Source organism: Corythoichthys intestinalis, chromosome 2 (assembly GCF_030265065.1).
Source record: "Corythoichthys intestinalis isolate RoL2023-P3 chromosome 2, ASM3026506v1, whole genome shotgun sequence".
Classification (NCBI taxonomy): Eukaryota; Metazoa; Chordata; class Actinopteri; order Syngnathiformes; family Syngnathidae; genus Corythoichthys; species Corythoichthys intestinalis.
In genome coordinates, this window is record NC_080396.1 from 24,795,989 (window position 1) to 24,917,884 (window position 121,896).

At 39.3% G+C, this 121,896-nt stretch overlaps 5 protein-coding genes across 17 annotated transcripts; 3 read left to right on the forward strand and 2 right to left on the reverse strand.

The window, feature by feature from the left end:
- The first annotated feature begins 22,719 nt into the window (after nucleotides 1-22,719).
- slc12a5b (solute carrier family 12 member 5b) lies at nucleotides 22,720-76,520 on the forward strand. Of its 4 annotated transcripts, none has more exons than XM_057827525.1 (26): nucleotides 22,720-23,013; nucleotides 55,204-55,307; nucleotides 55,378-55,518; nucleotides 55,626-55,772; nucleotides 58,668-58,722; nucleotides 58,796-58,926; nucleotides 64,744-64,991; nucleotides 65,078-65,289; nucleotides 65,371-65,538; nucleotides 65,892-65,986; nucleotides 66,087-66,157; nucleotides 66,260-66,434; nucleotides 68,304-68,422; nucleotides 68,491-68,589; nucleotides 69,588-69,707; nucleotides 70,149-70,253; nucleotides 71,920-72,088; nucleotides 72,166-72,361; nucleotides 72,488-72,657; nucleotides 72,729-72,860; nucleotides 72,942-73,049; nucleotides 73,216-73,332; nucleotides 73,572-73,723; nucleotides 75,061-75,075; nucleotides 75,155-75,288; nucleotides 75,476-76,520. In XM_057827525.1, the coding sequence occupies exons 1-26, from the start codon at nucleotides 22,956-22,958 to the stop codon at nucleotides 75,565-75,567; spliced, it is 3,333 nt and encodes a 1,110-aa protein (XP_057683508.1). In that variant the 5' UTR covers nucleotides 22,720-22,955; the 3' UTR covers nucleotides 75,568-76,520. The 4 variants fall into 4 exon arrangements, with proteins under 4 accessions (XP_057683508.1, XP_057683514.1, XP_057683490.1 ...); XM_057827531.1 differs by having other exon boundaries at nucleotides 22,721-23,013; nucleotides 65,892-65,990; nucleotides 66,100-66,157; nucleotides 75,476-76,519; XM_057827507.1 differs by having other exon boundaries at nucleotides 22,721-23,013; nucleotides 73,545-73,723; nucleotides 75,476-76,519.
- A 267-nt stretch (nucleotides 76,521-76,787) lies between these two features.
- On the forward strand, nucleotides 76,788-79,431 carry rh50 (Rh50-like protein). Its single transcript, XM_057827544.1, has one exon. It carries the CDS (start codon nucleotides 76,920-76,922, stop codon nucleotides 78,351-78,353), a length of 1,434 nt encoding a protein of 477 aa, XP_057683527.1. The 5' UTR covers nucleotides 76,788-76,919; the 3' UTR covers nucleotides 78,354-79,431.
- Nucleotides 79,432-83,901: 4,470 nt separating this feature from the next.
- On the forward strand, nucleotides 83,902-93,520 carry rbm39b (RNA binding motif protein 39b). Of its 6 annotated transcripts, XM_057824416.1 has the most exons (16): nucleotides 83,902-84,139; nucleotides 84,698-84,756; nucleotides 84,914-85,082; nucleotides 85,171-85,252; nucleotides 85,550-86,058; nucleotides 86,139-86,324; nucleotides 86,608-86,655; nucleotides 90,786-90,903; nucleotides 90,978-91,268; nucleotides 91,447-91,512; nucleotides 91,594-91,798; nucleotides 91,887-91,976; nucleotides 92,081-92,177; nucleotides 92,268-92,373; nucleotides 92,902-92,980; nucleotides 93,065-93,520. In XM_057824416.1, exons 8-16 carry the CDS (start codon nucleotides 90,841-90,843, stop codon nucleotides 93,163-93,165), a joined length of 1,098 nt encoding a protein of 365 aa, XP_057680399.1. In that variant the 5' UTR covers nucleotides 83,902-84,139; nucleotides 84,698-84,756; nucleotides 84,914-85,082; nucleotides 85,171-85,252; nucleotides 85,550-86,058; nucleotides 86,139-86,324; nucleotides 86,608-86,655; nucleotides 90,786-90,840; the 3' UTR covers nucleotides 93,166-93,520. The 6 variants fall into 6 exon arrangements, with proteins under 6 accessions (XP_057680399.1, XP_057680391.1, XP_057680409.1 ...); XM_057824408.1 differs by having other exon boundaries at nucleotides 85,171-86,058; XM_057824426.1 differs by lacking the exon at nucleotides 85,171-85,252.
- A 199-nt stretch (nucleotides 93,521-93,719) lies between these two features.
- On the reverse strand, nucleotides 93,720-112,211 carry LOC130908673 (embryonic polyadenylate-binding protein-like). 5 transcript variants are annotated; one of them, XM_057824379.1, is made up of 16 exons: nucleotides 112,107-112,211; nucleotides 104,807-105,008; nucleotides 103,981-104,174; nucleotides 103,781-103,839; nucleotides 101,618-101,757; nucleotides 101,435-101,529; nucleotides 101,175-101,312; nucleotides 100,563-100,658; nucleotides 98,275-98,535; nucleotides 97,974-98,113; nucleotides 97,814-97,908; nucleotides 97,607-97,743; nucleotides 94,465-94,573; nucleotides 94,163-94,293; nucleotides 94,019-94,082; nucleotides 93,720-93,865 (listed from the first exon to the last, which is right to left on the reverse strand). In XM_057824379.1, the coding sequence occupies exons 1-15, from the start codon at nucleotides 112,194-112,196 to the stop codon at nucleotides 94,020-94,022; spliced, it is 1,950 nt and encodes a 649-aa protein (XP_057680362.1). In that variant the 5' UTR covers nucleotides 112,197-112,211; the 3' UTR covers nucleotides 93,720-93,865; nucleotide 94,019. The 5 variants fall into 5 exon arrangements, 4 of the variants coding, with proteins under 4 accessions (XP_057680362.1, XP_057680354.1, XP_057680345.1 ...); XM_057824371.1 differs by having other exon boundaries at nucleotides 97,814-97,933; nucleotides 98,026-98,113; nucleotides 103,781-103,896; XM_057824362.1 differs by having other exon boundaries at nucleotides 103,781-103,896.
- Nucleotides 112,212-112,259: 48 nt separating this feature from the next.
- On the reverse strand, nucleotides 112,260-120,690 carry LOC130908715 (14-3-3 protein beta/alpha-1). The gene is made up of 6 exons (XM_057824458.1): nucleotides 120,525-120,690; nucleotides 116,771-117,067; nucleotides 116,568-116,691; nucleotides 116,237-116,400; nucleotides 113,973-114,068; nucleotides 112,260-113,884 (listed from the first exon to the last, which is right to left on the reverse strand). Exons 2-6 carry the CDS (start codon nucleotides 117,062-117,064, stop codon nucleotides 113,828-113,830), a joined length of 735 nt encoding a protein of 244 aa, XP_057680441.1. The 5' UTR covers nucleotides 117,065-117,067; nucleotides 120,525-120,690; the 3' UTR covers nucleotides 112,260-113,827.
- Nucleotides 120,691-121,896: the final 1,206 nt, after the last annotated feature.

Here is a 121,896-nt window from a genome sequence, read left to right on the forward strand (position 1 = left end):
CGACCACTCCTTGATGTCCGTGACTTTCGAGTCGTGTTTTTTTCTATATTATTGTGTTTTGCCGTTAAGATCCAAGCTAAGTCCGGCTGTGGCCATTCACGGCTGTGTATTTAGACTCGATGATACCCGCCACACGGAGTTTTTGCTTCGAAACACGGTAAGTATGCGATAATATCTCGTTAAAATCGGGGCGTCTTTATTTTATGTTCGTTCATGCTCGCGATTCACGTTATTCATATTCTCACGATGTAATAAAAAGATGACCCCCCCCCCCCCCCCCCCAAACGAACTAGAGCTAGGTTACGAGACCAAACACGATAGCTCGCTAGATATTTTTATTGATAATTCTCAATTCACGTTCACATTATTGCCTGTATTGCTTTTCAGAAGTTATGCCACATAAATCGACACGGCAGAGGAGAAAAATGATCCAGAACGAGCAGAAGTATGAGCGGATAAGGGAAGCGGGTAGAAAAAGTGACAATGCAAGAAATGCATAGAAGAGACGGAAGATAATTTCAGGGGAACTGACGCAGGAGGAACTTGCGGAAGGGGAAAGAAAACGTGTGGAGAGAAATGCAAAGCAAAGGGAGCATATGCCATGAAGAACAAATTAAAAGAGGCAGAAAACAATGGCCCACAACTCACCAGGACAAGGATTTTGGCACACACACCACTTCCACCAAGGAAGTGCTCCGATGCATGCTCACACGGCAAGAAGCCAATTTATGTGTTATGCAGCTACATCAGGGGTCCCCAATCTACGGACCGCGGGCCGGCCGCCTTCGCATTTAGTCCGGCCCCCTGAACACAAATAGTGTTATTTATTTCCTGGCTTTTTTCTGTGAAGAACCTAGAGAGGGTTATTTGGTTATTATCAATTATTATTGGTTATTATTATATTATATTATATTATATTATATTATATTATATTATATTATAATATATTATTTTTTATTTTATTTACTTTTGTTCCGTGAAGAATCCAGAAAGGGTTATTCGATTGTGGCTTTCTGAAAAACAATAACTTTTTACATTTAGGTACTCCTGCAATCGTCACACTTTTTCTGTTACAAACTGACCCGGCCCCTCATCAGAGAAGGGAAAAATTATGTGGCCCTCACAGGAAAATGTTTGGGGACCCCTGATCTACACAGTATATTTCTTGATTTACTTTATTTGATTTTTACATGAACAGTGTGTAAATTACGATTTCTAACAAATGAAAAATAATTAATCTGCTATTTTATAACGTTTTATTCAGATTATTTTTCTTAAATCTAGTCAGATTATTTCCTCCATGTTGTTTTCAGTGTTAGACTAGTTGGCAATTGACAGCCATGAAAGTCCATGCCACTGACGAACATGTACGTCAAAATTTCCTATTCATTTCGAATTTCAGAAAAACTTGTTTTTGTCTTTTTTTTCTATTTTTTTTTTTACCAAAAACGTACCACTACAACCCATTGACATTCATACATTGACACCCAGGTAAGTTGATGCCATTGACAGCCATGCACATCTATGCCATTGACAGCCATGTACGTCAAAATATCAAGTGCATGCATTTAATTGCTTCTCTGCGAGATTTTTGAAGAGGGAAGGGACCTTGTACATGTACGGCAGGGAGGACAACATTGGAATCATCCAACAAGGGCCTCCGGACTTTTGTGATTACGACATGACAAGGAAGGGGGAATTCATATTTTTAAAAAATTAATTAATTAAAAATTCTGTTACAAAGTGTTACTTGAAGTGTTTGTTATTTATTATGTACCAGGATGGGTGTTCAAAACCTTTTTTAAGTGAGAAACTTAAAGAAAATCTCAAAGGTCTCAAAAATGTATATTTCTAACTCGCCTGATTTGAATTACTTTTCAGGTGTCAAACAATCCCCTCCTGCTCAAAATTTTTCTTCCACCAGAAAATAGAGATTTTAAGCTTTCCAATGATGTATCACACGTGCATATCGGACAATTTTTAAATTTGGCCAAATTGGGTGTCTCAGAGCGGAACTTCAAGTCAACTGAGTGTTTTCCGCCATATATATATATATACATATACAGTGCCTTGCAAAAGTATTCGGCCCCCTTGAACCTTGCAACCTTTCGCCACATTTCAGGCTTCAAACATAAAGATATAAAATTTTAATTTTTTGTCAAGAATCAACAACAAGTGGGACACAATCGTGAAGTGGAACAAAATTTATTGGATTAAACTTTTTTAACAATTAAAAAACTGAAAAGTGGGGCGTGCAATATTATTCGGCCCCCTTGCGTTAATACTTTGTAGCACCACCTTTTGCTCCAATTACAGCTGCAAGTCGCTTGGGGTATGTTTCTATCAGTTCTGCACATCGAGAGACTGACATCCTTGCCCATTCTTCCTTGCAAAACAGCTCGAGCTCAGTGAGGTTGGATGGAGAGTGTTTGTGTACAGCAGTCTTCAGCTCTTTCCACAGATTCTCAATTGGATTCAGGTCTGGACTTTGACTTGGCCATTCTAACACCTGGATACATTTATTTTTGAACCATTCCATTGTAGATTTGGCTTTATGTTTTGGATCACTGTCCTGTTGGAAGATAAATCTCCGTCCCAGTCTCAGGTCTTGTGCAGATACCAACAGGTTTTCTTCCAGAATGTTCCTGTATTTGGCTGCATCCATCTTCCCGTCAATTTTAACCATCTTCCCTGTCCCTGCTGAAGAAAAGCAGACCCAAACCATGATGCTGCCACCACCATGTTTGACAGTGGGGATGGTGTGTTCAGAGTGATGAGCTGTGTTGCTTTTACGCCAAACATATCGTTTTGCATTGTGGCCAAAAAGTTCAATTTTGGTTTCATCTGACCAGAGCACCTTCTTCCACATGTTTGGTGTGTCTCCCAGGTGGCTTGTGGCAAACTTTAAACGAGACTTTTTATGGATATCTTTGAGAAATGGCTTTCTTCTTGCCACTCTTCCATAAAGGCCAGATTTGTGCAGTGTACGACTGATTGTTGTCCTATGGACAGACTCTCCCACCTCAGCTGTAGATCTCTGCAGTTCATCCAGAGTGATCATGGGCCTCTTGGCTGCATCTCCGATCAGTTTTCTCCTTGTTTGAGAAGAAAGTTTGGAAGGACGGCCGGGTCTTGGTAGAGTTGCAGTGGTCTGATGCTCCTTCCATTTCAATATGATGGCTTGCACAGTGCTCCTTGAGATGTTTAAAGCTTGTGAAATCTTTTTGTATCCAAATCTGGCTTTAAACTTCTCCACAACAGTATCTCGGACCTGCCTGGTGTGTTCCTTGGTTTTCATAATGCTCTCTGCACTTTAAACAGAACCCTGAGACTATCACAGAGCAGGTGCATTTATACGGAGACTTGATTACATACAGGTGAATTCTATTTATCATCATCGGTCATTTAGGACAACACTGGATCATTCAGAGATCCTCACTGAACTTCTGGAGTGAGTTTGCTGCACTGAAAGTAAAGGGGCCGAATAATATTGCACGCCCAACTTTTCAGTTTTTTATTTGTTAAAAAAGTTTAAATTATCCAATAAATGTTGTTCCACTTCACGATTGTGTCCCACTTGTTGTTGATTCTTGCCAAAAAAATTAAATTTCATATCTTTATGTTTGAAGCCTGAAATGTGGCGAAAGGTTGCAAGATTCAAGGGGCCGAATACTTATGCAGGGCACTGTATATTGGTTCAATAAACAAAGTTTACAAAAAATAATAATAATAATTTGTAAACTGCAATTTCAACTACTTCATGTAGAAAATGACCTTTCCCAACAGTGAAGGTGGATTATACCAAAGAGAGCTAATGATTCCTGACTGATATTAAATTTTTGACTCTTTCTGACGCTGTGATAGAACTGGTACTTTGTTCTCTGAAGGAAAACATGCTGCTTTTCCTTTGTCCTTTTTTATTTTACCTTATAACACTCTTGTTTTGCAAAACGCGTCTCTTCATTAACCCAAGGCCTGGCCGAGATTTTTTATTGTCCGAGTCGAGGGTGGTCTGACAGGACAAATTAAACCAGGAGTCTGCACGCACTCAGAGCTGATCAAAGACAAAAAAATCTAAGTTGTCGAATTTAGGTTAAAAATGTGGCATCAATGCCCAGGAGCGCAACATCTAGTAGAAAAATTCAAAGGGTCACACAATGCAACAACTTGAGGATACGACTGTTCAACTAAACTTCTAACAAGAGGAATTCCATTTCATATGTTGCCATTTTTAACAAAATAATGAATTCATCATGTTGTGCATTGTTTTTTACAATAGGGGTAAATATTTCTAGATGCCAGAAATTAGTTTCTCGTGGAAAACTTACATCTGGGAACCTAGTAAGTGGAATGCCATGCGAGATGGGCCTCAATTGGTCGAGTTCCAGGAATAACGCTGAAAGGAGACGACTTGGCTACCACATCTGATTGACGTATTTACGGTCATATTTCCACTTGTTCATTCTCTGTACTGCTTACCCTCCTGAGGGTGAAGGGTCAGCAAGTACTCAATGGACCGGTCGCCAACCAATCACAGGGCAAAAGTAGACAAACAACCATTAACAACCACATTCACATTCGCGGTCAAATTGGACAGTAAACAAATTGTTTTGTTCTTTTGTCGTGCAGTACTTTTTGGAAAGTGCGGTGTTGATCCATAATTTATATTCTGGAATAAATTTCCACCAAATGTTGGCTTCCAATATGCTGTGCAGCCGTTGCCAACTAATTTTAAATGGACAAAGAAAGTGTTTTTCACCATGCAGTTATAGGACCATATGATGTCATTGGGTTTTCCCCTGTGGGAACAGTCAATGTCTAGCACCTTGTTGTGAAGTTGACTATTTGGTGCATTCGCTGTACATATTCACATTCAATTGAAAAATTATACAGTTTATGCATCATTATAAATTGATGGTGCAGCTCTAATATATTATTATATTTTGTACTATTATTTACTGTATATTATTATCACTATTGTACCGTGATCCCTCGTTTTTTGCAGTTAAAGGTGACGTGTACATGTATACATGTACTGTACAGGGCCGGCCCAGGCCATTTGGGGGCCCTAAGCAAAATAATGCAAAGGGGCCCATATTTTTGGCCCACCATTTCGTCACAGTGTACCGTGAAACCCATACATGCAATCCAACCCATACGTCCATATTTTGTATATTAATCAGATTTTGTTGCACTGCATATATCAAACTTCTCACCCCAAATGATTGTCAGTACTTACAGTAGATAGCGCCAAACCTTTTTCTAAAAGAGGAAAGAAAGAAGTTAAGGAAGAATTTTTATTTTTTTAAGCTTGTAATCAAGTATCAAAACTCACAAAAGTCAAATAAAGCAAACTGTAGTAAACAAAATAGAATATAAATTTAAAAATTGCCAGATTGGGGGCCCCCTAGTGGTCAGGGGCCCTAAGCAGCTGCATAGTCTGCGTATTGGCTGGGCCGGCCCTGACTGTATATATCTTAACATTTTGAAATAAAATACCCTCGTTTTTTGCAGTTAAAGGGGACACGTACATGTACAGTGGGGCAAATAAGTATTTAGTCAACCACTAATTGTGCAAGTTCTCCTACTTGAAAATATTAGAGAGGCCTGTAATTGTCAACATGGGTAAACCTCAGTGGTCAGGGGCCCTAAGCAGCTGCATAGTCTGCGTATTGGCTGGGCCGGCCCTGACTGTATATATCTTAACATTTTGAAATAAAATACCCTCGTTTTTTGCAGTTAAAGGGGACACGTACATGTACAGTGGGGCAAATAAGTATTTAGTCAACCACTAATTGTGCAAGTTCTCCTACTTGAAAATATTAGAGAGGCCTGTAATTGTCAACATGGGTAAACCTCAACCATGAGAGACAGAATGTGGAAAAAAAAAACAGAAAATCACATTGTTTGATTTTTAAAGAATTTATTTGAAAATCCAGGTGGATAATAAGTATTTGGTCAATATTAAAAGTTCATCTCAATACTTTGTTATGTACCCTTTGTTGGCAATAACGGAGGCCAAACGTTTTCTGTAACTTTTCACAAGCTTTTCCCACACAGTTGCTGGTATTTTGGCCCATTCCTCCATGCAGATCTCCTCTAGAGCAGTGATGTTTTGGGGCTGTCGTTGGGCAACACAGACTTTCAACTCCCTTTTGTAGGTGACCAAATATTTATTTTCCACTCTAATTTGGAAATAAATTCTTTAGAAATCAAACAATGTGATTTTCTGTTTTTTCTACATTCTGTCTCTCATTGTTGAGATTTGTTACGGGTCCCAAAAATGGTACCAGACAACAAATACAATAGTCTGTGGAACAGACAAAAGTGCATGAGGAACGAGGACACGATGTTGCTCACGTGCTGTCCAAATTCAGTCTGTTTAATTTCAACACAATGATTCCAACATCACATTCTAATCCGCTTAAATTAAATGTCTTCATGCTCAATAAAACGAAAATCTATTCAAAATAATATTTACAGTTACAAGAATACACATTCTTCCAATCAATAACCATCTTGCTTTACTGTAATACATACAACTGACATCTGTTGTTCTTTGTAGCTGTACGACATACTTTCGCCACAAGGGGACGCGAGCGGACGAATATAACTGTTTCATTGTCACTCTTTTCTTTTCACATCAACAAATAATCATTTTACACGTTCTTGAACAATACAGATAATGTACAGAAAGTTCGCTAAATACCTAAACAACATGTCCGCTATATACATTTATTAAACAAAGGTGGGAGAGTAATGACTACAAGTTTTGTATGACGCAATCTATATCGCAATCTACAATTCTACAGCAGAGGGCAAAATAGCCGTTGCTATCACTTCGCCATGAGAACGCAGTTTCTTTTCACTTTCTTTTGTCAATTAAACTTCTTAAACGACCATCATACTTGCTCTTAACATACAATCAACACAATAAAATTACATTTGACTCAAAATTAGTCAACATTGGTGAATACTGACCTGTGGAACAGACAAAAGTGCATGAGGAACGAGGACACGATGTTGCTCACGTGCTGTCCAAATTCAGTCTGAAATATGGGTGGAAGTCCACATCTAAGACGAGGCCAGACGGCAGCATTTCCGGTGTCAAAAGTTCCACTTACTTTTTCCTTTTAATTATACAATTAATAACAAAATGAACCTAAGGGTGAATTTTGTTCCTTGTGAAACCACAATTTATATTAATATGATTACATATTTTTGTAGTTACTACACACTCCCCCACAACAAAAGTGGCTCCCGACACTTGCAACAAACAACTTAACTTAATACTCTTTTCTTATTGCTATACCTGTCACGGTGCATTGAACTTCAAATATAAGACTAAGGTATCGATGTGTGAAATGTACAGTGTGTATAAATGGTTAATAAGAGTGAATAGGATATGGGAATGTCAGGTGTATGGGTGTTATGACAGGTGTCAATTGGTATGACGGAAAGAAAGGCTGTGGATAGTGGTGAGCATAAACTGTGGGTTGAGCTGTTATTGTACTGACTACAGGGCGTTGTACATAGGTTGGATTCCCCAGGGATCTGTATGTGAACACTTGGCCAGGACGCCTGTCTCTGGTGGATCTTCTTAGTGTTGGCTGAGTGTCTGCCTGTATCTCTGGGCTCTCTCTACCAAGATTTTCAATCTGAGGCAACACTCTTTCGTCATGGGTCAGCTCCTCTTCAGTACCAAGCTCATTTTCGTCCTGCTCTTGTCTTTCCTCATAGCCATTGTTACTTGCAGATGAAGGCTCGACGGGACCAGTGCCATCTGGGTTTGTTTCTGCCAGCTCGTGCTGTTCTGATACCTCACAACTCGGTCGAGGCATAGCGCTATCAGTCTTTGTCGGTATTCTTGGCATGCGCAGCCAGTAACTTGGGCCATCATCCTCTTCATCTGATTCACTCGTGTCATGATTCTGTGTCCGCTCAATTGACCTTTCTGCTTTCTTGGATGGTTTGTTTCTTTTCCAAACAGGTGGATTCTCTGCTTGCAGCTCTACAGGTAATTCATTAACTTGGAATAACATGTTTCGGTGGAGAGTTCGGGTGGGACGACTCCCTGTCTCAGGACTGACTTTATACACAGGATTATCACCAACCTGTTCCCTCACCACGTAGATCGTCTTCTCCCAGTATGGCTTCAATTTGCATGGGCCACCTCTTTCAACGACATTACGGACCAAGACCCTGTCTCCTATCTGTAGAGTCACACCTCTGTTTCTCTTGTCATAGTAAAATTTGCCTTTAGCACTTGATTGTTGACTGTTGGTGTTAGCTATTTTATAGGCTTCAGTCATTCTTTCTCTCCACTTTTCTGCATATCCTCTAGCAGTGGTTGCTTCTCCCTCTCTTAACAGTCCAAAAAGGAGGTCAATCGGAAGGCGAGGATGATGACCATACAACAAGTAATATGGGGAAAAGCCCGTCGACTCGTGTTTAGTACAGTTGTAAGCGTGAATGACGTGTGCGAGGTGGTCCTTCCAGTTCTCTCGTTCTTTTTCTCCAAGTGTGCGGAGCATTTGTAACAGTGTTCGGTTTAACCTCTCCACAGGATTGCCTTGTGGGTGGTAAGGCGAAGTTCTGGAGTGCTGCACACCAGAGAACTGTCTGAGGGTTCGGAACAATTCGTTTTCGAACTCCCTGCCTTGGTCGTGGTGAAGCTTTGTTGGATATCCAAACCGTGGGACGAAATCATTAAAAATCTTGTCTGCAGCTGTTTTGCCTGCTTTATTTCTGGTGGGATACGCCTGCGCAAACCTGGTGAAGTGATCCATGACGACCAGGATATATTCATATCCACCGCGACTGGTTTCCAAATGGAGGAAGTCAATGCAAACGAGTTCAAGGGGTGAGCTTGATGTTAGGCTTCCCATGGCTGCTCGGTCATGCATAGCTGGCTTTTTCTGTTGTATACACTGACACTTTCTTGTGATGTATTGCTCAATATCATTTTTCATAAAGGGCCAATAAAAGCGCTCTCTGGCCAGGCTCAAAACTCTTTCCACACCCACATGTCCCATGTTATTGTGCAGGTATTTAAGGGCTGTTTGCCTATAAGTGGCTGGTAAGACTAACTGCTTGCGACCCAGCGTTTTTCTATACAAAAGACCGTTCTCTACAGCTAGTCGGTTCCACTCCCTAGAGAGTTTTCTGGTGGGTTTGTCCAATGACCTGCGTTGGTTTTCAGTTATTACTGCAGCGTTTTTCTTCAATTCTAAGATTTTCCCAATGGCTGGGTCTTTCTGTTGTTCACTGACTAGGTCGCTGTGTGGAATCACTGGAAAGGGGTCTGTTAACATTGGGGGGTGAGAGGCCATGGTTAGAGCTGCCACCCATGCTACTTCTCCTTGCTGCGCAATTCTACTACCTTCCCAGGCTGCACATACTGCCTCTTTTGACAAGTTCTCACTACACTGACCCATATATGCATTGATGTCGAAGGGATAACGCGAGAGCGTGTCTGCATCAACATTCAATCTGCCAGGTTTGTATCTTATCTCAAAGTGAAAGTCTGCAAGTTGTCCTACCCAGCGATGACCTACAGCGTTAAGCTTAGCTGTACTCATCACGTAAGTGAGAGGGTTGTTATCGGTATAAACAACAAAACGAGGAGCATAAAACAAATAGTCCCTAAATTTGTCGCATACCGCCCATTTCAAGGCTAAGAACTCAAGCTTACCACTGTGGAGATGGTAGTTTTTCTCTGCTGGAGTGAGTGTACGGGACCCATAGCCGACTACTCTCATTTTCCCACCCTGATTTTGGTACAGGACTGCTCCAAGGCCTTGCTGGGAAGCATCAGTGTGTAGTACAAAGGGCTGGTCAAAGTCTGGGTATGCTAGCACTGGGGGGTTGGTCAGAACATTTATGAGTTCTTCCAGGATCTGCTGATGTTCATTAGTCCACTCTACCGGGGTGCGAGAAGGCAGTTGCGGGCCTTTTGTTTTTCCCTTGGCCGGCTTGGGTGGTGATGGACTGGACTTTACCTGGAGGAGCTCATACAGGGGTCTTGCAATGCATGAAAAATCTTTGACAAATGCTCTGTAGTAACTCAGAAAACCTAGGAGTCGTCTGACATCTCCGACTGTGGCTGGAGTTTTGTCTTTCAGAGCCTGTACTGCCTCGACATCCTTCGGGTCCACTCTCACACCATTTTCAGATACTAGCCGTCCAACATACCTGACCTCTTTTTTAAATAACTCACACTTTTCTGGCCTCAATTTTACACCATGGCTCTGTAGTGCTTGAAGAATGCGACGCAACACTTTGACATGTTCTTGGAAAGACTGAGAGAAGCAGAGGACATCGTCCAGATAGGGAATGCAACACTCATCCCTTAGTGTGTCGAGCATTTCTTCCATGCTTCTTTGGAAGGCTGCTGGTGCGTTTGTCAATCCAAATGGCATTCTTACCCACTCATATAAACCCCAAGGTGTGATAAAAGCAGTAAGGTGCCTTGAACCCTCAGCAATGAAGCCCTGATGATAGGCTTTGCCCTGATCTAAGATGGAAAACCAGCTATAACCTCCAAGTGAATCGATCAAATCTTGAATGCGAGGAAGGGGATGTCTGTCGGGTACAGTCTTTTTGTTGAGCAACCGATAATCAATACAGAGGCGCAGCGACCCGTCTTTTTTCCTGACACATACAATCGGTGCAGAATATGGAGACTTGGATTTGACAATCCACCCCTTGACTAACAACTCTTGGACATGCTCTTTTACCTCCTTGTACAGTGGCTTGGGGATCGAGACATAGGACTTCTGTACAGGAATGTCATCCTGAAGCTTTATTGACATCTGTAGAGAGGGGATGCACCCAATGTCACTGTTGTCACGGGCAAATGCGAGAGACTCTTCATGAAGCATTTCCTCTACCAGCTGTTGTTGCTCTGGTTCAAGATGGCTTAAGTTGACAGGTGGTTGCCAGAGGCCAGTTGCAGGTGGCACTGTGGTGGTGACGTTTACTTCTGCCTCAACAACCTGAACAGGCATCATCTCATCTGACTGTGACGTGATCTTTCCCAGTTCAATTACTTTGGTGATGTGCTGGATAGAGCCTAACACGGTTCTCTTCGGAAGTACGATTTCGTGTTTTGTGTGGTTGGAGATGGGTACGTGAATTTGAGGCCACCTGCTCTGACTGATATCTAAAAGACCTTCCCCAATGCTTAGTTGTTCTAAGCATGTGGGCTCTTCTGGTGGTTCATAAAGCACGACAGGGTCTGACGTATCGAGTGTAGGTGGGACTCTACAACGTACATTGACAGTTTTCCCAGCTGGGATGCTTACATCTTTACCCACTCTAATCGTGGCAATGATGTCATTTGGAGTTTTCTGGATCTGAGTAAAATTCACCATGGCTATTGCTTGTTCTTCCTCAACTCCGAGGGCCTCTTGAAGAAGACTGATCACCATCGACTGTGTTTCGACCGAAGACTGTGGTCCATTAACCATTTCATCAAGAACATTTGATCCAATAATGGGCTGTGGAAGGTGAAGCTGACTCACTAAGAAAGGAACCTGTACTGTGAGAGCTGGGTTGTCGTTACCCGGCAGATTGACCATCAGCTCCACCCAACCATCATACGGGATTTCCTGCCCATTTGCAGCATATAGGCGAAAGCTTTCCCCTGCATCAAGAAGGTCATCCAAAGGACGCACTGGATGATTAGGAATAAACCTTTCCCTCCATGGCCTGTCAATAATGCTTACTTGGGAGCCAGTATCAAATAATACTGTTGCTGTGTAGCCATTTATGAAACATTTGAGCAGATTTTTCTTTCCAATCAGGGGTACTTTATGGGTGACTTTGTGGGTTTGTCTTGTGTCTTGAAAGCGGGGTTCATTAACTTTCTGCTGTTGTGTTGATTGTTTTGAGCGTCGTGTGTAGGTTACTGAGTGGGACTGGAGCTGTGAACCGGCCTCTGGTTGTCCCTCAGCAAAGGCCGACTCCCGTTTCCCTGTTGCCTTTCTCTTTTGGAACAGCCAATAGCTCGGTGTCCTAAATCACCACACACAAAGCAATGATCACAGCTCTCTAAACCATGGCGCAAACAGTCATTACAGATGGGCACCTTACTCTTTCTCAGACTAGAAGACAGACCTGGTGGGAGATGTGCGGCATTGCTGGAAGCGGCCAAGGGATGGAGTTGGGTCTGTGGCAGTTCAACTGGCTTAGTAGTGTGGGCCTTTAAATTAGCTGTTTGTGCTACTGCTATTGCTGTTTGTTGGTCCATCAAAGCAGCTACCATTTTCGTCAGACTCTCGACCTGAGCGCTGAGGTTTTGAAGCTTGTCATCTTCTCTCTTGTCCACATGTTGGTCTCTGTTGTTCACCTGGACACTGTGTGCATGCATTGCTTTTGGTTTGGAGAATAACCCAAGCCGTCGCTGATGTTCATTTTCATCACTAATTATTTTTGTCACCCATCCAACAATGTCCTCATCAGTGATTTGCTGATTTGAGAGAAGTGGTCTTAATTGTTGCCTGACGTCTGAATATTTGGAGCTAAGACCCTGGTAGATGGTATGTAAGAAAACTTCTTGGATGGTCTTGGGGTCATAGCGAATAGCTGTGTTGGCCTGCTTTGACTGGAAGAGGATTCGCTGTTTAAGCCCGATCATTCGATATATAAACTGCTGGGTGGGTTCTTGTTCATTCTGTTTTGCACACATTAATTCCTGGAACAGTTCTGTACTTGCCTTTTCACTTAGATGAGATCTAAGGAAGCCCTTCAGCTCACAGAGAGTTATTTCGTCTTTGTTGGTAAGCATGTCTTTGAACGCCCCTGGCTTAATGGTCTTTAAAACACCACGGATAACTTCTGCCTCAGTGAAACCCTCTTTGGCGCCCTCATCAATTTGCTTACAAATATTGTTATATGTAATTTCTGAATTTTGATCCCCAATCTGCCCCCCATACACCTTAAAATCCCTACGCTGGAGATAAGGTAGATCTTTGGGAGAGATTACGGTTGGTGTATCATTCATAAAGTGTGTGTGACCTGGTGTTTGTATGTTATGTGGTGTGTTCATGCTGTTCTGATAATACTGTAACTTTCTGCCCAACTCATCATGCATAGCTTGCAGTTGGTCTACACTATGAGTGTTAGTGTCTTGGTTGTCAACAATGGGTGTAGGATAGCCCCTAGTGGCATCTATGGGAAGTGCTATATTTGCTGCTGGGGTGCTTTGGTGAGCATATGCTGGTGTTGTGAGTTCTGTTGGGATGTTCCTAAGTGTCTTTTGCTGTGGTGTAACCCTAGCTGGGCTAGCAACTGTATCGTGATTTTCAATCATTGTACAAACTTGCTCATCTAACACGAGTAAATGACTTACTCCCTCATCTTCAGACTTAATTAAAGTATCAGATTGCATGTAGGCAAGGATGTACTCAACACAACTTTCTTCATCAGCAGACTCCAGATGAGTTGACTCTTGTCCATCTCCTGCAATGTCTTTGGCCAGTTCGTACAGTTCTCTTGCTGAAAGTTTAAACAAGTTCTTCTTTATGGCCCAAACGAGCCGTTTTCGTGCAGAAGACATGGCACGTGCAGGTCTGAAGTACAGCGGTGCAGTTCCCTTGGCTGGACGAAATCCCTCTCCTGGATTCGATCTCCACGGCTGGACACCCACTGACTGTCGTCGCGGCTGCAGTCACGTCTTCTCACGTTGGCCTCGTGGTTCTTTTATCACTGGACCTCACTCGTCTCGGTGTTGAATGGAGCGAAATCCCGGACGAGCCCCCAGAATTTGTTACGGGTCCCAAAAATGGTACCAGACAACAAATACAATAGTCTGTGGAACAGACAAAAGTGCATGAGGAACGAGGACACGATGTTGCTCACGTGCTGTCCAAATTCAGTCTGTTTAATTTCAACACAATGATTCCAACATCACATTCTAATCCGCTTAAATTAAATGTCTTCATGCTCAATAAAACGAAAATCTATTCAAAATAATATTTACAGTTACAAGAATACACATTCTTCCAATCAATAACCATCTTGCTTTACTGTAATACATACAACTGACATCTGTTGTTCTTTGTAGCTGTACGACATACTTTCGCCACAAGGGGACGCGAGCGGACGAATATAACTGTTTCATTGTCACTCTTTTCTTTTCACATCAACAAATAATCATTTTACACGTTCTTGAACAATACAGATAATGTACAGAAAGTTCGCTAAATACCTAAACAACATGTCCGCTATATACATTTATTAAACAAAGGTGGGAGAGTAATGACTACAAGTTTTGTATGACGCAATCTATATCGCAATCTACAATTCTACAGCAGAGGGCAAAATAGCCGTTGCTATCACTTCGCCATGAGAACGCAGTTTCTTTTCACTTTCTTTTGTCAATTAAACTTCTTAAACGACCATCATACTTGCTCTTAACATACAATCAACACAATAAAATTACATTTGACTCAAAATTAGTCAACATTGGTGAATACTGACCTGTGGAACAGACAAAAGTGCATGAGGAACGAGGACACGATGTTGCTCACGTGCTGTCCAAATTCAGTCTGAAATATGGGTGGAAGTCCACATCTAAGACGAGGCCAGACGGCAGCATTTCCGGTGTCAAAAGTTCCACTTACTTTTTCCTTTTAATTATACAATTAATAACAAAATGAACCTAAGGGTGAATTTTGTTCCTTGTGAAACCACAATTTATATTAATATGATTACATATTTTTGTAGTTACTACAGATTTACCCATGTTGACAATTACAGGCCTCTCGAATCATTTCAAGTAGGAGAACTTGCACAATTAGTGGTTGACTAAATACTTATTTGCCCCACTGCATTATATACATAGTATTTGCCCCCTTTAATTTTTCTGCACGCAGCTCTCGAAAGGAAAAATTTGACCATCCATGCTCTAATACAATTTACGTGAAAAAAAAAAAAATTAAAATAATTACGGTACTTTGGCTCACCTTTTTTTTTTTTTACCAATCGATTATATGTTATGACCTCACAAACGTTCTTCTGGATAAATAAAAAGAAAATTACAGGCACACCTTGAAATCTTCTCATGGATGAATGGATGGATAACGTTGTCTTCCAGAACATTGTAGTTTATTGGCCTGCGAGGGTTTCAATCATCATCACTGAAATATTTTCCAGCAAAATAATCTTTCTCTGGTGAGTTGTTGGCCAAAAGGAGTGAAAAGAGAGTGAAAGATTTGACTCCACTTGTTGAGCAATTTCTATAGATTGCTGCAACATCAGATAGGCTCAAATATCTTCGATTACTGTATATTCTAAACGAGATACAGTATGTATGTATATTATTATAAAACATACTTTTGACTAAAGTAACGGTATTGAGGTACTGCTCGTGGGAGAAACAAGTGGGAAAAAACATCAAAGTGTGTGCAGAAAAGGTCCTGTTCATAAATTATAAAATACAGCGATTTCTCGATACTTTGCGCTTCAAACTTTGCGCCCTCAGTTCATTGCGGATTTTTTTTTTTTTTTTTTTTTTTTTTTTTTTCAATTAAAAAATAACTATATAAATACAGATGATCCATCCGGAACCGATCACGTAGTCTCACTCACTCTCCTGCTGCTCTTTGTTGGTCAGGCAGTGCATTAGAGTTGGTTGTTAAAGTTGACAATGATTGACAGACGTTTAATGTTTGATGATGCCACAGATCCTTGGAAGCCGAAGCTTCAAAGCGCTGCATGCGTCAATCATCATTTAACTTGTTAAAAAGTTGCTGTTGCAACTCATTGTGTGTAAGTGAGCAGCTTGAGCTGATTTGAGTGGACTCACTCAGCGAAGCTTTCACTCCCAGCCATTTTCACCGGAGCAAGGCCCTTCGCTCCCGGCCGTTTTACTGGATTTTGACTGATTTTGCAAGGCCCACAGAAAATTCTGTTCAATTGCTTCATAAACATTGAACCCCCCAAAAGAAAGATTAGACTATTTTCTTTAAGCAGAAAAATAAGTTCATATCTTTTTCCATTCTTTAGAAATCAGCATTAGAAAATAGCTTATTTTGAGCAATTTTCCAATTTCTGATGAAAAAACAGAAAAATTGAGCTTTTACATTTCAAACATAACTTCGACTTTAACACAGCTATTTTTTGCTTTAGTTACATCCCGAACATCTGAATAATGTTTTCCTTTTACAAAATATCATAAAGAACAAGACAAATAGAGCTTTTGATAGCAAAGTAACAATTTATTTACGCTTGACTAACTGAGAGATGACGCCGTTGTCGCCAAGATGACGTTGTTGTCGCAATGTCAAGCTGAGTAAATCTTTCCCTCATCATTGCCTGTCTCATAAAGATGGATTTTTTTGAGTCTCTGCGGGGTCTGCTCGGCAAGCCCGCTGCACTGGTGGTCCCAGTCGTTCTGCTCTGTCGTCCAGCGCCTGGCATCCCGGGTGTCCTCTCGGTTGTTCTGCTTGGTCGTCCGCCACCTGTCATCATTCCGCCAGCGCTCCGACCGTGCTGCCCAGCCGTTCGTTGCTGTTGAATCGGGTTGCGGGTCTTGCCAAATGCGCTACTGCCCTCCAGTGGCCAGTTTTATTGCTTTAAAATTTATTTTCAGCTTTGTTCTTTAGAGCTCAGTTGAATCAGGACCCAGAGATGTCTTTTATGAAAAAAACGTAAAAGACGTGTAAATACGACTTTGGGACACTGCAACAATTGAAAATAGAACATATTTATACGTTTTTGGGAGCAAATGAGTTAAAGTTAACGATGATTGACAGACGTTTAATGTTTGTTGTTGCCACAGCTCCTTGGAAGCCGAAGCTTCAAAGCGCTGCATGCGTCAATCATTGTTTAACTTGTTCAAAAGTTGCTGTGGCAACTTATTGTGTGTAAGTGAGCAGCTTGAGCGGATTTGAGTGAACTCAGTCAGTGAAGCATTTAATAAAGATTAGCATTTTTCTACTTTATTCTTGTTTAAAAATAATTCGGTTGAACAGTAACATGTTTAAAAGTAATTATTAGATTTGAAGTGCTGAAAAAACATGTATTAAAATATATACAACATAAGCTTTTTTAAATTATACTTTAGGGGGAAAAAAGTGAAAACACATGTCATATGTATCTCTTTCCAATCCTAAATCTGAATAAATACAGTGAACACACACGCACAAAAAAAAGGAGGGCGGCTACTTCACGATTTTTCACATATCGCGGCAGGTTTTGGTCCCTATTAATTGCGAAAAATGAGGGATCACTGTAAAGCTTATTAAATAGTGACATGACTTGAGGTACTGTACTACTGTAGTCCTGCAGATGGCAGTGATACCAATGCCAATATAACATATTCATTCTATACTCATTTATGCATGTTGAAATACTGTATTTAGATCTAACACGTTTTCCACCTAACAGCGAGTTTGGATTTGGTCCCATGAAGCCTCTTAATGTTAGAATAGTTTGGTGTGTTCATTTAGCAAAGAGAAGCAGGTGGACTTCATAAAATAGAGAACGTTACGACGGAACCAGGTGGGAGGTCACTGAGGATAAAGTCTATGTGAACATCTGCCAAAACTAAGAGATCATCTCACCACAACAGAAATGGCTGCACAGTTGACTGTGATGTAACATACAAATACTAATAGGGAAAAGGCTTTGGGTTTTTATCTCTCATCCATTTAATGCCCATTGTGTTTTGGCAGTGCTATGTTGATCACGAGGCTGGTGGCTTAAAGAGCCACATTTTATAAATGCACCAACATTGAAAAAAAAAATGCATCTCAACATCCCACTTTTCTACTGAGTATCATCTATTCTCACGAAGGAGAATTTTAAACTAAAATAGAACATTGTGTTCAAAAAAAAAAAAAAATTCAATTTTAAATATTAATACAGTGGTACCTCGACATACGATTGCTTCAACACACGATCTTTTCGCCAAGGAGAATTTTAAACTAAAATAGAACATTGTATAAAAAAAAAAAATTAAAATTTTTTTTAATATTAATACAGTGGTACCTCGACATACGATTGCTTCAAACACACGATCTTTTCGACGTAAAATTTGACTCGCCATTTGTTTCTACATCTGACAACATGCTCTAAATACGACGATTTATGACAGCGCCGCAGTTTCTTTGTTTTCCCGCAAGACGGACGCACAGCAGATTTTCTTGTGAGCGAAATCAACATGGGTTCCAAAATCGTTAATGCAGATGATGAAAAAAGGAAAAATGTGAGGCTTGCCATTGAAACGAAGATGAAAATGATAGAAAAATATGAGCTGTGAAGTGACTCGACAATAAAGCTGACCAATGTCTACGATCTCGGCGGTCCTCCTCCGTTCACCAGTCTTTATAAGTTAAGGTGACAATTATTATTGTGGTAACGTCGCCAAAGAAATCGCCAGCTTGGTCAGGTTTTTAATCATATATTTCAGAACTTGTAACAACGTGCAACACAACATGCCTACTGTCCGCTGCAGTTGACACCGTCAACAAAACATGAAAAATGAAAGTAAAAAGTCCTCTCTCACGCTGTCAAGTCAGCCACGCGATGCGTTCAGGTACACCACGCAAAATACATCTGCCACATTAGAACCCAATTCGCTATATTATTACAGGTATTATTATTTTTATTATTATTACTATTATTACATTATTATTCCAATTTTTATCCATATTTTATTAGTTTTGCTCTATGTAATTGCTATTTGCAATAGTACCAGCAGTATTTATTAAGGATTTAGTGTAGGTTGTTGAGCTGTGGAACAAATTAATGGAATTATAATGTATTCTTATGGGAAAATCCTTCTCCAGATACAACCATTTCGACTTACAAACAAGGTCCTGGAACGAATGAATTTCGTACGAAGTGGTACCACTGTATAGCCATCCATCCATTTTCTTCCACTCATCTGAGGTCACCACTTCATCCAACTCATCTTGGGGGATCCCAAGACGTTCCCAGGCCAGCCGGGAGACATAGTCTCCCGAGCGTGTCCTGGATCAGCCCCGTGGCCTCTTCCTAGTGGGACATGCCCAGAACACCTCACAAGCCACACTGGACTACTGGACTATTAACTGCAGGGTTCAAATCCAGGGGAAAAAGTAAAGTCTTATAGTCCGAAAATTAATTTTTTAAAATTTGCTAGAAACCAGAAATCACAGAGACAAAGTCAAGATTGAGACTTTAGGGAGTCAAGATGGCAAGGGGAACATGTGGCCTGGAAGACCAATTTCAAATGTACAATACTGTTGTACAGTTTCTGGTAACACTTTACAATAGGGGCCCTTAATTAACATAAGTTAATGCATTTTTAGACAATAACTCATGTTTAAGTACCATGACAAAAATTCATATAATTGCTTTTCTAACATTTATTAATATATTAATTAACACAAATTAAACCATTAGTTAATGAATTAGTTAATGCATAACCAGACAGTAACTAATGGTTTGGTAAAATTAAAAATATACATAGGCCTATATAGCGTTAGGGTTTGTATACTTAAGCAGGTAACACTTTACAATAAGGGCCCCTTAAGTAACATTAGTTAAAGCATTTTTAGACAATAATTAATGTTTAAGTAACATTACAACAATTAATATAATTGCATATCTAACATGTATTAATATATTAATTAACATGAGTTAATGCAGTAGTTAATGCATTTGTTAATGCATAACCAGACAGTAACTAATGGTTTAGTAAATTAAAAAATATACTGTATATAGGGAGGCCTATATAGGGTTAGGGTGTAGGGTTAGGGTTTGTTAACTTAGCATTTATAATTTCTTAGTTAAGGGACACATGTGCTACACTTTACAATAAGGGTCTAAAAAGCATTCAGTAATGGTTGATAAAGGTTAAGGAGGGGGGGAAGTCACTTAAGCATTTATAATTTCTTAGTTAAGGGACACATGTGCTACACTTTACAATAAGGGTCAAAAAAACATTCAGTAATGGTTAATAAAGGTTAAGAGGGGGGAACTTAAGCATTTATAATTTCTTAGTTAAGGGATACAGTTGTGGTCAAAAGTTTACATACACTTGTGAAGAACATAATGTCATGGCTCTCTTGAGGTTCCAGTTATTTCTACAACTCTGATTTTTCTCTGATAGTGATTGGAACAGATACTTCTTTGTCACAAAAAACATTCATGAAGTTTGGTTCTTTTATGACTTTATCATGGGTGAACAGAAAAAAGTGATTAAATCTGCTGGGTCAAAAATATACATACAGCAGCGCTAATATGTGGTAACATGTCCCTTGGCTATTTTCACTTCAATTTGGCGCTTTTGGTAGCCATCCACAAGCTTCTGGCAAGCTTCTGGTTGAATCTGTGACCACTCCTCTTGACAGAATTGGTGCAGTTCAGTTAAATTTGATGGCTTTCTGACATGGACTTGTTTCTTCAGCACTGTCCACAAGTTCTCAATGGGGTTTAAGTCAGGACTTTGGGAAGGCCATTCGAAAACCTTAATTCTAGCCTGATTTAGCCATTCCATTACCACTTTTGATGTGTGTTTGGGGTCATTGTCCTGTTGGAACACCCAACTGCGCCCAAGACCCAATCTTCGGGCTGATGACGTTAGGTTATCTTGAAGAATTTGAAGGTGATCCTCCTTCTTCATCATCCCATTTATTCTCTGTAAAGCACCAGTTCCATTGGCAGCAAAACAGCCCCACAGCATAATACCACCACCACCGTGCTTGACGGTAGGCATAGTGTACTTGGGGTTAAAGGCCTCACCTTTTCTCCTCCAAACATATTGCTGGCCATTGTGGCCAAACAGCTCGATTTTTGTTTTGTCTGACCACAGAACTTTCCGTCCAGAAGGTCTTATCTTTTTCCATGTGATCAGCAGCAAACTTCAGTCGATCCTTAAGGTGCCGCCTTTGGAGCAAGGGCTTCCTTCTTGCGCGGCAGCCTCTCAGTCCATGGAGATGCAAAACACGCTTGACTGTGGACACTGACACCTGTGTTCCAGCAGCTTCTAATTCTTGGCAGATCTGCTTTTTGGTGATTCTCGGTTGAATCTTCACCCTCCTGACCAATTTTCTCTCAGCATCAGGTGATAGCTTGCGTTTTCTTCCTGATCGTGGCAGTGACAAAACAGTGCCATGCACTTTATGCTTACAAACAATTGTTTGCACTGTTGCTCTTGGGACCTGCAGCTGCTTTGAAATGGCTCCAAGTGACTTTTCTGACTTGTTCAAGTCAATGATTGTTCAAGTCAATAATCACTCACAAGAAATTGCTAATTCGTGTTGCTGTATGTATATTTTTGACCCAGCAGATTTGATCACTTTTTCTGTTAACCCATAATAAAGTCATAAAAGAACCAAACTTCATGAATGTTTTTTGTGACAAAGAAGTATCTGTTCTAATCACTCTGTCGGAGAAAAATCAGAGTTGTAGAAATAACTGGAAACTCAAGAGAGCCATGAAACCACAACTGTACGTGTGCTACACTTTACAATAAGGGTCCAAAAAACATTCAGTAATGGTGAATTAAGGTTAAGTAATACTTATGAGCTACATTCACGTGAAATAATACCTTACTTAAGGTTAGGTTATAATATACCCTAACCCTAACCCTGGAGAACATGTGTCCCTTAACTAAGAAATTATAAATGCTTAAGTTAACAAATCCTAACCTTAAACCCTAAACCCTAACCCTATATAGGCCTATATATATTTTTAATTTTACCAAACTATTAGTTACTGTCTGGTTATGCATTAACTCATGTTAATTAATATATTAATAAATGTTATATAAGCAATTATATTAATTTATTGTAATGTTACTTAATGCATTTTAAGACAATAACTAATGTTTAACTAATGCATTAATTTATGTTAATCAATATATTAATAAATGTTAGATAAGGGATTAAATGAATTATTGTCATGTTACTTAACAATGAGTTATTGTCTAAAATTGCATTAACTAATGTTAATTAAGGGACCCTTATTGTAAAGTGTTACCCAGTTTCTTTAAAAGGGTGAGTAAAATTTTTGTTACGTTTTTTTGTTAAATCTTTTCATTAGACCCCACCAATGATATAACACCACCATATTGTGGTCAGTATACAGCTTGTATTACATGTGGACATTTTCCTCAATATACAGTAGCGTATTGAAACTGCTTGCAACAAAAGTGAGTTTAGTTTTTGAAAATGTCCAAATTGAGTCCAAAATGTATGTTGCGCGGTCATTACTATTCCACAGCACACCTTTAGCCTTCTTGGGAATTCAGTTTATCAGAGCTTTATAGGTGGCCAATGGAAAACAGATGCTCAATGGTTTTTAGGTCTGGGGAGTTGCTAATCGAGGTATCACTACATCTCTCATTTTTTTAGCAAGGTAGTGGAGGTACACTGCACATACAGTACATTCACGCACACCCAAAAGAACTTGAGGAAAAATAACAAGTTACACAAGTTCAGCCTGAAGCTGTTCTGACAGACAACTTTATGTGGCCATGCACGGAAATATGAAGAGGGGAACAAGGAGGGGTGAAACAAACAGCAGAAAAAGTAATGAAAAAATGGATTCTTGTTTGCCCCCAGAAAAGAACATCAAACGGAAAGTCTAATCTCAGGAGGCGGCGCGTTGTCGTCAGACGCCGCTTTCCTGTGTCCGTTCATGATGAGATGGATAATGGTGCGTTAGGGAGTTTAAAAAAAAAAAAAAGAGGACGGGCGGGAGAGGGATAATACCTTGTGAATACATGAATATAGTGGTTGGGCTTAAACTGACTTGAGGGCAAGTGCGGCACATGAACAGGGTTAGCACATGTGTCATCAAGCTGGCCAACTGGCCATCATTGCCTCACACAATCGTCCGGCCGGAGAGCATCAAGCAAGCAGAAGAGAATACATGTCAGTTTTTTAATTGTGAGAAGTGCGTAAGAACAGGATAAATTGTCGTGACTGCAGCGGAGTGTACAGCGTCAGGAGGAGAGGATGCTCAACAACATGACAACAGACACTGAGGAAGGAGAGGAGAGCCCTAACAACCAGGGTGAGTGAAGCCAGTGAAAGTGTGCACGTGTTCCAAGCTAGGAGTGGAAAGGATGCATTGGTTCAGTTTGATATTTTCTTCTTTATAGGCAGATGTTTTATTGTGATGCCTTCAATTGTTAACTTTGCAACCACACATTTTCCTTTTTTTGCCCGTGACTTGTAATGTAATATAGTGTTATGCTGCGGCAATTTAGCCTTTGAATAAATCTATGTGGAAAAAAAAAAAAAAGAAAATTTATTTAAAGCAGCAAGAATGTTCTCCCTTGGGTAATAGATGCATTTAATTTTTTTTTTTTTTTTTTTTTTTACTCTTACATATGTTCTATGCATGTAAGAGTTCTATGCATTTGCATCCAAAGAAAATTCAGTCCCATCTATCATGTCTGCATGTTCTTTTTGTGTTTTGGATGGCTTTTCTACGAGGATTCATCCTGGAACCCAGTTAGGTTCATCGGAGACTACTAATTGTACATGTGCAGTCCCCTGCTGAAATGTACTGTATGTAAGCCCTGCGATTGCCTGGCGATCAGTCCATATCTCTAAACCTAAAGTCAGAGTGGATAAGATGTAACTCACTTGCCAACCTTACGAACAAAAACGTTAAAGAAAATAGATACATAATAGTGGAAGTTTTATAACTTCCTTATTCCTAATACTGAGTTAGTATTTCAAATTCTGTACAGACAGTAAACAGGTGTTTATCCCAGCTGACTTCGGGCAAAACATGCAGGAATTTCAGGAAATTCACAGATTAAAATTAATTAATAATTAATAAATTAATCTTTCCTGGCACCAAGCACCATTTTGAGAAATGTTTCTTGGGAGTTAGTTGCGGTGATGGGTAGTAAAGCATTACATTTACTCTTCTACATTTACCTGGGTAACGTTTGAGAAAAAAGGTCTACTAGTTTTACCACGCCATTCTTTATACTTTCATTCATGTAGATGTATGAGGAAGAAACGTTACTCTTACTCCACGACTTTAGGATACACTAGAGTTGTTCCTTTGTTTTCCTCTTTATTCTATATTTATTTTATTTTTACCAAAGTGTCTCTACCAGTCTCACCAATGAGCTGTAGCGACAAAAATCGTGAGACTCCATTCATTATACCGATCAGAGCTCAAGCACACACACACACAAGCTTGCAGTCGCAACTCACCCTCTGTGTGCTATGATCACGCCGGCATGATCAATCACATGGCGGCTTTAAAAAAAAATCACCTATTTCACATAGAACGCTACCGTCGACATTACTAGAAAGTGTGAATTTCAAACTCTCTTTCGGTCTTTATTTGGTACCGATAAACAAAGAAAGTCGAAGGTATGATCGTTTTGATTTGATGGTAGAAAATATGTTTATCCATGCATGAGCGAGCACTAGAGGGCACACTTGCCCTTGGGATGGGACGGCTGACGTTTCATTTCTGTGTGCGTTTCCAGTCGGAATTCAGTTATTTGGTTGTTGCTTTTTTCCTAATATGGTAATCTTATAGGCAAGTTTCTTAAAGAAACATTCTTTAGAGACAGTCCATTTCCAGCTTTTTCAGACAGCCATGATGCAAACACAAGTTTATATTATGTCGTGTATTAAACATAGCTTTCACAAATCAAGTTAAAATTGTTTCTTGAATGTGCTGTAAAAGGATACCATATGCCTGACTTTTGAAGCAGCACTTATGAAGGACAAATCGTGAAAATAAGAAGGTAAATTAACATTACGCAGTTCTAATGGAATTGTTTTGGTATGTAGAGAATGACCTGGTCACGATTAGTTGCACATCACAACAGGTGCAATCACGAAGGGTAGATAGTGATCGCTTTGTACATGATGATTCTCACCAGAGAGATTGCATATGATAATCATATCCATCCCTGAGCAAAAGAAACAGGCAAGGTAAAAAAAAAACAAAAAAAACAGACAGATCCCTAGATAGGCTTCCTGTTAAGGTGACCACTTCCATAAGGTCAAAATGGAGGACATATTTAAAAATAATAAAACATCGAATTTGTATATTTATTTGGGCTGTCAAACAATTAAAATTTTCATTGGAGTTAATCGCAGCTTAAAAATTAATTAATCGTAATTAATCGCAATTCAAACCATCTCTAAAATATGCCATATTTTTCTGTAAATTATTGTTGGAATGGAAAGATAAGGCACAAGACGGATATATACATACAACATACTGAACATAACTACTCTATTTGTTTATTCTAACAATAAATCCACAAGATGGCATTAACATTATTAACATTCTTTCTGTTAAAGGGATCCACGGATAGAAAGACTTGTAGTTCTTGAAAGATAAATGTTATAGTTACCAGTTATAGTAATTTTATATTAAAACCCCTGTTAATGTTTTCGTTTTAATAAAGTTTGTAAAATTTTCAATCAGAAGTAGAGTTAATATAATAATAATAATAAGAAGAAGAATAAAAATAACAATAATAAGAACAGAGTGACCAAAGTCTGAGTAAGTTTTATGTGTATTTTGCATAGCTATTTCGATTGGGAATGCCAGTTCTCGTTGCATAGTTGTTTAACTGTGTGAAAATAGGGCCTCATTAATACAGATTGAAGTGCTTTTCTTTTTGTGAACATTTTTTTTTTTTGAGAGAGATAGTAATATTATTTTTGTTGTGCTTTCACTAAATGATACTTATGTTTGTTGTGAAGGAGTTGCCGAAGCTTATGCCAATAAACGGCGCGGTCCAATGAACGCCTGTGTCCACTCGCTTTATAACATATATATCTCCGTACATATCTCACCCAAAATACAAAAAAAGACACGTAATTGCCACTAAATGAAAGTAAACTTACAGAAATATGTGTGGAGCACAAATAGCACAATGCAACAGCATAAACGTCTCACAACTACTAATTCTTCCACTATTAGAAGGAATAACATTAGTATGGAACGGCGCAAGCGGCCGGTGGCATTCTCTTCACTCTCTTTTTTTTTTTTTTTTTTTTTTTTTTTAAACCTGTCCTGTTCAGCTGTTTGACACAGAGAATGGAAGTCTAAGTGCCCAGATTCTGAACAGTTTTAATGTTTCACATGGAGAGTCTGACATACTCCCATTGTGATCCTTCAAAATACCTTTTTATTATGACAAAGCAGCGAACAGGAAGGGATTATGGGGGGACAGAAGAAAAGAAATACAAGAGAAGAAAGAAAAGAAACACATACACAAACAACAACAAGAAATACATTGAACATCTAAACTAGTTACTAATATGCTGGTGCTATCGTCAGCGAGATGTATTTCCGGTTTACACCATGTGGGGGCCAATTGGCCAGTGAAAGAGGAGAATGGGGGTGGGGGTGTCTATAAGACTATAAGCTAAGTGATTGAAAGGGGTAGAGTGTACACAAATCAGTTCTGTGATCTAGAAAACAGTAATCGTGTGAATCTCTTATGAGTGTAAGCCCGTTGGCGACCAACCCTACGCCGCCGCATCGCCAATCCCGGCACCGGAACCCCCAACCCGAGCATGCCCTACCACATCCAGCAGCACGCAAGCCCCACCGGGCGCGCGACAGCCACGCAGACGGGCGGAGAAACCGCGCGGGCGCCAACCCAGGGCCACGGCCCCCACCCAGCCAGCCCGGGGAGGGAGGGCGGGCGGGGGTGGGGTGGGGCCATGCGCAGCCCATCCCTCCTCCCGCCGCCCAGCAAAGGAGCCACCGTCCCCCCCCCGGGACCCAGGGTGGTCCCCCGGGCCACCCGCGCGCCCATCAACCGGCCTACAGGGATGGCAGAAGGGGACGCATCACCAACCCCACGCCTACACCCACCCCCGCCCGCCCACCCGGGCCACGAGCCACAGCCACAGCCCCCCAACCGGCACGGCACGCCACGGGACCCCCAGCGGCCCACCAAGCCCCAGGCAAGGCAGGGTCCCCCGCCGGTGCAGGCGACACCCCGCTGATACACCGGCGCCCAGCCAGCGACCCGCGACGGAGCGCAGGGCCACTCTCAATGTGCATAAACAGCGTCATTGTAATTTGTTTGAGGCAATGCATGAGCGGGTCATTCCGTGCATGTGTTAATTGCGTCAAATATTTTAACGTGATTAATTTTTAAAAATAATTACCGCCCGTTAACGCGATACATTTGACAGCCCTAATATATATATATATATATATATACATATATATATATATATATATATATGTGTGTGTGTGCATTTTAATCAACAATAAAGTTTTGCATAGTTTATAGATCATATTTGTGTAAAAAAATAGTAAAAAAAAATACCGATTAAACGTAAAACTTTTGGGGACAATTTTATTAGTTTACAGTACCATGTTTTCAAAGAACAAATCTTATTTTTAAACTGTTCTGCCAAAATATCATTGAAGGCGAAACGCACTACCAATACCCAGTGCGCATGCGTACTCATGGCATATCAGTTAAAAGCAGCGAGTACTATTATTTTAGTTTTTATTGAGTCTTATTTTACCTTTCCGTTGCCTCAAAATACTTTTGGCGTGTGTTTTCCTCCGATAACTTTTAAGCATTTTGTTTTCTTGTGGTTGCTTTAAAGGAGAGTGTTAACTGGTAACCACATTAGTGTATTTAAACCACCCTTATTTGATATTATTAGATTTAAGTATTTTCTTAAGGCATTTTTAGTACGTTCCTCCTGTATGCATCTAAACAAAACAAGCTGAAAGTGCACGGTAGTACTTAGGGTGTCAAATTCTCCATTGGTAAAACGTTTCGCCAGTGTAGATATTTTGGCAGAGCAACGGTATTAACAAGGAACATTTATAACAAAATTCTTAAGAACAAGACTTTTTGTGTGTAAAAACAATGTGATTATTGAACCGCTCAAAATAGTTTACCCTTTATAAGAGGAACAACTTTACAAAGTTCAGCTGCAGTTATTTTGTTATCCAGAGGCAATGAAAAAAATGTTTTTCATGTGGACGCACCTGCTGCTCAGGTCTATGTCACACCAGCAAAGCGTGCAGAAACCATGGAACGAGGCTCGACTGCTTTTGGCGAGGAAATCATGCTCTTTTGTCCATTCAATATTAAAAGATGTCCGCTGTTTTGGCATGGTTGCTCGCACTGTTGTAAAATCTTGGCTAGGAAATGATGTCGTCAGATAGCCACATGTGAAGTTTTCTTTGCATTTTATTGAACCAATGATAAAGGACGTTTTTAATTGAAGTCACCATTGGCCAATCACAGACTAGTTGTGACAGCCGTGGGGCTGAGTTGAGTCACATAAACTGAACCGCGGCCCATTTTCTTTGAAAGCCAGACAAATAGCGTCCGGCTAATGGGTTTAACCGGACACATCACTGAAAAGGCTGAGTGTCCGTCCTAAAACCGGACAGGTGGTCACCCGACTTCCTGCCCACTGGTTATTCATTGTAATCGATAAGATCCAATGGAGTAATGGTGAGGTAAAATAATAATTTTATTGTCATAGCTGAATCAATGGTTGATTAGCAATGGAAACATTTAAATTAATTTAATTATCTTCTCAACTAACTTCAATTCTATGGGATGGCTAGTGGATAGTACAGTATGTCATCATAGCTTCTATGTCCAAATAGCGCTAAAATAATGTGTTGCTGGAAATAACAGAAATGAGCTAAATTTTAAAAAAGTTTCTACCGCTTTCCAAATAAAGAAAACGCAAAGAGGAGCTGTTTTAAGATTATACGGTAAACGATCTCTTATCATGAACTATACATTGAAGTATAAATTAGTGATCGTCTTTCTTTTTGTGCTGAAAATGATTTGAAGCTTTGGGGCTACTGCAAGAAAGAACAGCTAGATCTGTTGGTAGAATGAAATTCTATCTGCTTCATAATTTGACCGAAGGACTCGCACACAACATTGACTCAGACCCGGACACGTGCAGTAAAAACATGATGCATGTTTAGAGATATATTTGATCATACACAACCTCTAGCCAGGCGGCCTCTGTCTTTTTAAAAAGAATATAAATTTAGATCGTCAACAAAAGCCATTTTTCCATGACTGGATTTGATCCTTCATCCAAAGAGAGTATAAGATCTGTGCTGCTATGCCACAATGAGTCAACCCGTTAAGCGATACAGGTACACAGGTGCATTGCCATAATTATGTATCTATAGCCTTTAATCACAAAAATATACAGTGCTCTCCATAATTATTGGCGCCCCTGGTTAAGATGTGTTTTTTAGCGTCTAATAATTCTTTTTTATTCAAATAATATGGGACCTTAATGGAAAAAAAGAGAAAAATCGAACCTTCAACACAAGTGCATTTATTCAGTGGGGGAAAAATCCCACATAAAGAAATAATTATTTGACATCAAATAATGTGTGTCACAATTATTAGCACCCCTGGTGTTAATACTTTGTACAACCCTCTTTTGCCAACAAAACAAGGTTCGGGGACTGAGATGGCCATGGGAGGAGCCCTGGGAACCTTGTTAGGGTGCATGGCATCATGAATGCTTTGAAATACCAGGACATTTTAAATCAAAATCTGTTGCCCTCTGCCCGAAAGCTGAAGATGGGTCGTCACTGGGTCTTTCAGCAAGACAATGACCCTAAACATATGGCCAAATCTACACAGAAATGGTTCACCAGACACAAAATCAAGCTCCTCCCATGGCCATCTCAGTCGCCGAACCTTGTTTTGTTGGCAAAAGGGGGTTGTACAAAGTATTAACACCAGGGGTGCTAATAATTGTGACACACATTATTTGATGTCAAATAATTATTTCTTTATGTGGGATTTTTTTCCCCACTGAATAAATGCACTTGTGTTGAAGGTTGGATTTTTCTCTTTTTTTCCATTTGGGTCCCATATTATTTGAATTTTTAAAAATTATTAGAAGCTAAAAAACACATTTTAACCTGGGGTGCCAATAATTATGGAGAGCACTGTATACATACTGTACATAATCATGAAGTTGAAATAGGTAACAAAGACAAGTCTATGCAAAGGTTTTTGTTGCTTCCACTCAATTAATTTGAACCAGTCCATTAGTTACTGATGTGATCCCTCCCTACTTCACGCTTCAAACTGCAAGCCCTCAGTCTATCGCGGATTTTTTTTTTTTTTTTTTCCCTTTTAAGTTAAAAAAACAATAATAACTTTAGTACTTTATGGAGCTGTCCTGATCCGATCATGTACTCTCTCACTCTTGCTCCTGCCACTTTTCTTGGTCAGGCAGTGCACTGGAGTTGCTTATTAAAGTTACGATGATTGACTGAGAGTTAAGGTTTGATCTTGTCGGAGACGCTTGTAAGCCGAAACTTCAAAGCGCAGCATGCGTCAACATCGTTTGACTTGCTAAACAGTTGCTGCGGCAACTCATTGTGTGTAAGTGAGCAGCTTGAACGGATTTGAGTGGACTCACTCGAGGAAGCATTGAATAAAGAGAAGCATTTTTGTACTTTTTTTTTTTTTTTTTAATGGATTGGGCATCTACTTTTTTTCTTGTTTAAAAATATTTCGGTGGGACAGTAACATGTTTTAAACCTATTCGAATTATTACATTAGAAATGCTTCATTTATATTTATTAACTCAGTTGCTCCCAGAAACGTATAAATACGTTCTATTTTTAAATGCTTCATTGTCCCAAAAACGTACTTATACGTTTTTTTTTTTTTTTACAAGAAGCATCTACTGTATAGCTTGCGATCTATCTGAGAAACAAAAACAAGGCTCCAAACCCATTTTAAAGCAATAAAACTAGCTACTGGAGGGCAGTAGCGCATTTTATAAGACCCGCAACCCGATTCAACAGCAATGAACGGCCGCCGGGCAGCACGGTCAGAGCGCTGGCACCATGATAACAGGCGGCGCTCCGACCGAACAAAACAACCGAGAGGATGCCTGGGAGGCCAGGCGCTGGACGACCGAGCAAAACGAGTGGGACCCCCAGTGCAGTGGCTCGCCGAGCAGACCCCGCAGAGACGCAAAAATAATCTTTGTGGGACAGACAAAGCGTCATCTCTCAGTTGTCATGTGTAAATAAATTGTTACTTTGCTGTCAAAAGCTCTATTTGTCTGGTTGTTCATGGTATTTTGTAAAAGGAAAACATTATTTAGTTGTTTGGGATGTAACTAATGCAAAAAGATAGCTTTGTTAAAATCAAAGTTATGTTTGAAATGTATGCGTTTACAAAAAGCTAATTTTCTCCGTTTTTTCATCAGAAATTGGAAAATTGCTCAAACTAAGCTTTTTTCTAATGCTGATTTCTAAAGAATGGAAAAAGATATGAACTTTTTTTTTCTGCTGAAAGAAGAGAGTCTAATCTTTCTTTTGGTGGGTTCTATGTTTATACAGCAATAGAAAAGAATTTTCTGTGGGCCTTGCAAAATCCGTCAAAATCCAGAAAAACGGCAGGGAGCGGAGGGCCTTGCTCTGGTGAAAATGGCTGGGAGTGAATGAGTTAATATATATAAATATACATACATTTTAAATTATATTTTGGGTTAAAAGTGAAAAAAACGTCACGTTTTTTCACTTATCACGGCAGGTTCTGGTCCCCGTTAATCACGAAAAACAAGGGATTACTGCAATTGATACAAATGCACAGATATTGATAAAACTATCAAACAGTATAAATGTGGCAACGCTTCAGCAGGTTCAACATTCAGAGGGAAGAAATCCTGTTCTAGAGCAAGAAAAGAATGCAACGTCAACATAATAATCATTTAAAATTTCATAGCAGTGGAGCAAGAGGCAATTCTTATAAGTTTTCTAAAATAATATGTTGTTTACCCATGCTGAATCTTCACAAATGAGCAAGATTCAGAGGAGTCCATATCACAAGAAGGCATGTGCCAGCTCCAGTCAGGTTCAGTGGGGCAAATAAGTATTTAGTCAACCGCTAATTGTGCAAGTTCTCCCCCTTGAAAATATGAGAGAGGCCTGTAATTGTCAACATGGATAAACCTCAACGATGAGAGACAGAATGTGGGGAAAAAAACAGAAAATCACATTGTTTGATTTTTAAAGAATTTATTTGCAAATGGTGGAAAATAAGTATTTGCTCAATACCAAAAGTTCATCTCACTACTTTGCTACGTACCCTTTGTTGGCAATAAGGGAGGCCAAATGTTTTCTGTAACTCTTCACAAGCTTTTCACACACTGTTGCTGGTATTTTGGTCCGTTCCTCCATGCAGAGCTCCTCTAGAGCAGTGATGTTTCTGGGCTGCCGTTGGGCAACACGTACTTTCAACTCCCTCCACAGATTTTCTACGGGGTTGCGATCTGGAGACTGGCTAAGCCACTCCAGGACTTTGAAATGCTTCTCACGAAGCCACTCCTTTGTTGCCCTGGCTGTGTGTTTGGGATCATCGTCATGCTGAAAGACCCAGCCACATCTCATCTTCAATGCTCTTGCTGATGGAAGGAGATTTTCACTCAAAATCTCTCGATACATGGCCTCATTCATTCTTTCCTTTACACAGATCAGTCATCCTGGTCCCTTTGCAGATTAACGGCCCCAAAGCATGATGTTTCCACCCCCATGCTTCTTTCTCCTCCAAACACGAGAACCTGTGATTCTACCAAAAAGTTCTATTTTGGTTTCATCTGACCATAACACATTCTCCCAGTCCTCTTCTGGATCATCCAAATGCTCTCTAGCGAACCGCAGACAGGCCTGGACGTGTACTTTCTTCAGCAGGGGGACACGTCTGGCAGTGCAGGATTTGAGTAACTGGCGGCGCATTGTGTTACTGATAGTAGCCTTTGTGGTCCCAGCTCTCTGTAGGTCATTCACTAGGTCCCCCCGTGTGGTTCTGGGATTTTTGCTCACCGTTCTTGTTATCATTTTGACGCCACGGGATGAGATCTTGGATGGAGCCCCAGATTGAGGGAGATTATCAGTGGTCTTGTATGTCCTCCATTTTCTAATAATTGCTCCCACAGTTGATTTCTTTACACCAAGCGTTTTACCTTACCAGATTCAGTCTTCCCAGCCTGGTGCAGGTCTACAATTTTGTCTGTGGTGTCCTTCGACTGCTCTTTGGTCTTGGCCATAGTGGAGTTTGGAGTGTGACTGACTGTGGTTGTGGACAGGTGTCTTTTATACCGATACTGAGTTAAAACAGGTGCCATTAATACAGGTAACGAATGGAGTCTCACTAGACCTGGTTAGAAGAAGTTAGACCTCTTTGACGGCCCGAAATCTTGCTTGTTTGTAGGTGACCAAATACTTATTTTCCACTCTAATTTAGAAATAAATTCTTTAAAAATCAAACAATGTGATTTTCTGTTGTTGTTTTTTTTTCGACATTCTGTCTCTCATGGTTGAGGTTTACCCATGTTGACAATTACAGGCCTCTCTAATCTTTTCAAGTAGGAGAACTTGCACAATTGGTGGTTGACTAAATACTTATTTGCCTCACTGTATAGCTTGCCTAATGGGTACAGTTCTCCTCAGCCCAATGGGTATCACAAAAATAAGTACTTGCCTTCACTTCCTTGACTCTCAAAGTATACCTGAGAGAAAAACAAAATTGTTCACCCTCATAAACAACTCTTAAAACAACTAAAGAGAGCAACACTCTGTGTTGTTCTAGCTTGTACTGACCTGCCAACAATAACAACCTTTTAAACCAGATTTCTCGTTTGATTGTAATCGGACGGACTTTAATTACCCACAAAGGAAATTTCCAAGTCAGTTAGTTTTTGCAAGTTGCCAAGAAATGATACATATTCTACAAAAGCTATATAAACAATGGTTAAAATTACATTAGGTAGGTACTAACTCACCTCAACCTTGTAGTTTCTATTTTTCATTTGTCTGACGTCCTCCTTCTAACACACAAATATTTAATGTTCTTTTTGAGTTGTAGGAGTTGAGACCCTTTTTTCACAGACTTTGGTAACCCGAGGGGGGGGGGGAATGTGACTGAGCTTCCTTAGAAAAAGCCATGGTGTTCACATCTAATTTACTGTATATGGAGATGTGATTTTTTTTTTTGTCCCACATCATTTAAGACGTTTACTTGTAGTTCCCCTCTCAAAATTTGAACTTTACAGGTTATAAAAATTGGCATTAATTACAGTATTTCGGTGCTTGGGACCTTGTGTTTTTTGTTATACTACAAAACTTGTGTGTAGCCATTTTATGGCTATAGTATGTGTTTGAAATTGGAGATGAGTCATAATTTAATTGTGGACCAAGTTTGAGTTTTCTTGTATTTCAAAGCAGTAATTAAGTATGAGTCATTATTCTGGATGTGTTTCAGCCAGTTGCCTGTGATTTATTATAATTCCTTATGTTTTTGTCGATGATGAACAACTTGTATTTGTTCTGGCTTCCAGTTTCATTTTTTAACACAGTTAGTTGATCATAGTTAAGTCAAGTCTAACGATATGTCAGGATTTAATGTGTAAGAGAAACAAAAGCAAGTGGACCCGAGTGGCCAAACTCCAGATGTCAACACAAAACAAAGCCAAGTACAAAACCGGATCACAGCATGCTGCTGTTTATTAGTTGCTTCACAGTAGTGAATCACAGATTTTTCAATTTAGCCACATGTTGAGGAGAACGAAGGTCATTTCAATGACAAATATTGGTCAGCATTATATAAGAGAATAAAATGACACTATTCGTGCTTAATGTAGGGGTTAGGCTTTGCGACTGTTATGCAAGAAAAGCACATGATGGACACTAATACAAAAGTTGAATTAGGTCAATTAGTTAATTGGCTGATGTTTACAACAATACGTGTCCCAATCCATTTTGACTGTTTAAGTGGATTGTAGGTCTATTGTCGTAAGTAGAGGTGTGACAAAATATCGAAATGGTGATATATCGTTATATTTTCTATCCCAAAAGGTTATCGATATGCTCCTGCAAGAATGAGATATCGTTTTTAAAAGGTGTCAATGTCTTTAAAAAAAAAAAAAAAAAAAAAAAAAAGGAACCAACAACTTGCTACCAAAATCTTCCACCATAATAGTGTCTCAGTAAACTCTAAGGCTGCATTGACTGTGCTCGACGCCCAATCCATTTAGACTGGGAGCGTATGTTCATTTAAAACCAGAGCATTCAGTCATTCTGTCCGATTTTCAGCGCATTTACAGGCAGTGTTGTTAAAGGGTATTATAATACTAAGGGGCTGTGAGATATTCAATATAACCGTTATGTGGCAAGATAACAAATATTAATAAAGTTAACAAAAAAATTAATCACATTCATGAGCAATTATCGAAAATAGATCGAAAATTATCAACATTTCCGAAAGTATTCCGGAAACAGCGGAATGGGGCTTTGACGTCACTAAAAGTAAACAAAAGGTCGAGGCAGGTGCCATTGTTGTTTATCGACGAGAGTTGCATTCGTGTTGTCATGCTATGTGGTGTACAAATAGCCATTTGTCGCAATGTAGTACCCATGAGTTCCCGAACGCGAGAAAAAGAGCTGGACTACGCAGACAATGAGTAAAGTTCGTCCGTGCTAAGAGGGCTAATTTTGCAGACTCAGCCTCCGGCACGGTTCTGTGTAGTGCGCATTTTACACCTGAAAGCTATTCGAACTATGGACATATGAAATCACGTTTTGCTAAGAAATTGCTGCTGAAAGCAGATGCGTTGCCCACCATACACGCGCAGCCACCTAAATGTCCCGAGATATCAAAAAAGAGGACGATGACTGGCACTGATGAGACCACCCCACCACCCCAGGCTAAGCAAAGGAGGGGAGCAGGCAAGCTCGAAATGGCCAAAGTGAGTACTCTTTAATAATATCAAGCATTGGATATAGGACTGGACACATGCATAAATTATCGCTCGTAAAATACATACAACAAATCCTCTAATCCCATTCATATTTATGTCTGTTGGCAGAGCGAAAACCTATGATAGTACAATAAATGATAATTATTCTATAAATTACTTTATTTTGCGGTCACGGTGTATCAGCTTCACAAAAAGAAATGCAAAACAAACCATTCGGTGTTTCCCACACGATCTGTTGCCGGTGTTTCATCAGTGTGATTGCTCCCCTCAATGATCCTTTCATTATGCTGCATTGGATTTCGTTTGGGCTCAAATTGATAACCCAAAACACCAAAGAAAGGTTCATAACTCTCCTCGTCACCATTAGAAGAACGTTCATTACGTCGGATTCGTCACTGCAACTAGGAACAAAATTGTCCGCCATCATCGCCGCCATTCAGTACTAAGCACTGAGCCGGTTGTTTCCTTGTTGTGACATCACGCACACAATATGCTAGATTTCCGGGATCTCGGGCGCCGGTCATTTTAGCTTGACAATCGATCCAAATTTCTGTCATTTTCTTGGTGTTGCGATGTGTGTAATTACACGAAGTGGCATGATATGAATCCTAAAGGCATGCGTTTATGGATAAATGATTGAATATTAGCATTTCCCCAAATGTTGTTATACCCTTTAATATGCAAATTCACATGACTGGAGACCGGAAGTAACCAAATAAAAGCTGGTAGAGCAGCTCATAATGTGTTTACGTTGCTTGAAAATGAATAAAACCTACTCAACGGTGACAGTCTGCTCTTAGACATGAGTCATTGTGATAATAACAATATATAGGTAAAATACATATTTAGGAGAAACTATTTAAAGAGTCTTTTGTGTGCTCCAACTTCTATTTTGTTACTTCCGGTCTCCAGTCATGTGAATTTGCATATTAAGCTAAATATTTAGTTCCAGTTGTCTCCAGATTTAGCATTTAGGACATAGGATATAAATTTAGGATTTTAATTAAATATTTACTTCTGGATTTAAACATTTAGGTAGAGAACCTCTTATTTAAAAATGAAAATTTAAGTTGCTAAATAATTTTGTAAATGTGCAAAAAAAAAGTAACAAAAAATTTCATACCACGTTTTCAACAATGTGTGGCGCTAAATGTGAGAAAATGTTGTCGTAATTTTCAGCACGTGCTGCTTTACAAACGCCGCCCCATAGTTTTTCTTTTCTGTTTATTATTTGTTTGTAGAATATCCTAGAATGATTTCCCGACCAATGTATCGATAATCGTTGTATCGCCATATACCGCCATACCGCAAACCGTATCGTATCGTGAGGTACCAAGAGGTCCCCACTCCTAGTAGTAAGTAAACTTAAACATGTTCACTTGAGATGATTACAAAACACATTCAAAGTTTATTACTCATAAGGCATTCAAAGTATATTACCCATACTTTTGTAACACAGAGGAACTGTAATGTCAAGTATGTATGAAGAACAAAAACCGATGCTGAGTGCACACCACAAAATGCTTCAGTGCCCTTCATGGTCTGGAACAGTTCCCTTACGTTAAGTTTGATTGGCCTCCCAGTGCTACATGGCAAAATTATTTGTATTTATGCCAAAAATAAACATTGCAAACCCTGAAAGTATCAAATTGCTTAGATGCTGATCTACCGTTGTGTGTGGAAAAAGGGAAAGCTGACCTTTCATCTGACAATATTCAGCATTCATAAGGTTATTTTGGAAACAAACGGCTCCTGCTAGACATTATACACTTGATACAAACACAGGGAGCTTAGATGAACTAATCCACTCTCCACTGTTGCCAGATGTCACAAGCCTGTCCGCAGTCATGGCAATATGAATCCATTTCTCTGATTGCCCATACATTAATATAGCCTGCTGTAATTTCCATGAATGAGAACTCGCATGAAATGGTCACTGTATATGGCTGTGAAGAGAAAAGGTTTTTTCTACACATTCAATATTCTTCACAGGCATTTTTTTTAATTGCAAAGACCTTTTTAGACCATGACGTTGCCATCGTAACGCGGAAGTGGGACATTATACAGACGCCCTCGCATACAATCCATTGTATTTCTCTGGTAATCTTTTTTTTTTAAAAAAGAACATGCCGATCAAACACTGATGCTATGGAACTTGTAGAAATGACTCTAAACATTATGACATATGAAGGATGTTTTCTTCATACGTTTCCCGAAACCTAAAACTCAGAGGAAAAAATGTGAAGAATGGATCAACTTGCGCGGACGTCCAAAAGACCAGTCTAACACCAGCAGGGTGAAGCCATTCACATTTCATATGAAGTAAACATTTTGTTGGGGGCCATGGTCCTTCAGAGGATGAAGAGGTAAGCCATTTTGATATTTTTACTTTAGCGTGGCGTTTTACAGTGCTGCTTCTGTCTGACATTGAATGACCTGAAAAAAATTAAAATGGTATCTGACTGCCACTGTTACCTTTTCTGTTGTAAAAAAAAAAAAAACTTTAGTAAGGGGGAAGTGTAAATAAATTATAGAATAAAGATTTGTTATTAATGAAAAAATTAAATGTGTTTGTTGGCTGTAACTGAGTAGCATTTGCGATCGCTACACAAAAATATCAATGTAAATTTCCCCCAAGAACGGTCAGAGATGTAAGAGGATATAATATATAAGAAAGACAGGGCATATGGTGGTAAGGATAGCTTGTTGAAACAGGAGAACGTCGTGGTCAGTGGTGTGAGGAAAAGGTGTGGATCAGGTCAGCTCTTTTTCAGTCTTCGACACTCAAGCCATCTCTTTAACTGACCATTTGTATATTCTTCTACATCTTTACCAGTGAATTTGGCACCAGGGACATCATGTTCAGACAGAATTGGTAGGTTTGGCTCAGTAAACATCTCGTTCGTACACTATTTACATGCATCTAACATGAGGGACAAACGGAAGCGTGTCCCTCCCTTAGCAACAGTTGCTAACGTCATGAATATTAATGATCGGAAGTGACGTGAAGCGTGCGGTACGCTATTAGAATGTACTATTTACATGAGTGCCTGATAGAAGCCTGAAACGCTTCAAGACTCTATGAAGATAAGAACCGTTGTTGGCCAATTTATTGCTTTGAAGGGTGAACAAAAATGTGCGATACATGCAATGCATACACCAACCTACTTTACAACAAGCAGATGTTTGGCAGGTATTGAACAATTATTTAAAAGAGAGGATTCTCAGTATTCACTGCAACTACTACTAAAAGATTTGTGTGGAACCAAACATCTATCCATTATTTGTACTGTTTATCTTTAGCTGGCTTGCGGCATGCTGTAGACTTTCCGAAATGAACTATTTTCCAGCCAATCGCAGGGAGTAAAGAGGCAAATAAACAATTACTTTCACACCGATGCTTTTTACAATTTGGATTTTATTTGTGCCATAACATACTTTTGGGATGTAAAAAACATCAAACAAACAATAACACCTAGTATTTAAAAGCATATGACCTTTCAGTCTCCCAGCTTAATGCGCAATGCTAAATAGCATTGATATTGCCTCTCTACCATTTTTCCTCGTTAAAATACATGTTACAACTTCGTTGTTTTGGAACGAAGGCAAGGACAGAACGGAGTGTTATGTCATGAATGGAAAGGGGAAATCACGCTTAGAAATATGTTTTGAACAACAAAAGCGTGCATCCCGTATTCAGCTTACAAGGAACACACTTTATCCGGTAATATCATAAAACTCAAAAATACTTTCTGATTTGTAGAATGAATGAATACTGTTTAAGAATATGCAGAAAATGTAGTGCACGGCCAGAGGCGTTGCGTCTCATTAGGAAAACCAGGCAATTGCCTAGGCCCCTGGGGGCCCCCAGAGGGCCAACAGATTTAGCACACGCAGCTTTACTGCAATGTCACAGCGACAAGTGCGACAGTGCAGTGAAAGCCTTATGTCTGAGTTCCCTGAAGGGGCCCCTTCACTCGCTTTAAACTCCCCCGCCCCCTCACGTGACTCAGAGTGAGAGTGAGCGGCGATTTGCCTTTTTTTTAAATGGCGTATATCCAAAATGAAGAGAAGTTATCCTTCTGGAAGCGACAAAAGAAAGAGAAAAAAAAGCAGAAGAAAAGAAAAGGAAGCAAGACAGCGGTGAGTGTTCTATGTTACTGTAGTTTTATGTCCCAATGTAGTAGAAGCCGAGCACTTTGAGTGTCCTAAAAAGCACTCTATGAGACCAAGGTGTTATTATTAGGGCTCTCAAATTCATCACGTTAACGGGCGGTAATTAATTTTTTAATTAATCACGTTAAAATATTTAACGCATTTAACGCACGCGCTGGACAACCCACTTATGCATTGCCGCAAACAGACTACAATGGCGCCGTTTTATGTATATTGAGAGCTAAGAGGCAGAGACATGCCGCGCTATTTATTGGCATAAGCTTTGGCATCTCTTCCACAACACTTATAACTATTGTGGCGAGTGACGTGGGGTAGAATGACAGCAGATAATTTTTTTTCTTAACACCCTGTATTGAACACAACACAGAGAAGATATACCATTTGCAGCCACCACTGACAGTCATGGTTACCCAACTTCCCATCATGCATTTAGGCGGAACAGAGTAGAGTATACTAGAGTATCATTTACTGAAAGCAAAAAAATAACAAAACACAAAAGCACAAAAGTAACAACAATAATATTAATATCTCTCAAAAAAAATAATGTTCACAAAAACAAAAGCGCTCAATGCAAAGGGAACTGGCATTCCCAATCAAAATAGCTATGCAAAATAATACTCAGACTCTATTCAAACATTTCGTTTAGCTCAGCAAATACACTAGATGTCAATATTTACTCACACTATACAAACTATTAGAGGTCTCGTACGATGTGAAGTCAACACTCAAATGAATGTAAGGTACAATGAACCCAGAAACTACGGCGTCAGTCGAGGGGCAAAACGCACTAGAAAAACTTGGCGAGATCTCTAAATAAATTAAAACTCGCCCTTGACACCTTGTGGTGTATTTCAATCACTACCTTCCACAATGGCGAGCTATTAATTTATATTTTGAATGAAATTTTTACAAATTTTATTAAAACGAAACGTACAGAGGGGTTTTAATATAAAACTACAATAACTTGTACTCACATTTATCTTTTAAGAATTACAAGTCTTTCTATCCGTGGATCCCTTTCACAGAAAGAATGTTAATAATAATGCCATCTTGTGGATTTATCGTTAAAATAAACAAATACAGCACTCATGTACAGTATGTTTAATGTATATATCCGTCTTATCTTATCTTTCCATTCCAACAATAATTTACAGAAAAATGGCATATTTTAGAGATGGTTTGAATTGCAATTAATTACAATTAATTTTTAAGCTGTGATTAACTCAATTAAAAACTTTAATCGTTTAACAGCCCTACTTATTATACTTTTATTAAATATGCTATTGCTCCAAGTCCAACTGTCCCCCTTACTTACACACGCTCGAAGGGCCCCATGTTGCTTGTTGCCTGGGGACCCCGGGGACCCTTGCTACGCCTCTGTGCACGGCTGTCCTGCTTTGTGACATGACAGAACACTCACACACGAGTATGACAAAATAAAATCGCCAAATCTCATTGGTCGAGGCACTTTCACTTGTCAGGAAGGTAACGGGGTACAACATAGCAGCATGGACAACAAAAACAAAAAACACGGTGAGGCAAAAGTTTTCTTTCGTAACAAGTGACCTACCTCAGAGTTTATGTTTGCACTTTTCTTACTGCACAAAATGTTATGCTTTTGCATATTTACCCCCTAATTTCTATGTTCATGCCGCCATGATTAATCATACCGTGTCTTTAAAAAATAAACTATTTCATAGCTGCCATCACATTCGAAAGTGCGGACTTCAAACTCTCTCCCAGATTTTATTTGGCACCAACAGACCATGGAAAACTGGAGATATGATCGTTTCAATTTGATGGTAGAAAATATGTTTATGTGCATGTGTGCACAATGTACACTAGACTATATTAGAAGGCACTCATGTTCAAGACGGAACACCTGACATCTGAATATTTTTTTCACCCCAAATTAAATGATTTTGGTGTATTTTCTGCCCCAAAATGGTAATGTTACATGTATATAGAAAGAAAATAACAAGTTTTTAAAATAATAATACTGTAATAATAACATTACAGCCAAACAACTACAACCAAAAAACGGCTCATGACCGTAAGGGTTTATGTATAGTTTTAAACTAAAGCCTGAGTTATGCCCCGCGTTGCGGTGACGGCACAGCGACTACGGCGTCATTCGACATTCGATGGTTCTCCGGCCAGGTGACGTGTTGCTCTGTAATTCACTGCCAAGCCACTAGAGAGGTGTTACGTTATCTTTGTACGGTTCTGGGGCATGCTTGTTGACTTCCTCTTGTCTAGTTTAATGGAGAAAAAAAATAAACAATGCAAGATGGAACGCTTGAATGTGGATCTTCAGCTCATTAACATAGAATAAATGTTGATCATACAAATGTTGAGGCGCAGGCGACGCAGAAGACGGTTTCAAGGCGGTCTGTCCAACTTTTGATGCCTCATAGAGAGTTCTAGCCTCGGGTGAAAACCAGCTAGCTGTGGCGGCTAGCTTCAAACTGGTGTCAAGCACTGCGTCCAGCGTTTTGTCCGAGGTCTGCAAAGCCCTCCAGCCCGATTTGTGGCCCTGTTCTACAACCAGCCAGTGGGATGCCATAGCAGATTTCTGGCGGCTATGGAAATCCCCAAACTGCGTTGGAATCCTTGATGTTAACGTTATCATAAAAGCACCGAGGCAACTCTCAATCAGTGATGATGTATCGTGTGTGAACTGTCTGTTGTTGAAAATTAAACATCAAAACAACTCTTTTGACACCAAACCTGTGCTTTATTTTTCATATACTTGAAGTGTGACACGTAAATAAGTCACACACTCACAGCAAACATATGTACACAATAAATGATGAAGTGCACCAACCAAAAATGCGACATAAAGTGATAAAAAGCTGGCAGTTTTTGGCCGACTGGGTCACCACTTCGTGTGGCCACTCGATTCCGAACACACACGTCTCGGTTGTTCTTCCATTTTTTTATTCAGTTGCTGACCTTGCCATTTGGCAATCTTTATGATGTCTTGACGGGACTTGCTCTTCGATGATACTCCCATCGGCTTGGTCCATTTTTGCGTGTTGAAAAATAATGTTTTACAATGGCGATGATTTCACGCTGAAGTGGAAACAACGGTCTAAGCGGACCAATAACACTCCATTTCCGCCATGTCATATGCGTTGACGTGACACTAGGGTTTAAAAAATAAATAGGTACACGTCAGGCTACGGCACGGGGTCGTAAATCGGGTCTTCCATAACGCCGCAGGTCTGATGCTGAAGCATAACTCGGCCTTAAGCAGGACAGCTTTTTAATTTATTTCGACTAAATTTGGTTTGATAATCATTGTTTTGCCACGTATCACTCACATATGCACCCAATTAATTCAAGTTTGAGTCCTTTTTTTTTTCATCGTTGGCAACCTTGCATAGTCCTCAACTAAGATAATTACTCAATGTCTATTTTGACCAACCACATACGTAACTTAGCCTTGATAACGTCATACAATAGTTGTCATGATTTACGTGTACAGTATATCTGTAATATACTGTATGTGACACACACAATAGCTGCACAATCACAAATAATTAATAATGATGCATAGATTCTTTAGTTCATTATAATCTATAAACCGATCTAATCACTGTCCATTTTTGTTAACTGTAATATCACAATGTGTTAAATAGAAAGAACACTCAAAAATGATATTGGGAAGGCTGGAACATGATGCTATTTTCAGTTTGTTTTGATAGGAAAAAATGATTTGTGATACGAGCGTTATGTGTTACAAATGTGGTCACGGAACAAATTGAACTTTTATCTCAACGCACCACTGCACTAACCACAGAAATGAAGCAAGACATATGTTGGCTTTGGCAATAGTGCTTATAAAGTTACACATTGACAGAAAATGCATATATTTTTCTTGCTCCAAAACAGAAGTACACTACTGGCCAAAAGTATTGGCACCCTTGCAATTCTGTCCGATGAAGCTCAATTTCTCCCAGAAAATGATTGCAATTACAAATGCTTTGGTAGTAATTTCTTCCTTTTTTTGCTTACAATAAAAAACACAAAAGAGAATGGAAAAAAATGAAATCATTATAATTTTACACAAAACTCCAAAAATGGGCCAGACAAATGTATTGGCACCCTCAGCCTAATACTTGGTAGCAGAACCTTTGTACAAAATAACTGCGAACAACCGTTTCCAGTATCCATCAAGGAATTTTTTACAAAGCTCTGCTGGAATTTTAGACCATTGGCCAACTGCCCCAGGTCTCTGAGATTTAAAGGGTGCCTTCTCCAATCTGCATTTCAGATCTCTCCACAGGTGTTCCATGGGATTCATGTCTGGACTTATTGCTGGCCACTTTAAAAGTCTCCAGTGCTTTCTCTCAAACCATTTTCTAGTGCTTTTTGAGGTGTGTTTTGGATCATTGTCCTGCTGGAAGACCCATGACCACTGAGGGAGATCCAGCTTTCTCATATTATGCTCACAAATTTGTTGGTAGTCTTCAGAGTTCATAATGCCATGTACACGGTCAAGCAGTCCAGTGCCAGAGGGTGCAAAGCAACCCCAAAACATCAAGGAACCCCTGCCATGTTTGAATGTGGGGACCGTGTTCTTTTCCTTGAAGGCCTCGGGGGTTTTTTTCCTGTAAACTCTATGTTGATGCCTTTTCCCAAAAGCTCTACTTTTGTCATATCTGACCAGAGAACATTCCTCCAAATGTTTTTGGCTTTGTCAGGTAAGTTTTGGAAAACTCCAGCCTGGCTTTTTTATGTCTCTGGACCAGAATTGGGGTCTTCCTGGGTATCCTACCATAGAGTCCCTTTTCATTCAGATGCCGACGGACAGTACGGGTTGACACCGTTGTACCCTCAGACTGCAGGACAGCTTGAACATATTTGGATGTTAGTCGAGGTTCTTTATTCACCATCCGAGCAATGTTTTGTTGAAATCTCTTGTCAATTTTTCTTTTCCATCCACATCTAGGGAGGTTAGCCACAGTGCCATGGGCTTTACACTTATTGATGACACTGCGCACGGTAGACACAGGAACATTCAGGTCTTTGGAGATGGACTTGTAGCCTTGAGATTGCCTATGCTTCCTCACAATTTATTTTCTCAAGTCCTCAGGCAGTTCTTTGGTCTTCTTTCTTTTCCCCATGCCTTAAGTGGTACACACAAGGACACAGGTTGAGTCAACTTTAATCCATTTTAACTGGTTGCAAGTGGATATAGTTATTGCCACCACCTGTTATGTGCCACAGGTAAGTAAAAGGTGCTGTATCACATGATAACATCACATGATTTTTCAAGGTTTGCCAATACTTTTGTCTGACCCATTAGTGAATTTTTGTGTAAAATGATCATGATTTCATCCCCCGCCCCCCCCCACCCCCACACCCCCATTCTCCTTTGTGTTTTTTCATTGCAAGAAAAATAAATGAAGATATTACTACCAAAGCATTTGTAATTGCAATCATTTTCTGGGAGAAATTGAGAATTATCTGACAGAATTGCAGGGGTGCCAATACTTTTGGCCAACAGTGTACCTTTCATTTTACTTGCATTTTCAGGTTGTAATGATTATGATTAAGCCCTGTAATTGAGCATAATCACATGTAACAGAGTGTTACAATTACAGTGGAGTGCAAAAATAGGTATACAGTACTACATGAATACGCAACAGTTCTTTGCATAAAAATATTTGTGTGCATGATTTTTTTCATAACAGTACACCTACTTTTGCACCCAGCTGTTTATATAGTGGCCCTCATGATGTCAAATAAATATTTTAATATTGTTGCGTATCAATGAAATATTGAAACTAATGAGGAGAACAGCGTTTTGGCCTTCCATCCTGGCATATCAAATTCAGCATTGTAGTACAGCAGGAATGTGAAGGACAGCCAAGGTGGTGTTTCATCAGGGAGTGAAGCAAGGATAAATCCTGTCAGTGATCATCCATAATCCTCACAATGTGTTTTAGTGCCTCTTCAATTACTCCACTCTGAATGAAGAGTGTGTCGCACCATGACTTTAATCTATATGGAGCGAGTAGGTCAGGATGTCAAAGTTGGATTACAGAGGTTTTAACACATTGTCTTCATTTAAATAGATCTACTTCATTTTCTGTAATATGTATTAGAATGTGAAGTGCAGTGGTTAAGTGGTTAGCCTCAACACATTATATTTCTAGTAAAATGGCAATTTAACCAAAAAGAACTGTTGAGAAAAACATTGTACAGGACCTGGCACAAAACAAGGCAATCGATGGGCAAGAAGGCCTTCATCATATGGATATATAAAATACTATATACAGTCATAGTGAGCAAGACATTGGTTATTTTTGTTTTGCTACGTCTGATTTTGTACTGGTATGTGTCACTTGAAGGTATTTGTATTGTAACCATTTATTGACAATTCTTAGAACTACATTAAGGTAGAAAATAAAAAATTTTAAACACATAAAATGACAAATCCGGCGAGTGCGACTTTTTTAAATTTTTTAGCCTCAAATATTTTTTCGCATTCAAAAACTCTTTTTCTATGATTGAAATTTCTTTTTTTTTTTTTTTTGATTGAAATGATTTTTCTTTTGAAAATAAACTTTTTTTCGTATGAAGCAACTTAATTTTCGATTGCATAATAAATACACAAATGTCCTTCCCAAAATGTGGCCCAATCATAAAATCACATCACTTATATCAAAAAAGTTTTTAAAAAAAAATTTTTTTTTAAGCATCAAACAAAGAAAAATAAAACAAAAATAGCTTTCAAATCCATTTTTTGGGGTTTCAAATTTATTATTGCACTCAAACACATTTTTTTGATTGAAGTGCCTTTTTTATTGAAAATATATTTTTGATTGATGCAACATTTTGTTTTGATTAAAGCATTTTTTTTTTTTTGATTGAATAATGAAGGCACAAATTTACCTCCATATGGCCCCACCCAGGGGATACAATTTTTGACTGAGCTAACTACATTGGCACGACACCGACGGGCGTAACATATTCAATGGATGATGATCTTGGTGAAAGGTTGCCCTGCCAGCAACCTGATTTAGAATTCCCCTCAAGAATAATGGGAAACAAAAAAACGCTCATTTTCAACTTATTATTATAAACATTGGGTATATGGGTAAATATGGGTAAACCTCAACCATGAGAGACAGAATGTGGGGAAAAAAAACAGAAAATCATATTGTTTGATTTTTAAAGCATTTATTTGCAAATCATGGTGGAAAATAAGTATTTGGTCAATACCAAAAGTTCATCTCAATACTTTGTTATGTAGCCTTTGTTGGCTATAACGGAGGCCAAACGTTTTCTGTAACTCTTCACAAGCTTTTCACACACTATTGCTGGTATTTTGGCCCATTCCTCCATGCAGATCTCTTTTAGAGCAGTGATGTTTTGGGGATGTCGTTGGGCAACACGGACTTTCAACTCCCTCCACAGATTTTCTATGTGGTTGAGATCTGGAGACCTAGAAATGCTTCTTACGAAGCCACTCCTTTGTTGCCCTGGCTGTGTGTTTGGGATCATTGTCATGCTGAAAGACCCAGCCGCATCTTATCTTCAATGCAACTGCTGATGGAAGGGGATTTTCACTCAAACTCTCTCAATAGATGGCCCCATTCATTCTTTCCTTTACACAGATCATTCGTCCTGGTCCCTTTGCAGAAAAAAAGCCCCAAAGCATGATGTTTCCACCCCCAGGCTTCACAGTGGGTATGGTGTTCTTCGGATGCAATTCAGTATTCTTTCTCTTCCAAACACGAGAACCTGTGCTTCTACCAAAAAGTTCTATTTTGGTTTCATCTGACCATAACACATTCTCCCAGTCCTCTTCTGGATCATCCAAATACTCTCTAGCGAACCGCAGACGGGCCTGGATGTGTACTGGCTTCAGCAGGTGGACACATCTGGCAGTGCAGGATTTGAGTCCCTGGTGGCGCATTGTCTTACTGATAGTAGCCTTTGTTACTGTGGTCCCAGCTCTCTGTAGGTCATTCACTAGGTCCCCCCCCCCCCCGTGTGGTTCTGGGATTTTTGCTCACCGTTCTTGTTATCATTTTGACGCCACGAGGGAGATTAGCAGTGGTCTTGTATGTCTTCCATTTTCTAATAATTGCTCCCACAGTTGATTTCTTTACACCAAGCTTTACTATTGCAGATTCAGTCTTCCCAGCCTGGTGCAGGTCTACAATTTTGTCTCTGATGTCCTTCAACAGCTCTTGGCTATAGTGAAGTTTGGAGTGTGACTGACTGAGTTGTGGACAGGTGTCTTTTATACCGATAATGAGTTAAAACAGGTGCCATTAATACAGGTAATGAGTGGAGCCTTGTTACACCTCGTTAGGAGAGGTTCGACCGCTTTGACAGCCAGAAATCTTGCTTGTTTGTAGGTGACCAAATACTTATTTTCCACTTTAATTTGGAAATAAATTCTTTAAAAATCAAACAATGCGATTTTCTTTTTTTTCCCACATTCTATCTCTCATGGTTGAGGTTTAGCCATGTTGACAATTACAGGCCTCTCTAATCTTTTCAAGTAGGATAACTTGCACAATTGGTGGTTGACTAAATACTTATTTGCCCCACTGTATGTTCTGTTATTGACATTGTTCTCCACTGTTACACATCGGAAAAATTATATACTGTTTTTTTTTTCTTTTTTCTTGTTAAAAAAATTGTGAAAATTGTTAAAAAAGATTATGTCTGCTGGGATGTACTTGATCAAAATGTTGTCTGTCCCTTTAATGTGCTAAAGTGTTCATAAGTCGCTGGGATCATGCTCTTGAGAATGTTTATCAAGGATGCAGAAAAAAACTATCACAAGTGTCTAGCCACAAAAATACCCCTTAATCTTCTCTATAGTTACAGCACGATTCAATCTTAAATGAGAGCTGATGAAATGCAGTATAATGCATATCAATTATTAGCAGATGCGTGTTAACATATATACAGTTTAGCCTATACAGCCTGTCAAGGCTAAATAGAGTTATGAGATGAGAAGGTTTTGGGCTGAACTTTAAAAAAAAAAAAAAAAAAAGAGCAAATACAGTTTGATCATTTTTTTCATGGCAGTCCTAAAACTAAATTGTTCCAACATGAATTGTCTATGCCTACATTCATCTTATCTGGATCTGATTTCATGACCAACAAGTAGCAAGAAATTATAAACCTATACACCATGGTGTGCACTGAAGATAAATTAAACACATGGCTTAGATTAAGAATAGTTGCCAGAGATAATTGTGTGATGCTAGTCAATGCATATGTTTCGCTTCCCATGGCTAACCCCCTTCAAGTTTTTCTAAGCTCCATTACATCCGGTCAGAATGAGTTGCATTCAACCTTTTGACTGTGGCTCACTCGGTTTCAAATTAACACAACAATGTGGTGATTTTTTTGGCAGTTAAAAATATGTGGGACATCCATAACAGACCAATTCCTCTTGCCAAAGTTGAGTACGAAAGCATATAGCAACCACGAAGCATGCAAGTACTTACTGTAAATAAGAATAATGATTTGTGTTTCCACATCACATCGACAATAAATTCAGATTCACTCAACTTGTAAGAGGTTTGTTTTTCAATGTCTGTTGCAATCAATCAACAAAAAGCAAAAAGGTCAAAATCAGACGAACCACGTCAGATTCATTCGATAGTTAAAGTTTAATGATAAGGTTGCTTCCATCAAAGAAAAATCTGCACTGAGCAGAATTCGCAAACTAACAACTAACTTTTCATGTAATATTCAAATATACAGTGCCTTGCAAAAGTATTCGGCCCCCTTGAACCTTGCAACCTTTCGCCACATTTCAGGCTTCAAACATAAAGATATAAAATTTTAATTTTTTGTCAAGAATCAACAACAAGTGGGACACAATCGTGAAGTGGAACAAAATCTATTGGATAATTTAAACTTTTTTAACAAATAAAAAACTGAAAATTGGGGCGTGCAATATTATTCGGCCCCCTTGCTTTAATACTTTGTAGAGCCACCTTTTGCTCCAATTACACCTGCAAGTCGCTTGGGGTATGTTTCTATCAGTTTTGCACATCGAGAGACTGACATTCTTGCCCATTCTTCCTTGCAAAACAGCTCAAGCTCAGTGAGGTTGGATGGAGAGTGTTTGTGAACAGCAGTCTTCAGCTCTTTCCACAGATTCTCGATTGGATTCAGGTCTGGACTTGGCCATTCTATCACCTGGATACGTTTATTTTTGAACCATTCTATTTTAGATTTGGCTTTATGTTTTGGATCATTGTCCTGTTGGAAGATAAATCTCCGTCCCAGTCTCAGGTCTTGTGCCGATACCAACAGGTTTTCTTCCAGAATGTTCCTGTATTTGGCTGCATCCATCCTTCCGTCAATTTTAACCATCTTCCCTGTCCCTGCTGCAGAAAAGCAGGCCCAAACCATGATGCTGCCACCACCATGTTTGACAGTGGGGATGGTGTGTTCAGGGTGATGAGCTGTGTTGCTTTTACGCCAAACATATCGTTTTGCATTGTGGCCAAAAAGTTCAATTTTGGTTTCATCTGACCAGAGCACCTTCTTCCACATGTTTGGTGTGTCTCCCAGGTGGCTTGTGGCAAACTTTAAACGAGACTTTTTATGGATATCTTTGAGGAATGGCTTTCTTCTTGCCACTCTTCCATAAAGGCCAGATTTGTGCAGTGTACGACTGATTGTTGTCCTATGGACAGACTCTCCCACCTAAGCTGTATATTTCTGCAGTTCATCCAGAGTGATCATGGGCCTCTTGGCTGCATCTCTGATCAGTTTTCTCCTTGTTTGAGAAGAAAGTTTGGAAGGACGGCCGGGTCTTGGTAGATTTGCAGTGGTCTGATGCTCCTTCCATTTCAATATGATGGCTTGCACAGTGCTCCTTGAGATGTTTAAAGCTTGGGAAATCTTATTGTATCCAAATCCGGCTTTAAACTTCTCCACAACAGTATCTCGGACCTGCCTGGTGTGTTCCTTGGTTTTCATAATGCTCTCTGCACTTTAAACAGAACCCTGAGACTATCACAGAGCAGGTGCATTTATACGGAGACTTTTTGATTACACAAAGGTGGATTCTATTTATCATCATCAGTCATTTAGGACAACATTGGATCATTCAGAGATCCTCACTGAACTTCTGGCGTGAGTTTGCTGCACTGAAAGTAAAGGGGCCGAATAATATTGCACGCCCCACTTTTCAGTTTTTTATTTGTTAAAAAAGTTTAAATTATCCAATAAATGTTGTTCCACTTCACGATTGTGTCCCACTTGTTGTTGATTCTTGACAAATAAATTAAATTTCATATTTTTATGTTTGAAGCCTGAAATGTGGCGAAAGGTTGCAAGATTCAAGGGGGCCGAATACTTTTGCAAGGCACTGTACCTACATCCAATGTGTACAGAACAGTTTAATCTTTCTCTGTATACTGTAAATAATGGCAGAATGCTTCACACATCCGTGTCAACAGTAGTATAAATCTTAAGTTACATAGGTCGAGGTGAAAATATATGAGGTATTAAGTATGTGGCTTAATGTAATTGGTGTAATTCAAGCTCACTTAAGCAGTTGATTTGCACATTTTGCTCACATACAGATGTTTAAATTCAGCATTCCTCTGTGGCCTCCAGCAGCTGCTGGATAATCCCTTTCAGCCTATGTCCTATTAAGCTTTTAAAAGCTGGAACAAACTGTCCATTTTGTAATAGCCATGTCACATGAAGGTTCCAAAACCTGCCTCATACTGTATTTCAGCATTTTGCAGCCTGCAGTATCATATGAAAGTTTTTTATTTTTTTTAACTTATTACATAAACTTAACAGTAACATGTATTTTATGCTATTTAGGTTTGTTTCTTTGCTTCTGTTTTACTGGTTATTAGCCAAATATATTCCATCAGATTTCTTTGCTCTGTATAAAAAGGGCACTTCACTAAAACGTTCCCATTTTTAGGATTTCTTCAAAATCAAACAGTTGTTTGTCTTGGGTTTATACCTAGAAAACAACTTTGCCTTGCAGCAGCCCTAATGGCGAGTTCATGTCTCTGCCAACACTGCTCTGTTGTCACACTAACATAAGCATTCTACTGTCCAACAAATACTCCCAAAACGTGACACAGGAAGAAGCAAAGATAAAACCAAGGTCACATGTCCAAGATCAATTTGACCGAGGTCATTTATTTATAACTGAATTGTGATACAGGGTGGTAGGTTTGAAGTTGCCTTTCACATACAAAAGGAAGCCAAAGACAGAGAAGAAAAATACATTGACGCAACAGCTAGTAAACTTTTCCTTATTCTGAAACCAGTGGCATTCATACTTGACCACTTAAGTCACCACCTAACTCCATTTAATACCCAAAAATGTTTAATCTGTGCAGTTCTCTGCCTGTGAAGCAACGCAAGCTATATATTTCTTCAACAAAGGCTTGCAATTAATACTAAACATTAAGTATCTACGTCAGAAATGAAGAATTGTAGGGAAGATTCAAATTCCATGTCGGGATTGGGGTTGGGTCAGTCGCACAATTTGCAAACCAGCAGACAATGTCACAAGACAGTCACTCAGTTAAAATCTAGTGCTGTCAAATGTCAAAACGAGCGGTAATTAACTTTTTAATTTAATTAATTTAATTTAATCACGTTATAATATTTGACGCATGTAACGGATGTGCGAAATGACCCGCTCATGCATTGGCTCAAACAGATTACAATGACGCCATTTTTTGCACATTGAGAGCTAAGAGGCAGAGATAGGCAGTGGACACAGGCGTTCATTGTTTCAGCAACTCCTTCACAACAAACATAAGTATCATTTAGTGAAAGCAAAACAAAAATAATATTCTTATCTCTCAAAAGAAATAATGTTCACATAAAGAAAAGCTGGCATTCCCAATCTAACTAGGCCTGCAAGCAGGACTAAACGGGCCCTTGCACTTTGGCACAACTCGGACGGCACGCAGGTCAGGGTGGTGGCAGATCGTCTCCCACTCATCATCTTCTGGGAACCTAACTTTCTCGGAACTTGCCTCTTTTTTTAGGATTACAAATACATTCACAAACCTAGGTGAAAAGCCCCTATTGAAGACAGTCCTACAAAAAAGTTGGCGCTACTGAACTGTGCAGCCACGCTCATAATAAAAACCAAAATGAATCTTCTAATTGGGCCAATTCCACCAAATGCCAAATTTGGTGGGTCTATAAGCTGCCTAAGTCCCTGAGTCGTCACGGCAACAGACAGGGACGTGTGGACATGGGCCTTCAATTGTAGTCTTAGAAAAGGTCTTGAAACTTTAGTGACCAACATGGAAAGAACTGGACATGTATAAGTAAAATGAGTGACTTTCTGTTGCCACTAGTTGGCACTACAGAGTTAATGCAAATGACTCCTACCCTTCAGGGTGGGACTCTTACCAAGCACGGGAAGTTTGGCGCAGATATGTTGTATGTCTGCCAAGTTATGACATTTCAGAATTTGTGGCGAGACGAAATGGCGACGGTCCTTTTCATTTTCCTGTTTGGACCCCTCCGCCTCAACGAAACCTCAATATTTTTCACTAGGCACCTAAACACATGTCTTAAGGCTTCCCAGAAAGAGGTTTGAGGTCAATAGATTGTTTTCCCTTGGAGGAGGAGCCTGTCTCGTAAAAAAGGGCATTTCCTGTTCCCACTAGGGGGCGCCTGGCCTAATGGGTAATATTTCAATGCAGTCGTGTTCAGGCTGGGATACCTCACATACAAGCCAGATATCAAAAAGATTGAACGTTGTATGAGGGAGTTGTTAGTCATTTTCTGAATTTGGTGCTTAGCCAAAAAAATGGCCGACTTTGGCACTCCGCCCCGGTCAGGCCCGTGAATGAAAACTCACCGTTTTGAGAAGTTATGATGTCATATGTCTCATGAACATTCTCACCAATTTTAAGAAAGATCCAACTAACACTCTATGCACCAAGGTCTCAAATGTGCACCCTGTTAATCGATAAAAAATTCGGATTCAACCCAAAATAGCTGATTTCCTGTTGGGTTTGGAATATGGGTTCAAGCGACTTTTTGGAGCAGTTTTGCAATATGTATCGACTCCCCAAATTTCATAGCTTTACATTGAAAAAACTTAGAGAGGCCTTTTTATTTTTTTTTTTATTCAAGGGGGAAGGGGGCGCCACTGAGCCATTTTGTTGCATTTTTTTTCAAAACGTTGCAAAATAATTTAAATTTATGTATTTACGTATGTTCAAATTTTGGTGAGTTTTTGAGCATGTTTAGGCCTCCAAATTGGCCATTTTCATTTGCCAAAGAGAGGAAATAATTATAAGAATCCTTTGCATTACAATAAGGCTTTCGCACACTTGGTGCTCGGGCCCTAAATAGCTATGCACAATACACATAAAACTTAATCAAATTTTGGTCAAACTCTTTTCAAACATTTTGTTTAGCTCAACAAATACACTGGATAGCAATTTTTATTCACAATATACAAACTATCAGTGGTCTCGTACGTTGTGAAGCCAGCACTCAAATGAACGTGAATCACAATACACCCAGTCTAAAAAAAAAAAAACTAAGGCGTCAGTCGAGGGACAAAACACACTCATTGGCTTGATTTCTAAGCAATTTAAAACTCGTCTTTGACACCTTGTGGTGTATTTCAATCACTATCTTACGTAGTTAAAGACACTGTGGAAGAACGGCTGTGACGTCACCGCTCGGCGACGTCAACAATGGTGAGCTACTAGTTTATTTTTTGATAGAAAATTTTACAAATGTTATTAAAATGAAAACACTAAGAGGGGTTTAATATAAAATTACTATAACTTGTACTAACATTTATCTTTTAAGAACTATAAATCTTTCTACCCGTGGATCCCTTTAACAGAAAGAATGTTAGTAATGTTAATGCCATCTTGTGGATTTATTGTTATAATAAACAAATACAGTACTTATGTACAGTATGTTGAATGTATATATCCGTCTTGTGTCTTATCTTTCCATTCCAACAATAATTTACAGAAAAATATGGCATATTTTAGAGACTGTTTGAATTGCAGTTAATTACAATTAATTCATTTTTAAGCTGTGATTAACTCGATTGAAATTTTAATCGTTTGACAGCCCTATCAAAATCAAAAACAACAAATGTGTGGAAACCTAAAATGTTTGAAGGAATTCAAAACAATTGCAAGTAGATTACATGAATGTGACGTCCTTCTGACCCCACAGCCTGAGCATGTCCATACACCAACAAACCAAATTTTACAGTTCTTTATTATAAATGAGGAATCATCGATTGGTTTTTCAGGTGATGGGAACCTCAAAGAGAGCAGTCCTTTCATCAACAGCAGCGTCTCTTGTGATGTGGAGAAGAGCCAACAGTATGATGGCAAGAACATGGCCCTATTTGAGGTAAGAAACATTCGGATTTCCTGACGTTTAAGAAAATGAATTGTGAATGTGTATGTGCGTGCGCTTGCAGGAGGAAATGGACACTAGTCCCATGGTGTCATCTTTGCTTAGCAGCCTAGCCAACTACTCCAACTTACCAACTGGGAGCAAAGAGCATGAGGAAGCTGAAAACAATGAGGAGGGTGGACGACCATCTAAAAAACCTGTCACGGTAGAGAGATAAAATTGACAGCAGAGACATTATATTTTTTCATTTAACTTTTTTCAATCTATGATTATTAGAACATGTACTGATAATAGCACTTTTGTGTTTATCAGGCTCCACAACTGGGAACTCTGATGGGTGTTTACTTACCGTGTATTCAAAATATATTTGGTGTGATCCTTTTCTTGCGAATGACCTGGATGGTCGGGATTGGGGGCGTCTTTGGTTCCTTCATAATTGTCTTCATGTGTTGCTCTACAGTGAGTAGAAGTGCATGTGCTCCTCCTTGCGTATCTTCTCTGCTGTCACCACTCCGCTACAGCAATTCCACACCACTTTGCCCAAACTATCAAATTTCACTAAAAAAGAATCAACTATTGACTTGAAATCATGCATTTTTGTTCACCCACCTATGACAGGGATGTATTATACACGGGAAAAAATGTAATGATCTTCCTCATAAGTGGATTTTAAGGGGGGGCCAGGGTGGCCAGGCCCCTCCTGGTGGCCGAAAAGTGTCATTGCATGTAATTGACTTACCTAAATATATATAAAAAAAGTTGTAAAGCAATAAAACTGCAACAAAAATGAATGAAATTAACAAAAAACAATATTTTTATAACGGGTCGAAATTATTTTTCGAGCCCCTTTAGACATTTGCTTTGCATATAATTCAGAATATATATATATATATATATATATATATATATATATATATATATATATATATATATATATATATTTATAATAGAGAAAAAAATATTTTTCAAAAAATGATTTTTTTCTTAGAATTTTTTTTTTTTTTTTTTTTTTTTGATTGAAGCAACTTTTTGTGGGATTGAATGATTTAGATACAAATTTCCTAATCATAACATGGCCCAAACACAAAAAGGATTGCTTCAATCAAAGAAAAATTTTCAATGAAAAATTAAGTGTTCACATGCAAATTTTTCAATCTCAAATATTTTTTCGCATTCAAAAACTTTTTTCTATGATTGAATTTTTTTTTTTTTTTTGATTGAAGTATTTTTTCTTTTTGAAGCAACTTATTTTTTGATTGAATAATAAAGAGAAAATAAAATAAATAAATAAATCAACATTACTTCAATAAAAAAAAAAGATTTGACTTCAATCAAAAAAAAAAATCAAAGAAAAATAGCTGTCACATGCATTTTTTTGAGTTTCATATTTATTTTTGCATTCAAACACTTTTTTTTTGATTGACACACCTTCTTTTTGGTTGAAAATATATATTTTGATTGAAGCAACTTTTTTTTTTAATTATTGAAGCAACTTTTTTTTTTTGATGGAGTAATAAAGACACAAAACTACCTCCATATGACTCCGCCCAGGGGATCCAATTTTTGACTGGGGTAACTACATTGGCACGACACCGGCAGGCGTACCAAATTCAATGGATGACGATCTTGGCGAAAAGTATTGCCTAAGCCAGACATGTCCAAAGTCCGGCCCGCGGGCCAAATGCGGCCCGTGGTCAAATTTAATCCGGCCCCCAGCCTCTGTCATAAAATCAATAACATCTGGCCCGCACACAGACTTAATACATTGGTCAGCAGTACTGCAACCAGCATATGAAGTAGCTTACACACGTAATGCTGCTCCTCATTTACCCACTAAAAGGCAGCAGCACTTTAACCCTTTGCTGCCAAATGTATCACATTTGATACACCTAAAATTTCATGCTTTTCAGACTAATTTAGAGTTTTGACATTTGTTTTTTTGGAGAAAAGAAATGATGGATGCAAGTCAACACATGCATCTGCAGGTTCCATGAAAAAAAAAAAAAAAACATGATTTAGCATGGGTTGTAGATATTAGAGCGCTTATTACACATATTCATTTTGACTTTTCACAAATTTGAAAAAAAATGATTCATTAGGACCTTATTTTTCAAATTTTGGGATTCTCTGATAATTGCTTCATGTTGCAGGTATTTAAAGGCTAAGCAACATTACTCCGTGTGACCCTCTACTTTTAATTTTCTAAAATGGCGACAATCAACAAAAAAAAAAAAAAAAAAAAGTTGACTGTGAAGGCCGACGTTTCAAGGATAGGTAGAAATTGGACTATTTCTTCACTACAATACGCAACAACTGTGTCTTGCCTCATTTGCAAAGAGACAGTTGCTGTTTTTAAAGATTTCAATGTGAGGCGATATTACCAAACAAGACACGCTGACATGTACGACAAGATTACAGGGAAGATACGCAGCGAGAAATTGAAGCAACTTAAAGCTAGTTTAATTTCACAGCAGTAGTATTTCGCAAGAGCCCGAGAGTCAAAAGAGAACGCCGCAAAGGCTAGTTGCGAGATTGTTGAAATTATTCATTAAAAAAATAATTAAGCAAATGTGACACACTGAATGGCTTGCTAAATTTTGCTTAAATATATTGTTCTACGTTAAGGACGTCATCCAAGGTCGGCCCCCCACATTTTTACTACGCCAAATCTGGCCCCCTTTGTAAAAAGTTTGGACATCCCTGGCCTAAGCAGCCTGATTTAGAATTCCCCTCAAGAATTATGGGAAACAAAAAACGCTCATTGTCAAGTTATTATTTCAAATTTTCTTGTAAGTTAATTTTATTGCTGACACTGCGTTTTGGGGTCATCAACGTGTTGTGCCCCCCCCTGCCCCAAAAGTCAAACTCTGCCTATGATCTTCCTCTTGATCACAGAAGTTACAGTTTAGTTTCTCTAACAATAGTTTCTTGCTCATTGGTTCATCAACATGCCCTCTGCCCAAGAGCAGTCAAACCAATTTACTTCCCCGTTCCTGAGACATGTCGCCTCTTTGGATTTATTGAGTTATATAGCAATACAGAGGAGCATTTCCTGAAATTCCACTCAAATCCCAGCAATTCAGTGGAATCTTTAGAAAGAATGTCTCCCTACAATTCTGTAGTGGTTAGAAACTGTATACTCACAATTGCAAGAGCAAGTTCAAGTCACATTTTTTATGTTTGGGAAAAACAGTATGTTCATTTTCATAAAATAAGCAGAGTTCACTGGATGATGTATCCCATATAAACCTGACAAGTTGCTAATTTCATGTGGGCATGCCATGCAAGCAAAACAAAAACAAAAAAAACACACACACCCCCAAAAATCAATCGGATATGTTTTTTTTCTTCCAGACTATGCTAACGGCCATCTCTATGAGTGCCATAGCTACAAACGGAGTGGTTCCAGGTGAGCAAATGTGTGAAATTGTTTCTACTCTCTTGACAAAAATACTCAACTGACTTAATGTTTCTTCTCCTAGCCGGAGGTTCCTATTACATGATCTCTCGATCACTTGGGCCGGAGTTTGGTGGTGCTGTTGGGATTTGTTTCTACTTGGGCACCACTTTTGCTGGCGCCATGTACATCCTTGGTTGTATTGAAATCCTGCTAGTAAGTCAGCAATTATTAGTTTATAAAATGGTTTGCATTTCCACGTTTTGTGCATGGTGAAAAGATTCACAGCAGAGTTGCTTCACAGGTGGACTATATTTTAAGCAACAAATTCATAACACAAATCCTCTATTCGGAGGTAGACACATATTACACCCTGAACTAGTCAGCGGCCAATTACAACATGCATGCTTATAGAAAACACTCATTCACTCTTAACTCAGTTGCTCCCAAAAACGTATAAATACGTTCTATTTTTAATTGCTTCAGTGTCCCAAAAACGTATTTATACGTCTTTTGCATTTTTTTTTTTTTTTTTTTTTTTTTACATGAGGCATCTATCGGTTCCAATCATTCTAAAATATAATGCACAAAGCTCAAAACCCATTTTAAAGCAATAAAACTGGCCACTGGAGGTCAGTAGCACATTTGGTAAGAACTCATCTCTTTGAGAAAATTGAGAGAATTTGAAAAAAAATGTGCAGAACGATCGGGGGAAAAAAGGCAAACGACACTGGAGGAGTGTTTTGAAAAGAAAACGAAACCATCGTCAAAGAAGGATTCAAAAAAATGTATCTTGATGAGACAGACGGTGACGTCCACAACAGCGTCAGGTTCCACACGCGTTCTGCGGAGCTCACGTTGCGTTACTCCTTTGCCCAAGGTTGAAACCAACGATGAAGATAATGAAAAAAGTGAGACCGATCTTGATCCGGACTCATCAGATTAGCCACGGGAGCAGCTGAGAGCCTTCCCCACTGTTATGTGCGCAAATAGTTCAACAGTTCAGTAGTTTAGTTATGTGTAAATAAATTGTTACTTTGCGATCAAAAGCTTTATTTGTCTTGTTGTTCATCTTATTTTGTAAAAGGAAAACATTATTCAGATGTTTGGGATGTAACTAAAGCAAAAAATAGCTATATATAAGTCAAAGTTATGTTTGAAATATATGCTTTCACAAAAAGCTCAATTTCTCAGTTTTTTCATCAGAAATTGGAAAATTGCTCAAACTAAGCTATTTTCTAATGCTGATTTCTGAAAAATAGAAAAAGATATGAACTAACTTTTTTTTCTGCTGAAAGAAGAGAGTCGAATCTTTCTTTTGGTGGGTTCCATGTTTATATAACAATAGAACAGAATTTTCTGTGGGCCTTGCAAAATCAGTCAAAATCCAGTAAAACGGCCAGGAGCGAAGGGCCTTTCTCCGGTGAAAGTGGCTGGGAGTGAAGGAGCTAAAGTCCCCAAGCACGGATAAGTTTGAGTCTTTACGTCAGTTTACTCTGCATGTTTTTGGTCTGTAGAAGGAAATACCTAGAAAACACCAATGCAGGCACAGGGAACCACGACGACCTTTCAAATGAAAGGTGGATATTTTATCCAGATATCCACAATATAGCATAAGCAAAACAAAGGTTTTCCTCCTTGATGCAACGTCCCCACGTTGTGTAAAGCTTTATGTGTAACAGGAGAAGAAGGTTCATGCAGGATCATTGATTTGGCTGTCAAGGATGCTGAAACTACACTTGTCATCACAGTGGGCTTTATGTCACTCACACAAGTGGAGTTTCAGTATACACAACCACGGGTTTTAAGTAGCAGAATAGTTTGTCATTTGACAAGTAACAAACAGTAAAGAAAGAATGGTTCATGTCTGCCTGATTCAGACATGTCTCACTTAAATTTAACCCTGGCTCTCATCCATAACTTGTCCAGGTTGCATTCCTTGACGAGCTGGCACAGGCCGACTGGCTCCGTGTTGAAGCAAAGTTCCTCAAGGTTGTAGCTGTCAGGCAATGTGGACCCAAACGCAGGGAAAGCACAGAGGCGATGCACACAGGCGTGGTGCGAAAATGCTTTAATTAAATGGATCCTCGATCTTAAAGACAAGTAATTCTTAAAAGATAAATGTTAGTATGAGTTATAATAATTTGATATTAAAATCCCTCAATGTTTTCGTTTCAATAAAATTTCCAAAATTATTTTAAGTCCTAGGTCGCCATTCTTGTTTACGTAGCAGTGCGCTGACGTCACCGGGCCCGCTACCGAACTTCCAGCGTGTCACTTGTTAGCTACCCCAACATGTCGTCAGTTCTGCCCTTCCAATTTGAACCAGAGCGAAAAAAGTGAAGAGCAGGACAACACTGTCGGTCATTAACAAGACAAGCAACAAAGGCAAAATGCAGAGCAGGAAATACCTGATAAGACAAGAGTTGGGCAAAACTGGTGATGTACTTGCGGCAATTGCGTCTCAATGACAACGGAGCGAGAGAGCGTATGCTGTTGAGAACTCCGGTTTTTGTTAGCAGATCTTCAAGGTGAGCTATTGCGTGATCAAACTTATTCCAATATAAATATGTAGATTGTTAGCATCCAGAGCTGTCATGTGCTTTATATACAGCACAGGCCAAAAGTTTGAACACACCTGGTCATTCATGCATTTTTATTTTCATGACTAATGACATTACAAACTCTCACTGAAGGTAATAAAACTATGAATGCACATGTGTGATAGTAGGGATCGGAGTCGTGTCGTGGCTGACTGTCCTCATTAAATTCGTCTGCTGGCCACTGTATCGCTGCATCGGACGTGTATTGATCCGTTTGAGTAACAGCATCATTCATATTAGGTGAATACTGAACAGACACACTTACTCCCTGATGAACTGACATTAGAGGTGAATTATTAGCTTCCTCTGTGACTAGCGGTATACCAGAAGGTTCGCCTACCGCTGTAGTGACAGGAGCGGCTTGCCTGCTTAAGAGAGCGGCCAGCATTTTCTTGTCTTTGGCGCTTTATTGCGTGCATTTCACTCGCTATCCGAGCACATTGAGGCTTCTTGCGAGGGAAAACAGTTGGAACAGCATTTGATTATAGTCTCCGCTTATATCCAGCTGCTCCGGTGAGCTCTTTCATAAGTTGTCGTCGTCTAAAAGCCTCGAACGTGGTAGGAGAAAAATGCCGAGAACAAAGCCTTTGGGAAGTTTTGTCAGTCTACGTAGTTTAGGCAGCAATACACAATTGTTGTACAGAAGTGGAAACGTCCCAATTACGTCATCACTCTGAGCCCGCCAAACATGGCGCCAACTATCGGTTAAAAATATGTACTAAATATTATAAAATTTTGCCATTGACTTAACATTTTATGTGTTTCTAACAACATATTTTAGTACAAGAAAACAATTGTGGTTTATTAGCACCTACATGTCTTTAAAATTGAGGATTCCTTTAAAGCCACCAAATTAAAAAAAAAAAAAAAAAGACAAGAGGATCCAAAAAAACACCAAGGCAACCAAAAGTCAGGCTAAAAAATCAACTTATTGGGAAACGAGGTAGCACAAGGGCCCAGGAACAAACGGAGCTCAAACGATAACATAGATGATGGCGCAACAAGGACTGAACAAAAACGAGGAGCTTAAATACACAGACAAGGACTAACGAGACCATTTATTTATCCATTTAATAGGGACAGTGCACATTGATGAATATCTATTAGACACATCCAAAAGATGTAAATATGCCTGATTGTTGCAGAAATGCTAATTTACATCCGCAGTCTCTAGGCAGGTAACACAAAGACACAAAAAGACAAAACAGAACAAAAGATTACAATAAAACAGCATAGTACAGTAGGCTACTAAGAATTTAAAAGTCAGTGAATGCAGGTCTGGTTTACTTTCAACCAGTGCTTGAGCAGAATTTAGAAGGTTCGTATTATTGGACACTCCCTGATGGCGAGTGTTAAACTGTTTCAGATTTTACGGGCCTTTACAGAGAGAGAATTGTGACTGAAGGCTGTTTTTCTGATTGGGACCTCACAGTCCCATCTAAAGGAGGCTCTGGCCCTTAGACCGCTGTGAAACTTTAAAAAAAAAAAAAAAAAAAAACTCCGACATGGGATGTGGGGCAAGTCAATGTAACACCTTGTACATTAGACAAGCCATTTTAAAAAAACATTTAAATTCTCGAAGCGCAATAAATAGTACTTTTTTCAAATGTTACAAATGTTGGTTTTCTGGCAAAGAGCTTTAACGATTTCTCGTAGAGTTGAGTCTATGTTACTGCATGTATTTACACCTGCCAGTTGCCAACATGTAATGGAATATTCAATGTGTGATAAAATCATTGAGTGTAGAAACATTCTAGCAGCCCAAAGTGTTATGAATGAGGCACAGGTGGGTGACACAAGAGTAAGCAGATCGGTGGATACACAAGGAACGGGCCACAGCAGGTGAAAATAAAGGTGCTATCTCAGGGACACTAGGGCACAATCTAAACAGAACCTAACCCAAACCATGACAGTAGGTTTGTAAACAAAACAAAAATATCAAACCTACCTCTGCAGTAGAGCTAACGGCATAGTATCATGCATTTCCAAGCTAAATTTATTGTTACATTTTTGGGACGAACTAATTGTTTCAATTTTCCTCATATGAGAATGAAGGCTACACGCCTACATGTCTAGTTATCACTGTGTCAAGGTGCACAGATAAGAGTATTTACAACACATAAAATAACAAGTGTCAACCTGACATTGTTATACAAGACAACCATAAAGTTTATGTGGATCAATTTCTTGATTCCTTTAAGGCATCTGACTACAATCAACTGATTACACTTGTAAAACACCAGATTGGTGCAAAGGTGTCATCCTGTTTTGTTGGAAAGAAATCCAGCACCCACTGCGGCCTGATGTGGAACCGTTTGGGGACCCCTGCTTGAAGGTGTGCCAATCATATAGCTGAGTAAAGGGCACTACTTCTTGCTTATATGTTAAGTCAAGTTTGAGCATCTTCAACAATTTTGGAAATCCAGTGGTATTAAATTTATAACACCTGTCAAAGTCAGTTGAGAGTTGGAATACTATTTGATTTTTTTGGTTTCCCCACAGGACATTACTATATCTTTGTATTTCCATTTACAGTATATTTTGCAATGGCGTACCGCAAGCAACATGTCACTTCCGCTCATTAATATTCATGACGTTAGCAACTGTTGCTAAGTTTCTCCCCAATAGTAAATGAATGGAAATAGTGTAAAAATGAGATGTTTACAGAGCTAAACCTACCAATTCGGTCTAAAAATGATGTCCCTGGCACCAAATTCACTTTTTTTTGTTTTTGTTTCGGGAAACGTATGAAGAAAACATCCTTTATATGTCGTAATGTCTAGAGTCGTTTCTACAAGTTCCATATCAGCAGTGCTTGATTGGCATGTTCGTTTTTGAAAGATAACCGGAGAAAACTAGCAGAAATATATTGGTTTGTATGCAAGGGCATGTCTGTAATGTCCCACTTCCACTTTACGATGCGACGTCACGGTCTAAAAATAGTATTCGTGCGGTACGCTATTGGGGGCACGGCAATGAGTAGTACGCACATTCGCCTCACAGTTTTGATTTACAAAGATTCAATCCCGGGCCTCGGCCTTCCTATGTGGATTTTCGATGTTCTCCCCATGCATCTGTGCAATTTCTCCAGGTTCTCTGGTGTCTTGCCACATCCCAAAAACATGCATGGTAGGCTGAATAAACGATCCAAATTGCTCTTAGATATAAGTGTTTGCGTGAATGGTTGTTTGTCTCCTTGTGCCCTGTTACTGGCCGGCAAAAAATTCAGGGTGTACACCGGTTACTGCTGGAATTGGTTCCAGCACTCCTGCAACCCTTGTGAGGATAAGCAGCAAAGAAAATGAATGAACTAATGTTGCACTTTATAATATTGTAACAAATTTCATAGGGTCGATGATCATTTGCACCTTTCTCCTCTGTTATCCTCCAAACCTTGCCCATCCCTTCCTTGCCTTGCTCCGTCTTTCAGATTTATATTGTTCCTCAGGCAGCCATCTTCAAAATCGAGGGCTTGGAGGGGCTGGAAGCAGAGGCGGCCCTTCTAAATAATATGCGGGTGTACGGCACCATAGTCCTAAGCTTCATGGCCCTGGTCGTGTTCGTGGGGGTGAAATATGTCAACAAGCTGGCACTGGTTTTTCTAGCCTGTGTCATCCTCTCCATCCTGGCTGTTTATGCAGGAGTCATCAAGACTGCCATTGAGCCACCAGTCTTCCCGTCAGTCTAATGGACATTTTTGATAATGAATTTTGAGGTGGTATATGTTTGCAGCATTTATTCCTCCACCTTGACTTTCCCTGCAGGGTGTGCCTCCTGGGAAATCGAACTCTTACCTCCAAAGGCTATGACATCTGTGCAAAGGTCATTGAAATCGACAATGAGACTGTCACCACCAAATTATGGCGCTCGTTCTGTGATTCAGAGTACCTGAATGCCACTTGCGATGACTACTTCAACAACAACAACGTCACAGAGATACAGGGGATTCCAGGGGTCACTAGTGGAATCCTGGCTGGTAATGCCTCAAATGTCTACATAACCTGCATAGGAAACAAAAATAAATCTAGATGACCAGCGAATTGGTTTTGTTTTCCAGAAAACTTGTTTGGCAATTATTTGGAAAAAGGGATGATTGTAGAGAAGAGGGGACTGGCTTCACAACCGGACCTAGAAAGTTCTGCTTCTGGCACAAACCGCTTTGTGCTTGCCGACATCAGCAGCTTCTTTACACTGCTGGTGGGAATATACTTCCCATCTGTCACAGGTTAGAAAAGCTGGAGGTACACAATAGTGTCTTGGGCAAAATTGAATGATACTGCATGACTACAAATGGTAGCAGTAATCGAATAATTTAAAATAATGTGGTAAACCTGGAGATGTAAAATGCACTACAGTATTTCCAACCACTTGTGCACTATTACTCCATACACAGACATGGCACAACTGAAAAGTTGCATGAAGTTCAAAAGTTGACTTTTAAAGGTTGAAGAAGCTAGCAACATTAGAAAATTCCTATACATACAAAATCTCTGTCGAAAAGCTGAGTTGAAACGGCCATTTCAAACTGGTACAACGCATGTTATATATCCAAACTGTTTCAACCTGCTTCATTTGTAGGTATCATGGCGGGTTCCAATCGCTCTGGAGACTTGCGCGATGCTCAAAAGTCCATCCCTATCGGCACCATCGCAGCCATCACCACCACATCTACTGTGTGTATCCTTCACGGGGCAGACACAATCAGAATGGATTTGAAAGACCATTGCATCAATTTCCTGTTGTTTCTCACAAACATTTCCAATCAATCCTTAGACTTTGTCTTCAGATATTTCCTGTGTGGTCCTCTTTGGCGCTTGTATAGAGGGTGTTGTCCTGAGGGATAAGTATGTCCCACTTATTGGACTGAGAACTAAACCTTGGAGTTTTCCAAAGTGTAGCCTGAATCAATCCCAACAATTTGAGCCATTTTCCTTGTCACTTCTCAGGTTTGGTGAAGGAGTAAACGGTAACCTGGTGATAGGGACTCTGGCATGGCCATCTCCATGGGTCATTGTGTTTGGATCGTTTTTCTCCACCTGCGGTGCAGGACTTCAGAGTTTGACAGGAGCTCCACGTCTCTTGCAGGCTATCTCAAGAGATGGTATCATCCCATTTCTTCGAGTGAGTTTACGAATACCAAGCAGACCTCTCAAAAAATGTTTTTTCATCTACTGATACAGTGATCCCTCGCTACACTTCGCGCTTCAAACTTCGCGCCCTCAGTCCATTGCGGATTTTTTTCTTCAATTACAAAAATAAATAAATGAATGCAGTATTTTATAGAGCTGTCCCGAGCCGATCACGTAGTCTCTCACTCTCACTCCTGCCACTTTTCTTGGTCAGGCAGTACACTGGAGTTGCTTATTAAAGTTAATGATGATTGACAGACGTTAAGGTTTGATCTTGCCAGAGACGCTTGGAAACCGAAACAACAAAGCGCTCCATGCGTCAATCATCATTTAACTGGTTAAACAGTTGCTGTGGCAACTCATTGTGTGTAAGTGAGCAGCTTGAGCGGATTTGAGTGGACTCACTCAATAAAGCAATCAATAAAGACAAGCATTTTTCTACTTTATTCTCATTTAAAAATAATTCGGTGGGACAGTAACATGTTCAAAACTTATCATAATTATTACATTTGGAGTGCGTAAAAAGCATTTATCAAAACATATATATTAGAGATGACCCGATCGATAGGGTCCGATCACGTCATTTTCAAAGCATCGAAATCGGCAAAAAAATATCAGACATGCTTTTTTTAACATATATATATATATATTTTTTTTTTTTTTTTTTTTTTTTTAAATTAAATCGTTTTCTAATTGTATTTAACGTTACAGACATAATATGTTACACTCATCCAGAGTCTTTAGTTTAGGCTTAAGGTAGGGTTATCAAATTTATCCCGATAACCGCGGTAATTAATTTTTTAAAAAATATATCACGTTAAAGTATTTAACGCAATTAATGGATGCGCTGCACAACCCACTCACGCATTGTCGCACTCAGTCTGTAATGGCGCCGTTTTACCTATATAGAGACCTAAAAGGCAACGTAAAATGAGTAGAGTGAATTTTGGCAGCATTTGGAGCCTTTTTTTAATCGGCTAAAGCCTTACAATCCCTCTCCCTACGATTAGAAATATCATGAGAAGCAATGTGGGGAAGCAGATAGCAATTGATCTTTTTCCTTACACCCTATGTTATTTCCCAACGCAGAGAAGATCTATCAATTGGTAGCACTATGCACAGTCATGGTTGCACTTCCCATCATGCATTTGGGCATGGCTACAGTATCATTTACTGAAAGCTCAACAAATACACTAGATGGCAATATTTAGTCACAATATACAAAGTCACAAGTCTTTCTATCCGTGGATCCCTCTCACAGAAAGAATGTTAATAATATAAATGCCATCTTGAGGATTTATTGTCATAATAAACAAATACAGTACTTATGTACTGTATGTTGAATGTATATATTCATCCGAGTTTATTCAATTTTTTCTTAATGCATTGCCAAAATGTATAAGATAGGGAAAAATTATCAGGAATGATTGGAATTGAATCGGGAGCAAAAAAAAAGCAATCGGATCCTGAAATATCGGGATCAGCAGATACTCAAACTAAAACGATCGGGATCGGATCGGGAGCCAAAAAACATGATCGGAAAAACCCTAAGTTTTTCTCTTTTTATTATCATAGTTTGGGGGTTACAAATGAAAAAAAAACATGTTTTATATGTATTTCTTTCCAATGCTAAATCTGAATAAATACATTTTGGGGTGGGGGGCCGCTACTTTGTGGTTTTTCACTTATCTCAGCGGGTTCTGGTCCCCAGTAACCGCAAAATACGAGGGATCACTGGATAGTCTTAATGTATCCGCTCACTTCCATCTTGGGACAAGCAATTTATTGTGGTAATGTTTATTATGCAAGAGGCAAATCAGATGTGATTTAACATACAATACCCCTATTCTCATCTCTGCAGGTCTTTGGGCATGGTAAAGCCAATGGGGAGCCCACCTGGGCCCTCCTGCTAACTGCTAGCATTTGTGAGATTGGCATTATCATTGCCTCTCTGGATGCTGTTGCACCCATCCTCTCAATGTAATTCCGCGGTCAAACCACGCATGCTTACAGTATGTTCATTTTGAAGAAATTTGTATCTTTTTCAGGTTCTTCCTAATGTGTTACATGTTCGTTAATCTTGCCTGTGCACTACAAACATTACTGAGGACACCAAACTGGAGGCCACGGTTTAAGTTCTACCATTGGTGAGTTAAAAGAGTTTCAGTTTAATAAGTCAAATGCATCTGATTTAAAGTGTAGACAATATAACTTTAAAAATATAAAATCTATAGAGAAGGAAAAAATATATACAGCATATTAATAATGTCATAACCATGTTGATTTTAATCAATGTCCAACAAAGATTCAACAAAAGTCAGGCAGCGTATGAGGGACATCGTCCCTGACAGAACCTCGTACAGCTTCTCATATTAAAAAATACATTATTTACAGAAGGTAAATTTGCTGCATCAATTCTGGAAACTTATTTTTTCAAATAATTCAAGAAGTGGGAGTACTGAGAGGCTGAAATTCTTGGAAATTTGTAGCTGACAAGCCATATGCAAAATACCAATAGTAATAATATTGTGAGGCTGACAGAGCTAGTTTGATCAAAATGCAAAATATTAAAAACAGAGATCAATGTCGTGATAGTGGTAGGAGAATAGCTCAAACCTGTAGACAGCTATGCTAAACAACACTCCCTTTTTCATGGAGAGAAAAAAAAGCTAAAAGAACTTCTATAGACTTGTTTATTCCCCAGCACATGTTGTAAGACCATACTCAGATCTGCCTGATTGCTGGAGGTCCTGTGGAAATACTGTGTCAAACAATTTTAGAGATGCATCCATGTTCAAATTCTGCCTAAATTCTAAAATTTCAGTCAATCACTTATTATTAGGAGCAAGTAAGAAGTCATTGACTAGCAAATCGTTGATGAGAGACGGAGTACTGAACATAGGACCTACCATAATGCAGTCTTGTTTATTCATCTCAAGGGAATGAACATATCAAAATTGACATGTAAAATTGGTGTTTGCTTGAAATGGCTTCTGCCAACTGAAAGAACTGTTTTTTTTTTTTTTTGTTTTTGTTTTTTTTTTTGCATTAACACAGCTCTTGTTCTGTTTCTGATGGATGTCTTCAGAAGCGAATAACAAAAAGTAAACTGTAAAAATGCAATATAGCCTTTTGTTCCCCGCAGGGCTCTATCTTTCCTGGGTATGAGCTTGTGCTTATCACTTATGTTCATCTGTTCCTGGTATTATGCCATCGTTGCCATGGGGATTGCCACCTGCATTTACAAATACATTGAATTCCGTGGGTAAGTATCTCATAATCTGATAAGACAACATAATGAGCCAATATATAGGAAGTGTATTTCAGAAACATACCCCTCGTCAGATGTGCAAACAAGCTCACTCTTGTTTCATGGACGTTTTTTGGAAGTTGGGTTACCTTCGATGACCGTCTGATGTATCAGTTTCTACTTTCTCAAGTGTTGTGACTACTAATCTTTACTCCATGACTGGTCCAACTATTTCTTAAATATTTTTTTTTCGTTATGAATATTATCAGAACTCTTTTAAACCATATGTATCACCTCTGAAACTTTCCCACAATTTTTCCATCCACAACTAAATACTGCTTTAACATGTTGCATACGTGTGTACACTATGTGTCTCAATATTAAGAATGAATTATATTGCTTGTTGGAAAGTCATTTATAAGAGACATTTAAACTTAATAAACTGCTGTGCGACAGAGCTGAGAAAGAGTGGGGTGATGGGATACGCGGCATCTCTCTGAGCGCAGCCCGATTTGCTCTCATGAGGTTGGAAGAAGGACCACCACATACCAAGAATTGGAGGTTAGTACAGATTCAAATTAATTTGTGTCGTTAAAGTGCGTACGACAGGATAAAAAAAAGTCTTAAATAGCATTATTATGTGAATTAAAACCATATTTTGAGAAAATTCGACTATATACAATAATTTGGCAAAGCACAGATGACGAGAAATTAGTGTTTTAATCTGCCGTCTAGCCACGCCTACCATTATAGGGCTCTTGTGTCCCCAACAGGTGGATGACGTCAGCAGAGTAACGATTTCATCGGATTTAGTATGCAGCCCATTGAGGGGAATTATTCATAACGAGGAAAATGCGACGAAGAGAGCCGCAAAATGTCATTGTTTCAGTCTCTCTACTCCAATATTTTTAAAGGATATTCTTTTTATTGAAGTATTTTTCCCAATTGCTAAATAAATGGTATGGTCATGATAAATAACAATCTTGTGCTAAATGGAATATGTAATAATAAAAATGCATTTATTCAGTACAACATGGCAAAATTACTCCATAATGGTCAGAACTGTCGACTTTATCTTTACTGTCCAACCTCCCGAACGCTATATTATGCCGCCGTAGTTGGTCAGGCTTTTGACATTTCGCTTCCCCCCGGCTTGGGAGAATATAAACAAACCAAGAGGTGTGACAGATAGCTGACATGCTAACCTTAACCGAGTGACGTGTCAAAGTCTTATTTTCGCTTTTCCAAGAAAAAAATCAAACAAAACTAGCCTGGATCATCTCACACTGCCGCGGGGTTGTCGATTGTCTTCGCCGATCGGCAACCCGCCCTGCAGAGAGCAAGTTACAGCTCGTTCCCCTGCTACTACTGACAGGAGAGCTCGCCAGGGAAGCAGCTGGAGAGTACCGCCGGACAAACCAGCCGACGACGGAGGAACGCGTAGCTGCCACATGGTCAACACAAATATAATGAAAAATAAGGCTTTACTACATGGCGACGACGTAAACAAACAGCGGCGTGCAGTTGTTGTGCAGCTAAAATGACAGACAGAATGTGTCTTAGGACATCTTTTCTACCTGCCCATCCATGGTCCTTTATTTAAAGAAAGTTTGTAGTGTTTACTTTGTAATCGCTGTATTCGCGGTTATTTTTAACGCAAAGTTGCAATTTCTGATCGGGTGGGAAATTTGACAGAACACCAGGCACATGAACAGGGCACTAAACCAAGTGTAGTGCTCTCCCGGCAGGGGGATGTGCAACAAGCCGCCAGTGTCAACGGCTGAACCTTTTGAAACCCCAAAAAGGCTCACGCCTCTCCCTGGTGCAGCAAAATGTTTCTGCAGCCATTTGGCTGGCGTGATGCGAAAAATAAACGAATTAATCCGCAAAATCAGCTGAATCCTTAGTCCTTATCACACAACAGTACGGCTGGATAGTGAGAGAACTCCTTCTACCGTACACGTCATAGCGCCCTCTTTCTCAACTCGAGACTGGAGCCGGAAGTCACTCATTTTCATGGCGCGGGATTCAAAAAACTAAATAAATATAGCGATCGGTTCCACACACATCCAAGCGGTCCATTTCATTCAGGACCATAAATTTCCGTGGAAAATATGAAAAAAAAACATGCTTTTTTCTGTCATAGGCACTTTAAAGTATAAGTCATTCCTGGTCAAGATGATTGTGCTCTAGCTCTCTCTCAAGAGTACTTTTTTTCTCTGCTCAGGCCTCAAATTTTGGTTCTGGTCAGTACGGATGCCGAGCAGAACGTCGAGCAGCCTCGTCTGATCTCTTTGACCAATCAGCTGAAAGCAGGGAAAGGCCTTACTATTGTTGGCACCTCTGTTCAAGGAACGTTTCTTGACAACTACACTGAGGCCCAAAGGGCAGACCAGGTCTGTGTCACATACCCTTTTAAGGGATCATGCAGTTTTTCAGGTTTAACTCTTGATGGTTCTTTGTCATCTTACAGTCTCTGCGGAAACTGATGGAGGCAGAGAAGGTTAAGGGCTTCCCCCAAGTCGTTGTATCATCCAATCTGAGGGATGGGACATCCCATCTGATACAAGTTGGTGGACTAGGAGGTTTGAAGCACAATACTGTAATGATCAGCTGGCCACGTAACTGGAAACAGCCCGAGTTCCACCAACAATTCCGAGACTTTATTGGTAAGTAATGGTGACATCAGTGAAGTCAACTCTTGAAATCCCCTTTTTGTTGTACAATTACAGAAGAGACAGACCACTTGTCCACTGACTTTTAATTGCAAATAATTTCTTCCTGTCACTTGGCAGAGGTTGTCAGAGAAACGACAGTGGCCAGTTTGGCCTTGTTAGTTCCCAAAAACATCTCTAGCTACCCATCCAATGGAGAGCGCTTCACTGAAGGACACATCGATGTATGGTGGATTGTTCACGACGGAGGCATGCTGATGCTTCTGCCGTTCTTACTGCGTCAGCATAAGGTGGCAAATACAATACAGTACTCTTTGGTAGAATGTGTCTTCAGCATCATAATTGGTTTTTATTTCTGTAGGTGTGGAGAAAGTGCAAGATGCGCATTTTCACTGTAGCTCAGATGGACGACAATAGTATTCAGATGAAAAAGGACGTCATAACTTTCCTTTATCACCTGCGTATTGATGCTCAGGTGGAAGTGGTGGAGATGGTGAGCTCGACGTGCCAAAACTGCCTGTGATATTGATTCAGTTCATTGGTTTCACACTTGAATGTTGCCTTCCTATCCAAGCATGATAGTGACATCTCAGCCTACACCTATGAAAAGACACTTGTCATGGAACAGCGCTCACAGATTCTTAAGCAGATGCATCTGACAAAGAATGAGATGGAGCGAGAGGTAAGTATGCATGTCACGTGAATCAAAGCAATTTTTCATTACTATCCAGCAGGCTCTATAAATACGTTCTCTGACGATTGAATTTTTAGTACAAAGACCAATAATGTAATCCTCAGAGAAATTAGTATTTGTAACTCATCTATCGCATCCCTATGTAACCCTGTAGATTCAGAGCATAACAGATTCATCACGTGGCTCAATCCGACGTAAAAAATCCAATGCCTCTCGCTCACACCATAGCATTGAGGAAGGAAGCAGTGTGGCTGAACAACCAGAAGAGGAGGTAAAGACCAGTCTGACATGTTAAGATATGAATTCAGTTGATGGGCCCGTCTATCTGAGTGACTGCGGGTGCGAATGGTGGTTTGGACAAAATGTACGACAAAGTCAGCTGTGATAGGCTCCATCTCACCTCTTCTACCATAGTAGACACTGACTTTATGGGTGTTTTTCTTTCTTTCACCCTGTCACACTGTCATTACGTCCCTGTCTCAGTCTGTGGCTGTTTCCAACTCAAAACAGGTCCAGCTTATTCACAGTAAGAACGCTTCAACACCTACCAGCCCTACCAGCCCCACAACACCTGCTGGAAGCGGAAACACTTGGACGGACTATAAGGGGGCTGACAAGAGAAAGAACCTGGAGACGAGCAAAGACCCCTTCAGCATGAAACCGTGAGTGGCCTAAAAGCTTGTTACACTAAGGGGGGGGGGGGGGGGGGATGAACCAAGTCAACTCTGTAAAATTTATACCCTAATGTTGTCATTTTACAAATTTGTACCTTGAAAATATTTGGGTTGTGTTAAATTTGAATCTAAGGCTCTTTGAATCTTAATTAAGATGATGATACTGCATTTCCACCAAATTTGGGAATCAAAAGCTTGTACTTGCTTGCACTTCTTAGAGAAAACAGCCGTGTATATAAAAGCAGATAATTCAAAAGTTGATTTCAACAACAATTCTGTACTAGAAGCTTAAACAAACAGAGAAAGTGGGAAAAGCCATATTTGTTGGGCCTTACTTGTATTCAGAGGTGGGTAGCAACGCGTTACAAGTACTCCGTTACAGTTACTTGAGTAACTTTTTGGGAAAAAAAAAACTACTTCTAAGAGTAGTTCTACCAAGCCATACTTTTTACTTTTACTTGAGTAGATTTGTGATGAAAAATCGTTACTCTAACTCCTCTGCTTTGCGCTACACAAGAGCCAGTACATTTTTCCTCTTTATTCGACATTTTTAGAATAACTATTAGTTTTTTTTTTGCTAGTGATGCCAAGAGTAGCTCTAATTTCACCAATGAAATGTCACAACAATTATCACATGACTCCATTACACCAATCAGACGCAAGCTTGCCGTTTTATGATCACGCCAACCTGTTCAATCATGTGGCGTCTTTATAGCACTGGGAAAAAATGAAGTATTTGACATAGAGTGCTGCCCTTAACATAACTCGAAAGCGCAGATTCTAACCTCTCACCCAGTTTTTATTTGGCACCGATTCACCACGGAAAACCGGAGACATCATCCTTTTCATTTCATAATAGTTACAATGAAGGAACTACTTCATTCACTACTCAAACAAGGAATTATTTTCTCCACTAGAGGGCACTCGTGCTCTTTGGACAATGATGCTTCGTTTCTTTTTTTTCTCGCCAGAATTTTTTTGTGTGTGTATTTCTCAGGCTTAATTTGGTTATGTAATGGGTTATTGTACAGTATCATTCTAACAACAGTTCATGTAGATATGTTTGTGCTGAGAGAAAACAAATACCATTGTTTGAAAAAAATAAGCAGTTACTCAAAATGTTACTCATTACTTGAGTATTCTTTTCACTGGCTACTTTTTTACTTGGAATTGAGTACATTTTTTGGATGACTACTTTTACTTATACTTGCATAATATTATTTTGAAGTAATGCTACTCCTACTTGAGTAAAATTTTTGGTTAATCTACCCACCTCTGCTTGTATTTCAAACCTTATTTTGTCCCTTGGGAAATGCTGCTTGCAGGGAATGGGAAAATTTGTAAGTATGACCATGTCACACTAAGACAAATTGTGTGATCCGAAGAGCTACAATCATTGTCATCCAATTTCTCTTCAAGGAACCAGACAGATGTGAGGCGCATGCACACAGCTTTGCGGCTCAATGAAGTCATCACAAAGAAGTCCAAGGAGGCAAAGCTTGTCCTACTAAACATGCCAGGACCCCCCAAAAATCGTATGGGTGAAGAAAACTGTATCCTTGCAAACTTTCAGTTAATACATCTCTATTTTGCTGGTACTTTTTCACACCAGGTCACTCTTTATCTGCTAATTATTTAATAAACAAATAGCCTACTCATGACAGACCTCTTTTATACTGTATGTTTAATATTACTGTGTGTTAGTGGGTTTTTTTCTCCTTTACTGAGACTGTCCTCTAGACATGGAGTTTCTCGAGGTGCTCACTGAGGGTTTGAATCGGGTTCTCCTTGTCCGTGGAGGGGGACGTGAAGTCATTACAATCTACTCCTGAATGTCCTAAATGTATGTATGTATAATGTGTAAATGTTACCCAGGAGGCTTTGCACTCAACCCTTACAGACTCTCACAAAACCTCCGTCATGGATAAACCAAGCAGGAGGCTCCAGCCTGATTGAACCGTAGCTCACTACTGATTCTGTTCCTACTTCTTTTTAAAGAATGTTTTTGTCAATTCCTTTCCTCTGCTAATATTGTATATGAATGTTCTCAATCTTTGTTCACATTTCTCTTAAGCTGTTTGTATGGAAGCATGAAGGTCGACCAGCAAAATGCTGAATTTCAATTTCACTCAATAGTAGAAGTTTGGCTAGCAGCCAGGCTAACTTGTAAATTTTAAGAACTTAAACCTGACAGACTGGTTAAAAAATAAACAGTCAAGGACCGTTTTGATAATGTGATCTTCCCTTAAGAAAGGGTCATGTTTGATGAACAGGTAAAACGTTTGAGCTTATGATCAAGCATAGTTTGTTTTTCTTTCACTGCTACCTTGTATTTTCAACAGAACAGAGCAGCAAACGTTAAGGATTTCAACAACACTACAGAAGTTGTTGCCTCAATAGCTATAAAATCAAAAACTGAAGGTTCAAAGTCTGAGGGTAAATAACAGTACAGACACATATTTTTTCCCCATTATACAGAAAAGCATATGCATATCAAACTGCTGTGTGGCTTACAGTACTTGTGTGTGCATTTCAGACAGAGCAAGAGAGAGAAAAAAATAAAACTGGAGCATAACACGTACAGTAAATATGTAGTTGTAGACATAGAAATACAAATTAAATTGTGTTTGTTAAATATTTTGTGGTTTTATGTAGTTATTAGATGTCATTAAGGTACTAGGGGAGAATTAAAATGTTACAAAAGTGTTTGAAATGCATATTTTATCAAGTTTTCATTTGTTTAACAATAGTTACAGGTTGTAACATGTTGTATGTGGAACTACAACAGGTTAAATTCTATTAAACCTCAAAAGTATTTTCTGATTATCAGTGTGTATGGTGTTTTGTAATTGATGGTTGGCAAAGGCACTGTAAAAACTGCAGTGGCAGATCCAAGGAAAACAAGTGGATAATGAAAGGCCAATTAGCTAAAATAGAGAGCATCTATTTGGTGAAAATATTGTGTTTTCTTATCTAAACATACAAACTGCTCAAACCTAATGTAAGCAAATACTTAAATTTGCAAATCCAACTGGAAGAGCATTTTTATGAGCAGAGACAAAGTTCAGAAAACTGAATATCTCAACATGTTTGAGCGGGAGCAGACTTGAACGTTGTCCTTCCTTATCTGCACATTGATAATCCTGGCTTCAAATGAAAGAAGGCTCATTTGAGTGCTCCAACAATGAAGCCAGGCACAAGCAGCTTGCGGGTGAGGCTGCCCGTGTTAGTGTTTGCACTGGAGGTGATGATCGTGGGTCTGTTTGCTACTTTTGTCACATACGATGACAACGCTGATGCCAAATTCCAGAACAACGGGACTAACCCCATGGACAATGCAGTATATAAGGATTATCCTTTTTTTGCAGACATACAGGTGATGATATTCATCGGCTTTGGCTGCCTGCTGGCATTTTTCCGCCTCTATGGTTTCGGGGGGATGGTCTTTAACTTTCTCGTGGCCACCTTTTCCATCCAATGGGCCATTCTAGTTCAGGGATACTTCCAGTTCAGCAATGATGGTAAGATCCAGCTCGGCGTGATAAACCTCATCAATGCAGAGTTTGCCTGCGCCGTGGTGCTCATCTCCTTCGGGGCAGTGTTGGGGAAGACGAGCCCACTGCAGCTGCTGGTCATGGCTCTCCTGGAAGTGCCAATATTTGCTGTCACGGAATGGGCAGTGCTCAAGTACCTGAAGATAAATGATGCTGGAGGCTCCATACTGATTCACCTTTTCGCCTGTTACTTCGGCTTGGGAGTCACCTTTGTGTTATACAGACCTGGCCTTAACAAAGGTCACGCAAAGGAGAACACCAGCTATCAATCGGATATTTTGTCTTTGATGGGCACCTTGTTTCTCTGGGTTTTCTGGCCCTCCTTCAACTCGTCATTAACCCTAAAAGGCGATGATCAGCACAGGGCCATCCTCCACACCTTTATTGGCCTCTGTGCATCCACAATCACTGCTTTTGCTCTCTCTGCACTACTTAACAAAAATGGAAAACTCAGTATGGCTGACATACAGAATGTGACCCTGGCCGGAGGCGTGACAGTTGGAGCATCCGTAGATATGATGATTTCACCGGCTGCGGCGTATGCCCTGGGCATGGTGGGTTGTGCCGCATGTATGCTAGGGTACAAGTACTTGAGCCCTGTCTTGGCACACCGCTTCAGAATACAGGATCAATGTGGAATACATAACCTACACGGTCTAACAGGACTCATATCTTGTACTGCTGGAATTTGTGCAATAATGATGGCTAATGAGGAAGTCTACGGCCCTAGTTTGTATGAGACTTTTAGTCACAGAGCTCCAAAAGAAGGGGATCCTAAGTTACTTGAACTCCAGGCTTTAATTCCTGGTCTGCCGCCAGGTTTGGGGAGGACTGCCCGAGAACAGGCTCTTTTCCAGGTAGCAGCCATGTTCTCTACAATAGCAGTGGCAGCAGTTGGAGGCTTGCTCACAGGCGTGGTCTTAAAAATGCCTTACCTTGCCTCACCTTCAGATGATTTATGTTTTGATGACCAATTATACTTTGACATGCCACTCGACAGTTACTTACCACTTAATCTCAATAGATGGTCCAATGAAGAGGAAACTACAACAAAATGTCTATAGCTCCTATGGTAGTACAGTAATAAAAATATTTTCAAACCATTACAAAATAAAGTTTGGGTAAAATAGAAATGTATCTTTTGTTATTGTCCTTGCTTAATTATGTAGTACCGTACTGGCCCTTATATAAGACGGTGTTTTTTGTATTGAAATAACACTGAAAAGGAGGGGGTCATCTTATATTCGCGGTGTACACGTTACACCAATTCACGACGCTAGGTGGCGCCAGATATCATTGAAGCGATGTTCTGTTATGAAAGATTTCAGCTACTCTCCCCATTCACGACGCTAGATGGCGCCAGATATTATTGAAGCAATTTTCTCAGCTACTTTTTTTAGTTTAACCAGTTTGCATTATTTCATTGCAATTTTTTTCCTTATTCAGATTTGTTTCAAGACTACAGTTACAGTTAGACTTCACTTTGATGGTTAATGCAGAGTTTGCAATTTTTGTTGTTTTATCACAATAGATTGGTTTATTTACATTTCAAAAACCAGAAGCCATTCATTTACGAATGTGATTGCACTTTAGTTTACATATTTCAATGTTCAGATATTAAGATTTGAATGAGGCAAAATAACATGCTTTTCTCTCAAATATATTGTTATAATCATTTGTTTCGGATGTACTGTAATTATTTTCTGTATAAAAATTAATTTGGTGTTCAAAAAGTATTTTTTCAAACTTGAGTCTTGAAAAAGAGGGGGTCGTCTTATAATCAGGGCCGTCTTATATTCAGGCCAATACGGTATTTATTGTCTGAGTAAATCTTAATGTTTTAAATGCTAAATGGATTTATGCTTCTATTGAGATTTTCTTGAAGAGGACTCAAAATACTTGTAACACTCTCATTCATCTACTGGTCATCCATGTGGCATCAGGAGCATCAGGGGTTTCAACATCTTGCTCAAAGATACATACATAGGCATGCGCATGGTCCATCGGTTGAACCCACAACCTCCAGCTGGGAGATTACCCCTCTACCATATCTCACAAAAAAAGAAAAAGAAATTTTTGAGAGGAACATTAATACTGCATTTGTCGTGTAGTATAAAATTATTCAAGCATGTGTGCAGCTATGTGACTGACTGTTACAATTATTTGTGATGAGCTCAATAATGAATGAGTCAAGATTATATATATATGTATATGTATATATATATATGTGTGTATATATATGTGTGTGTGTGTATATATATATATATATATATATATATATATATATATATATATATATGTGTGTGTGTGTGTGTATATATATATATATATATATATATATATATATATATATATATATATATATATATATATATATATATATATATATATTATATATATATATATATATATATATAAAAGACTTACTATTAGATCGAGAGATTAGGTCCGTGGCATGGCTGATGAGTTGATTGGAATACATCTTAATGAAAAGTACATCTCTTTGTATTACACTGCCCCCATGTAGCCAAGGCGGGCATGACAGAAAGAGCAGTATAAAAGACATTCGGTTGAACCTGTTTGACAAAAACGGTTACATTATTTTAATGTCTTGCTTGTAGAAATATTTGTTGCATTGGACAAAGGTGGTCCAAAGGCAACCTTTACGGCGCCTACATACCTGGCTTGGATTGAGGTAGCTTCTGTCTTGTAAGATGAGTCTTATTCTTGTAATTCATTGTCTACAACTATAGATGCTTTTGAAAAGTGAAATGACATGAAAAGAGACCATGGTTTCATCTGTTGCAAGTGGCATGTTGGAATAATCAACCAGTGGAGGAAGAATATATGATGCATAAGCGGAGTTTAAGGGGGGCCTGGGGGAGACCAGCCCCCCCCCCCCCCCCCCCGTGGCCGAAAAGTGTCATTGCATGTAATTGACTTTCCCGTATATGATCTTAAAATTTTCCAGTAAAATATTGCCTATAAAAGTTGTGAAGCAATAAAACAAACATCAAAAATGAATAAAATGAACAAAAAAATATATTTTTATAATGGGTCAGAATTATTTTTCGAACAGATCATGTGACTATCACCTCAGACCGTCATTTGCTTTACTTAGCCAAAACTACCTGAGGACCAAAGAGGCAAGATGGATAGGCCTATATGTAACTTTTTCAAACCTAAGCTTTCAAAAGCGACAACAACTACTGAGCAAGAACCAAGGATTTAAAATGTGGACCATGAAACATCAGAGACCACTGTCAAAATGATGAGCCAATTTGCCCCACTAAAGATGTTAGTTGTACAACAGAGCTACCATCGGTGTCTTGCCAATGTAGTTACACCCGTCAAAAATTGTGTCCCCTGGCCGCGGGAGCGCACACACACACACATAAGTTATGAGTTATGTCGACTTAAACAATTAATTGAAGCCAGAAAAGAACCACAGTTATATATTTTGAACATCAACGTTTATTAAACTGGAGAAATTCCATACAGGACTTGAATTAGAGTAATAACAGTTATTGGTCATCTTACGAGTAAAACAATAAAACATTGCCTTTTTTTTACATTCATTACGGATGTTACATTATACAAGAGAAAAAAAAGTTGTTGTTTTTTGATGGATGGGCCATGTTTTAAAACCTCGTAGATAACTACATCACCAAAACATGGAAATTAGGCATATCAGTGCAGCGCAGTGGCTCCGCCCATGGGATAAAATTTTTGACGGGGGTAACTACATTGGCACGACACCAGCAGGCGTACCATATTTAAAGGATGACGATCTTGGCGAAATGTATAGCTGTCCTAAGCAGCCTGATTTAGAATTCCCCTCAAGAATGATGGGAAACAAAAAATGCTCATTTTCAACTTATTACTATAAATATTCTTGTAAGTTAATTTTATTGGTGACACTGCGCTTCGGGGGACATCAACATGTTGTGCCCCCCCGCCCCAAAAGTCACACTCCGTCTATGATTTGATGCTGCCGACTGTCTGTGTTAATTTTAGGAAGTCCAGCAAATGAGGACTAAATTGCATCCTTTGTGAACTGGTACAATTGTGGCAGTGTTTTCCATCCTTAGTTTGTCACTGCTTTCCTTTCTTAACAGGTAAAGTTTGAAGGTGGTAGTTTGGCTCTGAAGAGTGCTGCAGACAGTCTTGGATCTAACTATTCTGCCAATGACAATTAATAATGACAATTGTTGACCACTCTAAGAGAACTCACTTAGGCTACCATATCATAAATAAAGGTACGCCACTCCTAATATGCATAACTCCTAAGATCAAACAACTTGAACAAACAACAACAATCCAGGTTCCTCGGGCAGTCACTGTAAGAGCATTAATACGTCATACATGTAAGCATAATCATATTACAGGCAAAATCTTGAATGAAATTGTGGTTACATGTCTAAAGACCTCTGGTAATCATCTACATTTAAAGTCACTTTCAATCATGTGGAGCAGGAGAAGTTATGGTTCCTAATCCTCAGTGATGGTTTCTTTTCGGTCTCTTACTCCCACCGTCAGTTATTGCTGTGATGCTCCTCTCATGTGACATTACCCAATCTAGGATGGGATTTCATTCACTCCCTCGGCTTCATACAATTTTGGGTAATCCCATGCACCAATCCAATCACTATAACCTCATCCTTTACATCCTCCAGCTGTTTCTCTTTAGTGTCACATTTGTGTTTTGAAACCGCTTAAAGTTCCTGAAATGTGTTGTTGGCACAACTTCTGTGATTCACTGTGGTCATCAGACGTATAATGTAACCATGGAGCGGGAAAAAAGGTTACAATTTTCTTGTAGAACCAGCATTTCCTAACATGCTTCACAGTACTCCTTTAAATCAGTAGGTGTCCCTAGATATTGTATAAGCTGTGTGGTGTTACTGTTACAGCTTAGTTTATTACACCGGTCTAATAATGCTTTATTCTAATTGGTTGGGTCTGTTAGAGGTAAATAAAATTGTGCCGTATGTAACCACATTTATTCGCATTTATTCTCAGTTATTCTTATTACACTATTTTTTATCCACCAGTACAAGTACCTTAAAGGCCCTTACCTGTTAATGTTAAAGCTGTAGAATAGTCAACGCTGGCCTCATGGGAAGGCACCCTGTTTTGCCTTCACAGGGAAACTGTAAGTTAGTGAAATTTCAAATACTTCTCCAATCTCCACATATAAATTTCTAACAGATCCTAAGGCAAGGCAAGGCAAATTTATTCATATAGCACAATTCAACACAATGCAATTCAAAGTGCTTTACATCACATGAAGATCATAAAAATCACATTAAATCAGTAGAACGTAAAAAGAAAGACAATCGAAACAGGAAATAAAATTATACATAAAAATCGCATTTAACCACGAATAGAATAAGAAAAAAAATAAAAAATAAAAAATACTACTAATAATAATAATAATTTAAATAAGCAATGAAGATAAAGCACAAGAAGCACAATAGAAAGCAAATAGATTGAAATGTATAGATAGATAGATATGCTGTGCTGAACAACAGCGTTTTTAGTCCTGATTTAAAGGAGCTAACAGTTTGAGCATACTTCAGACCTTCAGGTAACCTGTTCCAGAGATGAGGAGCATAATAACCAAATTCTGACTCACCCTGCTTGGTTCTTGTTCTTGGAACATACAGGAGACCGGTTCCAGATGACCATAGGGGTCCAGATGTTTCATAGGAATCTAACAAATCTAGCATGTAAGGCCAAAAACGCTTGCAGCTCAAGTATGGATCAAACACAAATGCAATATGTCTGTGGAAAATTTTGAATATTCTCATTCATCCAGGTCATTTCACTCTCAGAGCATTAAATTGATTGAAATTGCTTCTCTCTCACCAGAAAAGTTTAATTACAATCGATTAAGTGCCCTGAAAACCAAACCAATACAGACACCTGGTAGACAGTGTTGTTCTCCGCATATGCATACATTCTGAATGGAAATGAGTGAATAAATGGCCGTTCACACTGTATGACTTTTGAACCTTAATGTTTTGTATACAGTCAGTCACAATTCTCACGCATGCCCTTAAAAGAAGAAAATGTGCTTGTTTTAAGTGATAGGTTCACTTAAAATCAAGCACGGGTTGGAACACAGACATTTCTTGAACTGCTTTAAACTCCGCTGCACTGTGTCTTAAAAATAGCTCTAAATGTTATTTTGACCGTTTCAAGAATTTTCATTACACTTCCAAGACCAACATGTGCATCATTGCACGTGACTTTGGAACAGCCTACATGTTTTGTTAAGAGATAATAATTTATGGCGTGTACAGTTTTACACATTTTTTTAATTAACCAATTGTTAATGTTAAAATCCACTTTGGTAGGTTCAAATTCGAAATTCCCCAAAACCCACGTTGTGTGTATAAAAACGTCCTACTTACAACGTGCAAATTAAAGAAACGGCGCACCCCGATTACGCCATTGTATGTATTTAAATATTATTGAACACTTCGCTTAATTCTGAGAAAAGCTCGTGATGAAATGCCAGACAGATGTCAAAAATAGGTTACATTTGCCCCTAAAAAAACGAAAGAAAATAATAGTGGGATGTACAAGTGTTACTTCTGCCCACTAGGTGGCAAGCATGTCCGGCCTAAGATGATCGCAGCGGCAACGAACTAACGAAGAAGAATTCTGTAAACGAGGCTACGACATTTTTCTTTGCGTAACAAACATAAACGTCTTACAGAAGACACTTTTTGGAATTAATTCAAGTGGTGTCTACAGAACGACAGGCTCAAAGACAATTCTTTTCAGCGAGATATCATCGTCGAGATTTTGACTTGACTCACATTTTCACCAGCTCCGAACGGTAACGTCATTGTTTGCTAAGTAAGCTCGCGACTTTCTGTTCGCTGGGCCTTTTGAAATGTGCATATGATCACGCTGTTGTTTCCATTATTGGTTGAGCTAACGGTGTTTACAATATGGTTTTATACCTTGAGACTCTGGGTTCGTTATTTACACTGATGTATATTCAGTACGATGTTTATGTAGTCAATGGCAGCGAAAGGCCCAAGAGGCTCATGCTAGCATGTAGCAGCGACCGCCATTTAGCCTCCCTCATGCTGTTTTTCGCCTCGATCTTTATTGCAAGTCTTAATTCACTAGGAGATAAAGCCGAGAGAAACTAATTAGATGTGTGGATATAAAATCTGATACGGTTGTGTGCCTTGTTCATCTTGGCAAGGTGTTTTGTTTTTTAAAATAAGCCTAATTTTTAGTCGTGGAAGAAACGCTACTGTGAATATTGTGAAGGTTTTTTTTGTTTGTTTTAACTACTGGGAGCCGAAAATTTAATTTCTTGCCGTTGTGGTTTCCGATGTTTTCAACGCGTGCAAGCTAACACGATCACTCTTTTTGATTCAAGGAATCGCTATGGCTGATGATTTTGACGTGGAGGCCATGCTGGAGGCGCCGTTCAGGAAGGTGGGTTGGGATTCAACCTAAGGAAACATTTCTGTTCTGAACTTGACCCGTTCATAATAATTCAAACTGTTATAAAGTTGACATGAATGTTGTGTGGTGTGCTTGAGTTAAAACGCTATAAGTTTATAAATAAATCCGCATCTATCTCTCTTTATAGACTTCCCTAATGATATCTCACCTCTACTCCCATGAATTCATCTTTGATTCCACTGTGAACTGTGAAAAAAAGGAAGGTAGTTATTGTGCATATACTGATGTACTGTGGTTCACCATAGGATTAAAGATATTTGCCCCAAACCACCCAGGCCCTATTCGGTTACAACAAGGTGAATACCAATGATGGATATGCCCATTTTATCTGGCCAGCAAAATTGGCAGTATTCAGATTTATAACCTGAGTTTATAACTCAACAGATGGCCACAGGAAGATTCTAGTGTTTGCTCATCTCCTCGATACCTTTTAATAAGAAGCACCATTCACACACATTCCTCTACTGTAAGTAAGCTATGTTGATCAACGTGCTCGTTTAACTTATAAATATGAATACTGCCTCTTTGCCTCATTCAACTTGAATGTGTATCAGCATCATCGTTTTTGCATGCTACACAAGAGCGGATATGTAGTACTTCAATTGAATGTAAAGTGACTTTGCACACAACAGTCAAGACGAAATTACACTCAAGATAATAGTCTCTCGGGAGAGTTTTCTTTAAAAATTGATTTCAAATATCAATTCATTTTTTTTCTTGGGCGTCAATATTACTAAGAAGTGTGAATCCCTGTTTGCTTCAGGGCAAGATGTGTGACAGAGGTGGCATCGAGCTCTTACAGTCCAAGAACGAAAATGGGTGAAGATCACTGGACTGACACCAACCACAAAGGATCTCTTTTAGTGGCCCCGTGTCATGCGTGGTCACATGATTAGGCACAAATAGTGACATCGGTACGACTTGTAATAGGGGGAAGGGTTGAGATGAGCTGCCAATTGTCAGAGCTTCCACAACTCAGCTAATAGTCGTGTTTGGGACACCCTCCATCTTTGAATAAGATTACTTTGCAGCCATGTAAAGAAAAGAAGCAGCATTTGGGGGAAGGACACCTGTCCGGGCACAAAAGAAAGGCATTTCCAAGTACTATTATTAATTAAAATATTTCTGCATTTTCTCTTGTCCCACCCCCTCCCCTTGTACCATGACGCCTTGAAATATTGCGTCTTCGTCTTCATGATGTTCTTCTATCAACCTTGCTTAGGATGAGGTCAAGTCTTCTCATGCAAACGGGCATGATGGCCAGAACAGGAAGTAAGTTTTCGCCGTGTCGTACTAGACTCAAAGATACTGTTCTATGATGGTGATGGAATTGTCTGTTTAATGACACACAGAAAGAGGCGAAGCAAGAGCAGAAGCCCAGGCTCCAAGAAAAAAAGGAGCCGAAGCAGAGACAGAAAGAAGGGCAAGAAAAGGAGCAGGAGCCGAGAAAGGAAGCGAAGCCGCAGCAGGGAACGCCACCGCAGCCGCTCTCGAAGCAGGGAGCGCGCTGGGCGCTACAAAGCCCGCAAAAGTCCAATGTATGGATGTGGGGATTAAATCCTGTTTTTCACAAGCTTGAGCCAAGGCACCCATTTTGCATTTGGAAAGACTACACAACATAAAAGTCACAAAAATAGGAAAACAATTAATAATGAACTTTTATCCCCCCAAAAAACGAACAAACGTGACATTGGATAAAATATGTATGTCAATTCGGATCTTGTGTGTCATGGCTCTTGTGTTTTGTGATCACTGGCTTCGTCTGCAACCAGAAATTTAGGAAAAATGATTTCTAAGGAAACTGCCTGATCTTTGTTTCAGACGGAAACGTTCCAAAAGTCCTGTCAAAAAAGAGAAGAGTCCAGTCAGGTACTAAGCGTTTTCCTCATTGTCTTTTTGATGTTTTTACAGTCAGACCGCCCGGGCTTTTATTGCAGCCTAAAAATAGACATGGTGACATTTTAAAGGGGTTTTTTTTTTTTTTTTGTATAATATTAGAGATTTTTTTGTATAAAAATATTTGGTATACTATTTAGAATACATTCTAGGGGTGGCAACCTCCCCGGTACCTCCCGATACAATTTACAATACACAACTCAAGATTACCTTACAGTAGGCCTGAACGATATTGGAAAAAACTATTGTTGCGATTTTTTTTAGGTTTGCAATATATTGCGATATTATATTGCGATATAAAAAAAAAAAGATCTATCTTTTTTAAAGAAATTTTCACTAAATGACTTGAATAGCTGTTTGGAAATACTTTACATAACACACCGTGACCACAGTGTATTCATATAATACCGTTTAATTTGTGAATGATGAAGATTTCTGTATGAAGGTATCCAGGAAGTCATGTCTGCACAAAATAGATCATTTATTGAATACAATATTTTACACTTCAACAGCAGCAAATAAATTAAATGATAAATAAAAGAGCAGGTGCATTAGTCCCCTAAGTTTTTGACAAAATATAACAATAAATAAAAACTTCTGTAAAATAACAAAGTTGTCAACATATTTGAACAAAAATATTAAATATGACAAATAAAAAAGTTGTTCACAAACTATAACAATAAATAAAAACCTCAGTAAAACAACAAAGTTGTCAACATATTTGAACAAAAATATTAAATATGACAAAAGAGTTCACAAACTATAACAATACATAAAAACCTCAGTTAAACAACAAAGTTGTCAACATTTTTTAACTTAAATATTAAATCTGACTAATAAAAGTGCAAGTGCATTAGTCCCCTGAGTTGTTTACACAAAATATAACAATATAAAACTGCAAAAGGGCAACAAAGTTGTAAAAATATTTCAACAAAAATATTAAGTATCAAAACTTTATGTGCAGCTGTACTATATATAGTTATTTGAAAAATACGGTTTACAATAAATTTAAATATAAAAGAAACAAACTCAATTGAACTTGTAAATAATTGAACTGAATAACTGCAAATAACTGTGATGAATAACAGAACCATTTTAACTCCCAAATTTCCTGCCTTCCTGATAGCTGTCACATGAATAAAAAGAAGAAAAGACATTCCTTTAGCTGTGTTATGTATTTGTCTGCATATCGTCCACCTTCCTTGCTCAGCAATTCTCAACTGGGTCTCATAGGTTTTTGGCCAAGACTATTAGTTTATCCACTATAGCAGGCTTGAGACAAGAACGTTGGCACTTAACAACGTTCCCACCTGTGCTAAAAAGCCTCTGATGGGGAGCTCGTAGCAGGAATGCATAGATACCTGCGTTTTAAATGGTCCCACATGTTTGACAGATTACTTCTTGTTGAGGCAACCATGGCGAGGCACTGTCGACAGGGCTGTTTTTTGTCCCTTATAGTCTTGTTCTTGCCAAAATACTTCCAAAACTCCTTTTGGATACAGTCTTCCTTGCTCCTCCAACGTGTTGATTGCTTGCTTTCACTTTGAGAACGGGCCCTCCTCCCTCCGCTCTGCTGTTCGGCCCCTCCTCCCTCCACTCCGCTGTTGCAGGGGGAGGGGGAGGAGCCGATGACTTGCTGGAGAGAAAGAGAAGCTGTGCGCTTTTTCCCCCCTCTCCTTCCTCAAAACAAACGTTTGTGGATTAAAAAAAATGAAATTAAAAAACTATCGCACGTCCTTGCGATGGGACTATTGCACATGCGCACATGGCGATGGCGATGTTTAAACGATATATCGTTCAGGCCTACCTTACAGTATGTCAGTTATACAACACTTATCGATGCATGGGTCAAGAAAATGGTCTACAAAATCTACGATACACCAATTGAAGTGGATGGGTGGCTAATAATTTGTAAATTTTGAAAATGTTTAGTTTTTGCGCTTTGGCAGACAGTATCAAAAAGTCTTCCTCACAGAATATTTCAGTGCAAGACTTCTGTAAATACAGCAACACCATTGCAACGTTGTTATAAACAAATTGGTGTCTTTATTAAAAATTTTAGTAGTAGCCTGTTTCTTTAGTAAACGCCAACACCTTTTTAAAACGATATCGATTACACTGGTCTACAAACTTTCTGGATAAAAGTAATGACTTTACTAAATTAGGATTACTATAAAAGAAAAATTAGGTCAAATGTGTCAATTGGCTATAGTTTTACATTCATCTGGTGGAAATGTTAAAGTCCAAGCAATTTAGGCAAAAATGTGTATTGATTGCTGCTTTGGCACTGGACAAAATGCATTAATGTAGGCACATTTCATCTGGGGTGGCATACACTGATGTATCCATCGCATGTCAAATGTAGCAACTTGTAAAACTGATATTGTATTATTACACCAATGTAGCTTTGTAGTCAGGCAGCACTAAAATCTTTTTTTTTTTTTTTTCAATGCATGTCACCACGGCAAGTAGAATTTGGGCATTTGAATCTCTTGACACTTTGTGTAATGACAATGAAGGCGTTCTATTTTTATATCTTAGCTGAAACGAATACTCGAGCAGCTCGAGTTTAAAAACTGATCCGTGTAATTTTATTCACCTCGAGGAATTGTTTCATTCTGCCAGCTCTACGCATCACGTTTTGCCCGGACTACTTTTAATGCAGGACAACGCGCTGATGCGTAGAGGAAGAAACAATAATTTAAAAAAAAAAAAAATTGTTTTTTTTTTAAACCTTACTGCAGCCGACAGCCGCTAAAAACTACGCCCGATTTAAGATCTAGAAGTTTTTTTGAGTGAAAGCAGTGAAATTTTTTTTTTTTTTCTACTCACATCTGAGATGCAATTGTTGGCTTTTTTCAACAATGTACATCGAAAATAAAGACATTGACTGAAAATGTTTCAATATTAGATGAAATGTCTTGTTTTCTCGTGTATTTATAATTGCTCTTTACCTAAAAAAGTTTTATCCGAATAATCGATAGAATTTTCAGTCGATTGCTAAAATATTCGATAGCTGTAGCTATTTAAAAAAAAAAAAAAAAGTTATTGACAGGAGAATATTGATAACCTTTCGGGATACAAAGTGTCCAAATATATTATCACACCCTTAATATTTACTATTAATAAAAGGTTGGGGGGGTTTCGTCTCTAAATGATTGTTATATTCTTAAGCCTGAGTTATGCTTCTGCATTGCGGTGACAGCGTAGCAACTACGGCGTCATTGAGCATTCGATAGTTCGGTGGCCATGGAACGCGTTGCTCTGTAATTCACCGCCAAGCCATTAGAGGGGTGTGGCATTCTGTTTGTACAGTCTTGGGGGACTCTTGCCGACTTCCTGTAGTTTTCTTCCGGTTACACAAAGATTGCCAACGAAGATGGAACAATTGAATGTGGATCTTCAGCTCATCAACATTGAAAAACATCTTGATCATACAAATGTTGTGGCACAGGTGACTGTTGCGGAGGTGGTCGTTAGCGCAAAAATGTTTGTAAATGGCGGTGATTTCGCGCTGAACCGGAAACAAGTCTAAGCGGACCAATCACAGTCCATTTGCATGACGTCACCACGCGTCGATGCGACTCGTCAGAATTTTGTTAAGCTGCACGTCAGGCTACGGAAGAGGGACGTAAATTGGGTTTGCCTTGACGCCGTTGGTCTGCCACAGAAGCATAACTCTGCCTTTAGGTGTTTTAAACCACGCTTCAAAGCCTTTATTCTCAAAAATGTACACTGCGCTTTATAATCCAGTAGGCCTATGTATGAAATCCAGTTCCTTAATGACCATAAAGCGCTCAAGACATGCATTCATCATTCAAATCAACAAATACATTTAAAAACAATAGAATAATTAAAATGTTATAAAGAACAAATGCCAAAAGCAGTTCATTGATTCACTGGTGCGCCTTAGGCGTTTCAATAAACTTGTTAATTAACGGTGCGCCCTAGGATCCATTGGGACTTGATATAGTCCAAAAAATACTGTAATTGACTATCAAAATAGTTAGTTTGATAATGGATTAATTGTTGCAGCTCTACTTGGCAATGCCATTACGCTAAACTTGACTTCAGCCTACTGAGCCACTTATTTTGTGTTTTAGGCAACCAATTGACAATCTTACACCAGAGGAGCGAGATGCCCGCACCGTTTTCTGCATGCAACTGGCTGCCAGAATCAGAGCTCGAGACCTGGAGGATTTCTTCTCGGCTGTGGGAAAAGTAAGTTACCGGGAATTTGATTGTGTAGGTCTGTTAAGTACAAAATTGACGGTTGCAATTGCTTTTACGTGTAGGTAAGAGATGTGAGAATGATATCAGACCGGAATTCCAGGAGATCGAAAGGGATCGCCTACATTGAATTTGTGGAGTCATCTTCAGTTCCCCTGGCCATCGGACTGACTGGCCAGCGCCTTTTGGGAGTGCCCATTATTGTCCAGGCCTCTCAGGCGGAGAAGAACAGAGCGGCCGCAGCCGCCAATAATCTTCAGAAGGGCAGCGCCGGTCCCATGCGGCTGTACGTGGGCTCGCTGCATTTTAACATTACCGAGGAAATGCTTCGAGGGATCTTTGAACCTTTTGGAAAGGTCTGGGAGAGCAAGTGATGTTTCCGTGCCATTGACTGCGACAGGCGTCCAATCTATTTGGAATGAAAGGACTGCCAGCCTCTCCCAGTTTAAATGTAGTGGGTGCCTGTCACTGTCAATGGAAGATAATAAAAGTTAATTGAACACACAGATGATTTTTGTTCTCGTGTTGGTGCAGATTGAAGGAATTCAGCTAATGATGGACAGTGAAACTGGCCGCTCCAAAGGATATGGCTTCATATCTGTAAGTGACTGATTTTTCAATGGTTATCAACCCTATATTGTTTGACCAAAAAAAGGAGCCATCTTCTCTATGACCTCCAAGTTTGCAGATGCTGAGTGCGCAAAAAAGGCCTTAGAGCAACTGAATGGCTTCGAGCTAGCCGGCCGGCCAATGAAGGTAGGCCACGTTACAGAGCGTTCGGACGCATCCACTGCGAGCTCCTTCCTGGACAATGATGAACTGGAACGGACAGGAATCGACCTGGGAACCACAGGACGACTGCAACTCATGGCGCGACTTGCTGAAGGTGCATTGGAACGGCAACACTGATGTTGGAAAACTATTTGGATAGGTTTTTGTAGCTTCTTGTATTGACTCATTGTTTGGTCTTGCAGGAACTGGTCTAAAAATTCCCCCTGCTGCTCAGCAGGCTTTACAGATGACTGGCACAATACCCTATGGAAACCCTATGGCCACACCAGCAGGTCAGTCTACATGCAGATTTTACTTGAGAGGATGGACATTTTCTCAAAGATTATCCCCAAAATAAGTTAGTGTTCTAGTAAATTAACATTTACACAATGTTTAGCTGTTCCAGCTCCTCCACCGAGCCAAGCTTTGAACCTTCCATCTCAGCCACTGGCAACACACTGCCTTCAGTTATCCAACCTCTTCAACCCACAATCGTAAGTCTTGTCCAGAACACCCAAGACTTTTAAGACGTTTCTAAAAATTTACAATATTACCTACTGCTGAGTTCCCCCGCCTCATTTCAGGGAAAATGATCCCAGCTGGGCCATTGAGATCCAAGATGATGTCATTGAGGAGTGTAACAAGCATGGAGGAGTGGTTCACATTTATGTTGACAAGAATTCTGCTCAGGTAAGAGCATTGCCTCTCTTGTGTCTCTTAGAGCTGCAACAAAAAGAATTGGATGGAATAGAAATGATACATGATTAATATATACCAGTTACATCTTTTTGTCTGGCAGTTTTTTTTCCCCCAAAGGATGAAACAAACATGAAATAACAAAGATTGGTGTGAGGGACATCTTTTCTTTTTCAAGGTTATACTGTAACAGTTTTTGGGTTTTGTTTCAAATTCAGTTTTTATAGTGGATTTGCTATTTAATACTTGAGATTTACGTAAACACAATACAATAGCAGGTCCCGAAAATGGTTTTAATTCTAGTTTGTCATTTCTCATTAATTATAATGTAAGACTTATCAACCAGCCATACTTTTACACTCCTGAAAGAGCACCACGGGTTCAGCAGGGGCTGTTTTTTCCCCTTGTATGTGTGAAGTCTCTCGAGAACCAAAACATCAGTTGTGTAATAAGTATTTTGATTATGAAAAATTTAAGTATAAATGTTGTATAAAACCTGACCTTGATTTTTTTTTTTTTTAGGGGAATGTGTATGTGAAGTGCCCCTCCATACCAGCAGCAATGGCCTCTGTAAATGCACTTCATGGGCGCTGGTTTGCTGGTATGTGCAGTACCACCTTTGTGACCAACAATGAATATAATTGTCATTTCAGATTTAACACGTCAATTCCTTATCGTCTTGCAGGAAAAATGATCAAGGCAGCCTATGTTCCCTTACCAACGTATCACAATCTTTTCCCGGATTCAGTAACAGCGAAGCAGCTCCTAATGCCAACACGTCGATAGTGAGAGATGTCGCTTCCGGCTATCAGTGTACATATATTTCTTGCATTGATTAAAATGTATTTGAAAAGGTTGCATTGATGTTCAGTGGCTCAAGTTCGTATATACCCTTGAAAAGTGAGCAGTTTTGAGTTCGCGTTCAAATTTGTGCTGTCAACGACCACTGAAGAAATCTGCAGATCTGTTTTGAGATAATCCTGTCATATCTGCTCGTTTCCTTCAGTAATTTAGAATGACAACAGGATTAAACAAGTGTGCTGGGGCATTGGGTCTCAAAAACCAAAAGTGTATTGTCTACAATAATCCTTTGTAACTTTTTACAGCCATAATTTCATTTTTAGTATGAAAGCTCCCAATAAACGATGAAATTTCAAAAATTCTCAACGTGCTTGTTTTCCGAAGCTCACAGGCAGCACTTCAGAATTACATTGTCAAGAAGTGGGTTAGTGTTACCTTGGGATCAGCAAGATGTTTGCAGACTGCCTTCCCTGAACACTTCCCGAAATTGAGCATAGGTTTTAAGACCACAGTGCCATGTTGAAATGAATCGAGACTGGTTTAATGCCTATATCGTGAACTTTATTTTCTAACAAAAGATATCACAAAGAGGAACAAAACCGCTTCAAATCGTTTTTTCCAGTTATAGCCACAAACATTTTCCATTTCTCAAATCAATTTCACTCCTTCCCAGGAAATTGTCAGTCTGGGGAAATAAAAATGAATTTCAATTGAATTTTCAAGAAACTGACATCACGTTGAATAACATTCAATTGATGCCCACAAATGCATATGGCAATTGAAAAGTTAACATTTATTATGTGAGAACAACACTGGACTCAATCAAATGAATACTGACCTCACTTTTTGGGAGAGCCGACTTTAACACGGTGGGCTTGAAGGACAGCAATTGCTTCATCCACCTGATTCAAAATGTACAAAAATATGTATAGACTTAATTTTCACACCTAATCACAAAGCATATTTAACTATGGACTTTTGCCTTGGAGTGGAGGGACTCTGATGACTCCAGCATGTGCAGCAGCTCAGAATTGTCAATCTCAAGAAGCATTCCAGTGATTTTTCCAGCCAATTTTGGATGAAGGGCATGGATCAGAGGATACAGACGCTCACCTGTATCAACACAATGTTATTAAATATGTATTGAAATAACATTCAGACAACAGGCCATTTGAAACTTGGGTCATTTATGGGAAACTGGAATGTTTGTTGAGGGCCAAGCCAACATGCTAACCTCAATCCATCTCTTAGGATTAGTACTAAATGTAGTCAACAAATACATACCAAAAAGCTGCTTCTGGTCTACAAGTGGAGCAGTAGCCAACATTGAGGTGGTGAGTGGCTCCGTGCTTTGTGCATGCATGGGCTGCTCCATCACGGGGGCAGGAACAACCTGAGGAAATGTTAAACATTTACAACAAGCAACATACTGAGACAATGGAAAAAACAGCACTAGAATAGTGCATTTACTTGTGGGTATAATTCCTAAATCAAGCTCACAACTCTAATCACTTGAGTAATTTGGATACGATATCCATTGATATGAATCGCAGCCATTGAGTTAAATTCCCCTGAACTGGCAAAGTGTGGTCAGCAGTCAACACCCGATTTTTTAAAAACAACTTTATTATGTGGATATACAGTGGGGCAAATAAGAATTTAGTCAACCACCAATTGTGCAAGTTCTCCCACTAGAAAATATTAGAGAGGCCTGTAATTGTCAACAAGGGTAAACCTCAACCATGGGAGACAATGTGGAAAACAAAAAAAAAATCACATTGTTTGAATTTTAAAGAATTTATTTACAAATCATGGTGGAAAATAAGTATTTGGTCAATACTAAAAGTTCATCTCAATACTTTGTTATGTACCCTTTGTTGGCAATAACAGAGACCAAACGTTTTCTGTAACTCTTCACAAGCTTTTCACACACGGTTGCTGGTATTTTGGCCCATTCCTCCATGCAGATCTCCTCGAGAGCAGTGATGTTTTGGGGCTGTTGTTGGGCAACACGGACTTTCAACTCCCTCAACAGATTTCCTATGGGGTTGAGATCTGGAGACTGGCTAGGCCACTCCAGGACCTTGAAATGCTTCCTACGAAACCACTCCTTTCTTGCCCTGGCTGTGTGGTTGGGATCAGTTGTCATGCTGAAAGACCCAGTCACGTCTCATCTTCAATGCCCTTGCTGATGGAAGGAGATTTTCACTCAAAATCTCTATATATGGCCTCATTCATTCTTTCCTTTACACAGATCAGTCGTCCTGGTACCTTTGCAGAAAAACAGCTCCAAAGCATGATGTTTCCACCCCTATGCTTCACAGTGTGTATGGTGTTCTTCGGATGCAATTCAGTATTCTTTCTCCTCCAAACACGAGAACCTGTGTTTCTACCAAAAAGTTCTATTTTGGTTTCATCTGACCATAACACATTCTCCCAGTCCTCTTCTGGATCATCCAAATGCTCTCTAGCGAACCGCAGACGAGCCTGGACGTGTACTGGGTTCAGCAGGGGGACACGTCTGGCAGTGCAGCATTTGAGTCCCTGGCGGCGCATTGTGTTACTGATAGTAGCCTTTGTTACTGTGGTCCCAGCTCTCTGTAGGTCATTCAATAGGTCTCCCCGTGTGGTTTTGGGATTTTTGCTCACAGTTCTTGTTATCATTTTGACGCCACGGGGTGAGATCGTGCATGGAGCCCCAGATCGAGGGAGATTATCAGTGTTCTTGTATGGCTTCCATTTTCTAATAATTGCTCCCCCAGTTTCTTTACACCAAGTGAAGAGTTACAGAAAACGTTTGACCTCCATTATTGCCAACAAAGGGTACATAACAAAGTATTGATGAACTTTTGGTATCTACCAAATACTTATTTTGCACCATTATTTGCAAATAAATTCTTTAAAAATCAAACAATGTGATTTCCTTTTTTTTTTCCACATTCTGTCTCTCGTGGTTGAGGTTTACCCATGTTGGCAATTACAGGCCTCTCTAATCTTTTCAAGTAGGAGAATTTGCACAATTGGTGGTTGACTAAATACTTATTTGCCCCACTGTAAGTCATATCTAAAGGTAAGCTCACACCGCATGGCGTGATGCGCAATTCAGATTTTTTTGTTCATTCCAATTTTTTTTCTGTAGCACAAATATGTGCAACCCGCAGTGTGAAGGAAATGCATTTTTGACATTAAATGCATGCACAGTGTGAAACAATCACGTATCGCAGTGTTTTTGGAAATGAGTTTTCAAATAAATAAGATTTTATGACCGGAGCCAAGCAATTTTTTAACCTGAGTGCTTCATGTGCGGTATCAAGGAAAATGTATTTTCTACAGCTTCTTCTACGCGTCTGTTGTATGTTTGATGAATAACGGTCATGTGATGGTGCATGGGTCTCATTCATTCAGGTATGGATTTTTATCCGAGACGTGTTGGATGGATGACAAATTTTTAGCCAAATACAAATGATCCAAAGTCAGATTTGAAAAGAAAAAAAATCAGCATTGGACTGTGATGCTGCATGAAGGGAAAAAAAATCAGATGTCAGATATGGGCAAAGAAATCTTGAATTGACCCACAGTGTGAACGTAGCCCAAACAATGCCTCTGCAGCAGGAACGCAATCCATATGCACGCAACCTATGTCTGAACATGTAATAAACATCACTGTTTGACAAAAACAACAGATGCGAAAGAATATGCAGAAATTGTTGGCTCCGGTAGCACAAAATCCTCAAAACAGCCACAAAATTGTGACAGCGGAGACACGTGATGATATTTTGTTATAGTGCACATGGAATTGCGCATGTTACATCACAAATGCATTCCATTCACCTGTGAGTCGTATCTGTTTTTGCATTGTGAACTAGAGCTAAAAATACACAAACATCGTAATTGATCAAACATATCCAAATTGGGAATTACGCCCTATGGTGTGAACGTAGCCTAAATGACATCAGCAAAGCCCTGATATGTAGATTTCCCATGGAAACATGCCACGTTAATTGCAGTAGAACACTGAATTTTAACATAAAAAAAAATAAATAAAGATGGATGGATCAATGAACAAAAAAAAAAAAAAAAAAGTCCCTCAACTGACTCTCTCACCACGTGAGATATGAGTGATGCAGTCAAAATTACTTGGAAACAGCTATGCTCAGCAAATCATGACATGGCGTACCAACAAGACCGCAAAACATTTGTTATGCTGTTTTTTTTTTTACTTTTTAGGATTTAGGATACAAAGCCTGCTCGGAGGCAGGTTAGGTTTACAGGTGTGAACGAGTTGTTTTCCTTTTGAAATGGATGGTTTGGACTTATCTCAGTGTTAACTTCCTCTTAACTTCCTCCAAGTTTTCACATGACATGCTTAAAGGAATACCTTTCTGATCTTTCATGTAAATTTTGGTATTCATCAGAATTTAAGTACCTGCAGTCTGTTCATGGTTACGGGCACAGAAATGACCTGCTGAGGGTTCCTCACCGCCGAGGAGTATTTAAATTGACTACTCCTGGATACACCGGAAAGGTCGGCCCGCCCACACATAGTCTGGGTTCCAATGTTATCTAAATAAAGATACAAGATGATCTGTTTTGTCATTGTGCCATCCAGCCGTGCATCGGATGCTGGACTGACTTGTCTTTTGTGTGGAACAGGCAATCCGTGGAGCCTGGGTGGAAGCCTGTCTCACAGTGGCAATGGAAGAGGAGGCACGGCGAGGGGTAGAGCCACTGACATATTGGGTTGAGTATGAACCTGACAAAAGATGGGCAATACCACTTATGTCAAAACTAACCTTTTCAGTTTCAATAAATCCGCATGGTCAAAACCCAGAGTTATTTCTTCACCCTGCGCTCTTGGCGGCTGTCCCGTCCAGCGAGGCACTGATCTCATGTTGCTGACGGTATTGTGCTCATACATGGGACGTGTAGTAGCCTGTAAAATAAATTTTAATTTCAAATGAAATGATTAAAACAAAATTCACAGCTAAAATCCCCAGAAACACATGATTATAGTCTTAAGTTCCCAGCCTTGTAAAATATATACTGTATTTTGCAAGACAACAATCAGAAATAGCAAAAAATGATGTCACCTACCGGCGGCACAGTCATGTAGTAACTGGTCTGATGGTACGAGTCAATGATTGGATTGGCCATGCTCCTCAGGGTGGCCAGTCGCTGCATGTACTTATTGGTGAGGATGGCTTTTCGCTCCTCCCGTCGCTGAGCCAATGCCACATACAGAGGCTTAGTGGCAATGATTCTTCCATTCATCTCAGTTACGGCTTTTGTTGCTTCCTCGGGTGAAGAAAAGCAGACGAAGCCAAATCCTTTGCTTTGCGAGCCGTCGGTCATGACCTGCAAGTGACGAGAGAAATTAGCACAATCTCAACTACTATGAAGGATTGTTATTCCATGATGGGTTTCATATACAGCGATACCTCATGCCTATTTTTACATGATGAAGTCCTGTTAAGTCACTGCTCATGATGGTGGTGGTGTTGTGGGATGTGTATACTTATTTTAATCTATTCCTCTGTAATTTGTGGGCGGATAACATTGAATTTTTGTATCAGACCTGAATTACCGTATTGGCCCGAATATAAGACTGTGTTTTTTGCATTGAAATAAGACTGAAAAAGTGGGGGTCGTCTTATATTTGCGGTCTAGACATTATACCCATTCACGACGCTAAATGGGCCAGATATCATTGAAGCGATGTTCTGTCATGACAGATCTCAGCTACTCTCAAGTTTAACCAGTTTGCATTATTTTATTGCAATGTTTTTCCTTATTCAAATTTGTTTCAAGACTACAGTTAGTTAGACTTCACTTTGATGTTTAATGCAGTTATTGCAATTTTGTTGTTTTATCACATTACATTGGTTTATTTACTTTATTTAAAAAACCAGAAGCCATTCATTTACGAATGTGATTGCACTTTAGTTTACATATTTAAATGTAAAGATATTAAGATTTGAATGAGGCAAAATAGCATGCTTTTTCTCTCAAATATATTGTTATAATCATTTGTTTCGGATGTACTGTAATTATTTTCTGTATAAAAATTAATTTGGTGTTCAAAAAGTCTTTTTTCAAACTTGAGTCTTGAAAAAGAGGGGTTCATCTTATAATCAGGGCCGTCTTATATTCGGGCCAATACGGTAACTGCAGACCTAATAGGTTTTGGCAAGTAGAAGGTATTCACGCTCTTTGTCACAGCCTTCAGCCTGTATTAGCACACTTGTGCTTGTTTTCTTCAGTTTGTAGCAAAACTGTTAGTTATACCAAAAGCAAATTGACTAAAAGCTAGGTAATTGCTACTCCGTATTGAAAAACAAACAGGCTGACAAAACTAGCATTCATTTCTCATTAATCATAACTTTTCTATAGTCATGCAAGCGAGACAGTACTTCCTGATTCATTGATTCATCATGCAGTACAGTCTAGCAAACCTAAACTGTCCAACCACTTCCCCGGTCGTCTGATGTTTGAGCCGATCAGGAGAAAGACAGGAGCTTCAGACCTGACCAGGAAGCAAGTATCTGGTTGAAAACAAGGTCAGCGTGCAAAGCGGTTCTCGTAGATAGTTCCATTTTCTGAAGCTTTGTCGGAAACACGCACACTCAATTTCCTCATTAAGAGAGGAAAGAACGTCACAAAAAGCTTTTCTTGACATGAAACTATGTTTTTGCTCGTCTGCAACCAATGTCATAATGTGGCTTAATGTGGATTGGTCCCCCTCTGATTGCAAGCCAATCAGGGGAAAGAGGTGGTAGCTGCAGACGTGACCAGGAAGGTTTTGTAAATAGGTAAATTTCCCAATTCTGTCTTATACACACTTAATTTCCTCATTAAAAGAGGCGCAAAGAACGACACTTAAAGCTTTTCTGGACAAGAAACGATGTTTCTGCGAGTGTGACGTGAAGAGCCAAAGTCCAATCAACAGCTGTATATTTTTTTAAGGTTCCTCCCTTGAAACAGATCTCGATCACATCTTTTACAGATCTGGGAAACCAGTGGTTGAGTTTATAGATCTCGCCTCATTTCGTTGTTTATGTGTCATGTAACGCTAGCCGAATGTGTTACGTTAATATACTTTACACCTAGTCAGCCGGTTGTTCTCCATTGTATTTTTATTGTAGAGACTGTTTGTAGTGACTGTTCCACTCACAAAGGTTGATGGGTAATTGGTTATAGCATCGTTACTGAGAGTAGTGTTGTTCACCCACAACCAGCCTGTGTGCTGGTTTCAATATAGCGAGCATTTTCCCCATTAAAAATGGGACTTACATTATACAGTATATTGTATGTATTTTTTCTCCCTTGCGTTTAACTTTAAAGGAACAGATAACTTTTAAAAAATTTGTATCGTGGGCACATACCTTTGCACTTGTTATAGTGCCGTAGGGTGAAAACTCCTTCCTGAGTTTCTCATCATCTATGCTGTCGTCTAAATTCTTCACATACAGATTAACACCCTGCAAAAGATAAATTTGTGCCTTCATTCAATGGACAAATGTATGCAACATCAACTACAATAGAGAAGGAGAGAAGAGACATTTGAGTGTTCTGTGGCCTTAAAATAAAAAAATGTTCCTTCAAAAATCCACATTCAATTTTTTTGCCCCTTCAATAGCAAGAGCAAGGGCAAACGAAGGTACAATGAGTCCACAATCGCTGACACACAGACGCAACTTGCATCTGAGTAAGCCAGACTGTTGAAACTAGGGCTGGGCGATATGGCTTAAAAATTTTAAAAAAAAAAAAAATTCTCTTCTCTCACATCAAAAATTTGACCTGTGAGTCTCCCTCTATTTTCTAAAAAAAAAAAAAAAAGACAGAAAAGCGGTTCTTGGTTTTCCCTTTGGCAAACAACAACAAAAACTCCCAATAAATTATTTTTTTTAATCATTCGCAATATAAACACGGACTAATTCATAAAAAACTATTTATTGCCAAGGCCTACAAAAAAATTCTATTGCTGTTTATGTCACCTGATAACGTTGGATTCGGTCCAGTTTGATCTGGTCAAACTTGCGCTTAAGCTCTCCTTGACGTTCCAGCCGCTTCTGAGCCCGTCCGACATAAAGGCACTTCCCATTGAGTTCCTTCCCATTCATCTCATCGACTGCCTAGCAAATACAGTATAGAAGGTGTCATCAACATGACTCACTAAATGGACTTCACTTTTCATCATCTAGTCATAGTGCAACATTCCCTGAGAAAGTAAATCTTGGACGAACTTTGAAGCTACCTTTTGCGCATCTTCGTGATTCGCATAGTTTACAAATCCGAATCCACGCGAACGACCTCGCTCATCCTTCATCACACACACACTAAGAGTCCTCCCTAGTAGGAAGAGCTCAAAATTATTTCACATCACAAGATTTCCTTCATTTTGTTCTGGCAAGAAACGGATTTGAACATTGATTCTTACCGAATTCAGAAAAGACAAATTTCAGGTTGTCATCAGTGTAGTCTTCACCAAAGTTTTTAACATAGACATTAGTGAATTTCACCGCTTTGGTGCCAAACTCCTGCTCTCTGTCCTTGCGGGACTTGAAGTGGCCGACAAAACTGCAGACATCACCACAATCAAAATGAAGTTTTGTAATAAGGCATTTAAATGTTCCTCACCACAATCAAAATGAAGTTTAGTAATAAGGCATTTAAATGTTCCTCAAGGCATTTAAATGTTTCTCAAGGTTTTTAGGTAAGAGTGTCATAATTTGGCATATGAAACGACGAACACACAGGCACTTTTACTGATACTTTTTCCGTCTACAAAGTTGGGGACCAACTACTTGTTACTTGTATTTCAGGGAGGAACTAAAATGTTGTTGTTTTTCTGATGTATCATAGATTCTTCCCTTTTCGTTTATCTTAGTGGGATGAAATTTGGTCCAATACCGCCCTCTGCTGTTGGCAAAATTAATATAATGATCGCTCTCAAACATTACAACCTGGAACATGTACAGTATTTACCCTGCATTTGCCACAACTAGCATTTGGCGGAAAACACAGACAAGACTGAAAAAGCCGTTTCTACTCCTCTTTAAAATAAACTGCTGTATTTTAAGCCAAAACAACTGTTGCGTTTGATAGAACAATAGGTCTATATGCTGCAATTGCAGATTTGTGGAGCATTAAGCCCCCAAACTATTTTTAATTTGTCCGTTTTGCCCTGGAAACCCCTGTTTACAGACGTCGCGCAACCGCTTTTGTTTTAACCCAGCCATAAAATGAAGGTAATTAATTATATTTATTAATCTAAATGTAATTTTAGCTTAGAATCATGAATTGGTGTCTAATATTTTGTTTTGGGAAAAGAAAAAAAAAAAACCTTAAAAAAAAATTTCACTCGCATATTTTCAACTTTTAAACAAATTACGTCACAATGAAAAAAATGGTGTCTGTAAAAAAAAGTCACGGATATCTACCTCATAACTGTCGCTTAATTGTATTTTTTTGTTACTGTCCCATTTTTTTCCGATATGTTAGATGATGAATAATCGATCCAAAAAAAAAAAAAAAAAAATTTTTTTGAAAACTTTTAAAAGGGTAAATATATGAAAAAGAACATCTTGACCACTCTTTGATGTCTGCGATTTCTGCAACGCTACCCTTGTTATATTACCATGTTTCACCCATAAAATCCCCCAAAAATCTGGCTGTGGCCATTCAAATCTGTGTCTTGACACTTGATACATGCTACATGGAGTTTTTGGATTGAAACGAGGTAAGTACGTGATAATATCTCGTTAAAATCATGGCGTCTTTAATTCTGCTCTCGCGTGCTCTCGCCTCCAGTTAGGGTTTTGCGGTTTAATTTTTTTTTTTTTAAATGGCCTCCTGTTCAAAATTTTCCTTCCCCCAGAAAATTGAGATATTAAGCTTTCCAATGATGTATCACACATGCATATAGGACAATTTTGAAATTTGGCCAGAATGGGGGTCTCAGAGCAGAACTTCAAATCACCTGAGTGATTTCAGCCATAACTATGGGTGGAAAATGTGGTGATAAACAAATTTAGTTGAACTGATTCTGATGAAATGACAGGCCAACTTCTCAATTAGTCGTCTTTGTCTACAATTGTAAAAAAGTACTCAATCGTATGCTAAATAGATATACGGTATAGTTTTACATTTTTTGTATTTTTACATTTGTGATTTTTTAAAAAAATGAAGTCACTTGCCAGTACTCAAGTTACTACTTGGAGGATTACTTCTTACTTTGGCATGAGTAATATTATTCCCAGAGTAATCCCTGACATTAACAAATTACATTAGCTTGTACGTTATCACCAATACAACCAATCTGTTAAGAGATCCTACCAATTCACTGATTGATAGACAGGGAGAGAGCTGGCATTTGTCCCAAAAGAAACTGGTCATTGTGGTGCCTTATTCCATCAGTTTGCGTTCCCTAACCAAGCAAAATGGACCGAAAAATCTGCTAAATCTAAGTCAGTAATATCTTAAATGCATATTTTAGTATCTTATGCTTCTCTGAATAACCTCAAGTAATCATACTGCCTTATAATTTCTAAGAACATATCAATATTGAAATATTGAATGAATGAATGAATGATGTACTCACACTTTTCTATCATTCAGCAGCATTCCGTTCATGGTATTAATGGCACGGTTCGCAGCTTCCTGGGTGTCAAAGTGAACAAAGCCGTAGCCTTTTGAGCCTTTCTCATCACAGACAACCTACAGCAAACATATCAACACTTCGAGCATCTCAACTTGCACTCGTGGCGTGCAACAAACAGCTCTCAAAACACCAGTACTCACCTTGCAGGACAAAATATTGCCGAAGGCTGAGAAAGTATCATACAATGCCTTGTTGTCAATAGAATCATCCATGTTCTTGATAAAGATGTTGCCCACACCAGACTTCCTGAGGCCTGGGTCGCGTTGAGACCACATTATTCGGATTGGGCGGCCCTTGAGAATGTCGTAGTTCATTGTATCCAGAGCACACTCCGCTAAAAGACAAGAAAACATTTGAATCAAATGGCGAAAAATACTCACTGCTTAGAGTCAGCTTTAGAATCCTTACGTACAATACATATATTTGCATTAAGTCCATTGAGGAAGTCTTATTTCATCTACAACCACTTGAATTCAAGATTTATTTTTGGCCTGAGACATTAGGGACTTCTGTCATACACGATGACCTCAGGGCTGTACTCTTCTTTAGATGCGAGGTTCATTTTGGGATTTCTTGCCGACATAGAGACCGTGCGTCTACATTACTGTTACTTGCTGCTTCACTGAGACAATGTTGGGAATATTTACAGACAAAGCTGGAACGACATTTGGCTTTCGGTGCGTGAAAAGAAGCAGCAACCATTTAAGCGACCGCAAGTTTAAATGTTGCATCAGCACTGCAAACCTCGCTTAAAGACCACTAGTTCACATAAGACATTTTGCTTCACCTATATGTGGGTGACGTCAAAAAGGTTATTAGATAATTTTAGCAAGTCGAACTTTTTCTAGGTTTTAAATATGACAACAGAGAACATGGCCATCTGAATGGTGATAAAATAAAAAGTGCCAACTTCATTTTTCACTGAATACACTAGTAGAAAAAAACATTTATAAAAAGGTACTCCACCATCCGCTGGTTGCTGGAAGTTTATGTAGGCATAACCCAAGGATCTCCGGGTAATAATATCCCGACACACACGGATTGACATGATTGGTCCAGCAGGAGAAAACTTCTGGTACAGCATGGCCTCTGTAACATCTGAATGCAGGTCCCCAACATACAGAGAGGCAAGGGGATAGTTCGGACTGCTGCCGTTCATCGTTGATGACTATTTCAAGAAAATAAAATGTTAAGTGTTCCAAACACTGACGCAGAATATTTGATGACACAGACATAAATTTGTTTAAGGGCGTAACTTCATGCTTAACATTGGGGCGGGTATTATGATCAGGTAAATATACAGTAGGTACAGAAAGTATTCAGATCCCATGAAATTTTACACTGTGTCATTGCAGCCATTTGCCAAATTAAAAAAAGTATTTCAAATTTATGAACACTCATCACGCCATCTTGACAGAAAACAATGTAGAAATTTTTGCAAATCAAAAAAAATCTGAAATATCATACTGTATGTTCATAAGTATTCAGATTAGGAGTGGGAACCTCTTGGTACCTCACGATACGATACAATTTGCGATACAAAGCTCACGATAACGATGATCTGATGATGTGGCGATTATCGATACATTGGTCAAGAAATCATTCTAGGATATTCTACAAACAACGAATGAACAGAAAAACAAGCTTCTGCTGTGAATTGGAATGAGTATCACTTGTAGACGTCCAATCCATTTGAACTGGGAGGGTGGCAGCGAATGAGCATTCGTTTATTCGCTGACATCCCTCACACTTCAAATGGACTGAACGTCTAAGGCCGGTAGTGGCAGCCAATGGCAGGCAATGAGGTAATTTTGGGCCATTTAACCCTTTAACACCGAACGTGTCTGCAGCGACGCGTTTACGCATGTCATCTTTGAAGCTTCGTCACACAGTAATTACATCACCCACGTGCTGCTGGTTGGTCTCGTTAGAAAGTGCGGAAGTTGATGTCCACACCAGTTTTTATTTGAAGTCAATCGGCCAAGAAAAACGGGAGATAATGTCATTTGAGTTTTATAGTTTTATTGCACTCATAAATATGCATTAAAATGCTGCATGGACCATGTATCCATCTCCATATTTCCATCATTTCTTGTCCTTTTTCAAAAGCGAAAGCAGCACAAAAGACTACTTATCCCAAGAGTCGTTGTGATGTCAGGAAGGACGAACCGAATGTTATAATTTTTAATAAATTTCCGAGCGAGGCGCCAACTATTGAAAGGGAGGCATGCGAAGCAAGCAGCGGCCGGTGTCGTGCCGAAAAATGCACAACACCGGTTGGTTTGAGCGAGCGACTTTGAAACGTGCAGAATGAATCTAAAACTACATTTAGTGCAAGCTAATGCATTATTTCATTAACTCAAGGAAGAAGATGAGTCGTATTTGTCGTTGTTTTCCTCTGATGAATCGGCGTCTCGGCGAGCAGAAGTGACAGTAGCGCGCAAACGGCGAAAGAGTAGGCTGTGTGACGTTGTGTGTGACGCAGCTCCGTGACCTGTTCAAGAAGAAGCTTTATTGAGTGCGCAAAAGAAAAAGACAAAAAAAAAAACTTCATTGGGTCGCATGCCTGGAAATTTTGAATTGAACTACTTGTCAATATTTTTTAAAATACTTTTTTTTCAATGTTATATATATTTTTTCTTCACTATCATCTTTTCAATTTTTATGTAGATGTGTGTGCGAGAAGCTTGATTGCATGTACGTATATACTTTTGATAAGGTGATGGGTACAACACCTAACTTCACAAAGAGATATCTTCCTAACCCTTTTTGTGTTAGATTATATATATAAAAAAAAATTCTCACTATTTTGCACACTATATAGACTGTTTTGACCATAGTATGTGTAAAGGCCAAAAACGCCTATGACCATACCTGCTGTTTGTGTTGAATTGTCAAACATAAAACTATTCAATCTTATTTCTTTCTATTGAATATTTATCCTAACAAGTTGAATAAATATTATCAAGCTTCAAAACGGTTGGTCGAGCATGTTTGGTTGTCAATGGGACGTCAACATTACAAATTTTGAAAAAAGATTTGGGGATTTTTTTGTCTTTTTGGGTCCAAAATGTGGATTATAATTGGTCAGTGAAGAAAACAACAGTTTAGACATGAAGTTCAAGGTGTCCTGAAAAAAGGGAGCCAATTTGGCCATTGTAAACAATTTTTTCTTTGAAATATAAAGGCAACATCAAATGCATGCAAATTCAGCCAAAATAGGCTTAGGTGTTAAAGGGTTAAGGTCATTTTCCTGTTGATTTTGGGGTATTTTATGGCTCTCTTTCTGTTTGAGTTACAGAACAGGAAGTGACATGGGAATCACCCAAATGAATAGGCAGAGACTCAAACTCAAAAGAAAATGACCTGTAAATGCCCTAAAATGAACAGCAGGTGACCTGTAAATGCCCTGAAAATCGGAAAAAATGACTATGATTGCTCTGGCTTCGAATGAACGAACGTTCCCAGTCTAAACGCAGCCTTAGAGTTAACTGAAACACTATTATGGTGGAAGATTTTGGTACCAACTTATCGGTTCATTTTTATTTTAGATATCGTCACCTTTTTAAAATGATATGTCTCGATTCTTGGCAGGAGCATATCGATAACCTTTTGGGATACAAAGTATCACGATATATTACCATTTCAATATTTTTCACACCCCTAATTCAGACCCATTTCAGCAACCTTTATATTTAAATCACATGCTGTCAATTTCTTCTGATCTTCCTTGAGATGGTTCTGCTCCTTTATTGAAGTCCATCTGTGTTTAAAAAAAACTGATTGGACTTGATTAGGAAAAGCACACACCTGTCTATATAAGAGCTTACAGCTCACATTATATGTCAGAGAAAATGAGACAAAGGAACTGCTCAAGGAGCTCAAAGACAGAATTGTGGCAAGACAAAGACCTGGCCAAGGTTACAAAATAATTTCTACAGCACTCAACACTCCTAGGAGCAAAGTGGCCTCCAAAATCCTCAAATGAAAGACATTTGGGATGACAACAACTCTTCCTAGACCTGGCCGCTCAGCCAAACTGACCAATTGTGGGAGAAGAGCCTTGGCAAGAGAGTTAAATAAGAACAATCAAGATCAGATCAGATCAATGTAGCTGAGCTCCAGAGATGCAGTAAGGAAATGGGAGAAAGTTCCACAAAGTCAACTATCACTGCAGCCCTTCAGCAGTCGAGGCTTTATGGCTGAGTGGCTCGATGGAAGCCTCTCTTCAGTGCAAGACACATGAAAGCTAACAGAGTTTGCCAAAAAAAACACATGATTGACTCCCAGACTATGGAAAAAAAGATTTTCTGGTATGGTGAGACCAAGATGAAACTTTTTGGTGTAAATTTTAAGCAATATGTGTAGAAAACCAGGCACTGATCATCACCTGCCCATTACAATCGGTACAGTGAAAAATCATGGTGGGAGAATCATGTTGTGGGGGTGTTTTTCAGCTGTAGGGACAGGACTACTGGTTGCAATTGAAGGAAAGATGAATGTGGACAAATACAGATATATTCTGGAGGAAGACCTCTTACAGAGTGCTCAGGACCTCAGACTGGGCCAAAGGTTCACCTCTGAACAAGACATAGACCCGAAGCACACAACTAAAATAACAAATTAGTGGCTTCAGAACAACTCTGCGACCGTTCATGACTGGCCCAGCCACAGACCTGACCTAAACCTGATTGAGCATCTCTGGAGAGACCTCAAAATAGCTGTCCACCAACCTTCACCATCCAACCTGACAGAACTGGTGAGGATCTGCAAGGAAGAGTGGCAACGGATCACCAAATCCAAGTGTGAAAAACTTGTTGCATTATTCCCACCAGCTACAAGAGAACTCCAGTGTGTTTAGTGTGTCTAGCGGTGGGAAAACGTGTTTTTTTTTTTCTCTCTGGCAACTATGTGTTGAGAAAGAGTGTGTGTATAATGTAAACATGATACGAGTCATACACACGTGCTTTTTATGGAACATAAAGTGGGGAAAATAAGTATTTAGTCAACCACTAATTGTGCAAGTTCTCCCACTTGAAAATATTGGAGAGGCCTGTAATTGTCAACATGGGTAAACCTCAACCATGAGAAACAATGTGGGGAAAAAACTGAAAAACACATTGTTTGATTTTTAAAGAATTTATTTGCAAATCATGGTGGAAAATAAGTATTTGGTCAATACCAAAAGTTCATCTCAATACTTTGTTATGTGCCCTTTGTTGGCAATAATGGAGGCCAAACGTTTTCTGTAACTGTTCACAAGCTTTTCACACACTGTTGCTGGTATTTTGGCCCATTCCTCCATGCAGATCTCCTCTATAGCAGTGATGTTTTGGGGCTTTCTTTGGGCAACACGGACTCTCAACTCCCTCCACATATTTTTATCGGGTTGAGATCTGGAGACTGGCTAGGCCACTCCAGGACCTTGAAATGCTTCTTACGAAGCCACTCCTTTGTTGCCCTGGCTGTGTGTTTGGGATCATTGTCATGCTGAAAGACCCAACCACGTCTCATCTTCAATGCCCTTGCTGATAGAAGGAGATTTTCACTCAAATTGTCTCGATACATGGCCCCATTCATTCTTTCCTTTACACAGATCGGTCGCCCTGGTCCCTTTGCAGAAAAACAGCCCCAAAGCATGATGTTTTCACCCCCATGCTTCACAGCGGGTATGGTGTTCTTCGAAAGCAATTCAGTATTCTTTCTCCTCCAAACACGAGAACCTGTGTTTCTACCAAAAAGTTCTATTTTGGTTTCATCTGACCATAACACATTCTCCCAGTCCTCTTCTGGATCATCCAAATGCTCTCTAGCGAACCGCAGACGGGCCTGGACGTGTACTTTCTTCAGCAGGGGGACACGTCTGGCAGTGCAGGATTTGAGTCCCTGGCGGCGCATTGTGTTACTGATCGTAGCCTTTGTTATTGTGGTCCCAGCTCTCTGTAGGTCATTCACTAGGTCCCCCTGTATGGTTGTGGGATTTTTGCTCACCGTTCTTGTAATCATTTTGACGCCACGGGGTGAGATCTTGCATGGAGCCCCAGATCGAGGGAGATTATCAGTGGTCTTGTATGTCTTCCATTTTGTAATAATTGCTCCCACAGTTGATTTCTTTACACCAAGCGTTTTACCTATTGCAGATTCAGTCTTCCCAGCCTGGTGCAGGTCTACAATTTTGTCTCTGGTGTCCTTCGACAGCTCTTTGGTCTTGGCCATAGTGGAGTTTGGAGTGTGACTGACGGAGGTTGTGGACAGGTGTTTTTTATACCGATAGTGAGTTAAAACAGGTGCCATTAATACAGGTAACGAGTGAGGCCTCGTCAGAAGAAGTTAGACCTTTTTGACAACCAGAAATCTTGCTTGTTTGTAGGTGACCAAAACCTTATTTTCCACTCTAATTTGGAAATAAATTCTTTAAAAATCAAACAATGTGATTTTCAGTTTTTTCCACATTCTGTCTGTCATGATTGAGGTTTACCCATGTTGACAATTAAAGGCCTCTTTAATCTTGTCAAGTAGGAGAACTTGCACAATTGGTGGTTAACTAAATACTGTACTTATTTGCCCCACTGTAATTCAGTTATTTTTGTTCTGATGGTAATAATGGGTAGCTATGGCTGTGGTTTTAGGCTCACCTAAAGGACTGCATTCATTTTAATTTTATTTAGAATATTTCAGTAATGTTTTTTTTTTTTTTTTCAATGTATATTAACTTAACATTATACTTATATGTTCCAATTTGTTTTGAAAAATAAAAATCCTGTTCAAAGGAAAAATGTTTTTTGTTTGTTTTTTTAAAAACCAGATCTCAAAGTAACACATTTTCGACCTTTAATTGCAATACCGTGAAACCGTGATATTTTTGCTTAAGGTTATCATACTGTCAATCTCATACCGGCCCATGCCTACTTATGACCTTTTCATATTTCAGTTTTTCTTTAATAAATTTGCAAAAATTTCTACATTCGGGTTTTTTTTCTGTCAAGAAGGGGTACTGAGTGTGCATTAATAAGAAATAAAATGAACTTTTTGGATTATGGCAAATGGCTGCAATGACAGAGTGGCCATTGGCAATGATAGTCAAATAATGTGGCGTCCAATCATCCTTCTGCTATGAATTAAAAGGAGTTTGCCACTAGTAAATGTCCAGTCCATTTTAACTGGAAGAGCAGGCAGCGAATGAACATACACTCATTCACTGCCTGCCAACCCATCCACTTCTAATGTATTGGATCTTTAGCACCGTCACTGGCAGCCAATGAGTTAAGAAAATGCAAAAAAAACCAAACAAAAAAAAAACATTACCATTACTATCAAGAGTAGTGCAAAATAAAATTTACAATATGACAACAAATTTCTAGTGACGTGTGCAAAAACAAAAACAAATACATAACTTAGTATCAATACTTTTGCAATAAAATATTGTTACCACATACATTTCATAATTGATATTTCATTTTTCAATCCTTTTGACATCCCAAGTGTCCACACAGAACATATAGGCTACTTGTGCCCTCAAAACACACTTTTGTGTTCGGTATTTAAGTACGTACATATAATCGTGGTTACATTACCAAATGACTGAATGCAACTATTTCACTGGCTGTTGAGACAATTGAAGAATATCACGTTTTTATTCACTCAAGTCAATTTAAACTAAAATTTTCTGGAATTGTTGCATGATTGTTTTATTGTTCTGATTATTTGGAAGGGGGATCATGACCCTCTTCCCCCACCCATCCCAGCTAAAAATTACATCCTAGCATTAGTTTCTATCAAAATGTTCAATAAGACAAGCCTCATTTATTTTTGATGGAATATATTGTGACCATTTTCCCCACAAGAACTATTATGGAAAGAAAAATATCAGTCTAAACATCTCTCGAAATGCATCGTTTGGAAAAAGAAATAAGTTCGCTACGGACTAATTTACTGAACCTTTGCTGCCAAAAAAGTCTAATAAAATTGAATTTTGCTCAATATTTTCTGTCGCAAGAAGGTAATCATACAAATACAGGCATTATACTCTGTAGCGTTGCAAAAAAAAAAAAAAAGCACGAGCTAGCTAAATGTGGCTTGTGCATTTAATTTTAACTTTAAAACACGCGGTTTGGGGAATTTAAATCACAGAAAATACTGATAAAACAAACCGTGCTGTTACTTGCAGCTTGTAAAAGTTGGGTTGCGTTGAATAGTGAGGGTTTCACAGGTTGTGACAGAGCTTTAGCTCAATTTCCAAAGTGTAAAGTTGTTTTCGTTTAATTACCTCCTCAGAACACCTGCATCGGTCGTCAATGACACTTACTCCAGGAACATGTCTGATTACTCCATATCGCCCTCTAGCGGAGTTAGCCATGCTAGCGAATGCAAACCAGAACGATTTTGGATTGAGCATATTATATCAAATGACAACAATTGATTTATCTTAAACGAAACTTTATTTCACTGAATGGTCTTTGACACGTTCCTATGTATTACATGTAGAGTGAAACTAGAATGGTTTTAAGATACATAAACACAAAGCTAGAATTACACCAACCATTGTTTATCTCCAAGTCATCATTGCTTTTTAGAACTATTCTAAATTTTCACAACCACGTGTGTGCACTGGGTAATAGACTGTTACAGAAGCATTTTAGCCATAAGACTTGTCAGTAAAAACAAAGCAAGTAAATACCAGATATACAGACAGGCTTCGTTCCACATTCACTAACTGCATTTTCATCAAGCATAATGAAATTGAGTTTTTTTTTCTTCTTTTTTTTTAATCAACAAAACATTTCAATTCCTTGGAGCATTGTCAGAAGAAACTGCGTAATAACGTGGAATGGTGTCTTCAACTACAATATGTGGAATGTAGTGGTGATACACAGTATTGTGACACTGATTTTCTTTCAAATGAGATGAAATGGCACCTTCCCAAGATTTAGGACACTATCATTCAGTCAAAATGACACCATACCCTTTGTGAGGCTGTCTTATCATAATTTGTAAGCATTTTTAACACCAATTGTAAAAAGGAATAGAGGTTAAACCAGACACAAAGACATGTTAAAGGGGTTATTTTGCAAGCGAGACTCGTACAGTGATTGAGGTAAAACATTTCAAGACAACTCGAGTTTTCTTCAGGTATTTTATAGACGATAGTCAATCTTGCAATCACATGCGACAAAAGTATTTCACCAGTGACTCAATTTACCCTTAAGTTTGTAGAAGAGGGAGGGAAAACAACGCCTTTCAGGGAGCACTTGTAATAGAAAATGCCTTCACAATTTGAAATATAATATTTAAAGGGTCCCTTTAAGTTTATGAGCATGATTGAGGCGCATTACACTCAGATGTCAGTGTCACAATACAGCCTGCCTCCGTTCTGTATGAGACCACAGCAGAATTGCAGTAAGTTGAATACAGGATTGTACATGAGTCCGAAACAGACTAAACGCAAACCGCTTTTGGGTTGTGAAGCAAATGGAACACCTACCATCACAGTGTTTGCCAGTTTAATTACCATACAATAAAACCCATACAATAGAACCTGTAAATACCATGTTGAATCACAATAATAAAAGTAACAAAAAAAAAGGGGGGGGGGGCGCCACAAACTAGCTGGGACACAGGAATTTGGAAGGACGATTAAAATTCACAACACCTCCCCCCGAGATCTCTTTCACACAAGTGCGCGCACACACAAAATATCTTTTACACTCTCACTCGCTCCCACAAACATGCAGACGTACACACAAAGCTAACGAAAACAATACAAGTGTCTACAAAGTGACTGAACGTACTAACAACTGAAAATGACCCTGTCGCCTCACAGTGAACTGAGAGGGAGAAACTAGTTGGTCAGGAGCAATTCAGGCTGCTTGTCATACAGAAGAGGGAGGGGCTGATGGAGTGGAGGGAGGGAAGGGAGGGAAGGGGGTGTGTATATAAGCTGTCTGTGTTTTAAGATAAGAGTGTAGGTGGATTAACAGTGCAATTCCATTAGTTTTCCCCTTCTCCGGTCTCCCCTTCATCTCCCTGGTTTTCTGATGTCCACAGCTGCAAACAGACAAGAGGCAAATTTGAATTTGTCTTGATAAACCTTTTCAACCACTGTGAGAAAAAAAAAATAGACGATCGGACTCACAGTCAAATTGTCCCTTAGTAGCTGCATGATCAGGGTGCTGTCTTTGTACGAATCCTCGTTCAAGGTGTCAAGCTCAGCAATGGCTTCATCAAAGGCCTGAAATGCAACAAAATTCTTTATGACCCCTGTAATAGTATTTACCAGTTTTCAACATTTTAGTTTTCCTGATATTTGGAGGCCGTGGCTAAAAGGTGCCTCACAAACTACATGAGAATATGAGTACCCTTAATTCACATATTAACGGCCGGATATTGCAACGAGCTCGCTAGCGATGCCTACGTGTGAAAAATGAATCTGATAGTTCATTGGTGGTGCGCGTACTCGTTATGCCGCAGAGAAAGTTTTTTTCAGTAATCATCTACTGCCATCCCTTTGAGCCAAAATGGATTGGAAGTCTATCGCTGTCAATAGCAGTCAATGAGTCAGCATGTGCATGAGGGTTTGGGCTGGTATGATCATTTTAGAGTGCCATGTGGAAAAGCACTGCCAAGAATCTGTGGTGTGTATTCCAGTCATCAGTGGCTGTGAATCTCATAGATGGGTTTAAGTGTAGGCAAAAGAAAAATGTTAGACGAATTCACAGATCATGTTTCCACCTAAATTAGGCTAGGTTCATGCCGCAGGTCTTAATGCTCAATTCCGATTTTTTGTCATATCTGTTGGAGTGCCCATTCAGACAGCCTTTGTCCATTGAGCCCGTTCAAGTATGCATGCTCACTAATTCGCAGTCTGAGATGCACTGAGCAAACTGACCCGCATGTGCAGGAGTATCAAAACAAATAACTACACAGGCTGGCTCAGCGTCATTCGAGAGTGATGATATTTCCAAAAAGAGGACACAAATAACCAACATTCAAAATCCCCGTTTAGTCTTGTATTCAAAGTTTATATGGATTGGTAGCATGCACGCACAGAGACGCATACAGACAGTTTGCCCAGCCTCTCGGCCGTGTAAGCAATCTTGAAATATTGCTCCTTTGGAGCACAGAAAGAAAACCGTGCACTCTCAGGCTAAACCCCCCTTCATTTTACTTTTTATGACTGTTGTCAAGCCCGACTCTTCCCTAAAAGCTGCATCCAAGCTAGGCGGTAACGTAAATGCAGAGCTCCATCGCTAGCATAGTGCCCTGTCTCTCTCGCTCTTTGCCGATTTGGGGGATTTGACATTTCAGACCGCAGCCATATTCTAGAAAAATGTGGCCACATCTGATTTTAACCACATACCAATGTGACCTAGATCGCATTTGAAATGGTACACTTTTATGGGGCTTTTCCCTCATTTGTGTCAGAAAAAAACAAAAAAAATCGGGTTAGTGCATTAAGACCTGCGGTACGAACCTAGCCTTAGAGGTGCGGGATTGACAGTGAGCAAAAAGTCAGAGGCTTGATTTGCCATGGTTTGGAAGTCTTATTTCATTTCCTTAGCATTTTGTTTAATCGCGTCTGTGTGAGGCGTCAATTTAGAAGACAAATATTTTTACAATTAGCACATTTACTTTGAAGGGTCTTCAACTCATTCACTTGCTTACTCACACTTACTTTTTATTTACTTCCCTCCACGTAACATGTTTTTTTTTTTTTTTTTTTAAAGAACAAGTTACAATGAACAACGAACGCCCGGCTTGCTCCTTAAATGTCTCGTCATACCAGGAACATGGTAAGCAGTGCACACCCAAAGAGTGTGCATGCCCTCTACTGGCAAATTTGGAACCAACAGGAAACAATAAGTCTGTAATAAATAATCCAAGTAATCAACCCTGTGACAAAAAAAAAATCTGACTCTGAGGATCGATGTGTATACACCCTTGGAATATACCAAATTTAATTCTGATCTGTCAACGAATAACTAAGTAGCAGCAATTTTAGTTTGTGTCCTCACCAAGAAGAAAAAGAACAAAACAAATGAGACCTTGAACCCTCCCCTTGGGCGATCTAAAAATAGTACTTCTGTGTAAAATAACAAAATTAATATAACGATATTGCAAAATAAAAATCTTATGACATGGCAAAATGGCCAACAGTCACAATCACTCTGCATTTTCAGCGTTTTTTTTTTTTTAATTGCCGAATCACACAGATCCTCCACTTTCTTTGGAGCTATATTGAAGGATTGTGTACAGCCCTCCTGCACCCAAAAAATAAAAAAATATGAGAGACATGGAGAAAATTACAGAAGAGAACGTTCCACATTAGACTCAACAGTGTCTGAGTTGTATTCCTACGTTAGATACCAAAAGTAGATACTAAAAGTAGTTTTTTCATACCGTCTTTGCCAGACTGCAGGCCTTTTCTGGGTTGTTCTGGATCTCATAATAGAAGACAGAGAAGTTGAGGGCAAGGCCAAGCCTAATGGGGTGGGTTGGCTGCATATCTCCCTTGCTAATGTCGAAAGCTTGCTGGTAAGCTTGCTGGGAATTGTCCACTGTATCTGGAGACATGAAATTATGGAAGAAGAAAAAAAAAAGATGGTTTTGACTGTCTTGGAATGCCATGAACTTCAAATTGTTTACTAACATCTTAAAGCCAGCTGTTGAAGGTAGCAGTAAATGTTGTAGTCAATGATTCATATATTATGTTAATCATGCCCTCACTTACCTTTCTTAGCGTCCCCAGATGCAACCTCAGACAGGTATCTATAATAGTCACCTTTCATTTTCAGATAGAACACTTTGCCTTCAGAACTACCAGCATTCACAATGAGGTACTTGTCCAGTAGCCCCTGAAAACCCAGAAGTCGAATATTTTCAAAGTTGCAGAAACAAATGCATGTAAAACAAACAGAAGTCATAGAGCCTTACAAGCACATCGTGGCAGATTTCCTGCAGCTCCGATTCGATCTTCTCCCGATATTCGCGTGCCATCTGCTTCTTCTTGTCATTGCCTTCGATCTTCTGCTCAATGCTGGAGATGACGCGCCAGGATGAGCGGCGCGCCCCGACCACATTCTTATAGGCAACAGAGAGAAGGTTACGCTCCTCGTTTGACAGCTCCGTACTTTGCTCCGTCACGCTCTTCATGGCTGCAGCCATATCATCATAGCGCTCAGCCTGCTCAGCAAGCTTGGCATTCTGTACCAGATCGCTCTTATCCATTTTCTAGATGAATGAGGAATAAACAAAAACAGGGTTAGTGACAAGAGATGATCCAAATATTTCATTTACAGTATTCTTGTTTACACTCCTGAACATTTTGGAAGGTGTTCTGCGTCGTTGTCTTTTTTTTCCCCCGTATATTCGACGAATTGTACTTATTTCAGCGTCCCACTCTGGCTTGTACAACATAAGCTGTCGTTTCAAACGCAATTGAACACCAAAACACTTTGAACAACATCAGCAACAGCATGAGTCGCTTTGCTTTTACGTCACATCTTTCTGTGATTGGTTCTTTCAGATCCTTTCTGTGATTGGTTCTTTCAGATCCAGTCTGTGCTGTTAATCCTCACCTATACTATCAAGTCTGAAATCCAGCCCAGACTACAGAAGACCATACTCAATTACCATGTCTCTTTTATCTCGGCTTTCCAGGCAATTGATTTTGTGAGTGGTTCCCTCGGCGACCACTAGATGGCGAAACTATATTCATTCATTCATTCATTTTCCATACCGCTTTTCCTCACGAAGGTCGCGGGGGTGCTGGAGCCTCTCCCAGCTAACTCCGGGCATTAGGCGGGGTACACCCTGAATTGGTTGCCAGCCAATCGCAGGGCACAATGAGACATACAACCATTCAAGCACACGCTCATACCTACGGAACTATATTTTGTCAGACAAATTCAATTCAAGAATGAGAATGAATATTGAAAATTGTTCAGCTCATTGTAGTTGTTGCTGAATGATATTGAATGTCAATATTTTCAATCTTACTTTTTAAGCTGCATGCTCATTTTCTAATGCACATCTTTGGGGATCAGCTAACTTTGTACCAGTGAATCCTAACCAGGGTGCCATGAGCTATCAAGTCTACTGTGGTAAATAGGCCGATTTTACTAATTACTTACAAAATTTTTCAATCTTATTTGTTATGTTTCATGTACTTTGGTTGCTTTGTATTTCTTATTGTCTGTGTCACTGCATTAATAGCAATGTTGTTGTTCAAGTTGGCACATTACTGGATACTTTATGTTGCTTCATGACGCTGTATTTTGTATTTGTGTCCTAAATTAATATTAATTAACTACAGGTGCACGATAATTATCGGTCCGATAAGTATCGGTCCGATAATAGGAATTATGATGTCATCCCAATAAATCCGATAAAAATATGTTATCGGGCCTATGAATAATATTTTTGGCATGGTGTCTGATTTGGATGTGTGCGTTTGTTTCCACTCCTGTTTTGCCTGTATGCAAAGTTTTGTTCTGTTCTAGAGGGCGTATTTTACCTTCACTGAGTTATAAACCTTACTATGACAATTAGCAAATATTTGCATTTTACAGTGTTATGTTTACAAGTTCTTGAGAGGCCTTTTGATTATTGACAGGCTTGCTGTTCTACAGTATAATTGCCCGGTTAAGAAAGTTGTTTAATGGCACAAGACGACAAAAGTCTCCTTTCCTCTTGCACCAAATGTTTTATCTTCCGAGAAAGCACAATATCTGTTAGGTTTATGTTTGCTTTAGATCAGTGTTCATTGTTCAGGGGAACACATCATCAATGATCCTGACTGATTGATTGTGATTGACTCAAATTATATTTGAAAAAAATAATATGGGCACTTTATTTGAAGTCAAAACTGTTCTTGTCTTTGTTTTGTTAATTATAATAATATTCATGTCATCATGAAAATTCTGGTTCGGTCAAAGGCAAATCTATGCTGAATCAACCACGAGTATTATTTACCTAAAGGTGTTCAAAAACTAAAGCGAATATACATTGAAAAATTATATATATATCATCGGTTATCGTGTCGGTATCGGCTGTAGGCAGCAGGAAGTTATTGATATCGGTATCGGTTTGAAAAAATGGATATCGTGCACCCCTATAATTAACCCTATATAGGACACCCATTGATCTCATTGGCTGCCATTGACCATGCTAGACAACCAATACAGTTTGACTGGGAGACACTGGTAGTATGGTGCTTAAAGATGACCATTCACAGCCACTCCTCCTAGTTGAAATGAATTGGACGTCTATCTTTGTCAATAGCAGAATAGTGTCCACGTACTTGGACATCACATTTGTTATGGTACAAGTGTGGCCTGTATGAATTGTATATTTGTCCATATATAAATAGACATCACAATTTGGGTTGGGTCATACAGGCCACACTTGTTATGTTAATATTGTGACGTGCATGACCCAAAATGTAATGCCCAAGTACGTGGACGCCAAGTCGTTCTGGGGTTAAGTCTTTTTTAAAATTAAAAATAGTCACTTGCCCAGTAAATTGTTTAAGTGGCATTTTTGTTGTAGTACCAGAATGGCTTAATCGATCTCAGTCATTTTTTTGTTTGTTTGAACTTAGCCAAAGAAAATTATTTGAATATTTGGTACATAGGCTACCTGTGTATCAATTTTTAATATTTGGGGGGGTGAGGGGGTGTACCTTTGAATTTTCATGTAAAATATTTACCTAGGCTTTATAAATGTTAACGCAGTTTTGTACACCCAATGAATTATACTACATTATTCCTCATTCAATTTTAAGAAATGCGTCCAGAAATATCTGCATTATCTTTAGAGAAAGACGGCATTTGGACATAGATTGCGGACGGGCGCCGCATACTGGGCCCCTTGGCAAGTGGGTCAACCTTGCATTTGCTGAGGTTAGCCTCAAGCTAATTACAAGCGCTCTCCCAATCCCGTCTCTCCATTTTCGGCTGAAAATGACTCGTCATCAAACGAGCTAACGATCCCGATATTTTGCACAGAGTGAACAGAGCGTTCTCAAGAGCATTTTACCATGACTGATAATAAAACCATTTCTCCAAGCCACCGAATCCCCTCGACTGCTGTCCACTTGCTGCTAACAGCGCTAACGTAGTGACACGTTCTATTAACGCGTATTAACGATGGTTCCCGTACAAGCACGTCGCCGTATTGTATTAAATAACGAAACCCAAAGCATACGTGTAAGAAATGTGTATCACATCGTTCAGCCAGCGCGGTGGCTGACGTGTTCCGCTAGCTAGGCCACAGAAATAGGGTGGATTTTTTTTTAACGCAGTTACGGCCTTGCCAATTCATGCTCAAAACGGAGAGATAAAGCCTCACGATGATGCTTAGTGAGCGTAAATACAGGAGGAAATTCGTTTTCAAAAAGAGAAAAGCCGTTTTGTTCGTCGTAACACAGCACGACCCGCTAAGGCTGACGAGCCCCCGAAAGAACAAAGTAGAACCGCATCGGAACGGAGGCCAGCTAGCTCGTGCTAGTTAGCCTTTGACGAAGCCCGAGCTAGGTTGTACCGTTATATGATGGCTCCCCCAAAAAGGATTCAATTGGCCGCCACCAGGGAAAAACAGGCGTAGTACATTTGCATCGGCGACAATAATGACTACAGTTACAGTCAAAGATTAGAATAAACGCCAGCCTGAAGCTGGAGACACTTACAATATCGGCGACTTTGAATCCTGATTATTCTCAACTCTCCGTTAGACCTTTTAATGCTTCCGTCCTCCCGTCGCGCTCAGCCTATATCTCAGGGCAGTACCACTTCCGTTAGACGGCTACTTGCATTTCCTCTTTTCTCGCCACACATCTGCCTTACGTAAGACATTACGAGCCTCGCAACAAGAAATATTAATAAATGGCAGAAATGGTCCACCTTTTGACGATTTGAGGTTTTTCTTCCTTTCTTCTGGAGGTTCTGGTTATCTCACGAGATAGGGTCGTTTGCTCTTTGAACGTAATTTTATTCTTATTTTTTATATTGTAGCTCAAGTGGGGGTTTTTTTTACTGACTATTCAAAGGTCAAGGTCAGCAAGAAGTTCTTTAAAGCTTATTTTTTGAGCAGGGCGAAGTGCAGTGAAGCAATGTAACATTCATTTCCAGACATGGGTAGAGTACCCCAAAAAATTACTCCAATAAGAGTAGCATTACTTGTAAATAATGTTACTCAAGTAAAAGTAGTCATCCAAAAATTGTCAACAGACTTGCAAGAGCCCGGGGGAAAGGAGACCATTATGGGCCCCCCACCCCACCCCTGCTGCCGGCTTGTAAGGACAACACACGCAGTACTTTTAACGCTTTGCAAGCAATGACAGTGTAAATTTTCAAATTATTAAATTTGAGATCGACAGTTAAAATTAACAGACCGTAATGTGATGTGACACAATATAAACAAACAATTTCCATCTATTGTCACATGTAGGCTACAGTACAATAAAACTGAGAGTGCTATGCCTGCCTGCTAAGCAACAAAACAGTATAACTTAACATCCTGTGCCTGCCCCAACCACATCCCTGGGGTTATCAAGCCCTCAAACAGTGATGCACCTAGATTTTTTGACAGCAGAGTTATTTATAACATATTACATTTATAACACAGTAAACCCAAGATAAATCCAGCCGCCGGACCCGAGTCTGTTCAGCCTCACGCACCTGCTCCCCACAGACCAGGGGCGGACTGGTAATCTGTGGGTTCTGGAGGATCACAGAACGGCCGGTGCCCTGGACGGCCGGCAGCCGCCATTCATTATACATCACTTTTTTTATCCCCCCCCTATCCTCTGATTATCTACAGTTCGCATCCAATCCGACAGGTTGCAGCAATGCGCCTGGCTGTTCACCGCCAATCTGATAGACTAGGAAAGAAGAAAGCACAGAGTAGCCTTCATTGGTTTCTTCCTTGTGGAAGCAAAAAGAGCGTTAATGCACAATATGGATGGTGGTGGCAAAAAACAGAAAAGAGCAGGGTGGCGCGGAGAAGGTTAGGGAGAAAAAATTAAAGAAACTGGAGAGTGAAGCATTAAAATGTCATGA

What these genes read in the sequence shown, in the direction of transcription:
- slc12a5b (XM_057827507.1), top strand. Translation starts at nt 22,956, where the DNA reads ATGCTCAACAACATGACAACAGACACTGAGGAAGGAGAGGAGAGCCCT. An exon ending in AGGTGGAAGTGGTGGAGATG is followed by an intron (nt 72,861 to 72,941) that starts GTGAGCTCGACG and finishes TTCCTATCCAAG; the next exon opens with CATGATAGTGACATCTCAGC. An exon ending in AGAATGAGATGGAGCGAGAG is followed by an intron (nt 73,050 to 73,215) that starts GTAAGTATGCAT and finishes GTAACCCTGTAG; the next exon opens with ATTCAGAGCATAACAGATTC.
- rh50 (XM_057827544.1), top strand. Translation starts at nt 76,920, where the DNA reads ATGAAGCCAGGCACAAGCAGCTTGCGGGTGAGGCTGCCCGTGTTAGTG.
- rbm39b (XM_057824399.1), top strand. Translation starts at nt 84,706, where the DNA reads ATGGCTGATGATTTTGACGTGGAGGCCATGCTGGAGGCGCCGTTCAGG. An exon ending in TCTTCTCGGCTGTGGGAAAA is followed by an intron (nt 90,904 to 90,977) that starts GTAAGTTACCGG and finishes TTTTACGTGTAG; the next exon opens with GTAAGAGATGTGAGAATGAT. An exon ending in TTGACAAGAATTCTGCTCAG is followed by an intron (nt 92,374 to 92,901) that starts GTAAGAGCATTG and finishes TTTTTTTTTTAG; the next exon opens with GGGAATGTGTATGTGAAGTG.
- LOC130908673 (XM_057824362.1), bottom strand. Translation starts at nt 112,196, where the DNA reads ATGGCTAACTCCGCTAGAGGGCGATATGGAGTAATCAGACATGTTCCT. An exon ending in CTTCCAGCAACCAGCGGATG is followed by an intron (nt 104,175 to 104,806) that starts GTGGAGTACCTT and finishes CTTGTCTTTTAG; the next exon opens with CGGAGTGTGCTCTGGATACA. An exon ending in GCACTATAACAAGTGCAAAG is followed by an intron (nt 98,536 to 100,562) that starts GTATGTGCCCAC and finishes CGTCACTTGCAG; the next exon opens with GTCATGACCGACGGCTCGCA.
- LOC130908715 (XM_057824458.1), bottom strand. Translation starts at nt 117,064, where the DNA reads ATGGATAAGAGCGATCTGGTACAGAATGCCAAGCTTGCTGAGCAGGCT. An exon ending in ATCTGGGGACGCTAAGAAAG is followed by an intron (nt 116,401 to 116,567) that starts GTAAGTGAGGGC and finishes TCATGTCTCCAG; the next exon opens with ATACAGTGGACAATTCCCAG. An exon ending in CCTGCAGTCTGGCAAAGACG is followed by an intron (nt 114,069 to 116,236) that starts GTATGAAAAAAC and finishes GTTGCATTTCAG; the next exon opens with GCCTTTGATGAAGCCATTGC.